The following is a 144,179-nucleotide window of genomic DNA, read 5'->3' on the forward strand; positions in this document are numbered from 1 at the left end:
CGAGATACACCCCCTTAAAGAGTACATGTAAAAATAAAAAGCCAGTGATAGCGTTTAAAGGCAAAAAGATAGTGCTTTACTATTTTCGACAAAAATGTGCAATTTAATTAGATTACTAATTTTTTAGAACATTCGCAAACCACACGAAGCGTTATTAAAGAGCTAGATCGAAAAAAAATATTTTTAAGGGTGTCCCTAAGAGTTTGGCTCTATAACTTTTTTCATGTAAAAAATATAAATCTCTAGCATTCAACAAAGTTTCTTAAAATTAGTTTTTCTCTAAATTTTCTGTAGGCAGCTATCATTTCTGACTAAAAATAGAGAAAATACTTTTTGTATCTGCCCCCTAAGGACACCCTAATGTCCGAATATTTTTTCACCACTAGAAAGTGCTTTTTAAATGAAGAAACTTTTGTAAAGCAACTATTATGCTATGTTTTAAGATTTCGATGCTACTACTTACGTCTCACTTTCTTACGTAATTTGTGAAGAACCCTACAATTACGTAGGCAAAATAGTGAAAAGACAAATTAACAACACTGTTTTGGATTATCCCTTATGTACTGAAGGCAGCAACAGCGATAATTAACGAGTATTAACTGAACAGATTTTTCGTGACGTTACAACGGAGCTACGACCCTCTCTGTGTAGAGCAGAGCGTTGTAACGTCACGAAAAGTAAAATCTGTTTAAAAATTAACTTCACTAATTATCGGAATTCTGAACATAGCAAGTTGTTCAGTATTCATCTCTTATCAAATCATAGAAGAAAGTCTTTAGATAAAATTTGAAAGAGAGCAGAGTTTTCATATTTTTTAACAGAAGAACCAAAAGACGAATTTCTGGCGCGTTGTAACGTCACGCTACATATTTGCTTTCCAAAACAATCTAAGTAAGGCAAATCCTATTAATTTGTTCACTTTTAATAGGAAATTTTATGCTCTTTCCAAATATATAATAATATTTGGGGGTTTCTCAACGATTTTCTTAGCTGAAACACAAATACTGTACAAAGAAATGTCAAAACGTTGTAACGTCACGCCGGAATGTGTCAATGCATTTAGTCAATTGCATTAAAACGAGCCGTAAGTGTTGATGAACGGCTTGTACTTGACTTCTTATTTTGCTATTCTACGGCCACTATTCGTGTCCTCTTCCATCCAACGAAAGCCGTCTTTTTCTACCCTATTGGTAATGCAGGACAAGTAACTATGATATGAGAGGGAATATCACCAAGATTTAAATACGACTAATTTCAACTCACTCAATCACATCCGCTATGGTTCAGATAGCAAAGGTGCAAGGAAACGAATGAGGTAGCATGACTAACTCCCGGTTCGAGCCCTGTCTAGGTGGTAACATTATCCAGCATTCCAAAAAATGGTTCTGTTTATCCTGCTCCTCTTGAGATGCAGCAAAAAACAAATGGCTTGCTTTTTTAGTTTTTTAAATCCCGACCGAATATATTTTTATTTTCCATATCAAGCAAACGATATGCCGTCGATACTTTTTCGATACGCCGATAATGTAGACAAAATGACATTTCGATTAAGCCTCAAACAAACACTGATAATGTTTATTTGATGCTTGTGGCGTAGCATTTTAATAACCCGCTATTTCGCCTTTTTAGCATTATGTGAGTTCTACAGAAGTATATAAAGAAAAATATTCTTTTAATCATAGTTCTGTATGCTTATATAATGTTGTCCAAGGACTAGTGTTAAGTGCTTACTGGTTACTTGGGTTATTCAGCATTTCCAAAAATGGTTCTGTTTATCCTGCTCCCCTTGAGATGCAGCAAAAAAAATCGCTAGCTTTTTTAGTTTTTTAAATCCCGACCGAATCTATTTTTATTTACCATAACAAGCAAACGATATGCCATCGATACTTTTTCGATACGTCGATAATGTAGACAAAATGACGTTTCGTTTAAGCCTCAAACAAACATTGATAATGCTTATTGGATGCTTGTGGCGTAGCATTTTAAAAACCCGCTATTTCGCCTTTTAGCATTATGTGAGTTCTACAGAAGTAAATAAAGAAAAATATGCTTTTAATCATAGTTCTGTATGCTTATACAATGTTGTCCAAGGACTAGTGTTTAGTGCTTACTGGTTACTTGGGTAATTATATCAAATTTACCTTTCCAAATTCAATTAACGTCGTTTAGGTGTAACCAAAATGTGACCAAACTGTTTGTTCCCTCATAAGCTGTGCTAATAGGCTTCCTTTTGGGGGCCCCTTGGTTAAGTCCTTTTCGGTTTTATTTTAAAGCTATACTGATATAAATATTATGTAATTGAACTGAAAATGTTTGGTAGCACATCTAAAAATTGTATTAAGACAGGAAGTTTTGTGCTAGAACACTTTATTTTTAATAGATCCCATTTGCCCTGGGTGCTTTGAAGTGCCGACCTTATTTCGACCCATTTTTTAAATGCCGTTTGTCAAGTTAAACAACTAGTTTTCGGATATAATTTTTTAATACACGCATTATGTTTACCTACTGTCAGAAAAACATGTACTTTTACGTAAAGCCTGTGGCCAAAATATCATTTATAGAAAGATGCGTCATACTTACAACGCAAATTGAAAATAACGCTCAAATTTAAAGTTCAATTTTAATGTTTGGAATGCCTGTTATAAATAATCGATAATTTTAATACATGCATTTGAGTTGTATCTTTCATTTCTAGAAAGGTTCGGTTAGAGAAAATGAGATTGAAGATAGTTATGAGCTCCGTTCCTACTTACCCCGTATTCCCACTTGCCCCGGGGTACCTTATATCAAAAGCAAGAACGAATTCGGGTTTCACGATTAAACTTCAAGCAAAAATTCCTAAAAATATTTTTTTTTTGCATGATTTCGCCCATGCCCCCTTCAGCTGTCTAACATCGGAAGCAAAACAGGTTTTGCTATTTTTCAGACAGTCAAGGAAAAATGCTCATAAAACTTGATTCTATTTCTTTGAACGCCTGATCTATTAATCAGTGTTAGTAAGAATCGATTAATTACAAAAAAACTTGTTTCCTAATTTTGATTATTTTGGTAATTTTACTATAGGTTTTAAGCTTTGCGTTGCGAAAACGCAACGTGTTTCACTTGATGTCGTTGCTTTTTGTAAACAAATGAATGTAAATCTTAACTTTCACTTATTCAAAACATCCCGGATGTGGCATCCTGTCATTTTCGCTCTTCTCTTTTAAACATTCACTTAAACAACGGCACTCATAGATTCTTAATGATTGTCTAATGATATGATATAGTCCTACGTCACCCATTCGTACAATCCTTAGGGTTGTATATCTTGTAGTTTTCTTTATTAGAGAAGTTTTAAACCTAAGAGGTTCACTCGCCTCTGGAGGAGGCTAAGTTATTATGCAGAAAACCATTTGTTTTAGAAATATATTTAATGCTTATATTACAGAATTTTCTTTCGAATTAATTAATTTATTTATTTAACAAGTATTCATGCAACACAGTAACTTTCGAATGGTTTTCAAAAGTTTGCGTATATTATGATTTCTGTTAATTAGTTTGCTATTGAGAAAGATGTTTTACAGGATTGTTTAAAGACTGTATAGCTTCGAGCAGGGTATGAAATGGAGAGAGTTACCTGGAAGGAGCGTCAAACATAGCTCTGGCTCTCTCAAGCTCCCACCTGGCGCCTCCACGCAGATCTAAGTCAAATGATGACGATCGATGGCCTTACCCGGAAATGCTTCATGTACTTACTGAACCAGCTAAGCTAGGAGGTGCGAACTAGAGCGGCTCACACAGTGTCTGTCTCGTAACGGGCGGCTGAATATGAAATGCTGTATCCCGCAAGCTATACCTAAGATGGCAGACCCATCAGCGGGATGTAGGTATCTTGACCCCGGTGAGGTAGTATACCGAAAACTCAATTACCACGAACAACGAACAAAGAAATTCAGGACGGAACAATCGGTATAGGACACGACAAGGGACAAGGAAACGATTAAGGGATAACGATTGGAAACTTGGTACCTGGAATGTCCGAACTCTCCATGAACCGGCACGGGCTGGCTTGCTTGCTCGAGAGCTGCATCAACTCGGAGTGGAGATCGCTGCTATTCAGGAAGTTCGGTGGCCAAATCCCGGAGAAAGGGAGTTCCGTGCAGTAGACCCTGCACTTCTTTCAAGTACCACATCTACTACAGTGGCGATAAGAAAGCAGAACATGGAGTCGGTTTCGTAGTGTTGGGAAAACAAAAGCAACGAGTTATCCGGTGGAGGCCCGTAGAGGACCGTATATGCGTGTTGAGGATTAAGGGCAAATTCTTCAACTATAGCCTAATCAACTTATACGCACCGACAAATGATAAATCCGATGATGCTAAAGACGAGTTTTACGACAAGCTTGAGAGTACCTATGGAGAGTGCCCAAAAATATATGTATATATGTTTTAAAAGTTTAAAACATATATTCTATTCCTTTCCATGCTATACGTTCTATTTCCTTCCCAAGTTAATCCTTGATTCCATTCCACATGATGTCCGTGTATTCTTCCTTCCTGAAAGTTATAAGTGTACGTCGGAGAACTGGGAAATCAGTATCTATTACCCAACGTTCTATCCTGCCTTTGTTGATGCCGATTCTGGAATTAACACTGTTGCTGATGCTGTTGATGCTGGTGCTGGGTGCTGCTGTTGCTGTTTTCGGGTTGCTGTTGCTAACTTTGAGATGCCGTCTTTGATTGAAATACTACAACGCTTTAACTGAGTGATATTGTTATGGATATGAATGATATTATCAATGAATTGTGTATTATATTGAAAGTTTGTTATATTCATTCGCTATTATTGAAGGTAACTGAGTTTTCTCTCTTGTTGTGCCATGTAATACTGTCTTTTAGGTATTCGTTGTATCTTTTATTCGATGGGGGATAACTCTGCAATGCAGAATGCTAGTACAAATCATGGTATTGGTTGTATTCCTCGAGCCGTTATGAATTCAGTTTTAAGTGCTGATAAATTGAATTTGTGTCATATTAATATTCAGAGCATATGCGCTCGACAATTAAGCAAAGTCAATGAATTGAACTTTTGTTTTGTGAATAGTAAAGTTGATTTAATTTGCATAACTGAAACATGGCTATCTGACTCAATATCGGATCAAACAATCGCTATTGACGGTTACAATTTACTGAGAAATGATCGCAAGTACAGCAGAGGTGGAGGAATTTGTATATATGTTAAAAATGATCTTAAATCTAGAATTTTGAATGCTTCTGATTATAGTTTTAACAGAGTAGATAATCAGTGTCCAGAGTATTTGTTCTTAGAGGTTCAATGTAATACTGAAAAACTTTTGCTTGGTGTCTTCTACAATCCTCCGCGGTCAGATTGTTCCGAAGTTTTATATCATCTGATGTCAGAATTCACTATACAGTACAAAAATGTGGTTTTGCTGGGTGATTTCAATACTGATTTAAATCAGAATAATGCAAAAACAAGTAGGTTACGCAGTGCTATTGAACACTTTGGCATTCATTGTATCAATGACGAGCCTACTTTCTTTCACCCTAGAGGGTGTTCACTAATAGACCTCGTATTAGCTAACGATCCTGCCTTTGTACTTAACTGCCATCAAGTTGCTGCATCCGGTTTTTCAAAACACGATATAGTTTTTGCATCACTAGATGTATCGCGTTCTACTCCGAACAAAATCTTTTATTATAAAGATTATGCCCGAATTGATCGACCAGCACTTATCAATGCCCTAAATGGAATTAACTGGCAGTTGCTATATTCAATTAATGACCCTGAAGTTGCTTTAGATATTTTAAATGCACATTTAATTGAACTGTATGAACAATTCGTCCCAAATCGCCCGTGTAAACCGAAAAATAGTAATCCATGGTTCAATAGAAGTATTTCGAAAGCAATGATCGAAAGAAATGTTGCTTACAGACTGTGGGTTGATACAAAAACTGAGCTACACCACAATCAGTATAAACGCTTACGCAATCGCGTAACTAATCTAATAAATGCTGCTAAATCCCAATACATTGGCCATACCATTAACAACGTTAATTCGAATAGTGAACTCTGGAAAAGGCTTAAACAGATTAATGCTCTAAAAAGCCCGGATAGCAATGTACTTTTTGATCATACTAGCGATGAAATCAATAATTTCTTTTCCAGTAATTTTACAAGAGAGTGTACAGTCCCCCTAGTTCCTCCACTGAATTCAGATGGATTCATATTCCATAACACTAACTCTGCCGAGGTCATCATCGCTATTAGCTCCATTACATCAAATGCCATAGGACCAGACGGGGTACCAATAAAGTTCGTTAAATGGATTTTGCCTTCGATTGTAGAACCAATTACATATATTTTCAATTTAATAATTTCCAGTGGAATATTCCCACGCGTCTGGAAGACTGCCAAAGTTGTACCAATTAGAAAAAAACCTCGAGTATCTAGGATCGACAACTTGCGGCCAATTAGTATTCTATGCTCCCTGTCTAAAGCATTCGAGAAAATAATTAAACAACAAATAACAGCTTTTATCAGTGAATTCGATCTTCTTAGCACGTTCCAATCAGGTTTTCGAACTGGCCATAGTACAACCACAGCATTACTTAAAGTTCACGATGATATACACAAAACAATTGATAAAAAAGGTATAGGTATACTTCTAATGATCGATTTTTCTAAAGCATTTGATCGGGTATCTCATGGTAAACTCTTGCAAAAATTGTCCGCTAACTTCAGTTTCAGTCGAGGTGCCGTTAATCTGATCGAATCTTATCTTTCTAATCGTTCTCAATTTGTCTGTGTAAACGGAAGTTTTTCACGTTCCTTAGCTGTTTCATCTGGTGTTCCTCAAGGATCAGTATTAGGGCCACTTCTTTTCAGTTTATACATTAACGATCTACCGTCTATGCTTAAAGTCTGCCAAATTCACATGTTCGCCGATGATGTACAGATTTATATTTGTAGTAATGTGCTAAGCATAAACGAAATGACTCGACTTTTGAACGAGGATCTAATGAACGTTTTGGCTTGGTCAGAACGAAATATTCTTCCTATAAATACTACTAAAACTAAAGCTATATTGTTCAGAAGGAATAGACGAGTCGATAACCCACCGGAAGTCATTCTTGGAACTGATTCAATAAGTTACGTTGATAAAATTTCAAACCTAGGAGTAGTATTTCAGAGCGATCTTGAATGGGATAGCCACATTAGTCAACAATCCGGAAAAATCTACACGGGTCTACGTCTTTTAAAAATAACTTCATCGTTTCTTCCAATTAACGTTAAAATTAAACTTTTTAGAACGCTTTTATTGCCTCATTTAATGTATGGATCAGAACTATTATTAAATGCTTCTGTCAGAGCAATTGGCAGAATGCGCGTTGCCCTAAACAGTTGTGTACGCTGGGTGTTTGGATTGTCGAGATATTCACATGTTACACATCTTCAACATAAACTGCTTGGCTGCCCCTTCTCAGATTTTTTGACAGTACGTATTTGTATGACGCTGTTTCAAATAGTCAACGCATCGCGACCAATTTACTTATCACAAAAGATTCAACCTTTTCGAACTAGTCGAGTGCGAAATTTTATTATAATACCATTCAATACATCTCATTATGGCAATACATTTTTTGTACGAGGCATTGCAATGTGGAACCTTCTTCCTAACAATATTAAGGAAATTTCGTCCTTACCAAAATTTCGTAAAGAATGTATGGCATGGCATAACAGATAGAGGCAGACAGTTACTTATAAGTAGTTAGGTTAAAACGAACTCAGAAACTTTTAGTAGTCAAAATAGCGCGATTAAATTGAATAAGTTTTCCGAATGCAGAAATTAAAAAAGGTCACAACCTTAATCTGTATGTATAAAATCAGCTAAATAAATAAATAAATAATATTTTCATTGCTACTCTCAATAAAAAAAAAAAAAAAAAAAAAAAAAAAACACGACGTGAAAATCATCATCGGAGATGCAAACGCGCAGATCGGGAGGGAGGAATTCTTCCGTCCAGTTATTGGAAGACATAGCCTGCATCTGTTGACCAATGATAACGGTCTGAGGCTCATAAATTTTGCCGCGGCCAGAGGGATGGCCATCTGTAGCACCTACTTTCCACGTTTGAATATTCGGAAACACACCTGGAGGCATCTAAATGGAGACTCTAGCTCTCAGATCGATCATGTCTTGATTGACGGTCGACACTTTTCGGATGTTATCGATGTACGGACTTTTCGTGGACCAATTATCGACTCTGACCACTATCTCGTAGTGAGTAAGATTCGCGCAAGGCTGTCGAACACGGCGAAAGCTCGCACTGAAAGGACGCTGCGTTTCAACATCCAGCGGTTAACGGCAGACGGCGTAGTAGTGGAGTACGCCAGGAAGCTTGACCAGAGAATCGCAGAACAGCAGGTAGAAGAAGAAGAAGATATAAATGGGCTGTGGAGGAACATCCATGGTGCCATCCAAACAGCAGCGAGAGAGGTGGTAGGCACGACGCGTGGAAGACAGCGTAACAGCTGGTTTGATGCCGAATGCCAGAGAGTGACAGACGAAAAGAACCTGGCCAGGAGTCGCATGCTCACTGCGGCAACGCGTCAAAACAGAAAGAGATACAGAGAGACTAGAGCTGCGGAAAAAAGAATCCATCGTCTAAAGAAACGCGAGTACGAGGAGCACGTGCTCGCTGGCGCAGAGGAGCGATACGCCAGCAACGGCACACGGAGTTTCTAGAAAACGGTGAGATGCAGGAATTTTGCCATGCCTGTGATGTGCAATGATAGTGCTGGCAACCTGCTTACCGACAAAACGGTGGTAGCAGCCAGATGGAAGGAGCACTTCCAGACACTATTGAATGGAGAGGTAAATGCGGAGATCAGCAGGGACAGGATAGAAATTGCAAGCGATGGTCAAGCTGTAGAGCCACCAACACAGGAGGAGGTTAAGAAGGCAATCAGTGAGCTAAAAAACGGTAAGGCTGCTGGGAAGGACGGTATCCCGGCTGAACTTCTAAAAGCTGGGAGCGAGCGGCTGTACGAAGCAATCCACCGGACCATTGTCAGGATCTGGGAGGAAGAGCAAAAAGATTAAAAAGAAGAGCAAATGCAGGAGGAGTGGTTGGATGGCCTCATTTGCCCAATTTTCAAAAAGGGACATCGAATGGAGTGTAAAAACTATCGAGGAATAACATTGCTCAGTTCTGCCTACAAGGTGCTTTCCCGTATCCTGTTCTGCAGACTGAGACCGTTAGCGGAGTCCTTCGTCGGCGAGTACCAAGCTGGTTTTCGTGAGGGTCGCTCCATGACGGATCAGATGTTTACCCTGCGCCAGTTGCTAGACAAGTTCCGGGAGTACAACTTGTAGACACACCATCTGTTTGTGGACTTTAAAGCGGCGTACGATTCAGTTAAACGAAATGAGCTGTGGCGGATAATGCTAGAACATGGTTTTCCGACGAAACTAGTTACGCTGATTCGTGCGACGCTGGACGGATCCAAATCATGCGTTAGAATAGCGGGTGAGACCTCAGCTGCTTTCGTGACGTTGGATGGACTGAAGCAAGGGGATGCACTCTCTAACCTGCTATTCAACATTGCCTTGGAAGGTGCATTACGAAGAGCAAACGTGGAAAGGAATGGAACTATCATCACGAAATCTCACATGCTTCTTGGTTTTGCAGATGACGTCGATATCATCGGAATCAACCGTAGAGCAGTGGAAGAGGCCTTCAAGCCCTTTAAAAGGGAAGCTGCGAGATTGGGACTTACCATTAATACCGCCAAAACGAAGTACATGGTTGCTGGTAGGGAACGTGGGAGCTCAAGTGGTGTTGGTGCCGAGGTGGAGTTAGATGGGGAACGATATGAAGTAGTGGAGTAATTTATATACCTTGGTACACTCGTGTAAGCCGCAAAGTGAAACGTCGAGTTGCAGCCGCGAATCGGGCTTTCTACGGATTACGTAGCCAGCTGAAGTCCCGTAGTTTGCAAATTCGCACAAAACTGGCGCTCTACAGAACACTAATCCTCCCGATGGCCCTTTACGGACACGAATCATGGACGCTAAAGGAAGCTGATCGGCGAGCGCTTGGGGTTTTTGAGCGTAAAATTCTGCGATCTATACTTGGTGGCAAAATGGAAAATGGAGTGTGGCGCAGACGCATGAATCACGAGCTGTGCCAAGTATACAAATATGCTGATATAGTGAAGGTAGTGCAATGTGGCAGGCTGCGGTGGGCTGGAGACACGTGGCCAGAATGCCCGATGAAAGAGTAGCCAAAGCTATTTTCAGCAGAGAACCAGGAAGAGGCCGTAGACTCCGAGGCAGACCCCGCACCCGGTGGGTGTGTGCTGTCGAAGATGATGCACGTTCAACTGATGTTCGTGGGGATTGGAGAACGGCAGCCTAGGACCGACGGTACTGGAGGACCATAATTCGTTCGGCGCAGGATCGGTAATGGACCGTTGCCACTAAAGTAAGCAAGTAAGCTTCGAGCAACGAGCCTACTTTTTCCTCCGCAAGACGCTTCAATCAAGGAGCATACGCTGCACAAAGCTGACGATGTACAAAGCGCTATTCAGACCGGTAGTGTTGTGATTAGATCCCTTCCCTCGTCCCTACACATGTCTGGTTTAGGTGTATAGCCCTTACCCCTTACGAAATTGCTTCACCTTCTCGTAAAACTTGCGCGTGTCATTAGCCCGGAATAGGGTAACCAACCGAATTTGGACCCCTAGAGGAAGTAATTTAACATTTATTGGAATAAAATATTTATTACCTTCTTTTGTTATGCAATTCATGCACGACTCTCTTTTAAAACAACTTACCTAAATGGCAAAGTGTTGTTGGGTCATCTATTTGTCGATAAAAATGTGCTATAGACATTTTTATTAACTATGTAGTTTTCATATTTTGGACCCTCTCACTTTATTTTAGACAGTGTCCAAAATGGATTTTGGACACGGCAAATATCAACGAATATATTTTGGAAACTCTAAGATTCATTCAACCAGGATGATAGTGCAGTATATTTTCAGTATTTAAATTCATTTCATATCAGAAATTTATCATGGGACGAGGTCGTAAATTTGAATATGAAGTCAATCACGACTTTATATGCTTTAAATTCGTTTTTTAATTATGCTTTTTTGGAAGACTTTTCAGCACAATTTGATTACTGTAAATAAAAAACCCTCCGTTTATCATGTAACATAACAGTCATCAGTCTTCATGTTTATTATCGGACGTGAAATTAAAATATACGATTTAATATAGTTGAAACGTTAGCAAATATCCTCAGGCAGGAGGATAAAATGTAAGGATGTAAGTAAAGTCCAAATTATTGCATTCTTGGTATCGGATTTGTCGAGAAAATCTCATCGAGAAATACTTCCTTCTGCGTCCGATTGAATTACTGGAAACGTTTTCAGGAGAGTTAGAGCTCTAATTTGCAGCTCACTACCAGTCTCGATTTGCGAATCATTTTGTTCATGATACGGTATTTAGTGACAGGGTATCCCTTCCGAGCCATTTTCTTCACGCCTTCAACAAGCTCAAGTTCGTCAGCATGATCATGTGCTAGAGCAGTTTTAGGTCTTGACTGGTTTTTATATTGATTGTTTAGCCGAAACTTGATCGTCGATCTGGGAATACCGAACTGGCGACATGCTGTTTTAACTGCCGCACCGTTACTGATTTCCTGCAAGCACTCATTAATTGCCTCCTCCGAGCGGGCCACTCTACATGATTTTGTTGTGTTTTGCATGATGTATTCCCTGATAAACAAGATACTTTAAATAATAAATTGTTATAAATGTTCTTTTTCCTTAAAGTGCTTACCAATTTACCATTCAATTTTGTTTTTCCACTGAATCTTAATAGGTAAACAAACTGCTGCCAGAAATCAAAATACAGGGGTGTCCAAAATCTGATGGTAAGAAAATTTTCACGATACAATTTGGACACTAGTTTTTTGTGGTTTTACATTAAAATCTTGAGAAGAAACCTTCGAAACCACGTAAAATACACCTTCCTAAATAAAACTAACTGATTTCATCAATACAAATTCATTGGATTTAGCTATTAAAACCAAATCGAAAATGTGTTGCAAACATCGTTTCCTCTTCACCTACGTCGGATTGGGAGCGGTATATGGCAATACACTTTATGATTGTAAATATTAGCTAAATACAAGTAATTTAAAGTGATCCGAAAGCATTCAGGCTTAGAAAAGAATCCAAAGAATATTATTACTGCTTCTAAATAATAGAATTTTGCGCTGCTAGGTAGTGATGTGATTAAATATGTTGAAAGGGTCCAATTCATGTAGGGGTCCAAATCAAGTTGGTTACCCTAGTTGTTCCAGCTCCTCACGATATCTGTCCTCCTTCTGGCGCTTTTTCTTCCTCAGGATCATGGTCAACTCATTCCGCGCTCGTCGATACTTGGCGAAATTCTCTCTCGTGGGTATGCTTAGATAGTTTTTCTAAGATCTTCTTTTACTCTCTATCGCTTGTTGGCATTCCCCGTCAAACCAATCACTTCGAGCACTCGAGGTTTCCACTCCTAGCACCGCGGTTGTGGCCTCGTTGACGGCCGAGCGCATCATAGTCCATCCGTTTTCGACGGTCGAAGCATCTAGCTCCACAAAAGAAGGCAGAGCTTCATCCAGCACGAGCGCGTAGTTCTCGGCAACTGGTGGATTGTTTACCTGCCGAATGTTTAACCGAGAAGGGCGGCTTTGTCGCGAAGTATAAACTATCGATAGTTTTAACCCATTTCCTCCCAGCGTTGCGAAAACGCAACGCACTTTCATTCGATTCTGGAGGAGGCCCGGTTTAAGATATCAACTTGGACCCTGAAAAACAAAGAAAGATTGGAAAAACCCTAATCGACCTGTTTTTGCTCAAAGGTCAGATGTTACATGTAACATAATTATAGCTGTGACAAAACAACAGGTTTTGCTATTTTTCAGATAGTTAAGGAAAAATGCTCAAAACTCGATTTTACCTCTATTAACGCCTGACCTATTAATCAGTGTTAGTAAGAATCGGTTGCTTGCCAAAAAATACTTTGTTTCGCAATTTTGATTATTTTTGTAATTTAAGGATAAGTTTTAAGTTTTGCGTTGCGAAAAATCAACGCTAGCAAAAAACGATATTCAAAATTTGCAACGAGAACGTTTGTTTTCGTTGTCGTTCCTTTTTAGTAAACAAATGAATGTAAATCTTAACTTTCGCTTGTTCAAAATATCCCAGAAACATTATAAAAGTTAACGTAACATAGAGTTCGCTGCTTCAAACACTGATGGCAAATGGAGCAACCGTTGTGATAAGAGCGTAATAAAATCGTTAAAGTAACTTTGGCTCCGGAATGTCTGGAGGAATTGAGTGACAGCAACGACAGTTTCATGGACCCACCATTAATGTTACAACGTTTCCGGAACATGTTGGTAGGTATTTAATCATCTGCGATGACATGTATTTAGCATTCAAACTGCATACTATGCGTCTAGTGCAAAGATGGTCTCCAACCCAAACGTTTCGATATTCATCATAAAACATAACATGTAATACTCTTACTCGTTCATTTAATCTTTATTAATACTAAAAATCCCAAAAAAAAAATTCCAAGTTTGATTTAACGATAAAAAAATATGAAGTATTTATATGCATAATAGGCTTATATAAATTTGAAAAAAAATGTTATGTCGCCCACCCCTTCAAAAATTTTCGAAATTTGAAGGGGCAAAAAAATAAAGTGTAATATTATTATGATGCATTCTTTAGTGATAAGCAGATTTTTTACAGTTCAACGAGTTTACATCTCTAAATTACTAAATATATGCAAATTTAACGTAATTATCAGGTTAGTCTCGAGCAACTTTCCCCCACCAACTCCTGCTACATGCAAAAAAGCTAGGCCATGGGTATAAACGTCCTTAAGGGGACGTAAACGACTAAATTTTTTGAAAAAATCGTAAATTTTTTATTTCAGATTTTGGTTCTGCAGTCTTTTCCACTGATTTTGATACTAATTTTGTAATGATCCGACCACGGAAAGCGGCCTTTCTTTATGTACCTTTTTGTTAGAAACTACTCAGCGTATCGGAACAAACTTTTTTTTGTTTTGTTGGTAGAAGCTTGGCAAAGACTTTTATAACTTTTAGGCTTTGTAAACGAAACACAGCCAGAGAAAAAGAAAAAAGAAGACAAATTTTAATTTTAATCTTTTTTTCTTCTTTTTCTTTTTTCTCAAGCTGTGTGTAGTTTACAAAGCTTAAAAGTTATAAAAGTCTTTGCCAAGCTTCTACCAACAAAACAAAAAAATGTTTGTTCCAATACGGTATGGAGTTTTTTTTTGAAAAAGGTACATCAAGTTTGAAAATCGTGGTTTTACAGGAGCGGCGTATAATTCCGGCGAGGTTATTCCACATCGCACTGGAATGCCTATGTGTTCGATCGTTTTTCGGCCACTTCCCGTGGTTGGATCATTACAAAATTAGTATCAAAATAAGCGAAAAAGACTGCAGAATCAAAATTTGAAATAAAAAATTTACGATTTTTTCAAAAAATTTAGTCGTTTATGTCCCCTTAAGAACTTGACTTTTCTTTATCGACAGACTTCGGAGCACAGCAAATGCGTTCCAAGTAAAAAAGTTATAGGGAAGTAAATTGCCATTTTTACAAGATGATTAGATTGCGATATTATTTCGTGGATACCGAGTTCTGAACTAGTAAGTAACACAGATTTGTATTGTTCTAAAATGTAAGGTGGTTAGTGACACGTAAGTTCTAATCAAAATTCAAATGAAAGTCAAGTTACACGCGTGCGGCTCTTTAAAGTGATGTTGTGGCACTCCATTGTTATCAAGCTGATTAATCTCTACCTACTACTCTGCTTGAATCGAAAAATTCTGAACGTTGGTGCGGTTTGAACTAAAATTTAAGTACTGTACAACATTTTTGTATTAAATTTGTATTAATATGGAAAAATAAACACTGGTTTTTTCTCCTTTGTTTAGTTATTGAAGGTTTGATGTCATTATTTTTTTCTTGCCCCCCCTTGAATATTTCGAGACGAGGACATAAACTTTTTTCCAAATTTGTATAAGCCTAATGAAGGTATGCAAAACGGATGCCTTAATACCCAACGTTGCGTTTTCGCAACGTAGCGTTGCGGGCAGATAGCAATTTTCAAATTCAGTTGTTTCACCGGCGACAGTTAACAAAAAAAACAAATAAATGTAAACATTTGAATACAAAATCATTTTTGGTTTACGGAAAACGAAAAAAAAATACATGAAAAATTTTCACGTCCATTCGCGATCGCGGTTTACTTCGATCTACATCTGATATCGTATCTGATATCTGATATCTGATATTTTCATTAAGCGTTGTTTTCACCATAAACGTTTGATTTCAACGCAAATCAGGAAAACAGTTACCGTCATCCGGGGATACTTGCAACACCGGGGTTACTTGTGAGTGACCCATAATTGTGGAGCGACTATATAGTCAATCCATTCAGATTGATATGCAATTCACACAAAAACAATTACATGACAAGAGCACTGACGCATGTCTGTTTGCCCGATCAAATGAAAATATCAAATTTATAACAGGATGAGTTCTAAATAACAAGTATTTTATAACAAAACATCCTTTGTGTTTTGTTATGAACTTGGTCTCGTTAAAATAACAAAATTTGGTTTAGGTATATCACAAATATAACAGATTACGATAAAATTTGATCTAGTTTATATCAAAACTAGCTGACTCGACAAACTTCGTATTGCCACAAATTAACCTGTGTTGTAAATAAATCATGAATCTCGGATGATTTTTGTCACAATCTCGAGTTTTGTAAGTTTCTGAGGAGTTCAACCTTAGATGATTCATTTTGGCAGTTACGTAACTATGAAAGCATCCCAGGTAACCAATAAGCATCACCAATGCTATTCAAATGTAGGCCAATATAGATAGTTTTTGTGGTCTTGTTATTGATTAATGTTTTATGGAAGCGTCTCGAATTTCTCGAGTTCGATTAGTTTTTGAGTTTCGCAAAAATTTCTGTTTTATTTGTATGAGAGTCCATATCCCCCTACTACAGGGGTGAGAGGTCTCTAACTATCATAAAATAAATTCAAAACTCTAAAATCTCCCACATGGTTCCATTTGCTTGATTAGTTCTCGAATTATGAGGAAATTTGTATTTCATTTATGTAGAAGCCCCCCCCCCCCCTCTTGAAGTGGGGAGGGGTCCCAATGCACCATAGAAAATATTTTTGCCTCCAAAACCTCCACATGCCAAATTTAGTTCCATTTGCTTGATTAGTTCTCGAGTTATGAGGAAATTTTTTTTCATTTGTACAGGAGCCCCCCCTCCCCCTCTTAAAGTGGGGAGGGGTCCTAATTTACCATAAAAAATATTCTTGCCCTCGAAAACCTTCACATGCCAAATTTGGTTCCATTTGCTTGATTAGTTCTCGAGTTATGAGGAAATTTGTATTTCATTTGTATGGAAGCCCCCCCCCCCCCTCTTAAAGGGAAGAGGAGTCATAATTCTCTTTCTAAAGAGGGGAGGGGTCTCAATTTACCATAGAATAAATTCTTGTCACCAAAAACACTCACATGCCAAATTTTGTTCTATTTGCTTGATTAGTTCTCGAGTTATGCAAAAATTTGCGTTTCATTTGTATGGGAGCCCCCACTTCTAGTAAGGGAGGGGTCTCTAACCATCACTAAAACCTTTCCTGGCTCCAAAAAAACTCTACATGCAAATTTTCACGCCGATTGGTTCAATAGTTTTTGATTCTATAAGGAACATCCCGTCAGACAGACAAGTAAGTTTTCCTATCAAATTTATAACAAAGTTTGATAGAAATATCAACTAGAGATACCATTCTGTAATATTTTTGTGCGAATCAATGATAGAATCAGGCAAGCGCCTACAAAATCTTAATATTAGACCACATAGTATAGACGGCTTAGTGGTGTAATTGGTTAAACAATTCGCTCAATTAGAGAATGACAGCTGTGAGTTCGACTCTCACCTTCGCTAAGTTTATATTTTTGTCCTAATATCAAAAACTTTTCAGTTTGCCTGAATCTACATTTTTCGCATTAAGCATTTATTCCTCCCCAACAGATTTTTGTTAGAATCATCTGATCGGGTGTCTCACTATTACCAATAGGAATATTTTATGAAATAAAAGTATTTTTTTATTTTTTAATCTTTTTACTTTATGATGTCATGTAGTAAATTTAATTTGGATTTAATATGCATTGTGTTGTTGAAAATCACCTCCAAATGATTGCAATAAAATTTACTTTGATCTCCCCAAAAATGATTTTATTGAAGAATGTAGTAAAAAATAAAATTGTTTTCTCAAACTACATCACGTAATGTAGGTTCACAAACTTTACTTTCCAGGAAAATATGAGGGGTGAACCCATCGCCATTGAATTCTTGAATGGCGAAGTTATTCCAGTTGTCCTACTATTCCTACTGTCTCACTGTTGATTACTTTCCCCTAGGCCTAGGTTACACAGTCGAATAAACCATAACTGTAGATTCTCAAGTCTACAGATTCAAGCCCCGCTGACCCCCGTGTACATGTTATAGATTATTTGTACCTTTTCATAGACGTAAAAGTAAAAAATTGCCTATTTCTAAAAGCTACAAGGTATACAGCCCTAAGGCTTGTACGAAAGAGTGACGTAGGACTATATCAGATCATTCGATCGGAGACTAATGTAAACTGTATTTCTGGCATATTTATGTTTATAAGAATCTGTGAGTCCCATTATTTAAGTAATTGTTTAAAAGGGAAGAGCGAAATAATCAGATTCCATTCTTCATTGAATGCAATGGTGGCATTGAAAATACGTGGACGGGGTTCATTTCATAAGTACAACGCCTGCAACATTTGAGTCATATATTTCTTTTATAAATCACTTGTGTGCATCACAAAGGTTGAAATAGTAATGAATGACCAGCCCACAGATTATTGTATTAAATATGATCATGCGCAGCTTAACATGTTTCAATAATCTTACTTTAACTCGCTTGTAGCCTTTAACCCTTTATAAGGCCGTGGCAATTATTTTGCCACCAACGAAAAATATTTGTTTTGAGTCTATAATGACATCAATATAATTATAGAAGCAAAATAAAAAATGTTTGTTGGTGGCAATATAGTTGCCACTGCCTTATAAAGGGTTAAAAGGTCCATTGGTTACAAATAACATTAAAGCACGTTCATCGCAAATATGACGTACCATTCGAATGTCCCTCTTTTGACATGAATGGCAACAGGCACGTAAGTTAGCGGCGTCGATTCACTAACTCTTGCACCGAGAAGGTTTTACTAGTTTACATTCACATCTTACCGCTTGTTACATAGCAGAAAATATGGCGCATACGCAAAAATTTCTGTTTTATTTGTATGAGAGTCCTTATCCTCCTACCACAGGGGTGAGGGGTTTCGAAACATTATAAAATAAATTCATACCTCAAAATTTGGTTCCATTTACATGATTAGTTCTCGAGTAATGAAGAAATTTGTATTTCATTTGTATGGGAGCCCCCCTTCTTAAATAAGGCAAAGCTTCTAATTCACCATTGCAAAAATTCCTTGAAAATTTCAGTTTCGTACAGTAGTTTAGTAGTTATTACCATCTGAAATCTTTCATTCAAACGTTACACTTCTGTTTTCGTTTTCACAGTGCTACCCAGTCCTAGTATAGTAAACAAAGACGTAGTCCTACGTCAAAACCAGAATCTTACTGTTAAATTCAGTATATGTCGCGTAACTTTTCAAGAGGACCTAAGTAACATTAAGAGACTCTCTTTAGTCTTCCTCTCTTTCGATTATTACGACAATAATGCATTTCAACAAAAGTTTTCTTGACGGTTAGTTAGCTGGTAACACCGGCAACCGATTTATTCAAGACAGATGTTTTAAAGTGCATTTGCATCGCGGAAAGAGAAGAGGCAAAAAGAGAATCTCTCATTGTTACTTGGGTCATTTTGAAAAGTTACGCGATATATATATATATATTTTTAAATATAATAAATTTTAGTTATAAATGCCGTTTTGGTCATCATCAAAAAGGGAGTTAAGAAAAAAGCCATTTACTAAAATAACACCGTCTATTTGATGTTTTAAAAATATACTTCTCATGGAATGCAAAATTTCTAAGCTGCGTAAAGTTTACCACGAAAAGATTCAGGAACGTGACGAGAGCATTTTCTAAATTTGTTGAGTATAAATCTTGTGCTTATTTTTGTGTATGGCAGTTCTAGTATTTTGTTTACAAGGCCTCGTTTAACTGTCTATTTGTTTATAGACGATGCTTTCCATTTTTCTTCGGCGGTTCAATCTGCTTTGCTAGTTCTGCTACAACATCTTTGAAAATTGGAGGATCAAGATTCCCTCCGAGCATATATATAATCCACCAGTCTCCGAGATCTGTTTTTTGAGAAATTGATTCTGCAGCTTCACGCGGCACCATGCGGTTGATCGTGTTTAACAAACGAACACGAAATGATGGCATAAATATAATTGCGATTCTAGATAAATAAAAGAAATTATATTTAAAGTAATCTACTTATAATAAGTCATACTACCTGTAAACCATTAAGCACCCTAGCAAAATAGCCAAAATAATAAACCAGAACCAGATGAATATGTATGTTTTCTCATTCACTATATTGAGTGGTAATATGCAGAGAGAATCATGTTTTTGCAGCGTTCCAGATGCACCATATTTATAGAAAATGCATTTTGTCACCCGGGGAAACACGTATACCATTGGGTCTAGTCGTTGATCTTGAGGCTGTTCCGAAAAATGCATTACCCTCCATCCGTATGAGTAGAATTCTCCATCGAAAAAACGATTCATCAACCATAATTGTATGATTATGTTTATTAAACATATTGCTTCGCAGGCGAAGTAACGTAAGACGTACAGCTTATGCCTCTGAAAACAAAACACACATTAGAAAATGTTATTTCTTTGACTCGTTTTCACTTTCTAACTTTTTTGACGTAGGACTACGTCCTTCAGGAAGGTAGCTGGTATAGGGTGTCATTCCAAAAAATCTTTCTCGAAAAGTGGTCAAGTTTTGAAAGCTAATAGCTTAGTGGTTTCCCGAACGATTTTCAATATTCTTACACCATTCTCGCTTCGTGATTGGTTGGAAGATTCTTTACGATGATCTAAAAACCTATACCAATTTGAGATCTGTGCTTGGGAAGTAAGCCAAAACAAGTGACCAAGTTTCCTCATTTCAACAAGATTTCTTAACACCGCGATTAAACCTAGACCATTTTGATGTTCTTGCTTGGGAAGTACGTCAGAAAGAGTGACAAATTTTTGTTTGTTTGTTTAGATTATAGTCACTTTAACCAGTTTTAGGTCATTCGTGACTTCTGCGGGGTTGGGATTAGAACCCGGGTCCTCGGCGTGAGAGGCGTGCATGCTAACCACTACGCCGGGACTGACCCCAGTGAAAAGATGTGCTGTTGATAAAAAAGGATTGAATTGGTAAAATCCCTTCAACGTGGGGAACCATGGGTAATAAAAACAATCTTTAATTTCTGTAAGGCAGTAAAGCAATAGTTTGTGTCCTTGATTTTGTTAAATTGTTTCCAAATGCACATAGAAATAATTCTGAAATCTTTTGAGGATTGAACGTATGCAATGTTACCACTCAGATAAATGTTACATACAACGCATGTAGCATGTATATATGTTGCATATAGCATGTATACATGAAGAATCGAATGATTACAAGCTTGGATACATGCTACTACAAAGAGACATACGTAGTCCTGCGTCACCTATATATGCGGTCGTGTCCTGTACACAACTTCCTCTTTTTAACCCTCCTCTAGTCACTACACCAAAAAGCTCACATCGAGAGGCCCGTGGCAGTGTACACTTACTAACAAAATTTAATGCAATGGCTAATGGCTACGAGAAAAGAACGGACATTGTGCTTAGTTTTTACTTGCAATGACACGAATATTTTTGGCAAAGATGAAACAGAAGTTTACATTTTTAGAATGTTTAAGACTATAAATTTCAAATGTATTTACTCGCTTGTTATTTGAATTCGAAAACGACACGTCTTCGGAACATAAAATAAATTTCATCAATAATTTTTAAATATCGTTCGACGGACAAAACCAATGCCTGTAAAATTTCGCAGACACGTTCACATTGCTAAAACCTCTCATTTGATGCTAAAATTATTGAAACTAGAGGAATATTCTCTTAGTTGAAGTCGTTAAAAGTTATTATAAACTTTAATGTGGTGTACACGATTGTTCATAACTTTCAAATTTTACGTCCAATCAAAAAACAATTCAATAGGCTAGAGGCTACATTAGGTTTCAAATTAGACTTAGTTATAACACGTTTTTAAGCATAACTTTTAAACTACTACAGTGGACTCTCGGAAAAGTTAATCGATTGAGGAATGGGTCAATTAACTTTTCCGAATTATTAACTTTTCTGAGTAGTCCTAAAAATTATTAAAAATGATAGAGACAAAGGCGAAAATTCACGGATATAGGCTACCAATTATTTATGTAAATGGAAGTTACAATGGAAGGAATTATGTAGCAAGAACTCATTAAATAATACTAGTTTCTTTCAGTAAGTTTTAAATAATCTGTTATACTAGTCTGCTTTTATTCTTTCCATGTTCCATAATTAAATTCCATAAATTTGTAGTGCACGTTTCGATAATATTCGCGCGTATTTTCTGTTTATCTGTTCCTTCTTTTGCATTTAAATTCAATCGGAGTTTGCGCTTTTTCAGCATGTTATCAAAAATCCTGAATTTAATCCCTGCTGTGATGCAACTCTGTATGAAACAGTCGAAAGGTGACAATAAACCGAGAAATTAAACATAAAGATAGAAAGAAACCACACGTGTGTGAACGAACGCTTGAACAACCCATAAATCCAAACTCCCCAAAAAGTTAAGGAAAAAATTAACTTTTTAGGGTGTTACATGTTGCTAATACAGTAATGACCCGATTTTGTCACCCCCATGATAAATTTAGGGGTGACAAAAACGGGACAGTGACAAAATCGGGTATTTTTTCAATTTTCATTTTTTTGCAGATAACTTTGCTACATTAATTTGATAATTTGATTAATTTTGATAACGAGCTACATATATTTCATTCTGATCATTAGGCCATTTCGCACTGCCTTCAACCTCTCTGTGGACATTTGTCACCTTTTCACAGCACAGGTCCCAAAGGTATGAAAACACGCGTTTTTTAATTGCGCCGAAATGGTTGATTATACTGGTTAACTATGTTCGGAGAAATGTCACAGCGTAGAAAGCACTTTTTTTCTTTTTTTGGGTACATTTTCCACTGCGACCAGTTATTTGATCTATTGTGGCAGGCCCCAGTTGATTGTACGCCACATCAGGGTGTCGTATCACTATTAGTATGAGTGATTTCCACTTGCTGATCGACGGCATTGTCCCAATAAGGTATTATACAACGAATAAAGTTTATTGCCTTATTGGGAGAATTCATCCATACATCTGAGGGTTGTATTAAAGTCATGTCAAAGAAAGTTTTTCTTTTATGAAGTAGTGCCACGCAATAGCATAGTAGATGTTCCGCATTTTCACTTTCTAGGTTACAGAAGCGACACGTGTCATCTTCTAATTTTCCCAGTTGTTTTAAGTGATATTTACTTGCGCAGTGGCCTGGTACGAGGCCACAGTAAGTACGTAAGTCCTTTTTAGACAGGCTAAGAAGTTTCTGGATTATTGTTTTATTAGGAGATATAAATTTTTTTGATTGTCGAGCTGTCAGATTTTTTTTCCAGACATCATCAATCATTGATTTTTCCCAGTTTTTTAATTCCATTCTAATAGTACATTCTGAGACCCCACAGAATGGTTCTGATCCAATGAAAGATTTAATCGATCCAGCTTTTGCCAACTGATCCGCTTTTTCATTGCCTTCAATTCCACAGTGCCCAGGGACCCAAAAAAGATTTATTGTGCTTTTTCTAGCCACCTGCTGCAGCAATTGAATGCATTCCCAAACCAGTTTAGATGAACACGAAACTGACTTCAGTGCTTTTAAAGCAGCCTGGCTGTCAGAAAATATACATATATTTGCATTTCTATAATTTCGTCGCAGACAAACTGTAGCACATTCAATAATTGCCTGTATTTCTGCTTGAAAAACAGTCGGCCATTGGCCCATGGATATTGATATGTCGACTCCGGGGCCCGTTACGCCAGTTCCAACTTTGTTGTTTAGTTTAGAACCGTCAGTGTAGACGATTATCGATCCTGGTTGAATATTGGGCCCACCTGATTCCCACTCCGTGCGACTTGTTTCTGTTACATGGAATAGTCGTTCAAAGTTATATTGTCTATCCATCCAGTCCTCATGCGTTAATATGGGATTAATTTTAAAATCCTTTAAGATACTGAGATGGCCCCTCAGGTCTCCATCAAAGATCTTTTTTGTTCTCCTTAATCTTAGTGCATTTTTCTCAGCTTCTAGTTGAACAAATAAGTGCAGTGGAAGCAAACTTAAAATAGAGTCTAACGCTTTTGATGGCGTACTGCTAGTTGCTCCGGTTATGGAGATTGTAGCTAATCTTTGCAACTTCTCTAGTTTCTTTTGAGCATTTTTAATTTTTAAATTTTTAAAAAGCACTTTCTTATGGTATGAACGATTTTTCGATTAACTCCCCTAAAAGTAACATAGAAAATTTATTTTTCAAGCAGTAAGAGATAGAGCAAAAAATGTTCTACAAAATTTTTGAGAAGATTATTATAAAGAACTTTGCGCAGAGAAAGTAACCTTCTAGCTATTATAGTTGTGGAGATAAGAAACAACTTTTGTGGAAACTCCACGATAATCAACTTGTTGAACACAGTTCTTTTCACAGTGTTTTAACACATTTGACATGTTTGAAAATGATTTTCAAACTAAGCTTTTGATTAATCAAAAGCGTGACAAAATCGGGTAAAAAATGTGACAAAATCGGGTCAAAAACGTGACAAAATCGGGGGTGACAAAATCGGAGAGTGACAAAATCGGGGAGTGACAAAATCGGGTTACCACCGTATTCACTCAACTTTTCTGATCAATTATTTTTTCAGAGAGTTAACTTTTTCGAGAGTCCACTGTAGTTTGTTTTCAATAAAAACCAAAAAATTGATGATAGCAAGAGCTTTCATTTGGCACTTGAATCGTTGAAATCGGTGACGCGTATCACGATGTTTTCACATTTTTGGTATTGCAAATTGCATCAAAAACGCGAAATGCAAAAATCTTGCAAACAGTTTACAAGTAAAATGCTAGCAGCGAGCTGTCAAATATTTATGTCAACTTATTGCAATTGTCAATCCCAATAAATTGATATGAATAATTGACGGCTCACTGCTGGAATTTTGCTTGCAAAATGTCTGCAAGTTTCTTGCATTTCGCGTTTTTGATGCAATTTGCAATAATACATAACCAAAATTGCTTCCAGCGCTGTTATAATTTCCTATTCGCGTTGACGGGATTAAACGATCTCTTGCACACTCATAGAAATGCCCGTATGTACGTGTGGGTGAAAATCTACCAAAATGTTTCGATCTCTTGCGCTCTTTAAGAAATTCTTATTCCGCTTCACCCCTACAGTAAACTTTTGGAGGCGGCAGCAGCTTACGTTCGTCAACGCGAATAACTTGTCATTTCAGTTATCGATCCGCACAATATCAACAAACGCTTGACAAAGTATACAGTCGTTCCACAATTATGGGTCACACACAATTATTAGTCACTTTTGACTACTTATTGCCGTTTTAATATTCCTCATTGATTGAAAATATAATTTTTCAGATAGATTCATTTTGTATTACTAAACAAGTGAATAGTACGCCTGAACGTCAAATAAAACATGTTTTGATTTTTTTCGTTTTGCCACATTATCCAGCTGTCGAACTATCGCTCAAATTGTAAACATCGTAAAGTGCGGCTAGTGAATTCGTAAGCCTTGTAAATGCTAATTAAAAAGAATCACATCTGAAAAATGATATTCATATCAAAGCAAAGGTAGAGTTTGTATGCTCCAACAAAAAAATGCTTGTTTTATCGAAATTGGAAGGAAAATAGAAGTGCCTCATAATTGTGCCATGATTTTTTAAGTTTTACACAATTACGGGTCACTCTTTCTAGAGATTACCATTGAAATTGCGGCCGAAAATTTTAATTACACAGGTCTGCATAAAAAACTGCATAAGATTTTTCAACTGATTCTTATAGATTGTTGTCCACTGAATTCAGAATAATAATAAAAATTCTCCATCACGTCACGTTTTCATGCAATACTTGTTGAATAATCTTAAAAGTGGGTTTTAGACATAAAACAGCAGAAATATCCCGGCTGTAGTTTTCACTAAAAAATTATTTTTTACATCGGAATTGTATTTATTAATTTAAACCCTTCCATGTTTTGTAAGAAAACCATATATTGCTGATTGCAAGGGAAATTGTACCATCCAAAGTGCACAATCGTTCATAAAAGTGCTATTTTGGCTTAAATCGTTTCGGTCTCTTCGGCGCACTTATTGCTTGGAATGTAACGAATAAGTGCGCCGAAGACACCGAAACGATTTAATACTGGATCGCAGTTTTATGAGCGATTTTGCACTTTGGATGGTACAATTTTCCTCGCAATCAGCAATATGATGGAGAAACTATGGAGAATATTATTTTAAAGCAGATTTGGTGCGCTCAAATACACCCACTTGCGCTCAGTCGATTGTATTGCCTTATAAAAACAAATTCGGTTAAAGTCATGTATGAAACATTTCTAGAGCTGAATACAATCTACAATGTTTCAGAACTGAGTAATCCATTAATTTTTATATTTACGCTGTAATAGTGTTGCAACTTTGTCCTTAGCACAAACAAACGTTCTATTTATATAACATGGTTTAAAGGCCGTTTCTAATATAAATGAAAACAATAATACGCTGCTCTATTCAACAAAATTCTAGATTACATTCACCTCTACATACATGTTTTTTACAGATTTTGCTTCTGTGAGGCACTGCAGTTAAATGTGTGTAAGTGAGCGCACCTAGGTACAGTAACGCTGTGTTGAAGAGAAAAACTACAAGGTATACAGCTCTAAGGGTTGTACGAAAGGGTGACGTAGCACTATATCAGATCGTTAGATCAAAGACTAATGTAAACTGCATTTCTGGCATATGTATGTTTATAAGAATCCGTGAGTGCGCGTTGTTCTGTTCTGTTGTTTAATTGAATGTTTAAACAAGAAGAGCGAAATATTCAGATCCAATTCTTCATTGAATGCAATGGTAGCTATGAAAATACGTGGAGGGGGTTCATAAATACAACGCCTGCAACCATTAAGACATGGAGATTTCTATTAAAAATCACTTGTGTGCATCATAAAGGTTGAAATAATAATAAATGAACAGCCCAGAGATTATTGTATGAAATATGATTATGCGTAGCTTGACATTTTTCAATAATCTTACTTGAACTCCATTGTGGCCTTTAAAAGAGCCATTGGTTACAAATAACATCAAAACCAAAGCACATTCATCGCAAATATGACGTGCCATTCGAATGTCGTTCTCTTTTCACATGAATGGCAACAGGCACCTAATTTAGCGGTGTCGATTTACTGTCTCTTACTCCGAGAAGGTTTTACTAGTTTACTTTCACAGCTTACCGCTTGTTACAAGCAGAAAATATGGCAAAAACGCAAAAATTTCTGTTTTATTAGTGTGAAAGTCCTTATCCTCCTACCACAAGGGTGAGGGGTCTCGAACCATCATAAAATAAATTCATGCCTCTAAAAATCCCCACATGCCAAATTTGGTTCCATTTGCTTGATTAGTTGTCGAGTTTTGAGGAAATTTTTGTTTTATTTGTATAGGAGCCCCCCTCTTACGCCCTCCATAAAATTGCTTTTACCCCTCTGTAAAATTGCTGGTCATTTTATCTATCCAACGACGTATAAATTGTTCAGTTTCGTTCAGTAGTTTAGTAGTTATAAAAAAATATATATATCAACAATTTTCAAAACTAATGAAGGAAAAGTGATACAGACAATTTAAACATTTATATAAAACAAGATCCAACAAGAAAAATCATGAATCAATACTACAATCAATACTTAAGAAACTTATAAACTATCAAAAATACATATGAAAGTGAAAATTAGAAAAATCTATATTGTAAAAAATATTTTTTTGTCAAATGTCAAATTAAAGTGAAGCAAAAAATTTTTTATATTCGGAGAAAAAAAAATTATTAGTGTAATCAATCAGAAATCATTATATATTGTTATTGCAGAAAAATTAAGTGCTTTTATTGAAAAATTAAATAAGTATTATTTCAGCAAATACAAACAAAACTTTATACAGTGATACAAAAACCAAAATTATTGTAAAGATACTGAGACAGCTTTTAACTTTAACTTTTAGCTCTATTTTTGTGAATAATTTCGTTTCACTATCATTATTCAAAAAAGGGGGAGGTGTACTATACGTACGCCATCCAAATTGATCATCATTTAAACAGTAAACAAACAGTAAGAAATGAGTCATAAGAACATAGCCAAACTCTTCCGTCCGCCGCGATGCACCAGCACCGTTGATCGGCTGTACATTTTATGCTGACCACGCTGGTGGTGGTCCGGCATCGAACTGTGTTCGGCAAAGGGTCACATTACAAGCATTACGTACATAGCGCAATTGAACAATTAAATATATAGAACCTTTTTTCGATACCCGCTGTCTCGGTAGTCCATCTCGTTTTAACATTAAGAAACATTGTAAACCATCAAGTATCGATTCCAAAATATCGATTTGTGACGATGTCACAATTCGAGTATTAATAGAACAGTATTTGAATAAACGAATTGAATTGATTCATATCCATCTTTAAGCTAGGAAGTTTTTATTGCGCCCCCTTGGCCTTCCGGACCTAAGGGCTGCGCTAATAGATGACATTCTGCTTCTAGTGACCTTCTAGGCCTTTCGGACCCATGGGCTGTCATTAGAGAGCTTAGGCCCTGCTGGCAGGAATCTGTCGCGAATAGTCCGCCTCGTTACGCACGCAAAATCCGCGAGTGAAGTGAACAACTTAGATATGCAATACATTTGAAATCTTTCATTCAAACGTTACATTTCTATTTTCGTTTTCACAAAGTGCTACCCAGTCCCAGTATAGTAAACAAAGACGTAGTCCTACGTCAAAAAATAGTGATGATAAAATATTTCAGTCCAATAGCATTTTTCCGGTATTTATTAAGTAAAAATTTACAAAAATAATAAAAATAAATGATGTTTAGGTATCGCGATACTGCGAGAGCTCATCACTTCCGTGCAGAGGTTGGAAAACTCGCAAAATAAATAGATGCGCCGAGCATCGGCAAACGGTTTTTATCATGATAAAACAGCTACGCGAGTGGTTCAATTCGCCTACAACAATGAGCAACATACACTCACGCTTCATTGCATCACTGGATATACGAATATCGTGAGCAACGCAAAAGTGCGAATTACTGCTTTCTGCTGCTTGTGAAGCCGCTAACACTACTTTAAACTATTCCCTTTTCGTGGTAATATTATTTTGAATACTTTCCGGCGTCCCCGGGCTTTCTATATCCGATAAATCGAACACACTCAATGTTCAATTATCAATTTTTGAACGAATTCTGATGTTCGCATTGAGGTTCTGTTCGTGATAAAATTCTTAGCTGATGCGTGCATTATCGGCGAGGCAGGCGAATAGTGTATGTTCATGAGGGATGTTCATCGATTCAAATGATCACTTTTTCGCGAATTCTCCAACCACTGCTTCCGTGCATAAATTTATCTTTAATTTTTAGTTAAGCCATTTCCGCACACGAATTGTTCAAACTAGCAATGGGTGATTTCCATGCCATTTTTAAACACTACCGTTTGTTTTTAATTCCAATATCGTTGAATTATATATGTAATCCGTAGCAAAACCTGTCACGGTCGCCAAATGTGCAGTCTAGTCTATCACTGTAACTCACCCATTGCGCAATTACCTCCAACACACGTCTTACCTCGTTAGCTGCTCGACACACAATGACGAAATATCTTGATCACTTACTCTCACATAGGCATGAGGCAGTAAAAAGAGTATCCAATTGAAGGTAGAATACCATATAGTGTTCTCACCCTACACAAGTTTAACACGATTTAGTTCGTACTATTGAAGGACTACGCAAAAACCGACAAAATTCGTTAAACAGTGGAGAAATATTGGATACCATTTTCAACCGTTCAGCGATACAAACAATCTTCTCCAAACATAAAAAAAAACTGGTCCTAGCCCAAGTTTAACAGCAGGAGAAGAATTTTTTTAAATTTACTTGCACGAGATTTGTAAAAATTCTGAAATGATGAATGATAAAAGAACAAAACCTGATTTCCCTTTGTTTTGTTCGGATTTCAGGAGGTAGTGCACTACAGAACTCTCATAAGATCATGATATTGACAAAAACAGGTCCATGACTACTTTTTACAAGTAGTTTAGTCCAATGCAGTAAATTTTTTCATCCATGAGGCTAATTTAAAGCTTCAACAATAAAATAAATAATAGCGTTCAGATCATAACAGAGATTTTGAAGCAAACTAAGTTTTGCAATAAAAGTTATGAGTGAATCAGCACACTTAAAAAACGCACCTAACTTGGTAAAATTTTATCGAAATCTTAACAGCCTCAAATCTCCGTTTAGGAGCATTATTTTTGAGTGATTAATAATATGTACCAAATTGAACCATAATTGTTACGGTGCGAATTTTGACCCATAATTGTGGTTTTAGTTAGATCCGCACTCTTTTCCCAATTTATGCAATTTGAAGATAAAATACTAGCTAAAATATGTTTAAAATTATAAATCAAATGTATGATAATCAGAATATATACTTGTGCCGGTAAACGGTTTGCTTTAAAATGGATAATTTATTTTATAATACGACGATTCGTTAAGTGACCCATAATTGTGGAACGACTGTACTCAAAATGTTGATCTTACGAAATACAGTTCGGACTCGATTATCCGGGGATTGGATTACCCGGGCTGAAAATAAAAGTGAACACCCAGATGATCGAGTCCGGGATATAATCAATTAGAAAACTTTTGATTTTTGACGTAGGACTACGTCTTTGTTCACTGTTCTGGGACTGGGTAGCAGTTTGTGAAAACGAAAATAAAAGTGTAACGTTTGAATGAAAGATTTCAAATTCTAATAGCTACAGAGCTATAGATCAAATGACCAGCAATTTTATGGGCGGGATAAGAGAGCAATTTTAAGGAGGGCGTAAGAGGGGGGGGGGGTCTCCTATACAAATGAGATACAAATTTTCTCAAAACTCGAGAAATAATCAAGCAAATGGAACCAAATTTGGCACGTGGGGGTTTCGGAAGATAGGGTTTTTTTCTATCGTGCACTGAGACCCCTTCCCCTTCTAAGAGGGGGGGGGGGCTCCCATACAAATGAAACGCAAATTTCCTCATAACTCTAGAACTAATCAAGCAAATGGAACCAAATTTGGCATGTGGGGGTTTCAGAAGGCAAGAATTTTTTCTATAGTGAATTGAAACCCCTCCCCTGTTTAGGAGTGGGGCTCCCATATAAATAATATACAAATTTCCTCATAACTAGAGAACTAATCAAGCAACAGGAACCAAATTTAGCATCTGGGGGTTTTTGGAGGCAAGAATTTTTGCTATGGTGTACTGAGACCCCTTTCTAAGAAGGGGGGGCTTCCATACAAATAAAATACAAATTTCCTTATAACTCGAGAACTAATCAAGCAAATGGAACCAAATTTGGCATGTGAGGGTTTTTGGAGGCATGAATTTATTTCATAATGGTTTGAGACCCCTCACCCCTGTGGTAGGAGGATCAGGATTCTCAAACAAATAAAAAAGAAATTTTTGCGTATGTGCCATATTTTCTGCTTTGTAACAAGCGGTAAGCTGTGAAAGTAAACTAGTAAAACCCTCGAGGAGCAAGAGATAGTAAATCGACGCCGCTAACTTACGTGCCTGTTGTCATTCATGTCAAAAGAGAAGGACATTCGAATGGCACGTCATATTTGCGATGAACGTCCGTTGGCTTTAATGTTATTTGTAACCAATGGCTCTTTTAAAGGCCACAAGCGAGTTAAAGTAAGATTATTGACGCATGTCTAGTTACGCATAATCATTTTTAATACAATAATCTGTGGGCTAGTCATTCATTACTATTTCAACCTTTATGATGCACACAAGTGATTTTGACAAGAAATCTCTATGCCTCAATGATTGCAGGCGTTGTACTTATGAACCCCTCGTATTTTCAAAGGCACCATGGCATTCAATGAAGAATTGAATCTGAATATTTCGCTCTTCTCTTTTAAACATTCACTTAAACAATGGCATTCACAGATTCTTATAAACATACATATGCCAGAAATGCAGTTTACATTAGTCTTTAATCTAATAGTCCTACGTCACCCTTTCGTACAACCTTTAGGGCTGTATACCTCGAGTTTTTTAAATTGAAAAAGTACTATGTCTCCTTAATTAACCATCCTGTTAATCCTACAATGAGAAAATTTTTTGCATAGTTTCTATGGGGCAACACAAATGGCTGAATCACGAATGGCCGAAATCCAAATGGCCGAATTTCAACAACAGTCACAGAAGGCCGAATCACGAAAGGCCGAATCACGAATAGCCGAATCACGAATGGCCGAATCACGAAAGGCCGAATTTTTTCGGAATGCCTAAATAATTATTTAATAAAAACAAAAATTGGCAAGTAGTTAACCAATAACTTTAATCAAACAAAAAACAAAATAAGCAACAGAATTATCTACTATAGAGTATAAATGATTGATATTTCTTTGTTCCTCGAAGCGCAAATGAACTTCGTTCATTATAAGGTGCGACACCTATTTACCGTATTAGTAGCAAATGTTTCCTAGACGATTCAGGGAGAGACGGTCGCAGGCCGCGAGTGTGCGTCGGTGACCCGCCGTCGGAAGCGCCGGCACTGCGGGGGGCAGCCCCCTGCAGAAACCACTTCTATTTAGGTGCATGCATTTTCCTAGGTTTACTGACTAGTTGCAGGTTGAAGGCCGTGAATATTTTTGGCCGACTAGAATATTCGGTCATTTGTGTATCGGCCTTTTGTGATTCGGCCATTTGTGTTTCGGCCATTCGTGATTCGGCCATTTGTGTTTCGGCCATTCGTAGGTAATCCTTTCTATGTGTCCCACATATACATTTTTGCAATGTGTCCAATAAATGATCTTTATGCGGCAAATAGTTATCATTTATGTGCACGCGAAAAATTTGCAAATAGTTTTCATTTGCGTATAATTTTTATGTGTATTTCTGGGAGGATTGTGTTTATATGGAATTTCATATGAAAATTTACTATTAGTTATGTGCAGAATATTTTGAGTGTATGCATTATTCAGCCGCTGCTGCAAATCTTGAACGAATTAGAATGCCTTGATAAAGAAAACGAACCATATTTCGGGATGTTCGTAGTCGGTGCGGTTAGTTGCGGATCAGCTCTGTTTATGTTTGAAAGCTCTGCTATTTGGCATATATTACCAATACTAACGCAATATTCAAACAAACGTTAAGGTTTTTATCGAGTACATAAGATGTACTGTATAATGTTTGTCGCACTAATACAATAACGTTAGCCACTTTCGGTTTTTCCTTTAAACCTTCCTTTTCGTTGTAGGTTCTGCAGATGTTTTTTTAAAATTCAGCTTACTGAATAGCTTGTCATACGTGGCTTCTTGTGCGTTCTGATAAGAATTCTATAAATAAAATTAGAGTGCCGCCAATTTTCTATATAGGCACTATATATACCGTGGACCCCCGTTCGTTTGATCGTTTTTAATCTGAACACTTTTTAATTTGAACCCCGCTGGTTTTCACGACGTGCAAATTAAAAATGGTTCAAATGTCAGAATCAACATGACACCATTTGCTTTTGAAGACAATTAACATTAGCATTAGCATTAGCAGATGTTGTTGCACACATATCGTATATGATTATACAATCACATTATATACCTGGCTACGTCCGAACAACCGCAGGGGAAGTGCGTAGGAATGTTAATGTAGCATCCACTTTTGAAAGTGCAGGGAACCCATACTACTTTCAAAGATGTTACAGGAAAACAGAAATACAGAAATAAACCTAGACAGATGTGATTTTTGCAGGGGGGCTTCCCCGCCGCAGTGGCAGGCGCTTCCAACGGCGGGTCACCGGCGAACACTCGCCGTTTCCTACGACCGGCTCGCTCTGAATCATCTAGGAAAGCGACCATTAGGTCATAAAATAATGCTTGAGAAATTATGCCAAATGGCGTTATGCCAAATGGCATTATGCCAAATGGCCCCTTATGATTATGCCAATTGGTGTTATGCCAAATAGCATTATGCCAAATGACTTTATACCAAATGGGCGGCCCCCCATTCTGAGGGCATAATTTTTTCGTCATTTTAAGCATGTATGCAGAAACTGGTTGATATTTAAGCATATTTTTGTAAGTGAAATAGCTTGTGTTGCCAAAAACGAATACTTTTGTTGCCAAAATCGAGGCATGCCAAAATCGAACCATGCCGAAATCGAACCATGCCAAATTCGAAATCCAACTGTATATGTTTATGCTAAACAACGGAAGGGGCTGTGCACTAATTACGTAAGGACTTTTTCCAAATTTTCACCAACCCCCCATACCGCCCCTAATATCTCAGTAAGATCTTTTAAAGTTTCAAAATTCAAAAGTTTTATTAAAAAAATCAGAACTTGAAAGACAAAAAATCAGCAAAGTTAAAAAATTCATAAAAAATAAAGTTCAAACTGATCCATAAAAAACAAAGCAATCAACTATCTGTCGTAATAGATCAATCTTGTCTTGACCTTGAAATGAGGTCAGGCATATAATTTAGTTTTTATAACAGAAGTTAACGGAGGGAACGGTAGAAGAAAGTGATGAAACACAGAGGATCTAACAGGATCAATCTTTTATCTAAGCTGAGGGATTTATGCAAGGTTCTGCCATAAAATTGAAATAATGTTGTAGTAACCTGGATCTCACAAATGAACATAATTTACACCCCTTATCTATGAACGACATAAATCAGATCAAAAATTTCATAACATAAACTTACTCTTAACCGTTTCAAGACATATTCTATAAGAGCTTGTTTTTTCGCACATTTTTCTTCTTCTCTGTAAACTGCTACATTTAATCCCATCACGATAGTTCGCATCAGTCCACCTTCAGTTGCTTCCCATAACACCTTCGGTAGGTAGCAAGCGGTTGCCTAAAATGTCAATAAATTGTTTTAAATGATTAAGCACATGTTAATAAAATGTTTAATATAATCATAAAATAAGAACCAAGCAATAAATCTAACACAAACAGTGTGGTTTATTATAAAAATTTACCAACCTGAAAGAACAAAACAAAGCACACCCATTGATAATATGTATAATATTTTTTCGCTTCTTCATCGTTGAAATCATTTGCTACACCAGGATGGGCCACTTCTCGGCCAACCTAGAATAGTTTTAAAAAATTTTAATAGGGTTAATGATGACATTTAATATAACGCTTAAACCTCTCTCCTGAAGGCATCTGGCATAGTAAAGGTGCTGGAAATCCAGCAAAACGTATTGACGACATGAGTAGGAATCCCGTTGACTATACAGCTAATTGGTTGCCCAACATATTGAGTTGCAGTAATGATAAGACTACATGCCAAAAGTAGTGCAGTTGTAAAAGTATTATGCAAGCGGAATATCGGATTATCAATATAGATATCCTGCCTCTTGAAGTAGCCTTTTAATCCACCAAGTAATTTATACATATTTGCAGAAGTGAGATTTCAACAGACCCTCATTAAACCATTATTTTGTACGAAGACCTCAGTGACAAGTCTGAAATAAAAAAAAAGTACAGGGACGTGATATAGTCTGGATCAACTAATACACAGGTCTGCAAAAAATAATTTTTTTCCAGATGCATGAGATACTTTAGGTGAATTATATGTATTGCTGAATCCAAAACTGATTAGCGTTTCTCTCCATCACATACAGATTTTTTTCAAATTATGCATTTTATTTGGAAAAGTCATAAATTGGGTGGAAAAATTATTATCACAGATTCGTAATAAAGACCCTAAATAAGATCTTTTTTATTATTTTTGTAAATTTTTACTTAATAAATACAGGAAAAATACTACTGGACTAAAATATTTTACCTTTACTATTTTTTTCTCTTCAATACAGGGTTGCTTTACTCAGGTACGCTAACTTACGCACATTCAACTGCAGTGCCTCATAGAAGCAAAATCTGTAAAAAACATGTATGAAGCATTTGTACAACCGAATGTAATCTACAAATTTGCTGAATAGAGTAGTGCATTATTTTTTCCATTTATAATAGAAATGGCCTTTAAACCTTGTTTAAATAAAATGGTTGTTCGCGTTAAGGATAAAGTTGCAACACTATTACTGCGTAAATAGAATGGAGTCCTCAGTTCTGAAAGATTGTAGATTGCATTCAGCTCTACAGATGTTTCATAAATGACTTTTACCGAATTTGCTTCTATAAGGCAATACAGTTGACTGAGCACAAGTGAGCGTATTTGAACGGACCAACTCTGCTTTAAAATAATATTCTCCATAGTTTCTCAATCATATATGGTTTTCTTCCAAAACAAGGAAAGGTTTACATTAATAAATACCGGGGGCCGTCGATAGCAGTTACCTCCTGGAGCAGTTGAACATCCACGCGCCTCGTCGTAGTCTGCGAAATTACGCGTTACTTTGGACCCCGACGCATCGAACAACGTATGGCCATAATAACCCGCTTCATGTTTGTTGTAGGCATTTCAATGAAGTAAACCATTTATTTGACTTTAATATTAGCAAAAGTAGGTTTAGAAATGCAATAATTATTCCAGAAAATTAGATCAATTTGAGTAATACTAGTCTGTACTGCACTGAAGACTGTAATCAACAATAAACAAATAAACAAATTCTGATGTAAAAATAATTTTTTTATTGTAAATTACATCCGGGATATTTCTGCTGCTTTATGTCTAAAACCAACTTTCAAGATTATTCAACAAGTATTGCATGTAAACGTGACGTGATGGACAATTTTTATTATTTTTTCTGAATTCAGTGGCCAAAAATCTATAAGAATCAGTTGAAAAACCCTATGCAGTTTTTTTATGCAGACCTGTGAATTACACTCAAAAAAATCAGCACGTCAAGTTTACGTGAAAACATAGGTAATTCTCATCCATCACATTTTTTATGTAACATTCACGTGAATTGTTGGTAACTCGCACTCATACTAACCAGTTTACGTGCAACCCCGGTAAATTTTATCAATTTTCCCATTAACTAGTACATGAAGTTCACGTAAGTTGCTGTACAAAATTTTACATGATTTCGATTTTTCTTCGTGTCGATTTTTTTGAGTGTATCGTTGAAAACTACAAGGTATACAGCCCTAGGGGTTGTACAAAAGGGTCACGTAGGACTATATGAGATCATTAGATCAAAGACTAATGTAGACTGCGTTTCTGGCTTTTGTATGTTTATAAGAATCTGCATATGTTTATAAGAATCTGTGAGTGCCATTGTTTAAGTGAATGTGAATTAAGTGAAAAGAGAAGAGCGAATTATTCAGATTCAATTCTTCATTGAATGCAATGATGACTTTGAAAATACGTGGACGGGGGTTCATAAGTACAACGCCTGCTGCCATTGAGACATAGAGACTTCTTTTAAAAATCACTTGTGTGTATTATAAAGGTTGAAATAGTAATGAATGAACAACCAACAGATTATTGTATTGAATATTTCAATGTTTCAATAATTTTACTTTAACTCACTTGTTGTCTTTAAAAGGGCCATTGTTTACAAATAACATTAAAGCTAAAGCACGTTCATCGCAAATATGACGTGCCATTCGAATGTCCTTCTCTTTTGACATGAATGGCAACAGGTACCTAAGTTAGCGGCGTCGATTCACTGTCTTTTGTTCCGAGAAGGTTTTACTAGTTTACTTTCACAGCTTACCGCTTGTTAATGCCCATTTCTTTGGTAACAAAAAGCGCTACTCACTTTTCTGACAGCCTGAAATCGTCGCAAAAAGAATCTGCTGGGTGTATGTAAGTTATAAGTTTATATTATGCTTGTCTAGCATGTAAGCTATTGATTTACTTGACAAAATAAGCGATATTTGCCCCGCGACGATTCTGTCAACGGTTTCGCCCGCGACGGTTATAATTCAACGCATACGAAAGAGTGGGAAATTAGCAATATACTGTTTGCATATCATTTTTCCCAGTTCTTCCAATGTTCGTTTTTCACAAAAACACATTTACTCCCAAATAAGAAGTACCGCTTGTTACATAGCAGAAAATATGGCACATACGCAAAAATTTCTATTTTATTTGTATTAGAGTCTTTATCCCCTACCACAGGGGTGAGGGGTATCAAACCATCATAAAATAAGTCCATGCCTCCAAATTTGGTTCCATTTGCTTGATTAGTGCTTGAGTTGTGAGGAAACTTTTTATTTCATTTGTGTGGGATCCCCCTTGATAAAGGAGGAAAAGGTTCTAATTCATCATAGAAATCCCTCCAAAAACCCCCACATGCCAAATTTTGGTTTCATTTGCTGAATTAGTTGTTGAATTATGAGGAAATTTGTGTTTCATTTGTATAGGAGCCCCCCTTGATAAAAGACGGATGAGTCTCAGTACACCGTAGAAAAATTCCTGCCTTCTAAAACCCCCACATGCCAAATTTGGTTCCATTTGCTTGATAGGTTCTAGAGTTATGAGGAAATTTGTATTTCAATTGTATGGGAGCCCCCCCTCTCTCTTAGAAGGGGAAGGGGTCTCAGTGCACCATAGAAAAAATTCACCTCCAAAAGCCCCCACATGCAAATTTTTTGACGTAGGACTATGTCTTTGTTTACTATACTAAGACTGGGTAGCACTTTGTAAAAACGAAAATAGAAGTGTAACGTTGGAATGAAAGATTTCAAATGCTAATAACTACTTAACAACCGAACGAAACTGAACAATTTATATGTCGTTGGATAGATAAAATGGCCAGCAATTCTATAGGGGGGTAACAATTTTAAGAAGGGCGTAAGAGGGGGGCGCTTCTATACAAATGAAACACAAATTTCCTCAAAACTCGAGAACTAATCAAGCAAATGGAAACAAATTTGGCATGTGGGTGTTTCAGAAGGCAGGATTTTTTTCTACGGTGTACTGAAACCTCTTCCCCTTCTAACAGGGGGGCACGCATACAAATGAAATACAGGTATACCTCCATAGTACGTACCCTCGTTAGTACGTACCCTCGATATTACGTACCCTCCATAATACGTACATTTTGCCTCGATAGTACGTACATTTTCCAGCAATGATTTTTTTTATTTTCTGTATAAAGCAGAAACTTTTTTATGAATATTTATGAGTCAATACAAGCAAATACGTATTCAATAATTCTAAATATTTGAATAATATCAGTTATTTCTGTTATGTAAAAACCATTATTTTAAAATTAAAAACAGTTTCTAAATAGTAAATTAATCAAATATACGTTCTAAATAACAGTTATTTTTTAGCATTCTGACTTTGCAGATTTTTGCTTTTGGGGAATTAACCTTTTCTGTGATTCACAATCTTTCCAACTGCGATGGGGGGAACAGTAGGTAATGTTATATTCGTTTGTTTGCAGATACTGGTGTTCGTCAAATACGTGTAATACGATGGACAAAAGTGAAGTGTGGAAAAATGAGACTGCAAGCAACTGACTAATTTATGAATATATAAGTTGTGCGTCATTATATAAGAATTATTTTACTTTCTTTGGAGGAAAAATCACGTTGCGCTAGTAATTAAACTATCCATATTAATTTTGTTATAGAGTAAAACACAAATGCAAATTTTTTCAAAATTTCGAAGATTGGTCAGTTAAGCTTTTATTTACAAGCGCAAGCTGCAAAAATAAAAGCACGTCTGTTCCATAAAGCATAGCCTTGGGCAACATCTTTCTAAGATTTGACCCTTCTTTATCGACAGACTTCGCAGCCGGCTGTTAAAGTACAGGACAGTTACGGGGTTAGTGCAACAATCCTACTGACTCTATTTAGCAGCACCGTCTAGCCGAGATTCGAACATTTCAGCTTATATTGACAACTATGTACCAAACGTTTGCCTAGATTTATTCGATTAAAATATGTAAATTTTCAATTTGAGAGAGAATTTTGCAAAAAACTAAAGTTTTTGGATTCCTTTTGCTTTACTTTTCAACTATTTTTTAACATTGGTAGTATTTTTTCTAAAATAATTTTGCCAAGATAATTATTTATTTTATAATTAGCTTAGCTTAGGTAGACTGCCCGTAGTTGCACTCCGTGATTGGCCGAACCAGTAAGGTTGCACAAAGAACCAATTGAATGGTGCTTGGGAGTAGCATGACATACTCGTTGTGCAACTTCTACAGATTCAATACTTTGAAAATTGACCAATAATGCCGCCGGCCACGACCATAAGGCTGTACTACATGGGAAAAGGAAGGAATATTAGTCCGATACTTGTTGTTGCTAGAGACCGCGGGTACCACTGCATCTCCACAAGTATCACGGGATAGGATTTATGTTAGTAGGGGAAGGTACAGATCAGGGTTCATCTGGGTAGATGATATGATCCAACGAAACAACGCGTCAGCGAATACATTTCATCTCTACTTTTCGCGATTACCATTGCAAATAAATAGTCGTTTAGAAAGCGTATGCGACGTATTTGGGCCTGAGTTCGTTTCGATGATATGAATATTATGCCTTGGACATTTATTTCCGTAAGCAAAACATAAACTAGTTCCGCGGGAATCCACTGTGTGGGCGAATAATATTGCATCCGTCTTGTTAGATGAGGATGAGGTTTCTAGCAAAATTAAGATAACGACATCGAGGTGGTCATCAAAATCACGCGTTCTAATTCGTTTACAAATCGTTACATACAAAAATTTGCTGCTCTGCGATCTCGGCCCTTCACCTGAGTCAAATTGTAAATTGTATTGTAAATTACAATGCAAACTACTATTCCAAAGTCCAAACTACTGGCTCGAATTTAAAACTGGGTAATTGTCACGGCTCCGAAAAAATTTTGTTGTCAAAGTTTTGCAATGAACGAGACACAAAAGCAAGCGATGCTGATCCCTCGCAATAAAATATTCCGAACTAGAACACCTCAAACACTATTAACGAAAACTGAGAATAAAAATTCGCTTCAATAATCATTAGAATTAAATTAGGAACATTGACCATTGCCAAACCATTCCAAATTCTTGGCAATTTTAATGAAGACGTAGATAATCACACATTGCTAACTGGTGACAATACCTGACAGCAACAACCAGGAACAGTGAAACCAATTAACCATTTCTTGAAGCAATGGGTCCTAAGTTGATAAGTTGCCGCTTACCAACTCAAATATGTAGAGATATAGCACCCTACACGCTCCCAAAATAATTATTTATTTTATAATATATTAAAATTTGGAAATTTTAGGCAATATTTAACATAATAAAAACAATACTTGACATTAAAAATTATGATTCGATATAACGTACGTTTCGATAGTACGTACGCTAAACGATACGCGGGTGTACGTACTATCGAGGTATACCTGTACAAATTTCCTCATAACTCTAGCACAAACCAAGCAAATGGAACCAAATTTTGAATGTATGGCTTTCAGAAGGTAAGAATTTTTTTTATGGTCAATTGAGACCACTCCCCTCTTTAGGAGGAGGGGCTCCCATACAAATAATATACAAATTTCCTCATAACTCGAGTACTAATCAAGCAAATGGAACCAAATTTGACATGTGCGGGTTTTTGGAGGTAAGAATTTTTTCTATGGTGCACTGAGACCCCTTCCTCTTCTTGGAAGGAGAGGGGGCTCCCATACAAATGAAATGCAAATTTCCTCATAACTCTAGAACTAATCAAGCAAATGGAACCAAATTTGGCATGTGGGGACTTTAAAAGGCAAGAAATTTGACGTAGGACTACGTCCTTGTTTACTATTCTGGATAGGGAAGCACTTTGTGAAAACGAAAATAGAAGTGTAACGTTTGAATGAAAGATTTCAAATGCTTATAACTTCTATACTACTGAACGAAACAGACAATTCAAATGTCGTTGGATGGATAAAATGACCAGTAATTTTATAGTTACATACCCATAATAATCTTTCATACGCTTAATAGTGAAAATTTATGTAGAAACAAGATCAAATTTCGTCAACATGGAAGCCTAGCGACAAGCGAGACCAGACGACAGTGATAGCTACTAGTAAAAGCTTTTCGGTGCAGGATACAATCAATCGATGCCGATAACCTACGTGCATGTTGCCATCAGGGATGTGAAATTGTCAAAATTTGGCGGACTAAACATCCGTGGATGGCGACATCTCTGAAGTAGCCTTCATATCGAAAATAAGAGCTAGTAATAGTTAAATTATAGGTAATAGGCTGTGTTGAAAATCTTTCTGATTAGTTTCAGTTGTTTTAATATGAATCAATCAGTAAGTAGATACCAAAACCAAAAGTACCAAAACCAATGAGTGAGACATGGACAATGTATGTAGTTCGACACCCACACCACCCCAATTCATGCCTAAAGGGAAAGACATCCGACTGACACTTCATATTTGCGCTGAACTTGCTATGGCATTGATGTTATTTGTTACCAATGGCCCATTTAAGAGCAACCAACAAAATAAATGTAGGTTAAATAAAATTTTTTCGTGATTTGCACTTCGCATTTAGAATTGCAAATTGACTTTCTTGAAAAAATGTTTAGTTTAACGTACCTACCATACCTAAATATATGCTACTTTTGTGGCGTTACCTTCAAACTACTAAGCTACAACACTGTAAAATTCCACAAAACAATTTTTAGTGTTACTAATGCATCGGTTTGAAGAAATTTGTGTTTCATTTGTATAGGAGCCCCCCTCTTACGCCCCCCCCTTAAAATTGCTCTCTCACGTCTCCATAAAATTGCTGCTCATTTTATCTATCCAACGACATATAATTTGTTTAGTTTCGTTCAGTAGTTTAGAAGTTATAAGCATTTGAAATCTTTCATTCAAACGTTACATTTCTATTTTCACAAAGTGCTACCCAGTCCCAGTATAGTAAACAAAAACGTAGCCCTACGTCAAAATATTAATATATATGCCTGACCGCATTTCAAGATCAAGACTAAAACACGAGATTGGTCTAAAAGTTCCTTGTCCCAACAGATCACAAATTCTTTACGGCGATAGGATTAAACCTGGGGTGACATTGCGTATCTCGTTTCGAGTGATTTTGGTTCGTTTCGACCACGTTAAACAAATGGGCGTCTCGAACCAAAACCACTCGAAACGAGAATCGCAATATCACCCCTTGGTGTGTTATGCGTGATGTATGAGATCGACCAGCTTTCAGACACTAATTTAGCACACAAAACCATAAGTTTAAATTGAAATTAAAACGAAACTAAAAGAGAGAGACGTTTTACGTCAAACAACGAATTGCAGAATGGAATTAGAGCTTTAAATTGAAGAATCACCGCAATCAGTTTTATCACATATTTTTAGGAGAAATTCGTTAAAAATGCCTTGAGTAACACTTATTTCAAAGATTTTTGCTTCTAAAAAGTTACTAAATCTCTTGAAGTAGAAGGTTTAAGACTCATTTTCAATAGAAAATTTTCTCAGCTTTCGAATGAAAGTAACAGAATTGAGCTAGCTGGCATAGTTTTTGTACCAGAGCCACAACTCAAGCTAATGTAAGGTAAACTAAACCGAAAACTAAAAATGTTCAATAACTCTGTAACGATTGAGATTTGGCCATATGCTTAGGATTTTTTTCATCAAATATGATTCTCTATCACTCCCTGAAATATCTGCACTAAGCTACCTAACACCCTGTATATAAACTGTGACTTTTTCTCTGCAAAACGTTTATTACGTTCTGTACAGGTCAGAGAAGTCTTCCACTAGAACTAACCGAATAAAAATGTACAGCGAAAAAACATTGAATTTCACTGTAACAAAACATCTAAAAATGTCATAGAAACTGTGAAAAGCTCTGTAAGTTACACTGAAGTTACCATGAATTAATATTCATGGTTCATGGAGCTCTAGTTATGAGAAAATTTGTACACATTTCATTTGTATGGGAGCATCCCCTTTTATATGAGGGAGGAATCATAATTTACCTCCTGAAGAGGCGAGAGGTCTCAATGCACCATAGAAAAAGAGTTTGCCTCCCAAAACACCTACATGCCAAGTTTAGTTTCATTTGCTTGGTTAGTTCTAAAGTTATGAGGAAATTTGTATTTCATTTGTATGGGAGCCCCCCCCCCTTCTAAACAGGGAAGGGGTCCTAATTCATCATAGAAAAAAATTTTGCCTCCAAAAACCCCCACATGCCAAATTTGGTTCCATTTGATTGATTAGTTCTCGAGTTACGATTAAATTTGTTTTTCACGTGTATAGGAGCCCCCCTCCTAAAATTGGGAGGGGTCTTAATTCATCATAGAAAAAATTCTTGCTTCCTAAAACCTTCAGCCCCCTCTCCTAAAGTGGGGAGGGGTCCTAACTCATCATAGAAAAAATTCTTGCCTCCAAAAACCTTCACATGCCAAATTTGGTTCCATTTGCTTAATTAGTTCTCGAGTTATGAGGAAATTTGTATATCATTTGTATGGAAGCCCCCCCCCCCTCTTAAAGGAGAGAGGATTCATAATTCCCCTTCTAAAGAGGGGAGGGGTCTCAATTTACCATAGAAAAAATCCTTGTCACCAAAATCACCCACATGCCAAATTTTATTCCATTTGCCTGATTATTTCGCGAATTATGCAGAAATTGGTGATTCATTTGTATGGGACCCCCCCCCCTCTTAGTGGAAGAAGGGTCTCTAACCATCATAAGAACCTTCCCTGGCCCCAAAAACCTCTACATGCATATTTTCACGCCGATTGGATCAGTAGTTTTCGATTCTATAAGGAACATCCCGACAGACAGACAGACAGAGAGACAGACAGACACACAGAAATCCATTTTTATATATAAGACTAGCTGACCCGCTGGTGATTCGAAGCACCTTTTTCCCGCGCAAAGATATCCACAAAGCCACCTGGAGATCACCTGACCAACGTACAATGAACCAAATTGACCACGTTCTCATAGAGGGCCGGTTCTTCTCTAACATCACGAACGTACGCTCCCATCGGGGTGCGGATATTGATTCTGACCATTACCTAGTAGCAGTACATGTGCGCTCAAAGCTGTCCACTGTATACCGGACACGTCAAAGCCGCCCTCCTCGGCTGAACATCAGGCAGCTAGATAACCCACAAGCTGCCGAGAACTACGCGCGAGTACTGAATGAGGCACTGCCTTCTTCCGAGGAGTTAGGTGCTTCAAACCTCGAAGACGGTTGGGGCAGAATACGCTCGGCCATCGGAGAGGCCGCTACCGCGGCACTAGGTATTGAGCCTCGGAGTACACAAAATGATTGGTTTGATGGGGAATGCCACAAGCATACAAGCGGTGGAGGAGAAAAAAATGCTTGGAAAAATTATCTAAGTATTGCCACTAGAGAGAACCGGGCCAAGTACCGACGAGCTAGGAACAGGTTGACCACGATCCTGAGGAGAAAAAAGCGCCAAAAGGAGGACAGAGATCGTGAAGAATTGGAGCAACTATTCCGAGCCAAAGACACGCGCAAGTTTTATGAGAAGGTGAACCAAACTCGGAAGGGCTACACACCGAAACCTGACATGTGTAGGGACGAGGGAGGGAATCTAATTACAAACGAGCGCGAGGTGGTCGACAGATGGAAGCAGTTCTTCGATGAACACCTCAATGGCGAAGTCGCAGAAGGAGGCGGAACGGAAATTAACCTAGGAGCGCCCATGGAAGATAGTGATGTCCTAGCACCTGATCTCCAAGAAGTCAAACGAGAAATCAGGTTGCTGAAGACCAATAAAGCCGCTGGGAAGGACCGCTTACCGCCAGAGCTTTATAAACATGGCGGAGAAACGCTAGCAAAGGCTCTACACTGGGTTATTTCGAGGATTTGGGAGGAGGAAAAGCTACCGGAGGAATGGATGGAAGGAGTGGTTTGTCCCATCTACAAAAAGGGGGGTGATCGGCTAGACTGCTGCAACTATCGCGGTATTACGCTGGTAAATGCCGCCTACAAGGTACTCTCCCAGATCCTGTTACGCCGGCTGTCACCGATAGCACAAGGTTTCGTAGGGAATTATCAGGCGGGTTTCATGGGGGCTCGCGCAACTACGGACCAAATTTTTAATATCCGACAGATCTTGCAGAAATGTCGGGAGTACAACGTGCCCACGCATCACATCTTTATTGATTTCAAAGCAGCATACGATACAGTCGATCGAGACAAGCTATGGCAGATAATTCACGAATACGGTTTTCCGGACAAACTGACGCGACTGATCAGAGCTGCATTGGATCGAGTGATGTGTTTCGTACGCATCTCTGGGACACTCTCGAGTCCCTTCGAGACGCGACGAGGGTTGAGACAAGGTGACGGTCTATCCTGCATGCTGTTCAACATCGCTCTTGAGGGGGTGATCCGACGAGCGGGCATCGAAACGAGAGGCACGATTTTTACCAATAGTAGCCAACTTCTAGGCTTTGCAGATGACTTCGATATCATTGCCAGGAACTTTGCGACGGCGGAGGCAATCTACGCCAGACTGAAAGCGGAGTCTAGGAGAATTGGGCTAAAAATAAATGCGTCGAAGACCAAATACATGAAAGGAAGAGGCTCAAAGGAAACAAATGCGCGCCTCCCACGGACGGTAACCGTTGACGGCGACGAACTAGAAGTGGTAGAAGAGTTCGTGTATTTGGGATCGCTGGTGACCGCGGACAACAACACTAGTAAGGAGATCCAGCGGCGCATCCAAGCGGGAAATCGGGCCTACTTTGCCCTTCGTAAAACGCTACGATCAGGAAGCATACGCCGCCGCACCAAGCTAACAATGTACAAAACCATTATTAGACCAGTAGTTCTTTATGGACTTGAAGCCGTGACGCTGCTTACGGAGGACATACGCGCCCTTGCCGTGTTTGAGCGGAAAGTGCTGCGGACGATATTTGGCGGAGTACAAACTGAAAGCGGAAAGTGGCGGAGGCGTATGAATCACGAGCTACAGGCACTGCTTGGGGAGACTCCCATCGTACATCTAGCGAAAGTTAGCAGGCTACGGTGGGCCGGACACGTCGTAAGGATGCCGGACGACTGTGCGACGAAAATAGTCCTCTTCAACAACCCCACCGGCACCAGGAACAGGGGGGCCCAACGTGCACGATGGCTCGACCAGGCCGAGAGCGATTTGCGACTTCTGAGACGACTAGGAAATTGGCGACGAGTGGCCCAAGACCGAGTTGAATGGAGACGAGTGCTTGAAACAGCACGAGCCACCCCGGCTCTATGCTGCTGAAGAAGAAGAACTAGCTGACCCGACAAACTTCGTATTGCCACAAATTAAACTGTGTTGTACATAAATCGTGAATCTCGGATAGCCTTTGTCACAATCTCGAGTTTTGCAAGTTTCTGAGGAGTTCATGGGTGTTTTAATATACAAATTTTCCTCGCAGTAAAGTAGAAAACATCTGCCCCAATTACTAAGCCTGATAAAATAAAGCGGATAGCATTTAAATATTCGCCATTAGTACAAAGCATTTCGCCGAACACCATTTTGCGGAACACCAATTCTCGGTTGACCATAACGCGAAATATAGAGTTTCGCAGAATACCATTTCGCGAAAGACCTTACGCGGCATGCACCATTTCACGGAAAATCTTTTCTTAGATAGTACCATTTCGCCATTTCGCAGGGGTGACTCAACTGAAGGAAAGTAATAGAGGTCAGTAGATCTAGGAAAATAAATAAACCTAGATAGAGGTGATCTCTGCGGGGGGCTGCCCCTTGTAGTGGCCGGCGCTTCCGACGGCAGGTCGCCGGCAACAGTCATGGCCGTCTCGCGCTGAATTGTTGCTATTGATAGTTTTTGGTGGTCTTCCCGAATAAAAATGTATAGTGAAAAAACATTAAATTTCACTGTTACAAACATTGAAAAACTTTGAAAAACCACATTGAAACAGTGAAAATCTTTGTAAAAGTTACACTTAGTGATGTCCGATTACTTCTCGATTAATCGAACTAATCGATTATCTGTTAAAATAATCGATTAATTTTTAATCGATTGCTTTATGTTCCGATTATTAGATAATCGATTACCTGGTCGATCGATTATGCCGGATTTTTTAAAATTTTACTATTTAACAATTTCTAACAAATTTAATTTATTACAGTGGCTGGCGCTTAGCTACTAAATTAACCACACGTGATTAGCCAGTTAGTTGGTTTCGCTTAGTTGGTTTCGAGGTACGATGCCGATCTAACAAACTGGTCGTCGTATTCGTATGTTCAAATCTCGGCTAAGCGATGCTTCTAGATAGAATCAGTAGAGTTGTTGCACTAGCTTCGTAATTGTCCTAATAGCCCTTTAATAATACTGATGTGAAGTCTGTCGATAAATAGGGGTCAAGTCTTAAGCCTGGTATCCAGCTGAAAAGAAAACAGCTCAAGAAAAAAACCTGCTATTTACCACCGGTGTGGCACGCTAGAATTTTAGCATAACGAACAGCTATTTTCATTCCGCTTTCACCAAAACTGGATAAACTGTTGTCGTATTTTCACTCATTCAACAGAAAAATATTATATGATGTATAATATATTACAAAACCGCAATCCGCAAGAATATTCATAAACTGCATAAATAATCTTAAACTGCCATCATTTGGTACAGCCAGCAACAAGTTTTGTTACCCGATTTAACATTGCCTTAGGGCGAACAGGCCATTTTTCGTATGCCAGTGCCAGTGATGTCGGTTACGCACCAAATATATGGGAGATGACAACCTTGCCATCCCGTTGCTATCTACCGACCAATTTGATGGAGTTCTTTTAACGTTAGTTGCATATGAATCAATTGAACAACAATGGAGATAGAGCCGAAAGTGTAACTGCAAGTATCCTTATTTTTGGTATCGGGACGTAAAGGTTATAACCAATCGATTATTTCGACTAATCGATTATATAGCGCCGATTAATCGATGTCGATTATTGGCCGCCCAAAAAGTAATCGATTATTAACTAATCGATTAACTGGAAAAATCGGACATCACTAGTTACACTGAAGTTACCATGAATATCGCTGTTTTCACAGTAAATTTTAATGGAAACCGCCAATTTTACAGCGAATAAGGGGGTGATTAAGTGATGTAACACTAAATTTTTCGGCTTTTTCCCATACAAATAAAAACCAAAAACAGTAAAATTTGTGGTACATTCACTGTAAGTTTTACACTGTTTTACAACGAAGTTACAATAAAATTTAAGGTGAGTTCTGCAAAAAAAATTATAGGCTTTCGGAATTCGGACAAAATAAAACCGGCTGATTAATTACGGTATTTCATGTTTTTGAAAAGATGTGATGACAATGAATTTGATAGGCTTCGAACTATTATGATTTTCGAGCCGCATTCATCGCTCATATTAGGAAAGTATTAGAGGTCAATACACCTACATAAACAAATTCCACTCTTTCCCATTCACGCCTTATCTCAATCTGTTAGATCCTATCGACTCTTTGTTTCATTACTGTCTTCTATCGTTCCCTCTGTCAATTGTAAAATCTACCGTTATAAAAACTTAATTATATGGCCTGACACCTCATTCGATGTCAAGACGTAGAAACAGCGAGGTTGGTCTATTCCATAGGAACGGAGCCTTTCCCCGAACACCCGCATTAAGAATCGCGGCTAATATGTTGACAGATGAACAAGTAAGTCGCAAGCGCCTGCATGGTGTCGTCGTCCCGTCAGTAAAACGAATTAGAATAAACTTCTCGATCGGTGGTTTCTACAGTAGACGGAGGAAGAGACACAATTTGTGTCTACAAATAACTCAACCTGCCAAGGATTGGACCTTAGATAGAGATTATTTCCTGCTTCGAAACAATTTGCATTATTGCCGAATTATATGAAAATTTTTCCAAGAACGTTACAGTGAAGTTACAGCATAAAGTGTAGTAAACAGTAAAATTCATTGTAATCTTAAAGTTTTTACATTAATATGAATACATTATATGAAAAATTTTCCAAAAACGGTACAGTGAAGTTACAGCATAAAGTGTTGTAAACAGTAAAATTCATAGTAACCGTAATGTTTTTACAGTAATATTCGTTATGCATTTCTATGTGGGTTGTTATTGATTAATGTTTTATGAAAGAGTCTAAAATTTCTCGAGTTCGATTAGTTTTTCAGTTACTCAGAAATTTCTGTTTTATTTATATGAGAGTCCTCATCGCCCTACTACAGGGGTAAGGGGTCTCAAACCATCTTTAAAAAAATTCCTGCCTCCAAAAACACCCTCATGCCAACTATGGTTCCATTTGAAGAATTAATTCTCGAGTTATGAGGAAATTTGTATTTCATTTGTATAGGATTCCTAAAGTGGGGAGAGGTTTCAATTCACCATAGAAAAAATTCTTGTCTCCAAAAACACCCACATGTCAAATTTGGTTCCATTTGCTTGATTAATTCTCGAGTTATGCAGAAATTTGTGTTTCATTTGCATGGGAGCCCCCCCCCTTCTTAGTGGGGGGAGGCGTCTCTAACCATCATACGAACCTTCCCTGGCCCCATAAACCCGTTCATGCATATTTTCACTCCGATCGGTTAGCCTCCCTCTTAAAAGGGAGAGGGGTCATTATTCCTCTCCTAAAGAGGGAAGGGGTTTCAGTTCACCATAGAAAAAAAATTACCTACAAAAACACCCATATGCTAAATTTAGTTCCATTTGTCTAATTAGTTCTCGACTTATGAGGAAATTTGTATTTCATTTGTATGGGAGCCCCCCCTCCTAAAATGAGAAGGGGTCTCAATTCATCATAGAAAAAATTCTTGTCTCCAAAAGCACCCACATGTAAAATTTCGTTCGATTTGCTTGATTAGTTCTCGAGTTATGCAGAAATTTGTGTTTCATTTGCATGGGAGCCCCCCCCCCCCCTCTTAGTGGGAGGAGGCGTCTCTAACCATCATACGAACCTTCCCTGGCCCCATAAACCCGTTCATGCATATTTTCACTCCGATCGGTTCAGTAGTTTTCGATTCTATTAGGAACATACGGACAGACAGACAGACAGAAATCCATTTTTATAGGTATAACTAGCTGACCCGACTTCGTATTGCCACAAATTAACCTGTGTTGTACATAAATCATGAATCTCGGATGATCTTTGTCATAATCTCGAGTTTTGCAAGTTTCTGAGGAGTTCAACCTTAGATGATTCATTTTGGCAGTTACGTAACTATTAAAGCATCACCAATGCTATTCAAATGTAGGCCAATAAGCATTTAAGTCGCCTTAAATGCTACTTAAATGCTATTTTGGCAAAATATACAGCTACTTTACTGATAACCTTCTTATAGTGCTGACAATGCTAATTTACAGCTAATTACCGACACGAAGAATTTGAATACAATTTTGGATGCCAATTTACAACACTTATGCAGTCAAAAAGCTAATATACAACAACGTGGAGTATAAAATGCCAGATACGCTGATTTGCTGCTTATGTTAATGCTTATTAGTTACCAGGAATGGGTAGTTTAATATACAAATTTACAATTTTTCCTCACAATAAAGTAGAAAACAACTCCCCTGTCCCCTCATTGCATAGCCGGAATGCGGATAGTAATATTCGCCATGATTGTACAACATTTCGCCGAAGATCATTTTGCAAAAAACCTTAAGCGGAATGTACCATTTCACGGAAAACATTTTTGTGGAAAGTACCATTTCGCGATCCTCTCCTTACTCGCTGTCGCTCGTTCCAGGAAACCCAGGTAGACCTAGGTAAACAAATAAACCTAGACAGTAGTGATTTCTGCGGGGAGTTACCTCCCCCCAGTGGCTGGCGCTTCCGACGGCGAGTCACCGGCAACACTCGCGGCCGTCTCGTCCTGAATGATCTAGTGTTACTATAGATAGTTTTTGTGGTCTTGTTATTGACTAATGTCTTATGGAAGAGTATCGAATTTCTCAAGTTCGATTAGTTTTTGAGTTTCGCAAAAAATTCTGTTTTATTTGTATGAGAGACCATATCCCCCTACCACAGAGGTGAGAGGTCTTTAACTATCATGAAATAAATTCAAGACTCCAAAATCTCCCACATGCCAAATTTGGTTCCATTTGCTTGATTAGTTCTCAAATTATGAGGAAATTTGTATTTCATTTGTGTAGAAGCCCCCCCTCCTAAACAGGGGAGGGGTCTTAATTCATCATAGAAAAAATTTCTGCCCCCTAAAAGCCCCACATGCCAAATTTGGTTCCAATTACTTGATTAGTACTCAAATTATAAGGAAATTTGTATTTCATTTGTATGGGAGCCCTCCCTCCTAAAAGGTAAAGGGTCCTAGTTCATCATAGAAAAAATGGATGCCTCCAAAAACACGCACATGCCAAATATGGTTCCATTTGCTTGATTAGTTCTCGAATTATCAGGAAATTTGTATTTCATTTGTGTAGAAGCCCCCTCTTCTTAAAGTGGGGAGGGGTCTTAATTCACCATAGAAAATATTCTTGCCCTCGAAAACTTTCACATGCCAAATTTAGTTCCATTTGCTTGATTAGTTCTCGAGTTATGAGGAAATTTGTATTTCGTTTGTATAGGAGCCCCCTGTTAAAGTGGGGAGGGGTCCTAATTCATCACAGAAAAATTCTTGCCCTCGAAAACTTTCACATGCCAAATTTGGTTCCATTTGCTTGATTAGTTCTCGTGTTATGAGGAAATTTGTATTTCATTGGTACAGGAGCCCCCCCCCCCTCCTAAAGTGGGGAGGGGTCCCAATTCATCATAGAAAAAACTTTTGTCTAAAAAAAAACCCACATGCCAAATTTGGTTCCATGTGCTTGATTAGTTCTTGAGTTATGAGGAGATTTGTGTTTCGTTTGTATAGGAGCCCCCCTCCTAAAGTGGGGAGGGGTCCCAATTCATCATAAAAAAAATTTTATCTCCAAAAACACCCACATGCCAAATTTGGTTCCATTTGCTTGATTAGCTCTCGAGTTATGAGGAAATTTGTATTTCGTTTGTATAGGAGCCCCCTCTCTTAAAGTGGGGAGGAGTCCTAATTCACCATAGAAAATATTTTTGCCCTCGAAAACACCCTCATGCCAAATTTTTTTCCATTTGCTTGATTAGTTCTCGAGTTATGAGGAAATTTGTATTTCGTTTGTATAGGAGCCCCCCTCCTAAAGTGGGGAGGGGTCTCAATTCATCATAGAAAAAAAATTGTCTCCAAAAACACCCACATGCCAAATTTGGTTCCATTTGCTTGATTAGCTCTCGAGTTATGAGGAAATTTGTATTTCGTTTGTATAGGAGCCCCCCCTCTTAAAGTGGGGAGGAGTCCTAATTCACCATAGAAAATATTTTTGCCCTCGAAAACACCCACATGCCAAATTTTGTTCCATTTGCTTGATTAGTTCTCGAGTTATGAGGAAATTTGTATTTCGTTTGTATAGGAGCCCCCCTCCTAAAGTGGGGAGGGGTCCCAATTCATCATAAAAAAATGTTATCTCCAAAAACAGCCACATGCCAAATTTGGTTCCATTTGCTTGATTAGTTCTCGAGTTATGAGGAAATTTGTATATCGTTTGTATTGGAGCCCCCTCCTAAAGTGGGGAGGGGTCCCAATTCATCATAAAAAAAATGTTATCTCCAAAAACACCCACATGCCAAATTTGGTTCCATTTGCTTGATTAGTTCTCGAGTTATGAGGAAATTTGTATTTCGTTTGTATAGGAGCACCCCCTCTTAAAGTGGGGAGGAGTCCTAATTCACCATAGAAAATATTTTTGCCCTCGAAAACACCCACATGCCAAATTTTGTTCCATTTGCTTGATTAGTTCTCGAGTTATGAGGAAATTTGTATTTCATTTGTATGGAAGCCCCCCCCTCTTAAAGGGGAGAGGAGTCATAATTCTACTTCTAAAGAGAGGAGGAGTCCCGATTTACCATAGAATAAATTCTTGTCACCAAAAACACCCACATGCCAAATTTTGTTCTATTTGCTTGATTAGTTCTCGAGTTATGCAGAAATTTGTGTTTCGTTTGTATAGGAGCCCCCCCTCTTAGTGGGGGGAGGGGTCTCTAACCATCACTGAAACCTTTCCTGGCCCCAAAAACCTCTACATGCAAATTTTCACGCCGATTGGTTCAGTAGTTTTTGATTCTATAAAGAACATCCCGACAGACAGACAGACAGAAATCCATTTTTATATAGTAGATAATAAATAATAATAAATAATAAATATATAATAATAATAATGGTATAGAAATCACTCGGGAAACCAGAAATGTAAAGAAGGTCCTGCGGGCTGAATGTCATATGCCATTCGACTCAGTTTCGAAAACTGAGCATTTTCTCTCTGTGTGTGTGTGTGTGTGTGTGTGTGTGTGTGTGTGTGTGTGTGTGTGTGTGTGTGTGTGTGTGTGTGTATGTGTGTGTGTATGTGTGTGTATGTGTGTGTGCGTGTGTGTATGCTTGTATGTATGTATTTAAGTATGTATGTATGTATGTATGTATGTATGTATGTATGTATGTATGTATGTATGTATGTATGTATGTATGTATGTATGTATGTATGTATGTATGTATGTATGTATGTATGTATGTATGTATGTATGTATGTATGTATGTATGTATGTATGTATGTATGTATGTATGTATGTATGTATGTATGTATGTATGTATGTATGTATGTATGTATGTATGTATGTATGTATGTATGTATGTATGTATGTATGTATGTATGTATGTATGTATGTATGTATGTATGTATGTATGTATGTATGTATGTATGTATGTATGTATGTATGTATGTATGTATGTATGTATGTATGTATGTATGTATGTATGTATGTATGTATGTATGTATGTATGTATGTATGTATGTATGTATGTATGTATGTATGTATGTATGTATGTATGTATGTATGTATGTATGTATGTATGTATGTATGTATGTATGTATGTATGTATGTATGTATGTATGTATGTATGTATGTATGTATGTATGTATGTATGTATGTATGTATGTATGTATGTATGTATGTATGTATGTATGTATGTATGTATGTATGTATGTATGTATGTATGTATGTATGTATGTATGTATGTATGTATGTATGTATGTATGTATGTATGTATGTATGTATGTATGTATGTATGTATGTATGTATGTATGTATGTATGTATGTATGTATGTATGTATGTATGTATGTATGTATGTATGTATGTATGTATGTATGTATGTATGTATGTATGTATGTATGTATGTATGTATGTATGTATGTGTATATGTATCTATGTGTGTATATGTATGTATGTACGTGTATATGTATCTATGTGTGTATATGTATGTTTGTGCGTATATGTATGTGTGTATGTATGATGTATGTGTGTACAATTTGCAGTTTTGCAATTTGCATTGAAATACAGGAAAAGTGATAAAGGGCAATTCCAGCTTAACTAATAAAACGGTTTGATTCGACTATTTTTGATTGAAATGAAATTTTGCTGATATGTTGGATACCACGTAAGGATTCATTTTCCATGAAACTTTTTTGTTTCGTCAAGCGTAATTTTTTAAATGGGCGTTTTTAGAAATGAATTATAATTTTAAAAATTCATGTCTCAATACCTACTTATTTGTTCAAAATGACGTCAAAGAAAAATTTGTCGAAAATTAAGTGTATTTTCAACAAAAAATTACACTGAAAAAAAATTCAAAATTTTGATATAAAACATATAATTTTTAAAAATTCATAAAAATAATATATATACATACATACATACATATAATGAGAATTATCTCAAAACATGTTCCCTCAGATTTGTCTCACATTTTGACGTAGGACTACGTCTTTGTTTACTATACTGGGACTGGGTAGCACTTTGTAAAAACGAGAAATAGAAGTGTAACGTTTGAATGAAATATTTCAAACGCTAATAGCTACTATACTACTGAACGAAACATAACAGTTAATATGTCGTTGGATAGATAAAATGTCCAGCAATTTTATAGTAACATACTAATAATAATTTTTTATACGCTAAATAGTGAAAATGTGTGTAAAGATTCAAGGTCGAATTTTTCCATACATTTCCCTTGTTATCGCCTAGCTTCACAGGCACGGACGACAATTAGATACACCAAAGGATTTGGATCCAAATGATAACCTTAAGACCACTTTGTAAGCCACACCCCTTTTCCAATCCAATCGGCAACATCGACTGCTATTGAATGCAACACCGGTCCCAAAGACAAGCGGAATCAGAGGGCAATGGCCAACGTGAATCCCACACGATGCACTTAACATTACATTTTGCATTATCCCCATCGCAGACATGCGAAATTGTTCGATAGCTTGCTCAATCAGTGTCGGACAATCATTTAAGCAGCAGCAGCAGCCGATATGGTTTCCTCCACCACCTACACTAGCTTACCAGCAGCAGCGGCAGTGCCAGTGACTATAAAATGGTACTCTTGGTTCGCCGTCTGCTCATTCATCGCACAATCGCACTGACGGACGGTCAGTATTTACCATCGACGGCTATTGGTGGCGAAAGCAACGGCATTTGGCGGCAACACCAGCGATCGGAGCCAACACCGATAGCAATCGGGAGGTAACAACGATAGCATTTTGGCGGCTATTGGAGGCAAATCCAAGGACCTTTGCGGCATCTAATGTCATCTTCGATGACAATTCGAGGCACCCAATGGCATTTTGGCGGTTATTTTCGCAAACCAACAGCAAATGGAAACGGATCGACTGACGGGCAGCAAATTCAGCAGTAGGCCGTTGTGGTTTTAAACAGTTCTTATAAGAACTATAGTAATTGAAGAATGGAAAGATTTTTCTACACTTTCTAAATGGTTAACGTTCCATTTTACGTTATACCATGGAAAATGCTTGCTCATTCAGCGTCGGATAATCATTCGAGCAGCAGTTGATCTGGTTTCCCCCACCACCTACACTAGCTTACAAGCAGCAGCGGCAGTGCCAGTGACTATAAAATGGTACTCTTGGTTCGCCGTCTGCTCATTCATCGCACAATCGCACTGACGGACGGTCAGTATTTACCATCGACGGCTATTGGTGGCGAAAGCAACGGCATTTAGCGGCAAGACCGGTTATTGGTGGCAACACCGATTGTTGACTGCACTGAAGAGGTTGATGTTACTTGTAACCAATGGCCCTTTTTATTTGTAACCAACGGCCAGAAACTATTTGAAGGAAGTTGGTTCAAATATCAAACTACGCATAACATATTTATTACAATGATCTGTGGGCTGGCCATTCATTGCTATTTCAACCTTTGTGAAATACAGTAGTGATTTGTTAAAGAATTCGCTATGTCTAAATGGTTGCAGGCGTTATATTTACGTAACCACCGTAAACGTATTCGTGAACAAGTGGTTGGTGTAGTAACTGAACCAAGGATATCCTTAACATGAGCAGAGCGTACTAGATTATCACGCAAACGAAAGCGTGAGAGTGCTTCTAGTTCGGCAGGTGAAGTTGCAAGTTTGTCGCACGAAGAGGCATCGCCCGCAGATATTAATCCATCGCATACCGTTATAATTCCGTCACATGAAATGACAGGTAAGCATATTTATAGAAAATTATCGCATGCTATTTGAGCTCAGCTTGAGCTGTTTAGAAAGAAGTTTATAATAAATTTCGTAGCGAAATTACAAAAATACACTACAACTCAGTGCATTGATGGCAACAAATGTTTGTTTATTCGTGAATCTAAAATTGAATCTAAAATTTCAACTTAAATTAGTTGTGCAAATCTGGTGAATACTTAAATTACATAGTGGATCGTAAAACAATGTTTAAACTATCTCTGCTCTATTTACTCTATTTACTACTAAATTGCTAGGGAATAGTAGGGAAGTGAACTGCTTGTATCCTCATGACTCAAGAAATGCACCGATTTTATTGTGTAAGACAGATTATCTAGTTTGACATATTATTTAATGAGTATTATATGACACAGTCCTACGTCACCATTTCGTACAACCCTTAGGGCTGTATACCTTGTAGTTTTTTTTTAAAGATAACTTAAATTACACTCTCAAATCTGGTGAGAAGCTATCGAAAAGAAATAGTGTTTCCAAATCGAACTAAAAAGTATTTGGTTGCACTGCCGTTAAAAAAATATTTTTTAGGATTTCTTGGTCAATTTTCTTTGGAAATGTAAAGATGATTTTTTCTTCAACCAAACATTTCCGGAGATATAAGCAAAAGAAAATAACAGGGGTTAACTAAAATTTCTTTTCTGTAAAAAGGAGGTGCTTTCATTAACCGTAGGGAAGACCAACCGGTATCAATTTTTGGTTTTTATTTTTGACCTAAAACGAATAGTCTGACAAAATTAAAGCAAATTTCGTAAAGGTCGATTACATGGTTCTCGGAAACCTCGCGTAGAATTACCCTAGAACATAATTTTTGGATTTTAACACTAACTGAGTTAACAATAACTTGAGAACGGCCTAAAGAAAAGGTTTATATGACATAGTTTGTTCAAAAATATACGTAGAATTTGATTCTGTTTGAGTTTTATTGAAAGAAAGTATAATTTGGGTATTTTCGAAAAATTTGTCAAATTTTAAAGATTTTTTTTAAATTCGAAGGAGTGTCCGTATCGATAACACTTCACCAGATTTTAGAGCATAATTTAGGCTATACATTAAATATTGACCTCATTTCTAAATACGCCCTTTTGAACAGTTACGCTTGACGAAAAAAATTAAGTTTCATAGAAAATGAATCCTTACGTGGTATCCAACACATCAGCAAAATTACATTTCAATTAAAAAGAGTCGAGACAAAAATGGCTCTTTTTCCAGCGTTTTAAGCAGAAAGTGCTCTAAAACATTTTAATCGTAATTTTCTGTTACCCGCAATCGGAAATGTTTGTATCACTTTGGTTTTTGAATTATTGATTTACTACATATATTCATTCTGGAGTTACCAGAGGAAAATACAATGGTTGCTCGCAGTAAATTGAAGTTTAAAAATATGGCTAACTGAATTATAGATTCAGAATTCAGATACTAAGAAATGAAAAAATGTTCTAGTACAAAGGGCAGGTCACGCCGCTAGGTGGATTAATTCGGGTTTTTACATTAATATTCGTTGTGCATTTCTATCCGGGTAGGCTGAAGAATCGTTAAATAGCTCGCTCCCGTACCGTAACTTTTCTATAGGTTAGTTAATGGTAAGAAAACAAAGTAATTGATTTATGGTAATTATTTTTGACGAAGGACTACGTCTTACGGCAAGGTTTGGGATAGGGTGTCATACCAAAAAATCATAAAATGCGAGCGTCACAAAAAATGAAAGATTTGCAACGCTAATAGCTTTACCAATTATGAATGGTGTCCATACTTTAGATACTGATCGACTCATAATAGATGTAGCAATTATATGATTTCTGTTTTAGCTTACTTTTTCGATCGCTAATTAGTGAAAATTAACGAAAAGTTTCAAGGTCAAATATCACCATACATTTTCTTCGTAATCGTCTTGCTTCACAGGCGGGGACGACAGTTAAATACACCATCTGTTTACTACAGTTTCGATTACTTTCCTATTTAGAAAAAAAAACTAACCGTCTTCCCGTCCCAAGACGTAGAAGATTATTTACGACGTTCATACGTATACTAATTTGATAGCTGTGCCATTAAAAGTGATAAAGTCCTCTCGTTCTACCAAGATTTCTTGGGGCCGCTGTAAACCTAGTCCAATTTGATGTCCTGAACGAGAAAAGTTATTAAAAAGTGAGCGACTAACTCTATCTTTCGCCCGATTGTATATGTGGGTTCAAAAATTCATTCAAAACTGATGTATTGTAGGAAAAAGGAGTTGAAGGATTATTCATGCATGTGACGTGATACAGCAATTTTCAAGATAAGGAAAAATAAAGAACTGTCTGATTCGGAAATAAGTTTTAGACGTTTAATTTGTTGCTTTGCAATGTTACTATTTTGATAAATGTTACATTCAACGCATGTAGCATGTATGTATGCTGCATTTAGCATGTATATATGAAGAATCCTATTATTACTTCCATCGATACATGCTTCTATCGCTACAAAGAGAATTGCGTAGTCCTACGTTACCTCCGCGGTCGTGTCTTGTACACAACTCATCTGATTTTTGTGTATCCTGACATGTTACTGTATTATTTCTAAGGCATGTACTTACACGGGGCAACTTGCAACAGTTAGTAGATATAATTAAGCTACACTCCAAATATTCTGGACGTAACTAATGGCGGTTGGCCAAAAACAGTGCATCATACAATCTATGAATAAAATACCTATATGGATGAAAACAACCCTGAGATTAGAAATAACAATAATGAGTAGGTACACTCAAAAAAAATCGGCACGTCAAGTTTACGTGAAAACAGGTAATTCTCATCCGTCACACGTCGCAGGTAACATTTACATGAATTATTGGTAACTTGCACTCATACTAACCAGTTTACGTGCAATCACGTAAATTTAAATTTTATCAACTTGTAAATTTTATCAACTTTCCCATTAACTAGTAGGGGAGTGTCGTCGTGGTTGGGCCATGTTTTGGAATTCGCCCATAACTTTCGTTTCAAAGGAAATTTTAGAAATCTAATTACATCGTTGCAAAGGTCTAAGAATAAGCTTTATTTCCGGAAAGTTTTGAATTGATTGCTTGAAAAATAAAACAGTTATAGGCATTAGGTAAAGACAAAAAATGTTGTCATAGTCGGGCCATGTTGTACAAGTTGGGCCATCGCAGAAAATCCAAGACATATGTATTGAAATTCTATATAGAGACATGAAAAGAATGGATTCTGTGAACAACGACTTATATAGGTACAAATACCCTATTTTTAATTGCATTTTTGCGAAATTTTGGCGATCTTGTAAAATTAATATTGCTACAATCGCCTTTTCCGAAGTGTCTAACTACAATGAAAAAAAAAACAACAAAAATCTGGGTTTTTATCGTATTAATTTTGCTTTATTTCATCACATTTTACGTGATTGACATTCTCTAGCGATTATTGCGCTTCTGCGCTTGAAATTATGGTGGCCCAACCATGACTACTCAAGTGGCCCGACCTTTACAAATAGCGCTTTTCTAGTATTTCACCTTAGCCTTCCCAAACACCTTACTGGAGGGGATTTTTCTATAGTCTTCGTGTGCAGCACAACACACTTCATACAAATTTCAATTTCAAAATTTATCTCGTTAATTGCATTTCATGAATCATTTCTTGAAGAAAAGTTCATTGCGCCTGGAAAACTTTTTTTGTAAGATTTAGTCACTGAATTCAGTTCGGGTGTTTTTAATACACGATCGAATCTCACAATATTGTGAAAAGTTAGCTATCACAGTAAGAAGTTTTACAATGGTTGCATCAAATATATCATGAGTTACTAAAACTTTAAAATCGTGATGGCCCGACCATAACAGTGGCCCGACGATAACGACAATACCCTACATGAAGTTCATGTAAGTTTCTGTACAGAAGTTTGCATGATTTTTCACGTGGATGCGACGTGACGATTTTTTAGTGTGTACGTAGTTTATGGTCAGCCTCTATACAGCCAATAGCGTTTCCAGGGTTTACAAAGAGGAAATGAAGGACTGCGTATAACCTCAAAGGACTTATTTATTTGGTCTTTTAACAACTTGTACTTTGTTCATGGTCCGGCGGCCGCAAAACACGTGACTCACCCTCTTTGCCTCTTTAAAACTTTCAGTATATATACCGTATATACATATTTGTCTTGTGCTCAAGTGTTGTATTCGAAAGATCTGAAATTTCTAGAGAAAAAGTAAAAATTAACTTAATATTCTACGTAATAGATTGTACTCGCTAGTAAGCAATGCGATTGTATTGGTGTATACTAACGTATTTTTGTATTTGATATCCACACACCAGATCGATCATTATAACTCAGCACAATCTCACCCTGGTGAAGCTCGGAAAGTGCAATGTTTACACAAGTATTATTTTCGTAATCAAAAGCCATCTAACGCATAATAATATTTTAATACATTATGAGTGCTTTGTATACCCTCAGAATAGCCAGTTGATGCGATTTTTTATGCCGTTTTAAAACTGCCGAGATTTAAATCGAGGTGTGAGTTTTATGAAAATTAATATGAAATTCAAGTTCAGGGCGGGATCAAATTTAACATAACATAAAAATTCAGGTTCGGATCGGGTTTTAGTTTGGCCGAAAAAAAAATTCGGGTTCGGGTCGGGTTCGGGCTTAACCAAAAAAAATAAATCCGGGTCCGGGTCGGGTTCGGGTTTGACTGAAAATAAAATTTCGGGTTCGGGTCGGGCTCGGGTATGACAGAAAATAAAAATTCGGGTTGGGGTTTGACAACAAAAAAATTTTCGAACTTGGGTCGGGTTCGGGCTTGGAAAATATGAAACCCGACCATCTCTACTTTCTAGCACACAAATCATCACGCAAGATAAGTTTGCACGGCGAAGTTATGTATCTAGAAACCCGAAGTCTATTCTGGAAGGAGTGTCTTATATCCCGTGGAATCATATAAGCGACATTGCCTATAGATGCACCCAACCCCTTTTGGTCCTTCACGAACAGCATTGACATGAAAGTTGCTAGGTAGATAAACTCGATTCTGCAGTAATTCTACTTGCATACAATGGGAAACCCTTGAGATGATGGTGGCTACCCCCATACATACACATACATCCATTTTTTGAAAGCGTGTTTTCGAGTATTTTTGATCCCAAAATCTGAAGCCCTAAATAGTTTAATATTATCTGTGATCCATTCTTAGGTATTAATATATATTAATATTTTTTGAAACGATGGTTCTACAATTGATGAAGGGACGGTAGGGGAAAGAGATGAATTTTTTTTTGTGAAGGAGGGGAAGAGCGGAAAGGAAGGGGGGGGGGGTATTGGTAGCTATGCTTGACAAGTAGCTACCAATACCCCCCCCCCTTCCTTTCCGCTCTTCCCCTCCTTCACAAAAAAAAAATTCATCTCTTTCCCCTACCGTCCCTTCATCAATTGTAGAACCATCGTTTCAAAAAATATTAATATATATGTATGACCGCATTTCAAGGTCAAGACTAAAAACTTGAGATTAGTCTATTAATAAATATGTTAAAGGTTCTTAAGATGGATAGTTCGAGTCCCCTTCCCGCTCTGGAAGCCAATACAATAAAAACAAAACCTTGGGTTTATACCGTCTTTAGACAGTACCGTTCTTTATCGAAAGACTTCGCAGTCGGTTGTTAGAGTACAGGAAAATTACGGGGCCAGTGCAATGATCCTACTGATTCTATCTAGATAGCACCGCCTAACCAAAATTCGAACATACGACGACTGGCTTGTTAGACCAGCATCGTACCTCGGAGCTAGCTGGGCGGATAGCTCATACAAATGAAACACAAATATCTTTACGAAACAGCTGCAGTGGTTTGGAGCCCTTATATCGTAGCGTGGTCTATGAGGATTGAAGCTGTGCACAGAACCTTCTTGATCAACCCACTTGAAATCCCATCGTATGAAAGTCGTTGTAGACTCTTAAATATGGATACCTTGTGGAGAAGAAGAGACTGTATGCGTGCGGTATTTACTGCAAAATTACTTTATGGAGAAATAGATGCACAGAATATTCTGATGCAAGTGAATATAAACGCAGCTTCGAAGTCTCTACGGTCCAATAACTTTCTTCGATTGGCATTCCACATGACAGCTTACGGTCAAAATGAGCCAATTCGAGCAATATATTGTAATAATGTGTAATATATGTGTAATATATTTAATGACGTGTAGCATTTGTTTGACTATTGTATTATTAGTAACTGTTTTAAGAATCGTGTTTATAATTTTTATTAATTTCGACTGATATGTTAATTGTTAACTTTTGTTCATGTAGACCGTGTGTCAGATGATATAAATAAAAAAAAATTAAAAACTACAAGGTATACAGCCCTAAGAGTTGTACGAATGGGTGACGTAGGACGATATCAGATCATTAGATTAAAGACTAATGTAAACTGCATTTCTGGCATATGTATGTTTATAAGAACCTGTGAGTGCCATTGTTTAAGTGAATGTTTAAAAGAGAAGAGCGAAATATTCAATGCAATTGTGGCTTTCAAAATACTAGGACGGGGGTTAATAAGTACAACGCCTGCAACCATTGAGACATAAAAGATTTCTTTTAAAAATCACTGTGTGCATCATAAAGGATAAAATAGTAATGAATGACCAGCCCACAGATTATTGTATTAAATATGATCATGCGTAGCTTGACATGTTTCAATAATATTACTTTTACTCGCTTGCGACCTTTGAAAGGGCCATTGGTTACAAATAACCTTGAAGCCAAAGCACTTTCATCGCAAATATGGCATGCCATTCGAATGTCCTTCTCTTTTGACATGAATGGCAACAAGCACGTAAGTTAACGGCGTCGATTCACTGTCTTTTGCTCAGAGAAGGTTTTACTAGTATCACAGCTTACCGCTTGTTACTTAGCAGAAAATATGGCACATACGCAAAAATTTCTGTTTTATTTGTATGAGAGTCCTTATCCTCCGACAACAGGGGTGAGGGGTCTCAAGCCATCATAAAATAAATTCATACCTCCATAAACCCCCACATGCCAAATTTGGTTCCATTTGCTTGATTAGCTCTAGATTTATGAGGAAATTTGTATTTCGTTTGCATGGGATATGAAGTACCCAAGCAACAATGTGAGTTTTATTATACTCTTATGGCGGTTTCATTACCAATTTTGGTCTTAAATGCCATCATAAGAGTGTAATAAAACCCAAATTGTTACTTGGGTAGTGATTATTGAACTACAAAGAAAACGTAGTTCTCAACACAATCAACATACAGTACGTTTAATAATTAGCACATTGAAGTGAACACATATTAAAACACGAAGGAAAAAGCGGTATTTCTGCGATGGTGTCCCGTTACGAAATGTAACTTGTTATACCTACCTAAATAACAATCTATATCAAGAAGTAAATAGTACGTTAGAAGGTACATTTAACACACATAATTTAAAACTTGTTTAATAACTTAGTCACAAGCGTATTCTTTGCTAACGGGAGCAAAATGCCAATGAAAGTCGGATCCTTGTTGTTACGGGACACATTATGAAAGTTTGCCGGGACAGCTAATATAATATGATTTTACAAACAAACATTTGGGTTTTTTGGCACAATATTACCGCCGTGGCACAATGTTACCCCGGATGACGGTACTTAAAGTTGAAAACTGTTGCAAGTTACCCCATTTAACGTTACAGGTTCAATTTTAATAATTTAATAAAGGACTCTATTGAAAGCTTTGTGTTTAGAACGTCCTAATAAACAACAACGGCAGCAACAACTTTGCGATAACATAAACTTTTATTTGATACTAAAGCCGTTTAAATCGATTAAATTGTCTTGAAAGAAAAATCGTGTCGTTTTTACATTTTCACTTAAAATTTTTAAATGAAGCCAATCACTACTAGATAATAAACGTGAGCAATAGCTCTCGAATAGGTTTAGCAATTTCCGATAAATGGGAGACTAAAAACGTTGTTATGGAACATCCATACACACATACACCACACAAACACATAAACGTATTGCTCAGTTTGTCGAACCTTGTCGAATGGTGTATGAAACATGGCCCTTCGGGCCTCGGACCAAGTTTATATCTTTCAACCAATTTGAATACCATTCGCATTGAATAACAATAGTTTCAACGAATTCTGCCACAAACCATTTTTTTTTAAACCAGCAAACTGAAGTTTACCTTAAATATGAGATAAATAAAATAGTAAAATTTAAATACGCTTAATGTTGTAAATTACCATTTAGATCATAACTTATTAAATGAAAATATACTCACCTTCGTCCGCTAAGAAGCTGTTTTGATTTGATTTGACTTTGAAATAGTATGGATCTAATGAAAATATTTCAATTGGCAGATGCAAACCGATACCAGAGATCTCTACAGATTCAATGCACCATTCCACGTACGAGCTACCTACTTTGGCCAGCGGTGTAATACAACTATTATAAAGAACTGCCACTCATGTTGCGGTCCCTCAGCGTACGTTTGTCTCTGTTTTGTTCACAACTACCGTATTGTATCATTCCGTGGCATAAAAAAATATATGAAAGAGCATAGAGATGCTGTATACTTGCTAAGATAAACATTTTAATAATAAATATGTTTTAATTTGGATATACACATGTTTCTTTAAATATTATTGATTATCAATCATATGTTGTATATTTCAAGATAATAAATAATATAAATGTATAGTATTAAAATGACAAGTCCAGAAAATATGCATGTACAGTAACGCGAAGTAGAATCAATTTAGCAGTGAGAATAAGCTTCTCTCTACTCCTCTTATACCTACATTTAAAATTCGACTCACACACATCCGTTTACATTATATTGCAAAGCATTGAGTGAGACCACTGCCCGTTCGTTCCATTTCTTGCACTATTAACTTCATAGATCTAGGCATCTACACCCTAGCATGGGATCGGTTTTAAATTTTCTTATAGGAATTCTAGCCATGAAAGAGGCCTCCCGTCTACCACATTATGTTATATAATTATTGTTATAATTTATCCGATCGTCCTCAGTAAGTTTTTGATTAAATTCCTCTACTCCAAGCATAGATTATGCTGTTTAAAATATTTTGATATGAAAGCTGTAAAACATCACAAATCATAAATAGTCTTCGACTGAACACGTGTAAACGCTGTTCTCAAACACTCGACGTCATCGATTTAGATGAAAAAGATTCACAACATTTAGAGGATCATATTACTGATCTAGAACTATTTTTTCTAAAAATGTGATGAGTTAAGGTAAAATGAGTCGTCTTTGATTTTGTACATTTCAAAAGTAGCTTTTTTGTTTGAAACTAAAATTCGGTTAATGAAAATATATTTACTGTGTTCAGATTGACAAGAAAAATGCAGTGAATACATTTTTAAATACAGAACCCCTGTTTTGTTCCCAAAAACTGCTTCCGAAATTGGAATTTCCGACGAAAAGTTAACCCGCTAATAGTTGTTGACCAAAATTCCAAATGTATATAAAAACCCGATTTAATCCACCTATTGGTGAAAGGAACCTTTGTTATACCATCTCATTTGTCATTTGAGTTAGAATTCGACACGCCTTCGGAACATAATTCAGCTTTTTGATAACACTATGGTAGTTATCATCAATACATACGCATGTCTATGTAACATACTGGTTATATTATACAAATATATTTCAAAGCAATCCAAAAATGTTTTCCTTTTATTTGTAATTTGTTATTTTGAGTTAATCGGGGGGTCATATTCTGGGGTTTGGTTTAAGTTAGAAACTAGCCACTTTCCTGGAAGTATTCGGAACGTTCCTAGAATGTGTCCGGCTGTAGTAATGTAATCCTGAACACTTTATATGACGACAAATGAACTACTTTTGCAATTTTGAGTACGCAAAGATGTCACAAGTTTTACTTTAGTTCAATTCGGTAATTAATCCGGAACGTTCCCGGGCGTATTCAAACGTGGTCGATGATGTCTTGACCATTTTATACGACTACCAATGGTCTAGTTTTGCAATATCGTGTACTTGGAGGTGTCGTATGACGGATTTGTTATGATTCAAGGTGCTTCTATGATCAAGCTTCATATATTCCGGAACTTGTCCCAGACATATCTTCGGAACCGTACATCCGTTCCAAATTCGGTTCAAAAGAATTCTTCTAGGCCACAAAACTTTGCGTTTGGCAGTTATTCAGTCAAATCGGTCCAGGCATTTCCTAAAAGCAGATATTTATTGCTATATTTTCACTACTGAGACGGTTATGCGTTTATTTGTAACTTGTGACTGACATAGTTTAATATTATTTTCAAAATTTTAGGAACAAACATAACATTACGTTTTAAACCAAGTAAACGTTTTTTGTATAGAATTAGGTCTTTGTAAATTAGCTAAATTTTATTCATTAAGACATCATTGTCAGATGAAATATTGTCAAATAAACAAATAAATAAATAAACATTACGGTTTGAAATATTGAAAGCATGAACAATTTAAAGATGATGACCAGGCTTATCCCCAAAGTGATGAAAATACATGGGACTGTTATGCATTTATGGGCAGTAATGGTAGTTATCATCAACACATGTGCATGTGTATGTAATCTACTGATAAATTTGTAGAATATTTGAAATCAATCAAAAAATCATGTGCAAAATTCTTGGACAGGATTACTATTTGAGGGGGGGACCCTCACTGGAAAGTCGAAAAACTTGTTTGTTATGCATGTTCAGGAGCCTTTTACCTTCAGGAATGTTGAGCCTAAAGTATTTTTCGGTACGTGGTCTCGATGAGAATTTGCAGTAAAACTGTGGGATCCTTGAAGGAAAGTGCAGTGCTGTACAATAGTTTAAACGCGCTCTCCTCGAAACCATATGTTTTCATCGACGGTGCGTGTATCTCAGTTTCTAGAGGATCGTTTTGACTGATTTTTTTACGTGTGAAAAATGATTATCTAAATTGTGACGTAGCCGCTTTTCAATATTTCAATTTTTCAATTTTCGCTGCATTTTAAAAAAAATCGTTACACTTCGCAACCAGCAAGAGGTAGATAGTTACTATGTACAGCAAAGTTGCTTATTTTACTGTGTTCTGTGTTCAACTTCTGTGGAGACACTACTTTTTTGGACGCATTCAAAAAAACAAAAATTTGTAACACCCTAATAGGTAGATTTACGGTCACCCTAATACTGTAGAAAGTTGCACCATATTTTTTAAATAAACTCTTCCAAAGACACACCACCTGGAAAATTAAGCATTTTTGAGCAAGAGCACATGATCGCGTTTTTTTCGATTTGGTTCATATTAGTAAAGTTTACTTAAATAATTTCATCAATGTTTTTCAAATAACTTTTGATTGGTAAGGCCAATTCTAATAAGATTTAGCAGAAAAGTTCACAGCGTTGAGGCCTCTCGTTTGATACTAAGATAATTGAAATCTGATTAATTATCTGGTTAAAATCGTTATGAATAATTGTAAATTTTATTGTGCTGTACACGACTGCTCATAACTTCCAAATGAAACATCCAATAAAAAAAAACAAATCAATAGTGATCTATGAGGCTATATTACCTACCAAATGAGACTAATAGCGCATAAATCGGTTTGGCCATCTCTGAGAAACGTTCGACTAATTGACACCTTGAAAAAGCACATTTTTAAGCGTAACTTTTGAACCGCTTGATTGTTTTCGATAAAACTCTCCACAAAAAATTTGCAGTAGCAAGAGCCTTCATTTGATGCTAAAATTGTTGAAATCGGTTGAGCGGTTCCGGAGAAAATCATGTCACGTAATTTTTACATTTTTGCTTATAACTTTTAAACACAATGTCGGACCGCAAAACAATTCAGTAGTGATCTACCAGGTGATAATACTTTTCAAATAAGCGTAATAGTAAACATCGGTTCAGCCATCTCCGAGAAACAGACGACTAAAGTCAAGCGTCACATACACACACACACACACACACACACACACACACACACACACACACACACACACACACACACACACACACACACACACACACACACACACACACACACACACACACACACACACACACACACACACACACACACACACACACACACACACACACACACACACACACACACACACACACACACACACACACACACACACACACACACACACACACACACACACACACACACACACACACACACACACACACACACACACACACACACACACACACACACACACACACACACACACACACACACACACACACACACACACACACACACACACACACACACACACATTGCTCAATTCGTCGAACCTTTTCGATTGGTATATGTGACTCGGCCCTCCGGCCTCGGATCAACTTTCTTGTTTTTCAAATTGGTCAAATTGGTGTTATAGTATAACAAAGGTAAAAACCTGATTTAAACCACCTAATGGTGAAAGGAACCTTTGTTATATGGTCTTACCTACTATTTGGGATAGAAATTGACACGTCTTCGGAAAATAATTCATCTATTGGTTAACTTTGTTTTGTGCGTTGGTTTACATAAAATTTTTGGAAACTGAATAAGTTTACAAAATTTGAACAAAATAGAAGCACTTATAAATTTTGATAGTTCCTTTTCTCATGAAATTGCTGAGCAAGTTGTTACTAATGTGGGTAAGTGCAAGTAAAAGTAAGTTGTAATATTTCCTCTTATATTATTCTTTAACATATACTTTACGTAGTAACGTACTAAAGGTCTAGTTTATAGTTTCTTGACTATGCATAATTTCCTGTAATGCCATTCTATTTGATTCACATAAATAAAGTTTTCTTAACCTTCGGTTACTCACGCTGTTGTATTTTGTACAACACGTGTAGGTTTTTGAATGCCATATTGATTTAAAGTTACAAATCGTTGTTTAACTAACGTATATTCTTCAATAAACTTGTTATGTTAATTATTCAATACATTAATACTTTAAATTGTTAGGAAAATATAACAACCGACATCACAGAAACGAAGCAAGCAGCATGTGAGGTGTACCGCAATTGGCCCCAACTGGAATTCTCTCGTTTCTTCATATGGACAAATGGTGTCTTTATGCAGCAAAACTATCAGCAAATGTAAAATGTATCTGTCTGCTGGTAGTCGAGTAATTCGGAGTCAAAATCAGGGTATTTTTAATAATCAAAGTTCTACAGTTCCTAAACAAGCAGACATAGAGGTATACTATATTCAGCAAAGTTGTGTATTTTTACTATTTGTACAACTTTTTAATACACGAAAAAGTCATACAACAATTACAAAAAGAGCTACAATAGTAAAACTGATTTTTTAAATGCACACTTAAAAAATAAGATTTCTCTATCTTCGCTGAAGAGATAGATGGTTACTGTCTTCAGCAAAATTTTGTTGTAATACTATGCTCTAAAAGTTTGCAGAACACATCAATGTGTTATATTGAAACTGAAGAAAAATACTATTTTTATTTCACTTTTAGGGGGATTAATGAAAATTTAAATTTTACCAGACAATAGAGCTTTCAATTTCAGGAAACTCTTCCAAAGGTTCCATAAACCTAAAACCAAGTTTTCCCAGTCAAAACTCTAGTGCGCACGTATTTTTTGGTTTTGGGCTATTGTGCGTGCGAGGAACCGTGTTACAAAACTTGGTACGAGTGTTCGAGGGTTTCACCGGTAAAACCAATTCTTATGAAATTTTCCATATATATTTGTAGTGTCAAAACTTCTCGTTTGATATTAGAATAATTGAAATTAGGTAAATTATCTTGCTTGAAATCATTATAAATTATTGTTACTATTTGTGTGTTGTATAAGATTGCTCATAGCTTTCAAATTAAACTTCCAATCAACAAACTGTTCAATAGTGATCTATTCGGCTGAGAAACAGGCGATCATTTGAGCTTTGTCAAAACTGGTTTTTTAAGGCTAACTTTTAAACCACTTGTTTGTTTTCAATAAAACTTGGCGCAAAGCTTAGTAATAGTAAGAGCTTCCATTTTAAGATTCTAAGATCGTTGAAATCGGTTGTGTGGTTCCGTAGTAAATCGAGCCACGTAGTTTTCACCTTTTTGCTTATAACTTTTAAACGAAACATCGGACCACGATTCAATTCAATAGTGATATTTTCCACTATAATACATTTCAAACAAAAGTAATAGCAGACGAATCGCTTCAGCCATATCTGAGAAAAAGGCGCTTGAAAATGAAGCATCACACACACACACGCGCACATACACACGTTGTAAAATGGTTTCTTTCGTTTAATGGAGAAAAAGCTATCTGTTATATATACAATAACGTCGCTTTTCACTTTTTTTTACGAGAATTTTGTAATTACTGAAAATTTTTTACTTTTTAAACTTTTTTAATTACTGAAACGCACTTTATCGACTAAATTCCGGTTATACTAATATTAATTGATACCAATTTTGTAATAATCCGACCACGGAAAGTGGTTGAAAAACGATCATGCACATAATTCCAGTACCGAGCGAAACAAAATTATTGTAATAAAACGCCACTCCTGTACAAATACGACTTCCAAATTTTTAGTACTTTTTTCTTGTATACTAATCAACGTATCGGTATAAATATTTTTTGTTTTGTTTATTGGTCTGGAGATAAGTTTTATAACTGTTGATCTTCCTACACAAAACACATTCAGAGAAAAAACAAAACAAGACAAAATTTTATTGTTTCAATCATCTTTTTTTCTTCTTTTTCTTTTTTCTCTGCTATGTTTCGAATGTGAAAGTACACTCAAAACAATCCAAACCTTCTTTTTATGTGAAAAACCACGTAAACTTCTCTACAGTGAGCTACGTGATTTTAAGTTGATTGTTATTGGAAAAAATAATAACATCTAACCGATGTTCTATCTATCTATCTGATCTATAAGAAAAGTTAGATAGAAATAATTCACATAACTTTTCCTATAATTTCAACGTGAAAATTATTTTGAGTGTAAAATCTGCGGCACCGACTCGGTGACTCGCTTGGAGTTCGACTCGATGTCCAAAATAATTGCATTATTATAGTTTCGGGCTTTATATAGTTTTCAGTCTTGCTATGCGCTGTTTTGTCACATTTCAAAGCATTAAAATTTAATTATCTTACAGAACTTATTACTTGTATACTTGTTCTACCCCACTCTTATATACCTGCTTAGATCATAGATGACCTTCATCTGGTATTGTGCTTTAAAATCAATCACGTTATACTTTGCATCAATACCCAACCTTCGTATAAAAGCATAAAGAGAGTGGAGAGATTATAGAAACAAAAATTCAACATGTTTCATGATCAACAAGTTGTCGATTTCTCCCATCAGTGCTCCACTAAGTTGTCATCGACGACAGATCGTGTAAATTGTGCTAGTGTGCTGTGTGCAATCAGCCTACATTCACTACGAATGAATAAGGTTAAATGAAAAGGTCAATTGAATTGTACACAGCTTGGAAGCTAATGTTTGCTGGTCTGGCATATTCGAAACAGTTTAAATGATGTATGTACTATCGTTCATTATAGACTTACATTATTCACTATGCTTTATGAATGGAAGCTGGAGCTGCCATGTCTAAGTAGCTAATTGATCTTGGTATTTAAAATATAATAAATTTCCATTATAAGTTTAGGTAACAAATTGCAAAAACAAACCCTATGTTCGAAGTACATTCCTTTTGTAGGTAAATTCTGTTACTGCATCAAGAACTACTGAACATAACATCAAGAATTACAGAATATAAAACCCTACATTTTTGACGTTGGACCGTGCTGCTAAAGATTACTTTACTTTGTTGTTTATTTTTTCTCATTAGAAATTTTGTCAAAATCCTTTGAAGAGGTAGAATTGATCTAGTTCAACTGAGTAATTCACATAATAAAATAATATTAGACATCTCTGTGTATGTCCCGACCTTTCTCAAACACAAGAAACAGAAATGTTTCAAAATTGTTGGTATCATTCGGATAACAAATAACGTTTGCATTAAAAAATGGACTTTTTCAGATGGTGATAAAAAAAAACTAAGACAGCTAATTGAGTTTGATAAATTTCCCATGGAAGGTTATTATATTAGTTTACTTGCAAAAAATTCTACGCCCTTACGAGCGGCCTTCCGGCAGTTAACCGGAACATTATTTCCATGGCGGACGAAACCAACTGTGTAGGAATGTTTTTGAGTTCTTTCTTCGTTCTATTTATCAATTCCTCCTCAGTTTTCGCGACAAAATTGTTGGAATAGATGTTTCGCTTCAGGTTTGTCCAGAAATTCTTGATGGGACGCAGCTGGGAGACGCTGGGCGGGTTTGCCGACTTGCGTACCAGCTGCTTCATATCCTCCAACGACCGCTTCGAGTAGTGGGCCGTCGTCAGATCCGGCTAGAACACCACGTCTTCGCTTTTATGGTATTTCTAGATGAACGATGTAACTTCCGGCAGGCACTTCGTACTATAAAATTTCCCCGTTCACGGCCAGTCCGGAGTGAAAGAAGAGCGGCCTTGACATTCCTTCTCGCTGATTGTCAACCACAGCAGCACCTTCTTGAGGAACTTGGTGTGTGAAATGAACTTCACCTTGGAGCTTACTTCTTTCGTGGAGGAGGTAAACTACGAAGTGCCCTGTCAGTTGTTGCCAGCCAGGGTGAGATAGGTCTCGTCATTCATCACCACCGCCATGTCGCGATTCGCCAGGAAAATCGTCTTGACCGTCTTATTCAACCACTGCCGCTACGTCATTGCCTGCAGCTTCGAGACTGGTGGACGGGACATGTCGCTTCCTAATATGTATGTCCATGTTCACCAGGTACGTTTCCACTGTTTGACTGTTTGCACCGACCTCCCGACCAAGCGCACGCAGCGTTGTAGCCACTTTTCCATCGGCCTTGCTCTTCAGCATCCTTTAGAGCTTCTTGTCGCTAAGGGCCGTTGGCCGTCCGGAACCGGGCTTTCTTTCGATGCTCTGATTGTTGTTCAATAGTACCAAGATGTTGTAGATGCCGGAACAGGCGTATCTTTCAAATACAAGTATTCTGAATAATTATTTTTTTTATTAAAGATTTTTTTCTATGGTGAATTATGGCCGCTACCCACTTTAGGAGGGGGGCTCCTATACCTATGAAATACAAATTTCCTCATAACTCGACAACTAATCAATCAAATGGAACCAAATTTGGCATGTGGGGGTTTTTGGAGGCAAGAAGTTTTTCTATGATGAACTAGAACCCCAAATTTGACATTTGGGGGGTTTTAGAGTCAAGAATTTTTTTATGATGGTTTGAGACCGCTCATCCATGTGGTAGCGGGATAAGCACTCCCATACAAATAAAACAGAAATTTTTGCGTAACTCAAAAACTAATCGAACTCGAGAAATTTTAGACTCTTTCATAAACATTAGTCAATAACAAGCTCACCAAAAACTATCAATAGTAATACTAGATGACTCAAGGCGAGAAGCGTCGACCACTGCGGGGGGCAACCCACCCGTAGAGATCACCTCTATCTAAGTTTATTTATTTTCCTAGGTCTACTGACCTCTATTACTTTTCTTCAGCTGGGTCCGAACGAGCGACAGTGAGAGATTTTCCGTGAAATGGTACATCCCACATAAGGTTTTTCGTGAAATGGTATTCCGCGTCATGGTCAACCGAAAAGTGGTGTTCCGCAAAATGGTATTCGGCGAAATGTTATATAATCATGGCGAATATTGACATGTTCTCCGCTTTATTTTATCTGGCTAAGCAATGGGAGAGTTGTTTTCTACTTTACTGTGAGGAAAATTTGTATATTAAACCCCCCATGAACTCCTCAGAAACTTGCAAAACTCAAGATTGTGCCAAAGGTCATCGGAGATCACGATTTATGTACAACATAGTTTAATTTGTGGCAATACGAAGTTTGTCGGTCAGCTAGTTAGATATAAAAAATGAAACAGAGAAATTGGGCTTTTCCTAAACTAGCACTTCTTCAGATAATTGTGTTTGCAAGAAAATCAAAACTTCAGAGCTTCTTTTGTATGTATTTTCATTAAAAAAATATCATTAGCTTGAACGTTTTTACGATGTTGCCAGTTGGAGGGTCAAGGAAACGAGATGAGATTTTTTTTCATTTGCGGACTCATCACTGAGACCAGTATAGTTGATCTATTGTAATATCGCCCGGGTGTTTGCTGTATGACCTGCACTGCATTTCTTTTTGCTATAATCGCTATTGAGTGAGCGACATGCTTATTAAATTGTATGTGTGCTTGTATGTATTGGGGTTTACCCTTCCTTCAAAGCTTGATCTACTTTACCCACTTATTCCTCGCTGCCAGAACTATCCTATATTAGAGCCGTCCCTAGCAAGGACACCTTCGTTCATCTGACCAGTACACGTAACTATAGGAGGGACTTTTGCACTGTCAAGAGGCTTCAGTGGGTAAATAGATAGAATTCCGCATGAAGGAAGGGTACATAAGGCGCCTGAGAATAAACCCATGCCAAAGTCACTTGGCATCGAATGGCTTGATTCTACTAAGATACGAACTCACGACCACTCGCTTATCAAAGCAGACTCGGTAACCTTGTGGCTATGGAGCCCCCCAACGAGATGACATAAAAGAAATAGTATAAATGCAGCGCCATAAGCATGCTTAAGGTTGGGAAATATGATCATTTTTCTGTGCTTGTCTTTTTCGATAGTCGGTACCTTATGCGCAAAATTTGTTTGAATTTTTTATAAATTTGCCTGGGAAAATCAACTCATTAACATTTTCAATCCAATACACCACTATATCTATATGCTCAAATCAATTAAACAAATGAAATGTTTCTCACTTTTGATGTAATTCAAGCAAGTTGCATAATTGCAAATACATAGACACGTACACGTACACGTACATGCATACAGACATCAAACATACATAAATACGTATAAACAGTTTCTGGAATACTTTAAAATTCAGGAACATTAGTAGAACTAGAAATCATAGCAACTTAAATAATTGATGGGTCCCAAATTTATGCATGCACAAATATCTGTATTTGTGGCAGCTCTGCTTATGTGTAACAAAAATATACAGTAAACTCTCGGAAAAGTTAATCGATTGGGGAATGGGTCAATTAACTTTTCCGAATTATTAACTTACCTGCGTAGTCCTAAAAAATATTAAAAATGATAGAGACAAAGGCGAAAATTCACGGATATAGGATACAAATTCTAATGTAAGTGGAAGTTACAATGGAAGGAATTATGTAGCAAGAACTCATTAAATAATACTAGTTTCTTTCAGTAAGTTTTAAATAGTCTGTTATACTAGTCTGCTTTTATTCTTTCCATGTTCCATAATTAAATTCCATAAATTTGTAGTGCACGTGTCGATAATATTCGCGCGTATTTTCTGTTTATCTGTTCCTTCTTTTGCATTTAAATTCAATCGGATTTTGCGCTTTTTCAGCATGTTATCAAAAATCCTGAATTTAATCCCTGCTGTGATGCAATTCTGTATGAAACAGTCGAAAGGTGACAATAAACCGAGAAATCTATACCTATAAAGAAGGATTTCTGTCTGTCTGTCTGTCTGTCTGTCTGTCTGTCTGTCTGTCTGTCTGTCTGTCTGTCTGTCTGTCTGTCTGTCTGTCTGTCTGTCTGTCTGTCTGTCTGTCTGTCTGTCTGTCTGTCTGTCTGTCTGTCTGTCTGTCTGTCTGTCTGTCTGTCTGTCTGTCTGTCTGTCTGTCTGTCTGTCTGTCTGTCTGTCTGTCTGTCTGTCTGTCTGTCTGTCTGTCTGTCTGTCTGTCTGTCTGTCTGTCTGTCTGTCTGTCTGTCTGTCTGTCTGTCTGTCTGTCTGTCTGTCTGTCTGTCTGTCTGTCTGTCTGTCTGTCTGTCTGTCTGTCTGTCTGTCTGTCTGTCTGTCTGTCTGTCTGTCTGTCTGTCTGTCTGTCTGTCTGTCTGTCTGTCTGTCTGTCTGTCTGTCTGTCTGTCTGTCTGTCTGTCTGTCTGTCTGTCTGTCTGTCTGTCTGTCTGTCTGTCTGTCTGTCTGTCTGTCTGTCTGTCTGTCTGTCTGTCTGTCTGTCTGTCTGTCTGTCTGTCTGTCTGTCTGTCTGTCTGTCTGTCTGTCTGTCTGTCTGTCTGTCTGTCTGTCTGTCTGTCTGTCTGTCTGTCTGTCTGTCTGTCTGTCTGTCTGTCTGTCTGTCTGTCTGTCTGTCTGTCTGTCTGTCTGTCTGTCTGTCTGTCTGTCTGTCTGTCTGTCTGTCTGTCTGTCTGTCTGTCTGTCTGTCTGTCTGTCTGTCTGTCTGTCTGTCTGTCTGTCTGTCTGTCTGTCTGTCTGTCTGTCTGTCTGTCTGTCTGTCTGTCTGTCTGTCTGTCTGTCTGTCTGTCTGTCTGTCTGTCTGTCTGTCTGTCTGTCTGTCTGTCTGTCTGTCTGTCTGTCTGTCTGTCTGTCTGTCTGTCTGTCTGTCTGTCTGTCTGTCTGTCTGTCTGTCTGTCTGTCTGTCTGTCTGTCTGTCTGTCTGTCTGTCTGTCTGTCTGTCTGTCTGTCTGTCTGTCTGTCTGTCTGTCTGTCTGTCTGTCTGTCTGTCTGTCTGTCTGTCTGTCTGTCTGTCTGTCTGTCTGTCTGTCTGTCTGTCTGTCTGTCTGTCTGTCTGTCTGTCTGTCTGTCTGTCTGTCTGTCTGTCTGTCTGTCTGTCTGTCTGTCTGTCTGTCTGTCTGTCTGTCTGTCTGTCTGTCTGTCTGTCTGTCTGTCTGTCTGTCTGTCTGTCTGTCTGTCTGTCTGTCTGTCTGTCTGTCTGTCTGTCTGTCTGTCTGTCTGTCTGTCTGTCTGTCTGTCTGTCTGTCTGTCTGTCTGTCTGTCTGTCTGTCTGTCTGTCTGTCTGTCTGTCTGTCTGTCTGTCTGTCTGTCTGTCTGTCTGTCTGTCTGTCTGTCTGTCTGTCTGTCTGTCTGTCTGTCTGTCTGTCTGTCTGTCTGTCTGTCTGTCTGTCTGTCTGTCTGTCTGTCTGTCTGTCTGTCTGTCTGTCTGTCTGTCTGTCTGTCTGTCTGTCTGTCTGTCTGTCTGTCTGTCTGTCTGTCTGTCTGTCTGTCTGTCTGTCTGTCTGTCTGTCTGTCTGTCTGTCTGTCTGTCTGTCTGTCTGTCTGTCTGTCTGTCTGTCTGTCTGTCTGTCTGTCTGTCTGTCTGTCTGTCTGTCTGTCTGTCTGTCTGTCTGTCTGTCTGTCTGTCTGTCTGTCTGTCTGTCTGTCTGTCTGTCTGTCTGTCTGTCTGTCTGTCTGTCTGTCTGTCTGTCTGTCTGTCTGTCTGTCTGTCTGTCTGTCTGTCTGTCTGTCTGTCTGTCTGTCTGTCTGTCTGTCTGTCTGTCTGTCTGTCTGTCTGTCTGTCTGTCTGTCTGTCTGTCTGTCTGTCTGTCTGTCTGTCTGTCTGTCTGTCTGTCTGTCTGTCTGTCTGTCTGTCTGTCTGTCTGTCTGTCTGTCTGTCTGTCTGTCTGTCTGTCTGTCTGTCTGTCTGTCTGTCTGTCTGTCTGTCTGTCTGTCTGTCTGTCTGTCTGTCTGTCTGTCTGTCTGTCTGTCTGTCTGTCTGTCTGTCTGTCTGTCTGTCTGTCTGTCTGTCTGTCTGTCTGTCTGTCTGTCTGTCTGTCTGTCTGTCTGTCTGTCTGTCTGTCTGTCTGTCTGTCTGTCTGTCTGTCTGTCTGTCTGTCTGTCTGTCTGTCTGTCTGTCTGTCTGTCTGTCTGTCTGTCTGTCTGTCTGTCTGTCTGTCTGTCTGTCTGTCTGTCTGTCTGTCTGTCTGTCTGTCTGTCTGTCTGTCTGTCTGTCTGTCTGTCTGTCTGTCTGTCTGTCTGTCTGTCTGTCTGTCTGTCTGTCTGTCTGTCTGTCTGTCTGTCTGTCTGTCTGTCTGTCTGTCTGTCTGTCTGTCTGTCTGTCTGTCTGTCTGTCTGTCTGTCTGTCTGTCTGTCTGTCTGTCTGTCTGTCTGTCTGTCTGTCTGTCTGTCTGTCTGTCTGTCTGTCTGTCTGTCTGTCTGTCTGTCTGTCTGTCTGTCTGTCTGTCTGTCTGTCTGTCTGTCTGTCTGTCTGTCTGTCTGTCTGTCTGTCTGTCTGTCTGTCTGTCTGTCTGTCTGTCTGTCTGTCTGTCTGTCTGTCTGTCTGTCTGTCTGTCTGTCTGTCTGTCTGTCTGTCTGTCTGTCTGTCTGTCTGTCTGTCTGTCTGTCTGTCTGTCTGTCTGTCTGTCTGTCTGTCTGTCTGTCTGTCTGTCTGTCTGTCTGTCTGTCTGTCTGTCTGTCTGTCTGTCTGTCTGTCTGTCTGTCTGTCTGTCTGTCTGTCTGTCTGTCTGTCTGTCTGTCTGTCTGTCTGTCTGTCTGTCTGTCTGTCTGTCTGTCTGTCTGTCTGTCTGTCTGTCTGTCTGTCTGTCTGTCTGTCTGTCTGTCTGTCTGTCTGTCTGTCTGTCTGTCTGTCTGTCTGTCTGTCTGTCTGTCTGTCTGTCTGTCTGTCTGTCTGTCTGTCTGTCTGTCTGTCTGTCTGTCTGTCTGTCTGTCTGTCTGTCTGTCTGTCTGTCTGTCTGTCTGTCTGTCTGTCTGTCTGTCTGTCTGTCTGTCTGTCTGTCTGTCTGTCTGTCTGTCTGTCTGTCTGTCTGTCTGTCTGTCTGTCTGTCTGTCTGTCTGTCTGTCTGTCTGTCTGTCTGTCTGTCTGTCTGTCTGTCTGTCTGTCTGTCTGTCTGTCTGTCTGTCTGTCTGTCTGTCTGTCTGTCCTGTGTTCCTTATAGAATCAAAAACTACTGAATCAATCGGCGTGAAAATTTGCATATAGAGGTTTTTGGGGCCAGGAAAGGTTTTAGTGATGGTTAGAGACCCCTCCCCCCACTAAGAGGGGGGGCTCCCATACAAATGAAACACAAATTTCTGCATAACTCGAGAACTAATCAAGCAAATAGAACCAAATTTGGCATGTGGGTGTTTTCGGTGACAAGAATTTATTCTAGGGTAATTTGAGACCCCTCCCCTCTTTATAAGGGGAATTATAACTCCTCTCCCTTTAAGAGGGGGGGTTTCCATACAAATTTCCTCATAACTCGAGAACTAATCAAGCAAATGAAACCAAATTTGGCATGTGAAGGTTTTCGAGGGCAAGAAAATTTTCTATGTTGAATTAGGACCCCTCCTCACTTTAAGAGGGAGGGCTCCTGTACAAATGAAATACCAATTTCCTCATAACTCGAGAACTAATCAAGCAAATGGAACCAAATTTGGCATGTGTGTGTTTTTGAAGACAAAATTTTTTTCTATGATGAATTGGGACCCCTCCCCACTTTAAGAGGGGGGGGGCTGCTATACAAACGAAATACAAATTTCCTTATAACTCGAGAGCTAATCCAGCAAATGGAACTAAATTTGGCATGTAGGTGTTTTTGGAGGCAAGAATGTTTTCTATGATGAATAAGAACCTCTCCCCACTTTAGGAGGGGGGGCTCCTATACAAATGAAATACAAATTTCCTCATAACTCGAGAACTAATCAAGCAAATAGAACCAAATTTGGCATGTGGGTGTTTTCGGTGACAAGAATTTATTCTATGGTAAATTGAGACCCCTCCCTCTTTATAAGGGGAATTGTAACTCCTCTCCCCTTTAAGAGGGGGGGCTTCCATACAAATTTCCTCATAACTCGAGAACTAATCAAGCAAATGGAACCAACTTTGGCATGTGAAGGTTTTCGAGGGCAAGAAAATTTTCTACGGTGAATTAGGACCCCTCCCCACTCTAAGAGGGGGGGCTCCTGTAGAAATGAAATACAAACTTCCTCCTAACTCGAGAACTAATCAAGCAAATAGAACAACATTTGGCATGTGGGTGTTTTTTTTGGTGACAAGAATTTATTCTATGGTGAATTGAGACCCCTCCCCTCTTTATAAGAGGAATTATAACTCCTCTCCCCTTTAAGAGGGGGGACTTCCATACAAATTTCCTCATAACTCGAGAACTAATCAAACAAATGCAACCAAATTTGGCATGTGAAGATTTTCGAGAGCAAGAAAATTTTCTATGGTGAATTAGGACCCCTCCCTACTTTAAGAGGAGAGGCTCCTGTACAAATGAAATACAAATTTCCTCATAACTCGAGAACTAATCAAGCGAATTGAACCAAATTTGGCATGTGTGTGTTTTTGGAGACAATTTTTTTTCAATGATGAATTGGGACCCCTCCCCACATTAGGAGGGGGGCTCCAATACAAATGAAATACAAATTTCCCCATAACTCGAGAACTAATCAAGCAAATAGAACCAAATTCGGCATGTGGAGGTTTTTGGAGGCAAAACTATTTTCTACGGTGAATTAGGATCCTTCCACACTTCAAGAGGGGGGGCTTCTACACAAATGAAATACAAATTTCCTCATAATTCGAGAACTAATCAAGCAAATGGAACCATATTTGGCATGTGGGTGTTTTTGGAGGCAACCATTTTTCCCATGATGAATTAGGACTTCTTACGTTTTTAGGAGGGGGGGGGCTCCCATTCAAACGAAATACAAATTTGCTCATAACTTTAGAACTAATCAAGCAAATGGAACCAAATTTGGCATGTGAGAGTTTTAGATGGCAGAATTTTTTTTCTGTGGTGTATTACGACCCCTTTCCCTTTTAAGAGGGTGGGCTCCCATACAAATGAAATACAAATTTCCTTATAATTTGAGTACTAATCAAGCAAATGGAACCAAATTTAACATGTAGGAGATTTTTGAGTCTTGAATTTATTTTATGATAGTTAGAGACCTCTCACCCCTGTGGTAGGGGGATATGGACTCTCATACAAATAAAACAGAAATTTTTGCGAAACTCAAAAACTAATCCAACTCGAGAAATTCGAGACTCTTCCATAAAACATTAATCAATAACAAGACCACAAAAACTATCTATAGTAACACTAGATCATTCAGGACGAGCCGGTCGCGAGTGTTGCCGGTGACCCGCCGTCGGAAGCGCCGCCCACTGGGGGGCTTGCAAAACTCGAGATAGTGACAAAGATAATCCGAGATTCATGATTTATGTACAACACAGGTTAATTTGTGGCAATACGAAGTTTGTCGGGTCAGCTAGTTAAAAATAAAGATAGAAGGAAACCACACGTGTGTGAACGAACGCTTGAACAACCCATTAATTCAAACTCCCCAAAAAGTTAAGGAAAAAATTAACTTTTTAGGGTGTTACATGTTGCTAATACAGTAATGACTCGATTTTGTCACCCCCATGATAAATTTAGGGGTGACAAAAACGGGACAGTGACAAAATCGGGTATTTTTTCAATTTTCATTTTTTTGCAGATAACTTTGCTACATTAATTTGATAATTTGATTAATTTTGATAACGAGCTACATATATTTCATTCTGATCATTAGGCCATTTCGCACTGCCTTCAACCTCTCTGTGGACATTTGTCACCTTTTCACAGCACAGGTCCCAAAGGTATGAAAACACGCGTTTTTTAATTGCGCCGAAATGGTTGATTATACTGGTTAACTATGTTCGGAGAAATTTCACAGCGTAAAAAGCTCTTTCTTATGGTATGAACGATTTTTTGATTAACTCCCCTAAAAGTAACATAACCTATTCGCGTTGACGGGATTAAACGATCTCTTGTACGCTCATAGAAATGCCCGTATGTACGTGTGGGTGAAAATCTGCCAAAATGTTTCGATCTCTTGCGCTCTTTAAGAAATTCTTATTCCGCTTCACCCCTACAGTAAACTTTTGGAGGCGACAGCAGCTTACGTTCGTCAACGCGAATAACTTGTCATTTCAGTTATCGATCCGCACAATATCAACAAACGCTTGACAAAATATACAGTCGTTCCACAATTATGGGTCACACACAATTATTAGTCACTTTTGACTACTTATTGCCGTTTTAATATTCCTCATTGATTGAAAAAATATTTTTTCAATAGTAGATAGATTCATTTTGTATTACTAAACAAGTGAATAGTACGCCTGAACGCATAAATAAATAAAACATGTTTTGAATTTTTTCGTTTTGCCACATTATCCAGCTGTCACACTATCGCTCAAACTGTAAACATCGTAAAGTGCGGCTAGTGAATTCGTAAGCCTTGTAAATGCTAATTAAAAAGAATCACATCTGAAAAATGATATTCATATCAAAGCAAAGGTAGAGTTTGTATGCTCCAACAAAAAAATGCTTGTTTTATCGAAATTGGAAGGAAAATAGAAGTGCCTCATAATTGTGCCATGATTTTTTAAGTTTTACACAATTACGGATCACTCTTTTTAGAGATTACCATTGAAATTGCGGCCGAAAATTTTAATTACACAGGTCTGCATAAAAAAAACTGCATAAGATTTTTCAACTGATTCTTATAGATTGTTGTCCACTGAATTCAGAAAAAATAATAAAAATTCTCCATCACGTCACATTTGCATGCAATACTTGTTGAATAATCTTAAAAGTGGGTTTTAGACATAAAACAGCAGAAATATACCGGCTGTAGTTTTCACTAAAAAATTAATTTTTACATCAGAATTGTATTTATTAATGTAAACCCTTCCATGTTTTGTAAGAAAACCATATATTGCTGATTGCAAGGAAAATTGTACCATCCAAAGTGCACAATCGTTCATAAAAGTGCTATTTTGGCTTAAATCGTTTCGGTCTCTTCGGCGCACTTATTGCTTGGAATGTAACGAATAAGTGCGCCGAAGACACCGAAACGATTTAATACTGGATCGCAGTTTTATGAGCGATTTTGCACTTTCGATGGTACAATTTTCCTCGCAATCAGCAATATGATGGAGAAACTATGGAGAATATTATTTTAAAGCAGATTTGGTGCGCTCAAATACACCCACTTGCGCTCAGTCGATTGTATTGCCTTATAAAAACAAATTCGGTTAAAGTCATGTATGAAACATTTCTAGAGCTGAATACAATCTACAATCTTTCAGAACTGAGTAATCCATTAATTTTTATATTTACGCTGTAATAGTGTTGCAACTTTGACCTTAGCACAAACAAACGTTCTATTTATATAACATGGTTTAAAGGCCGTTAACAATAATACACTGCTCTATTCAACAAAATTCTAGATTACATTCAGCTCTACAAATGCCTCATACATGTTTTTTACAGATTTTGCTTCTGTGAGGCACTGCAGTTAAATGTGTGTAAGTGAGCGCACCTAGGTACAGTAACGCTGTGTTGAAGAGAAAAACTACAAGGTATACAGCTCTAAGGGTTGTACGAAAGGGTGACGTAGCACTATATCAGATCGTTAGATCAAAGACTAATGTAAACTGCATTTCTGGCATATGTATGTTTGTAAGAATCTGTGAGTGCGTGTTGTTCTGTTCTGTTGTTTAATTGAATGTTTAAACGAGAAGAGCGAAATATTCAGATCCAATTCTTCATTGAATGCAATGGTAGCTATGAAAATACGTGGAGGGGGTTCATAAATACAACGCCTGCAACCATTAAGTCATGGAGATTTCTATTAAAAATCACTTGTGTGCATCATAAAGGTTGAAATAATAATAAATGAACAGCCCAGAGATTATTGTATGAAATATGATTATGCGTAGCTTGACATTTTTCAATAATCTTACTTGAACTCCCTTGTGGCCTTTAAAAGAGCCATTGGTTACAAATAACATCAAAACCAAAGCACATTCATCGCAAATATGACGTGCCATTCGAATGTCGTTCTCTTTTCACATGAATGGCAACAGGCACCTAATTTAGCGGTGTCGATTTACTGTCTCTTACTCCGAGAAGGTTTTACTAGTTTACTTTCACAGCTTACTGCTTGTTACAAGCAGAAAATATGGCAAAAACGCAAAAATTTCTGTTTTATTAGTGTGAAAGTCCTTATCCTCCTACCACAAGGGTGAGGAACATGCCTCTAAAAATCCCCACATGCCAACTTTGGTTCCATTTGCTTGATTAGTTGTCGAGTTTTGAGGAAATTTTTGTTTTATTTGTATAGGAGCCCCCCTCTTACGCCCTCCATAAAATTGCTTTTACCCCTCTGTAAAATTGCTGGTCATTTTATCTATCCAACGACGTATAAATTGTTCAGTTTCGTTCAGTAGTTTAGTAGTTATAAAAAAATATATATATCAACAATTTTAAAAACTAATGAAGGAAAAGTGATGCAGACAATTTAAATATTTATATAGAAGAAGATCCAACAAGAAAAATCATGAATATTTTATAATCAATACTTAAGAAACTTATAAACTATCAAAAATACATATAAAAGTGAAAATTAGAAAAATCTATATTGTAAAAAATATTTTTTTGTCAAATGTCAAATTAAAGTGAAGCAAAAAATTTTTTATATTCGTAGAAAGAAAAAATATTAGTGTAATCAATCAGAAATCATTATATATAGTTATTGAAGAAAAATTAAGCGCTTTTATTGTAAAATTAAATAAGTATTATTTCAGCAAATACAAACAAAACTTTATACAGTGATACAAAAACCAAAATTATTGTAAAGATACTGAGACAGCTTTTTAACTTTAACTTTTAGCTCTATTTTTGTGAATAATTTCGTTTCACTATCATTATTCAAAAAAGGGAGGAGGTGTACTATACGTACGACATCCAAATTGATCATCATTTAAACAGTAAACAAACAGTAAGAAATGAGTCATAAGAACATAGCCAAACTCTTCCGTCGGCCGCGATGCACCAGCACCAGCACCGTCGATCGGCTGCACATTTTATGCTGACCACGCTGGTGGTGGTCCGGCATCGAACTGTGTTCGGCAAAGGGTCACATTACAAGCATTACGTACATAGCGCAATTGAACAATTAAATATATAGCACCTTTTTTCGATACCCGCTGTCTCGGTAGTCTATCTCGTTTTAACAGTAAGAAACATTGTAAACCACCAAGTATCGATTCCAAAATATCGATTTGTGACGATGTCACAATTCGAGTATAAATAGAACAGTCTTTGAATAAACGAATTGAATTGATTCCTATCCATCTTTAAGCTAGGAAGTTTTTATTGTGCCCCCTTGGCCTTCCGGACCTAAGGGCTGCGCTAATAGATGACATTCTGCTTCTAGTGACCCTCTAGGCCTTTCGGACTCATGGGCTGTCATTAGAGAGCTTAGGCCCTGCTGGCAGGAATCTGTCGCGAATAGTCCGCCTCGTTACGCAAGCAAAATCCGCCAGTGAAGTGAACAACTTAGATATGCAATACATTTGAAATTTTTCATTCAAACGTTACGTTTCTATTTTCGTTTTCACAAAGTGCTACCCAGTCCCAGTATAGTAAACAAAGACGTAGTCCTACGTCAAAAAATAGTGATGATAAAATATTTCAGTCCAATAGCATTTTTCCGGTATTTATTAAGTAAAAATTTACAAAAATAATAAAAATAAATGATGTTTAGGTATTGCGATACTGCGAGAGCTCATCACTTCCGTGCAGAGGTTGGAAAACTCGCAAAATAAATAGATACGCCGAGCATCGGCAAACGGTTTTTATCATGATAAAACAGCTACGCGAGTGGTTCATTTCGCCTACAACAATGAGCAACATACACTCACGCTTCATTGCATCGCTGGATATACGAATATCGTGAGCAACGCAAAAGTGCGAATTACTGCTTTCTGCTGCTTGTGAAGCCGCTAACACTACTTTAAACTATTCCCTTTTCGTGGTAATATTATTTTGAATACTTTCCGGCGTCCCCGGGCTTTCTATATCCAATAAATCGAACACACTCAATGTTCAATTATCAATTTTTGAACGAATTCTGATGTTCGCATTGAGGTTCTGTTCGTGATAAAATTCTAAGCTGATGCGTGCATTATCGGCGAGGCAGGCGAATAGTGTATGTTCATGAGGGATGTTCATCGATTCAAATGATCACTTTTTCGCGAATTCTCCAACCACTGCTTCCGTGCATAAATTAATCTTTAATTTTTAGTTAAGCCATTTCCATACACGAATTAATCGAACTGGCAATGGGTGATTTCCATGCCATTTTTAAACACTACCGTTCATTTTTAATTCCAATATCGTTGAATTATATATGTAATCCGTAGCAAAACCTGTCACGGTCGCCAAATGTGCAGTCTAGTCTATCACTGTAAATCACCCATTGCGAAATTACCTCCAACACACGTCTTACCTCGTTAGCTGCTCGACACACAATGACGAAATATCTTGATCGCTTACTCTCACATAGGCACGAGGCAGTATAAAGAGTATCCAATTGAAGGTAGAATACCATATAGTGTTTTCACCCTACACAAGTTTAATACGATTTAATTCGTACTATTGAAGGACTACGCAAAAACCGACAAAATTCGTTAAACCGTGGAGAAATATTGGATACCATTTTCAACCGTTCAGCGATACAAACAATCTTCTCCAAACATAAAAAACTGGTCCTAGCCCAAGTTTAACAGCAGGAGAAGAATTTTTTAAATTTATTTGCACGAGATTTGAAAAAATTCTGAAATGATGAATGATAAAAGAACAAAACCTGATTTCTCTTTGTTTTGTTCGGATTTCAGGAGCACTACAGAACTCTCATAAGATCATGATATTGACAAAAACAGGTCCATGACTACTTTTTACAAGTAGTTTAGTCCAATGCAGTAAATTTTTTCATCCATGAGGCTAATTTAAAGCTTCAACGCGTGTGTCAATGTGAAACGAGCGGTAATGCTCAATCGATGTTCTAACCCACGGGCAGCTTCATAACGAGGCCGCCTTTGATGCTATTAAGTGTAACGTGTCGCTGAAGCACGCGTGTTCGTCCGCTCGTTTGCATTAACGTGCGCGCTTCGATATAAAAATTCATAACTTCCAGAGTTTTCATTTTTCCATTTCCAAATTTTGCATGTTTCTTCGGAAAGATGAACAAATATTTTAAAGTAAAAAAAATTGAGAAAAAAAGGTTCCAACTTTGAAAAAATTGCAATTGTTTATAAAAATGCACTATTTAACTATTGAAAGACAATCGAGAGGAGGTATGGTATACCAATTTTGAAAGCTTGTGGAATAGTGAATACATCTGGTAGAAAGTCATTTTTTGATATTACAAACTATGTTTACAATCAGAATTTAAAAAATAGTGATTTTTTCGGATTACTTTAAAAAATCATATCTCGTGAATTCCAACAGTAACATCGAAATACAAAAATACGTTCTTCTTCTTCAGCAGCATAGAGCCGGGGTGGCTCGTGCTGTTTCAAGCACTCGTCTCCATTCAACTCGGTCTTGGGCCACTCGTCGCCAATTTCCTAGTCGTCTCAGAAGTCGCAAATCGCTTTCGACCTGGTCGAGCCATCGTGCACGTTGGGCCCCCCTGTTCCTGGTGCCGGTGGGGTTGTTGAAGAGGACCGTTTTCGTCGCACTGTCGTCCGGCATCCTTACGACGTGTCCGGCCCACCGTAGCCTGCTAACTTTCGCTAGATGTACGATGGGAATCTCCCCAAGCAGTGCCTGTAGCTCGTGATTCATACGCCTCCGCCACTCTCCGCTTTCAGTTTGTACTCCGCCAAATATCGTCCGCAGCACTTTCCGCTCAAACACGGCAAGGGCGCGTATGTCCTCCGTAAGCAGCGTCACGGCTTCAAGTCCATAAAGAACTACCGGTCTAATAATGGTTTTGTACATTGTTAGCTTCGTGCGGCGGCGTATGCTTCCTGATCGTAGCGTTTTACGAAGGGCAAAGTAGGCCCGATTTCCCGCTTGGATGCGCCGCTGGATCTCCTTACTAGTGTTGTTGTCCGCGGTCACCAGCGATCCCAAATACACGAACTCTTCTACCACTTCTAGTTCGTCGCCGTCAACGGTTACCGTCCGTGGGAGGCGCGCATTTGTTTCCTTTGAGCCTCTTCCTTTCATGTATTTGGTCTTCGACGCATTTATTTTTAGCCCAATTCTCCTAGACTCCGCTTTCAGTCTGGCGTAGATTGCCTCCGCCGTCGCAAAGTTCCTGGCAATGATATCGAAGTCATCTGCAAAGCCTAGAAGTTGGCTACTCTTGGTAAAAATCGTGCCTCTCGTTTCAATGCCCGCTCGTCGGATCACCCCCTCAAGAGCGATGTTGAACAGCATGCAGGATAGACCGTCACCTTGTCTCAACCCTCGTCGCGTCTCGAAGGGACTCGAGAGTGTCCCAGAGATGCGTACGAAACACATCACTCGATCCAATGTAGCTCTGATCAGTCGCGTCAGTTTGTCCGGAAAACCGTATTCGTGCATTATCTGCCATAGCTTGTCTCGATCGACTGTATCGTATGCTGCTTTGAAATCGATAAAGATGTGATGCGTGGGCACGTTGTACTCCCGACATTTCTGCAAGATCTGTCGGATAGTAAACATTTGGTCCGTAGTTGCGCGAGCCCCCATGAAACCCGCCTGATAATTCCCTACGAAACCTTGTGCTATCGGTGACAGCCGGCGTAACAGGATCTGGGAGAGTACCTTGTAGGCGGCGTTTACCAACGTAATACCACGATAGTTGCAGCAGTCTAGCCGATCACCCTTTTTGTAGATGGGACAAACCACTCCTTCCATCCATTCCTCCGGTAGCTTTTCCTCCTCCCAAATCCTCGAAATAACCCAGTGTAGAGCCTTTGCTAGCGTTTCCCCGCCATGTTTATAAAGCTCTGCCGGTAGGCGGTCCTTCCCAGCGGCTTTATTGGTCTTCAGCAACCTGATTTCTCGTTTGACTTCTTGGAGATCAGGTGCTAGGACATCACTATCTTCCATGGGCGCTCCTAGGTTAAATTCCGTTCCGCCTCCTTCTGCGACTTCGCCATTGAGGTGTTCATCGAAGAACTGCTTCCACCTGTCGACCACCTCGCGCTCGTTTGTAATTAGATTCCCTCCCTCGTCCCTACACATGTCAGGTTTCGGTGTGTAGCCCTTCCGAGTTTGGTTCACCTTCTCATAAAACTTGCGCGTGTCATTAGCTTGGAATAGTTGTTCTAATTCTTCACGATCTCTGTCCTCCTTTTGGCGCTTTTTTCTCCTCAGGATCGTGGTCAACTGGTTCCTAGCTCGTCGGTACTTGGCCAGGTTCTCTCTAGTGGCAATACTTAGATAATTTTTCCAAGCGTTTTTTTTCTCCTCCACCGCTTGTTGGCATTCCCCATCAAACCAATCATTTTGTGTACTCCGAGGCTCAATACCTAGTGCCGCGGTAGCGGCCTCTCCGATGGCCGAGCGTATTCTGCCCCAACCGTCTTCGAGGTTTGAAGCACCTAACTCCTCGGAAGAAGGCAGTGCCTCATTCAGTACTCGCGCGTAGTTCTCGGCAGCTTGTGGGTTATCTAGCTGCCTGATGTTCAGCCGAGGAGGGCGGCTTTGACGTGTCCGGTATACGGTGGACAGCTTTGAGCGCACATGTACTGCTACTAGGTAATGGTCAGAATCAATATCCGCACCCCGACGGGAGCGTACGTTCGTGATGTTAGAGAAGAACCGGCCCTCTATGAGAACGTGGTCAATTTGGTTCATTGTACGTTGGTCAGGTGATCTCCAGGTGGCTTTGTGGATATCCTTGCGCGGGAAAAAGGTACTTCGGATCACCAGGCCTCGGGAAGCTGCGAAGTTTATACATCGTTGGCCGTTATCGTTTGTGTCGGTGTGCAGGCTATGGGGTCCTATCACCGGTCTATACATTTCTTCCCTACCGACCTGGGCGTTCATATCCCCGATGACGATCTTGATGTCCCGTGACGAGCAGCTGTCGTACGTAGCCTCCAGCCTCGCGTAGAACGCTTCTTTCTCATCGTCGGGTCTACCTTCGTGCGGGCAGTGCACGTTAATGATGCTATAATTGAAGAAACGGCCCTTTATCCTCAATACACACATTCTCTCGTTGATCGCCTTCCAATCTATCACGCGATCCTGCATTCCGCCCAGCACTACAAAGCCCGTTCCCAGTTCGTTGGTAGCGCCACCGCTCTGGTAAAACTGGGCCTTTCCGCCACGTATCTTCCATACCTTCTCTCCTTTGCGACAGATTTCCTGCAGAGCTACGATGCCGAGTTTGCGGGGTTCCAGCTGTTCAATCAGCACCCGCTCGCAACCTGCGAAATTTAGCGATCTGCAGTTCCAAGTCCCGAGTCTCCATTCGTCGTCCTTATTTCGTCGCCTAGGTCGATGCCGAATATTCCGCTCCGAAAATGCTTGAATGTTGTTAGTTTGTGTTGTTTAGGTGTGTAGCCGTACTGGGGCAACACAACCGAGTCTCGTGATGGGGCTGCCATCTTATAGTGCCGAGACTCACTACCTCCTTCCCGGTTAGTATACGACCTTAGTTTCCACCGGGGTTGGTTACCCGATCTCCGCTAAGGTTGCTCGTATTCCGGCTGGTACCACGAGGAGGTCGGGATCGGAGTTGCTGGATAAGAGGCTAACGACCACTATGGGGTCTATATTCCGCATTATCTAGCCGTTTACCAACAAAAATACGTGTCGATTTTTTTTAACAAAGAGCGTAAAAAAATATTCCGAAGAAAAACAAATTTTGACTGCAAATTTCCCGTGGAATGACCCATATATATATATATATATATATATATATATATATATATATATATATATATATATATATATATATATATATATATATATATATATATATATATATATATATATATATATATATATATATATGTGACCCATATCTATATCTATATACTAGCTGACCCGACAAACTTCGTAGTGCCACAAATTAACCTGTGTTGTACATAAATCATGAATCTCGGATGATCTTTGTCACAATCTCGAGTTTTGCAAGCCCCCCAGTGAGCGGCGCTTCCGACGGCGGGTCACCGGCAACACTCGCGACCGGCTCGTCCTGAATGATCTAGTGTTACTATAATAGTTTCTGTAGTCTTGTTATTGATTAATGTTTTATGGAAGAGTCTCGAATTTCTCGAGTTGGATTAGTTTTTGAGTTTCGCAAAAAATTCTGTTTTGTATGAGAGTCCATATCCCCCTACCACAGGGGTGAGTGGTCTCTAACTGTCATAAAATAAATTCAAGACTCAAAAATCTCCTACATGCCAAACTTGGTTCCATTTGCTTGATTAGTAGGGGAGAGACGTCTACAGTGAGACACGTTTTTTCCTAAAATTTTAAAAAATTTTTGGTGATAGTTACCAACGAGGTCTTCAATCCATTTGAAAGGTATATCCTTCTAGTTGTCTGAAAAAAAGTTTCAGCTCTTTTGATTAAAAGATAAAATAGTTACAAACGCAAATGTGAAGGTGTCTTTTTGGCTCACTGTTCCCCAGTAGGTGGGAAGAGTGAGACAATGAGTATTGAATACTGAGACACATATTAGAATTAAACCTAAACCATATTTTTTGTTTACAAAGAATAGTTTAAAGGTCGTACTGTTTATTTTGTGCATAAAGGATACATTATTGTTGCGCATTATTAAAAATTCCGATTTTTCTCACATCTACATTTATATTTATATTAAGGTCAAATCCTGGTTATCTGACCTTCAGCTTACACTTCAGAACTCATTTACAATCAATTTATATGGATTGAATTACAATTCAACACAAAAATTTTTTTGAAAATTACCCACATCTATTTGTCTCACTGTTCCCAATAGAAATGTTTTATAAGAAATAGTGAAATAGTGGTGTTAGCAAACAATTCGATGGTCTTATATTTTTTATTTTTATCTCTCATTCCTATGAGATGCCATGTAGTAAATTTAGTTTGGATTAGTTATGCGATTTGCCGTTAAAAATCACCTGAAAATGATCGCAATAAAATTTACTTTGACCTCCCCAAAAACGACTTTTGTTGAAAAATATACTAAAAAATTAACAAATTTTTCTCAAACTGTATTATGTGATATAGATTCACAAACTTTACTTTGCAGGAAAATATCATGGATGTTGTATGTTTTATGGCGAAGCTATTCCCGATGTCTCACTGTTCCTGTTGTCTCACTGTTGACTACTCTCCCCTACTCAAATTATAAGGAAATTTGTATTTCATTTGTATGGGAGCCCACCCTCTTAAAACGGGAAGGGGTCGTAATACATCACAGAAAAAAATTCTGCCATCTAAAACTCTCACATGCCAAATTTGGTTCCATTTGCTTGATTAGTTCTAAAGTTATGAGGAAATTTGTATTTCGTTTGTATGGGAGCCCCCCCCCCTCATAAATAGGTAAGAAGTCCTAATTCATCATGGAAAAAATGGTTGCCTCCAAAAACACCCATATGCCAAATATGGTTCCATTTGCTTGATTAGTTCTCGAATTATGAGGAAATTTGTATTTCATTTGTGTAGAAGCCCCCTCTTGAAGTGTGGAGGGATCCTAATTCACCATAGAAAATATTTTTGCCTCCAAAAACCTCCTCATGCCAAATTTGATTCTATTTGCTTGATTAGTTCTCGAGTTATGGGGAAATTTGTATTTCATTTGTATAGGAGCCCCCCCTCCTAATGTGGGAAGAGGTCCTAATTCATCACAGAAAAATTCTTGCCTCCAAAAACACCTACATGCCAAATTTGGTTCCATTTGCTTGATTAGTTCTCGAGTTATGGAGAAATTTGTATTTCATTTGTATAGGACCCCCCTCCTAAAGTGGGGAAGGGTCCCAATTCATCATTGAAAAAAAATTTGTCTCCAAAACCACACACATGCCAAATTTGGTTCAATTCGCTTGATTAGTACTCGAGTTAGGAGGAAATTTGTATTTCATTTGTACAGGAGCCCCCCCTCTTAAAGTGGGGAGGGGTCCTAATTCACCGTAGAAAATTTTCTTGCCCTCGAAAACCTTCACATGCCAAATTTGGTTCCATTTGCTGGATTAGTTCTCGAGTTATGAGGAAATTTGTATTTCGTTTGTATAGGAGCCCCCCCCCCTCTTAAAGAGGGGAGGGGTCCTAATTCACCATAGAAAATATTGTTGCCCTCGAAAACTTTCACATGCGAAATCTGGTTCCATTTGCTTGATTAGTTCTCACGTTATGGGGAAATTTGTTTCATTGGTATAGGAGCCCCCCCTCCTAAAGTGGGGAGGGGTCCCAACTCATCATAGAAAAAATTTTTGTCTCCAGAAACACCCACATGACAAATTTGGTTCCATTTGCTTGATTAGTTCTCGAGTTATGAGGAAATTTGTGTTTCGTTTGTATAGGACCCCCCCTCTTAAAGTGGGGAGGGGTCCTAATTCACCATAGAAAATATTCTTGCTCTCGAAAACTTTCACATGCCAAATTTGGTTCCATTTGCTTGTTTAGTTCTCGAGTTATGAGGAAATTTGTATTTGATTTGTATTAAGGCCCCCCCTCAAAGGGGAGAGGAGTCATAATTCCCCTTCTAAAGAGAGGAGGGGTCCCAATTTACCATAGAATAATTTCTTGTCACCAAACACACTCACATGCCAAATTTTGTTCTATTTGCTTGATTTGTTCTCGAGTTATGCAGAAATTTGTGTTTCATTTGTATGGGAGCCCCCCCTCTTAGTTGGGGGAGGGGTCTCTAACCATCACTAAAACCTTTCCTGGACCCAACAACCTCTACATGCAAATTTTCACGCCGATTGGTTCAGTAGTTTTTGATTCTATAAGGAACATCCCAACAGACAGACAGACAGAAATCCATTTTTATATAGTAGATATATATAATCATAATTTACCTCCTGAAGAGGGGAGAAATCTCGTTGCACCATAGAAAAAGAATTTGCCTCCCAAAACACCCACATGCCAAGTTTAGTTCCATTTGCTTGATTAGTTCTAAAGTTATGAGAAAATTTGTATCATTTGTATAAGAGCCCCCCACCGCCTCCTAAAAGGGGAGGGGTCCTAATTCATCATAGAAAAAATTCTTGCCTCCAAAAACCTTCACATGCCAAATTTGGTTCCGTTTGTTTGATTAGTCCCGAGTTATGAAGAAATTTATATTTCATTTGTATGGAAGCCCACCCTCTCAAAGGGGAGAGGGGTCATAATTCTCCTCCTAAAGAGGGGAGGGGTCTCAATTCACCATAGAAAAAAATGCCTGCAAAAACACCCACATGCTTAATTTCTCACCTCGTTCGCCGTTCGCGTTCCGGTTTGGGGATGGAAGAAGAATTCGCGAAGAGACGGTGGGAGACCGGGGCTTTCATTATACTGGAAGCTACAATACCGGGATTTTTGAACAAGTTAAAAGCGAATTTCCATAAAGTTTAAAGAAATGAAAGAATATTTCCTGATGCGCTTAAAGTCGTTCGACAGACTTAGACGGAAGCAGAAGTTTTCTCGATTGTTGTAGTTTCAACATCAATATTTCTATTGATTCCGAATAGCCTTCCAATGCCGGTATTACCGAAATACCGGCTTTCACCAAAAGCGCCCAATACTGACTACCCTAGTCTAGGTTTATTCATATTCCCAGTTAGTTTTCTTTTCGTTACATGTTCATTTCTCGTTTTTTAAAGTGCACTCCAATATAGAAAAAACGTAGCTCTTGGTTAAAAGCTCGGAATTTATGCCACTTCGAGATGTATGTCTACCTGACCGACCGTAGTTTATGTTATACGATCGGCAGGAAAGAAGGTAAGGAACTATGTTGGGAAAACAAAAGCAACGAGTTATCCGGTGGAGGCCCGTAGATGACCATATATGCGTGTTGAGGGTTAAGGGCAAATTCTTCAACTATAGCCTGATCAACTTATACGCACCGACAAATGATAAATTCGATGATGCTAAAGACGAGTTTTACGACAAGCTTGAGAGGACCTATGGAGAGTGCCCAAAACACGACGTGAAAATCATCATCGGAGATGCAAACGCGCAGATCGGGAGGGAGGAATTCTTCCGTCCAGTTATTGGAAGACATAGCCTGCATCTGTTGACCAATGATAACGGTCTGAGGCTCATAAATTTTGCCGAGGCCAGAGGGATGGCCATCTGTAGCACCTACTTTCCACGTTTGAATATTCGGAAACACATCTGGAGGCATCCAAATGGAGACTCTAGCTCTCAGATCGATCATGTCTTTATTGACGGTCGACACTTCACGTTATCGATGTACGGTCTTTTCGTGGACCCAATATCGACTCTGACCACTATCTCGTAGTGAGTAAGATTCGCGCAAGGCTGTCGAACACGGCGAAAGCTCGCACTGAGAGGACGCTGCGTTTCAACATCCAGCGGTTAACGGCAGACGGCGTAGTAGTGGAGTACGCCAGGAAGCTTGACGAGAGAATCGCAGAACAGCAGGTAGAAGAAGAAGATATAAATGGGCTGTGGAGGAACATCCATGGTGCCATCCAAACAGCAGCGACAGAGGTGGTAGGCACGACGCGTGGAAGACAGCGTAACAGCTGGTTTGATGCCGAATGCCAGAGAGTGACAGACGAAAAGAACCAGGCCAGGAGTCGCATGCTCACTGCGGCAACGCCTCAAAACAGATAGAGATACAGAGAGACTAGAGCTGCGGAAAAAAGAATCCATCGTCTAAAGAAACGCGAGTACGAGGAGCACGTGCATGCTGGCGCAGAAGAGCGATACGCCAGCAACGGCACACAGAGTTTCTATAAAACGGTGAGATGCAGGAATTTTGCCATGCCTGTGATGTGCAATGATAGTGCTGGCAACTGCTTATCGACAAAACGGCGGTAGCAGCCAGGTGGAAGGAGCACTTTCAGACACTATTGAATGGAGAGGTAAATGCGGAGATCAGCAGGGACAGGATAGAAATTGTAAGCGATGGTCAAGCTGTGGAGCCACCAACACAGGAGGAGGTTAAGAAGGCAATCAGTGAGCTGAAAAACGGTAAGGCTGCTGGGAAGGATGGTATCCCGGCTGAACTTCTAAAAGCGGGGAGCGAGCGGCTGTACGAAGCAATCCACCGGATCATTGTCAGGATCTGGGAGGAAGAACAAATGCCGGAGGAGTGGTTGGATGGCCTCATTTGCCCAATTTTCAAAAAGGGACATCGAATGGAGTGTAAAAACTATCGAGGAATTACATTGCTCAATTCTGCCTACAAGGTGCTTTTCCGTATCCTGTTCTGCAGACTGAGACCGTTAGCGGAGTCCTTCATCGGCGAGTACCAAGCTGGTTTTCGTGAGGGTCGCTCCACGACGGATCAGATGTTTACCCTGTGATTCACTGATAGTGATAGATAGTGATTCACTGATAGTGATCACTGTACATAATAACCAATAGAATTCTATATAGTAGTCAATAAGCAATATACCATCGTAGCGAGTACACCACAATTTGTATCCCGTATGTTATACGTTGAAGAATTCCAATTCAATTCAGTGCAGTAGCGGCTCAGGCAAGTTTCTCAATCTGGTGTCGTGCACAAATCAGTTCAGTTTTTCGATTCAGCTAATTAATTGTATTGGCGATTTCGATCACGCGAGTGCAGCAAGTGCAATCTGATATTTCTCCTTATAAGTGGTCCAGCTGCTGGCGACTTACGTTTTACACCCGCATAGAGCCGTGCAATAAGGGCACAATAGACGGAGGCATTGTGTCCCGTTCCCCGGTGGCCTCACCGTGCTGGTTCGGACTTTCTGGGCCGTCGATTTCGCGAGGGTGGAAAATCTTCGAGGACGGAACGAGTATGCCCACAACATTTGGTCCTTCGAGCCGGATCGAAGATACCCCGACCAGAACGTTCCCCTATGGTGAGTACGCCATATCGTTATTCGACCATGTGCATTAACTGCTGAGCCAAGCTAATTTACGCCATTGTAATTGCGCGTAAAGTGATTGAAGGCCACAATAGGCAATTCTTTTTAATACGTTGCTTTGATGCAGTAACGGTGTGGTGGACGAGAGATTTTGGCGAATAAAATAAATCGAAAGGCTGCTACTGAAACGTGCACGCTGGCGCAGAAGAGCGATACGCCAGCAACGGCACACAGAGTTTCTATAAAACGGTGAGATGCAGGAATTTTGCCATGCCTGTGATGTGCAATGATAGTGCTGGCAACCTGCTTACCGACAAAACGGCGGTAGCAGCCAGGTGGAAGGAGCACTTTCAGACACTATTGAATGGAGAGGTAAATGCGGAGATCAGCAGGGACAGGATAGAAATTGTAAGCGATGGTCAAGCTGTGGAGCCACCAACACAGGAGGAGGTTAAGAAGGCAATCAGTGAGCTGAAAAACGGTAAGGCTGCTGGGAAGGATGGTATCCCGGCTGAACTTCTAAAAGCGGGGAGCGAGCGGCTGTACGAAGCAATCCACCGGATCATTGTCAGGATCTGGGAGGAAGAACAAATGCCGGAGGAGTGGTTGGATGGCCTCATTTGCCCAATTTTCAAAAAGGGACATCGAATGGAGTGTAAAAACTATCGAGGAATAACATTGCTCAATTCTGCCTACAAGGTGCTTTCCCGTATCCTGTTCTGCAGACTGAGACCGTTAGCGGAGTCCTTCGTCGGCGAGTACCAAGCTGGTTTTCGTGAGGGTCGCTCCACGACGGATCAAATGTTTACCCTGCGCCAGTTGCTAGACAAGTTCCGGGAGTACAACTTGTAGACACACCATCTGTTTGTGGACTTTAAAGCGGCGTACGATTCAGTTAAACGAAATGAGCTGTTGCGGATAATGCTAGAACATGGTTTTCCGACGAAACTAGTTACGCTGATTCGTGCGACGCTGGACGGATTCAAATCATGCGTTAGAATAGCGGGTGAGACCTCAGCTGCTTTCGTGACGTTGGATGGACTGAAGCAAGGGGATGCACTCTCTAACCTGCTATTCAACATTGCCTTGGAAGGTGCATTACGAAGAGCAAACGTGGAAAGGAATGGAACTATCATCACGAAATCTCACATGCTTCTTGGTTTTGCAGATGACGTCGATATCATCGGAATCAACCGTAGAGCAGTGGAAGAGGCCTTCCAGCCCTTTAAAAGGGAAGCTGCGAGATTGGGACTTACCATTAATACCGCCAAAACGAAGTACATGGTTGCTGGTAGGGAACGTGGGAGCTCAAGTCGTGTTGGTGCCGAGGTGGAGTTAGATGGGGAACGATATGAAGTAGTGGATGAATTTATATACCTTGGTACACTCGTGACATGTGACAACGATGTAAGCCGCGAAGTGAAACGACGAGTTGCAGCCGCGAATCGGGCTTTCTACGGATTACGTAGCCAGCTGAAGTCCCGTAGTTTGCAAATTCGCACAAAACTGGAGCTCTACAGAACACTAATCCTCCCGGTGGCCCTTTACGGACACGAATCATGGACGCTAAAGGAAGCTGATCGGCGAGTGCTTGGGGTTTTTGAGCGTAAAATTCTGCGATCTATACTTGGTGGCAAAATGGAAAATGGAGTGTGGCGCAGGCGCATGAATCACGAGCTGTACCAAGTATACAAATATGCTGATATAGTGACGGTAGTGCAATGTGGCAGGCTGCGGTGGGCTGGACACGTGGCCAGAATGCCCGATGAAACAGTACCCAAAACTATTTTCAGCAGAGAACCAGGAAGAGGCCGTAGACTACGAGGCAGACCCCGCATGGGTGTGTGCTGTCGAAGACGATGCACGTTCAGCTGGTGTTCGTGGGGATTGGAGAACGGCAGCCCAGGACCGACGGTACTGGAGGACCATAATTCGTTCGGCGCAGGATCGGTAACGGACCGTTGCCACTAAAGTAAGTAAGTAAATCTAAAATGTACATAATTCTACCTACACTAAGTAATCCTAAGTGATCTTAAATCTAACTAAACTAAACTTAACTAAACTACAATTGACCTTAAATCTACTTAAACTATAATTGAACTAAATTTGAGTTAAATAATGATAAACTTATATCTATTTGAATGATTACCAAGATGAATTATGTACATTAAAATCGATATATTGTTGTATCCAATATCCAATGAGAGGAGAGAGTTAATAGCGCGTATGCGTCATCCGATAAGATAGTGATTCACTGATAGTGATCACTGTACATAATAACCAATAGAATTCTATATAGTAGTCAATAAGCAATATACCATCGTAGCGAGTACACCACAATTTGTATCCCGTATGTTATACGTTGAAGAATTCCAATTCAATTCAGTGCAGTAGCGGCTCAGGCAAGTTTCTCAATCTGGTGTCGCGCACAAATCAGTTCAGTTTTTCGATTCAGCTAATTAATTGTATTGGCGATTTCGATCACGCGAGTGCAGCAAGTGCAATCTGATATTTCTCCTTATAAGTGGTCCAGCTGCTGGCGACTTACGTTTTACACCCGCATAGAGCCGTGCAATAAGGGCACAATAGACGGAGGCATTGTGTGCCGTTCCCCGGTGGCCTCACCGTGCTGGTTCGGACTTTCTGGGCCGTCGATTTCGCGAGGGTGGAAAATCTTCGAGGACGGAACGAGTATGCCCACAACATTTGGTCCTTCGAGCCGGATCGAAGATACCCCGACCAGAACGTTCCCCTATGGTGAGTACGCCATATCGTTATTCGACCATGTGCATTAACTGCTGAGCCAAGCTAATTTACGCCATTGTAATTGCGCGTAAAGTGATTGAAGGCCACAATAGGCAATTCTTTTTAATACGTTGCTTTGATGCAGTAACGTTGTGGTGGACGAGAGATTTTGGCGAATAAAATAAATCGAAAGGCTGCTACTGAAACTTGAGTTTGATTTTATTGCATTTATATTTGGTGGTGGTGGGTGGTAAGTTAATTCGCGTGAGTGGTACGCCGCGTCGGAAAGGAGCTTTTACGTACGATTTACGGGTACCATTCTCGGGTTTTCGTTCGCGTTAAACTGGCACACCACGACGGGAAGGTTTTTTGACAATCGATTTGTGTCAATTTCATTATCCGCGTCCTGGAGAAGACGGTACGACGCGCCGGGAAGGAGTCCGTTATCCGATTTACGTATCGTTTTCGGTAATTTCCGATTTGTGGAGGTAGTGAAACGTGGTTGAAGTGTAGTGAGCCAAGATGTCTACGAAACCGGAGAAGAGGTTGGCTGATTGCCTTACAAAGTGAAAGGCGTTGCTGGTTATCCAAGAGTCCGTAGTGAATTTCATTAAGAAGTATGACAACGAGAATGATGTGTACCAGATTCCGATTTGTCTTGAGGCGATGGACAGAATTTATACCGAATTCCAAGACCTGCAGGCGGAAATTGAGAAGTACGATGACGCTGAAAAATTGGAGGAGCATATAGGAGAGAGAGCAGCTTTCGAATCGAGATTTTGCTCTGCAAAAGGGTTCCGAACCAGTCAACAGTGTTGAATACATCACTAGCAGCCAACAATCAACCAGCATCGACAAGTTTCCATTTACGGTTGCCAAAAATTGAACTTCCAAGATTTGACGGTGATTTCTCTCGATGGATTTCCTTCCGTGACACGTTCACTTCCATGGTCCATTCCAATGCGTACATTCCGACAGTAACAAAGCTACCGTACCTTCTACAATCCTTGGAAGGAGAAGCTCATAAGCCGTTTAAGTCAATCAATATAGAAGCGGACAACTATGCACTCACCTGGGATACTTTACTGAAGCGCTACGACAATAAACGGCATTTGAAGCGACAATTATTCTCCCTTTATTATTAGCCCTTTATGATATTCCACCACTGAAGAGAAAATCCCCAAAGGAGTTACACGATTTAGTAGACGATTATCAACGACATGTCAAGGCATTAGCGAAGCTTAAAGAACCTGTCGGCTATTGGGACACTCCGTTGATCAATCTGTTGGTTTATAAGCTGGATCCTACAACCCTCCAAGCCTGGGAGGAAAAGACTAGCAGTAATGACGTTGTCACGTACGAGCAGGTAGTAGATTTCGGGCTGGTACCGAATGGCCGTTCGTGATTCGGCCATTCGTGATTCGGCCTTCTGTGACTGTTATTGAAATTCGGCCATTTGGATTTCGGCCATTCGTGATTCGGCCATTTGATATATTATGCCATTCGTTATTTCAGCCATTTGTGTTTCGGCCATTCGTGATTCGGCCATTTGTGTTTCGGCCATTCGTAGGTAATCCTAGATTTCCTGTATCAACAGGTCCGAATGTTGAAGTCCGTCGTCACTGATTTGAATCATCGTTCTACTCAACCCGGCCAAGTGAAGGTGGCCGATCCCACACAAACCCAGAGAAGCCATTCAAGATGGTATCCAATTCCGCCACGGCTAAAACCAAATTCTATACTCCGAATTATATTGCGTGTCCGGAGAACCATTTCCTTTTTCAATGTCCAGCATTTTCCAAGATGTCCGTTCACCAGCGCCGAGAGCTGGTATCCCAGAAGCGCCTATGCTGGAACTGTTTCCGCTTTGGACACCAAAGCCGGAATTGTACATCCAAGTATAACTGCCATAATTGCCACCAGAAACACCATACCTTACTGCACGAAACTGTAGAACCGAAGGTTCAATCCACATCAGTTGTCGTTTCTGGTCAACCAACCCAACAACCGATTCCATCCACGTCTAGTACCGTCAGACCAGAGAATTCCAACTCCCAAATAAGCTTGTCGGTACAGTCGTGTCAATCCACTGTCCTGTTGGAAACTGTCAACTTCCTAGTTATGGACCAGAACGGAAGGGAGCATTCCGTTCGTGCCCTTTTAGATTCGGGCTCCATGTCCATTTTAATTACTAAGAAATTGGCCAATACACTCAACCTCCGTCGTACGAAAGTAGACATCGCCGTGTCAGGAATCGGTGAAACGTCTAAGCAGATCGAACGCCAATTGACTGCTGCTATCAAATCCAAGCTGCTTTCATACAGTACCACACTCGATTTCCTAATCCTGAAAAAACCCACAGTTTGCTTACCAACTACGTTGATTGCTGTGTCATCTGGAAGTTCCCCGAAGTTCCGTTAGCCGATCCATACTTCCATATTCCAGCCGACATTGACATGATTGTCGGTGGGGAAATCTACCACAACTTGCACACTGGCAGCAAGGCATTGCTCGCCGAAGGACAACCTGTATTCGTCGAGACCTCTTTCGGATGGAGAGGACAGGACAGGAAAGGTATCAATCCAATCATCCGAAATCCCCTGAGTATGTCACCTCACCACTGTAGACCGAAACTTGGAACAAGCTCTCCAGAAATTCTGGGAGTTAGAAGCTGTCGAACCGTGTTCTAAATTCACAACCGAAGAAAATCTCTGTGAAGAACTGTATGCCACTACCACCACTCGCGATTCGTCGGGTCGTTACGTTGTTTCCTTGCCACTCACTCGCGATCCGCTCGTCACTCTCGATAATTCACGTACAATTGCCGAACGTTGCTTGTTAAACCTCAAAAGATGTTTTAAGCGAGATCCAACCACCAAAGAGGCCTACTGTCGCTTCATGGAAGAATACGAACGCCTAAACCACACGGTGAAACTCGTGGATCCAGTAGACAAAACCCAGCCACAATGCTACCTGCCGCACCATCCGGTGTTTAAAGAGTCCACCACTACCACGAAGATTCGAGTCGTCTACAACGCGTCTTGCAAGACCTCGTCTGGATTCTCTGTGAACGACTGCGACAGTTGGACCCGTCGTTCAAGAAGATCTACTGTCGATCCACATCCGATTCCGCATCCACCAGATTGCATTCGTTGCCAACGTGGAGAAAATATACCGGCCAATCCTGCTGAACCTCTCGTGTCGCCAGTATCAACTTATCCTCTGGCGTCCCAGTCCAAATCAACCGATCGAAACGTACGAATTACAAACCGTAACGTACGGTTTCGCGTCAACTATATTCTTGGCAACCCGTACGCTCCTACGAGTGGGATCGTCCTCTTCCTCCATCTCTCCAAGCCGAGTGGAGGAAATTCCACGGAACACTTCATACCATCGGCACTCTCCGCATTCCACGTTGTGAATCCTTCGCTAACGCTACTTCATTTCAACTACATTTCTTTTCCGATGCCTCACAAAAAGCATACGGAGTATGTAGCTACGTTCGCTCAGAATGCGCCGATAGCACTCATGTCCAGTTACTGACGTCCAACTCCAAAGTTGCTCCGTTAACTAAGCCACAAACAATCGCACGTCTGGAGTTGTGTGGCGCCGTGCCAGCAGCCAATCTTTATAAAAAAGTGATCCAAGCTCTTCCACGACCCGCTGAAGTTTTCTGCTGGACAGGCTCGTCCACTGTACTGCACTGGTTAGACTCCCCGCCATCCCGATGGAAACCGTTTATAGCCAATCGGGTAGCTATGATCCAGGAAACTACCGAATCCTCTCATTGGAACTAGTATTGGGCGATACCGTATCGATACCCGCGATATCGATACTCGAAGGCCAATATTTCGATATATTTTATCGATACTTGCGACGTCGATATTATGCTAAATCGATAATTTCATCCCAATACTGTCTTGATAAAGCGGCATATGCAGCTGAACAAAACAGCGGCTGAAATTAGGCCAGGAAATGCTCAAGAAAGTAATATTTTAAAGATTTTTTCTCGCGCTGTTTTCTTTTCAGGTATCTACTAAGCTTAATTCTCAAATTTACTTTATTGGAATAAATTCTTATGCAAAACCTTGAACCTTGAACAAAGACTTTCCAGTTTTATACGCACCATAATAGCTGTGAACAGAGATGGCATAAACCGCAGCGCAGACCAAAACACACACATTCTTAAACAACAGAACACTCGCCATGCGGTGTGTGTTCGCCCAAAAATTCCCTTCAGTGTCTCTTTTGCTAAACACGCTCTTTCGTGTTTTACGCGCACCAAGAAAAGGCAGTCGCAAACGCAGTGTGATAAATTTGCTGCGTGCTTTACCACACCAAGAGCCGCACTCTGCGTGGCTGGATTGTACACCCTGCGCTGGGTCAGTTGAAGTGGTGTGATTGAAAAAAACATTTTTACTGTTGCGTCGCCTGATCCGTACTAACTTAACATAGACCATTATTAGTTGTTCAGTGCAGCGTGTATTTTCACTTTTAAAAGGCCAGAAAATTTGTAAATACAAAACAATTTCTTTGCGTTAATTCCGCACGGAGTGTGGCAAACGGCAGCACCAAGTGCTGTTTGGATGATCACTCACTGGGCGATTTTCACCGAGTGCTGTCGTTCGCTCCCACTCCGCTTTCGCTCGTACGTTGTGTGCATATTAGCTGTAGAGGTGTGTTGCCGAATCGCTCTGTGCGACAAGGCATAATATTGGAACATTGGGCGCATAGTGTGAGCGAATGACAGCCCTGGCTGTGAAAGTGGCAGAGGTGGGACAGAGAACGAGAAGAGCTAGAACCGGAAAGGAGCAATTCCCGGCGGAACTCTGCAGGAATGGCCAAGAACCGCGATAAATTTGTGGATTCCGCGGCAGCATACGATTCAGTCGGGCGCGAACAGCTGTGGCAGGTGGTGCACGAGTGCGGTTTTCCGTACCGACGTGTCCGAAATAGAGCTGCACTGGAGCAAGTGATGTATTGCGTGCGTGATGTGTGTGGGCACTCTCTTTGCTCAGCAAGTTTTTAATTGATTAATTTTTATGAATCCCTTTTTTTGTGCAGCATTTCCTAATCCCAGAATACCACCTTAAATAGTATCGATAAATCTAATATCGATGCTTCACGAATGACATATCGACGGTATCGATAATTCGGCGGATTTGATATTGATATTCAATTATCGATACTTTCGGGAATTTGGCCCAATCCTAATTGGAACCATGTTCTAGAAACCTCCAATCCAGATCCTCTTTCCAGTGGAGTCAATCCGGTCGACATCGAACAATATTCGCTTTGGTGGAATGGTCCGGAATGGCTATCCCTGCCACTATCTCAGTGGCCCGTGAGCGAGTTGCCATCGCTTGACCCTTGCTGGATGTCAGAACCAAAAACCACAGCAGCTATGATCGCTACTGTCGACTCAACGTTCTCCGATCCATTATTCAACCGATTTTCCAGCTTTAACAAGCTTCGTCGTTGTATTGCATATTGGATGCGATATTTTCGTGCTTTGAAAGCAGCCTCCAAGAAGACCACCATCGTACCATTTGAATACTTGACCACTGCTGACTTCCGTGAAGCAGATATCGCCTTTTACCGACTAGCCCAACGTGAATCGTTTCCAAAGGAAATTTCTAATCTTCTCTCCGGCGATAGAGTTGCACCGTCATCGCCATTTAAATGGTTGAAACCGAAGATCAGCGTAGAAGGCATCATCCGAGTCGGTGGGAGACTCGGCAACGCTGCTGTTTCCTTAGATGCCAAATTTCCAATCGTCCTTTCGTCAAAACAGCCGCTAGCGATTCTGCTGGCCAAGTACTACCATCATACCCTGCTGCATGCTGGTCCCCATTTGATGCTTGCCACAATTGGCCAGAAGTTCTGGATCATTGGTGGCCGAAACCTAGTTCGTCGCATATACCACCAGTGCCACACGTGCTTCTGCAGCAAACCCGCCTTGGTGCAGTAGAGCATTGCCGAGCTACCAGCGTCAAGAGTCACACCAACAAGACCATTCGCTGTATGTGGGATCGACTACTGTGGTTCCGTGTATATCAAGTCTCCGATACGCAACCGAGCCCCAACAAAGGCGGCTTTCTCAGCCGCACTTCGCCGTTTCGTCGCCCGACGTGGATGGATAAGTGAAATCCACGGCGACAACGGTACAGCTTTCGAGGGTGCAGCGAACGATTTCGTTCATTTAATCTTTATTAATTCTCAAAATCCAAAAAAAAACATCCCAAGTTTGATTTAACGGTAAAGAAGTATGAAGTATTTATATGCACAATAAGTATGCAAAAATGGTATACCCTTAACGCCCAGCATTGCGTTTTCGCAACGTAGCGTTACGGGACACAGCGTCAAAATTAAAAATACATGTCAGCGGTTTTTTCTTAGTTGACCTAGAAGAGAATTTTCCTGAAAGTTTCAACTTTCTATCCCTGCTGGAAAAGTGTGGGGCTTAATAGGTTAACCAACTAGTTGGATATCCTTTGAGTTGGGTGATGTGCGCTGACCAGCTTAACGTTGAGTCCAAAGTTAGTCCCAAGAAAGTACACTCAGCTACTTCCCCTATAACTTCGCTATGAATCTCCAAAGATGCATGGGGCGGTAATCGTCAGTACGCAGAGTGAAACAGTATTGCGGAGTTTCCACCTATTTAAAGTCCCACGCGAAAATTATTAGCGTGGTTATTTTCTGCGTTTACCACACATGTTTGCAATTTAGCAATTTGAACCATCAGTTTTTCGTTATTGCCTCCCCACTGAACCCCTCCTTGCTTGACAAGCATAGTTTCAGTGTATTTAGTAAGTACAGGATAATTATTATTAAAAAATGTATTTGCGTAGGACTCGTAAAATTGCTGCAAGGTACAATATGTATTTCATTTTTCCTAGGTTCAACGAAAGCAAATTTGCACTGAAGAAACCTCGAGGCAGGAGGATATCGTGCCTGATTTGTTCCTGTATTGCGTCCTTGGTAGGGCACAGATGTGCCATCAGCAAAAAGGCGCAGTTTTCCTTTGAGCGGCAGGTTGGATATGTCATTTATGAACAACAAAAACAATACAGACCCCAAGTTACTGCCTTGCGGTATTCCAGTAGATATTTGACGCAGTTCACTTCGATGTTCGCCAATTGTACTACTATCAGAACGTCCGCGGATTACGTACCAAAATTGATGATGTCTTTCTGGCGACTCTTACTGACCGAAACTGGACTGGACGATCGCATAAATTCCCAACAACTGCTCGGCGACTCACTTGGCATGGACGGCTTGGATTTTTTGAATATGCATCAAGCAAATTTTCATTTCAACCATCTCGACCGTGTGCTCGATTTGATTTTTTGTTCGCCTGAGCAAAACTGCGTGGTTGACACTTGCGACACTCCTTTTGTTCCTGTCGATCCGCACTATCCCTCGCTCGTGATCTCTATGTTAGTTGAAAGCAGTAGTAATACAGCACACATTTTGCCGACAAATAGCACGGGCGCTTTGAATTACCGTAAAATTGATTTTGTAGCATTAATCGATTTCTTACGACACATCGATTGGAATTCTCTATTTGATGATCTTGCTAGGATATTTAACGATACGTTATAGAGCAGTTCCACACCAAATCGTCAAAAAAACTGAAATCTGAAATGAACCTCTTTGATTGGGATGAAACTTTACAAACGCGATTGATAGGAGGGAATATGCACCATCTACAGGTTTTGGCGCCATTTTGATTCAAGACTCATTTTTAAAAACGTCGTATTTGTTTTCATGTGTATTGTGTTTGAAAGATTGTATCTCGAAAACTAGCGATTTTACAATAATTATGTCGTAGCAATAGTTGTAGTAAATTGATTTCTAAAATTGAAAAATATATACACTGAAAAAAATATTTTATCAATTTTTCAAAAATTTGAAAATAAAACATTAGTTGGTAACTTTTTGCTGCGTGACTAAACATAACAGACATTTTGACTAGAAATAGTTGAAAGTATGTTGTTCATATCGGTAGAGTTTTACCAAAATAGATAAAGAGAGTACAGTGATATCTTTAGAACAAGAGAAAGCGCACAAAAAATTGGGCACTTTCTTCGAAAATCCAAATGCTTCACAACGATAGAGCGGTAAGCAACTCGAAATCAAACATTCGACCGTATCCCAAGTAATCCGACGTTCAAGAAGCATCAGACCTAAATCAGAAAGGTTCAAATTTTGTCATTTAACTATTTTACGTAGAACTGCTCTATACCAGTGGCTAAGATCTAGTTCGCCGCTTCTAAAGAAGCCCGCTTCCCCTCGCCGGCATGCTTTGAAGCGAGTGCGCAACGCTTGGCAGCGGAAATATCGAAAGTTTCGTACTGATGAGACTAGCTGTAACTTTAATCGGACAAGTGCTGACTATCGACGGGTGAATGCTAGCTTATACAAGAGCTATGTTATGCGGGTGCGAACTGACCTTCGCAGGAACCCAAAGCAATTTTGGAATTTCGTGAACTCGAAACGAAAAAATTCTAATATTCCCTTAAATATTAGCCTCGATGGTACTGAAGCAACGTCGGCATTGGATTCATGCGAATTGTTTGCAAAATTTCAGTTCGCTTCAGTTTTTGCCGACAGTATTGATTCTGATTTAGATGCGGAGATAGTTTCCGTTCCACTTAGTTGATTTAAACACCTTTGAAATCACTACGGATATGATAGTTCTCGCCGCAAAAAAACTAAAGGCTTCGTTTTCCGCTGGCCCGGACGGGATTCCAGCAATTGTTTTTTCCCGCTGTGCATCTGTAGTGGCGGAACCGCTATGTCGAATATTTGTTTGAAATAATTGTGAGCACTGCACAAAAAGCTATATTTCCTTCGATCAGCACGGATTTATGCCAGGTCGTTCTGTTTGTACGAATCTTCTGGATTTCACATCAACTTGCATTTCGCAACTAGAGCAAAAGGCTTAAGTTGAAGTAATTTACACCGATTTGAACGCTGCGTTTGACCGAATAGATCATCGAATACTTTTACGTAAACTTTCCAGACTTGGCGCATCGCAACACTTTGTTGAGTGGTTATATTCTTATTTAAATGATTGAACGTTACGCGTGCAGCTCAATTCATGTATCTCCTCCCCATTTACAAATAGATCGGGGGTACCAAAAGGCAGCAATATGGGCGCATTGCTTTTCTCATTATATTTTAATGACGTTGCTTTAGTTTCTAGTTTCACCCATAGCTTCCTGCAAGGTGTAGTCTAACAACAAAACAGTATGTTAGAAGGAATGTTCAAATTGAATCAAACAAAAGTAAAAGCATAAATTGGTGATTCTTTCAAACGAAAACGAAGAAAATAAGGCTGTATATGTAGTGATAGTTTCGGAACTCATTACGTTTGCTCTAGAAACTAGACTAATAAAATTTATTTTGCCATCTTCTTTATTAGTTTATTTTTAAAACTATACGTTATTTCGAAAATGCTTCCAAAAATATGGTCTAAAAACTTTTCGTGTATAGTAAAAGCTTTATAACTTGTTTGCCCTAGCATTATATAAGAGAAATATCGTAAACAATAATTTAGGCTTTCTTGTGTCCATCTGTTTAAATCTTCTTATTTTTGATTGACTCTATAGCAGTCGAGCGTTACTTTTCTTTTTTGGAAGAGAAATGCTTAATGCAAAAAGTGAAAAATGGGATGCACTAAAAATTCTTGATATTAGGTCGAGCGGAGATTGGGAGTTGTGGGTTCGAGTCCCACCTTCGCTTAGTCAATGTTTTTAGACTAATATCAAAACATTTCAGTTCATCCAAGTTTTATTTTTTAGCTATCAGTTTTTTAGCAGGTGTGTATTGTGTGACATGTTCACTTAAGACAGATATGCAAGCATGAGTGTTACAGTTTATTACGAATTTTAAATGGTATGAATCACACAAGGCACATAAATTTCTTATTTCTCATGACAACGTTTGTAAAAGCAAAATTTCTTACATAATGTCTTGTATAATGATATTAAACTTGAATCACATATTTTTTACTAATCATACAGTCATTCTAAAAATGAATGTTTGGCGCTTCAATAAATTCCTAATCAAATGCATCAGTTTTCGTGATTATTAGTTTGAATTGTAACATTTGGAATAAACCGCTATAAAATAAAGATTGAGATTTATCAATTGTGCCACATATAACCGTGTGTACTTATTATCATGGATATTATCTTTATTGTTTTATTTTGAAGACTTGTACGATTCCAGTTATGAAGCAGTAGTATCAAATAAAAGGTGGAATATGCCAAGAATTTCAATTAGAGGAATTTCTGAAACTAATAAATTGCCTTGTTTTATTATTACGGATATTTTTCGCTGTAATTTTAGCCAAACAAATCTATATTCTGGTTTATCTGATTGTAGGTATATTTCACCGATTGAACTTCACGCATAATTTATTTTATCAACAAGTTCTAAGAGCTTTAAATGTAATGGCAATGGCAACCAAAAACGTTATTACGTTTATCGTTTAGAAATGTTTGGCGGAAATAATTACTTAAAAGTGTAAATTGTGCTTTGTTTTTAAAAAGGTCGGAATATTTGATTTCTGGATCAGTCACTCATTATACTATACACTTGAAACCTTTTGAATAAAAAACCGGTCACAGTTTTCATCAATTTGAGACCTGGTAAAGTTGTATTATGAAAAGGAATGTAAAACTGATATGCTTGTTACGAGTTCAATTAAATGAAATTCATTGAAATTTATGAATGCGTATGTTGAGGGCCCCTTGATCAGAAATGTAAAAATACTACAGATCTTAAAAGATATACCGCAGTTGCATCCAACTTGGGCTTAACTGTTTCAAAATAGGTGTTACCAATATATGAAGACATATTAAGGCAAACTTAATTTCTCCTGCAAGGTTTCCATATTGATCATCGCTGTTAGAATTCCATGCATCTGAAACCAGAAAACGATAACGTATGAAAATTGTGTGAAAACTGTGAACGTATGGACAATGATGATTATGATTATGAATGACGTTTATGAAGGTTATTAACATGTAATAAAAACGCAGAAATTGGAAGCTCAGAAAACTCCATTTTCTTTCTACTGGAGTTTAAGCCGTTTTGTGTTAAGATAAAACATATTATGCTAATACATCAATACTCCCACATAATGTTTATGTATTTGTGAATCATGCATTCGATCTTGGACTTGAGAACAGCAAAAGAAAAATAGGATAGTGCGATGAAATATACCTGTCATGTTGGTTTTCCTGCTTTTTTTTTCTTCTTTTTTCTTAGGCTGCTTTTTGAAGAGATCTCCATATATATTAAATTCCTGATCGATGAACCACCACTCGTTACTCACTTTTATTCTTCGAATTTTTATACCATCTCCTTACCCTCTAATTTCAGAGAGAGGTCTGATATAATTTCTTTATAAATTAGAGGATCAATATTTTTTCCAAGTTGATATAAAACGAACCAATCGCCCAGGTGACATTTTGAAGAAATTAACTCCACTTCCTCGTGAGCAGAAAGTCGAGATCTTGCTCGCAACAGGTAAAGACGCACCTTCGGCATAAATACCACAGCAAAACGGTATAATATAGATGCTCCAGATAATATGGTTAGAATGATAAACCAGAACCACAAAAATACATAAATTTTTTCATTTACGATGTTTAATGGAAGAACACAGAGGCCATCGAACTTTTGCACGCTTCCTGATGGACCATATTTGTGGAATGTACATTTCGTCACTTTTGGGAATACTCGGGCCATCGGATCTCCCCTCTCTTCGGGTTCCATTTCAGTAAAACGTACTACATCGCTTCCATAAGTAGAAAACTCACCGTCAAGGAAGAAATCCATGAAATAAATTTGACCAAGAACATTGACGAAGTTAAGCACTTCACATATGAAAAATCGTATTGCATAGAAATTGTGCCGATTTATATTTTCCACAAAGTAATCAACTAGAATTTTTTTCCTTTCATCTTTGCATTCGTCATTTACTACCGGCATGTTAAGATCCAGTACAAGCATTTTAATGCGACCAGCTTCCCAAGTTTTCCAAAGGTAGCGTGGAACATAAAATAACATGGCTTGGAAAAAGAGTACGAAGCAGACCCACTGGTAGTACTTATGATATTTAACTTCATCATGGCCGTCGACGTGATTAGACACACCGGGCTGAACTATGTCTTTGCCTGCTACTCCAGTTAAACGATTTGGAATGGTGAAAGTTGAGTAAATCCAGCAATAAGTATCCATTACGTTCAAAGGGATCTCATCGACGATGCAATCAATTGGATCTCCAATATATTGCCTCGAAGTAACCAATAGCGAAAACGCTATCAAAATGACTACGGTTGCTTTGTAATGGAGACGAAATATATTGTTGTCGATGCATACTTGGTCGAGCTTTAGAAGCCCTTTTACTGAACCGAAAACATCAAACATGGTATATGACTCGTGATATACGTTTTGTCACAATAGTTCACTATTCAACACTGCAATTTAAACCAATTTTCAATACATGAGTAAGGATTATTCGAACACAGCAAGAGCAGAAAAATTGCCCTGCTGCAGGTAAACCTAATAATAAAACAAATATTCTCGTACAGAGCGATGTGCACTGTCTGGCGTATAAATGCCAACTACAGCTCTTTCTGCACTTACTTTTACCAAACCAAAGTGTATGTGTGAACGTTAAACAAAATGTGACTGAGACAGAAGATGTATGAGAGTGAAGAAACGCTGGATGCTATGCTGGTATCCTGTACTATAAAGTGTGGCAAACAAAAATTGATGATTTAAAATCACACAAAATACATATTTTTGCTTGAATTTAAGAATTAAAGCCGTGTAATCATCTGTAGTGCATGTTGCTTCACGAAATTCTATAAAAGTTTCTTCAGCGTCCTTGAAGATGAAATTTTATGAACGATGAATGATGCGGTCTCCTTTAGCATAAACATTTTGCTTGATTTACTTAATTTTTTGCATTAGTTTACATTTTTTTAAATTTCACATTTCAAAATGAAGGGGAAGCCAGCTTAATTTGTACCCCATCTGTAACTGTTCATTATTTGGACACAGCCAAATCAAATGAAAGTGTCCAAATTATGAACAGCTGCAGATTTGAACAAAAATAGGTCGATTGCTCTATAGATATCTTCTGATTGAAAATATAAATATAATATTACAAATCATAAAACTGCAGAAGCTATTTCACTTGTCTGATACACAGCATCATACTTTTGAAATAGAGCGTCTTGCTGTAAGAGGTTCCAACTGATTAGATTTAAAATCCAAGATCCATCGTGTGCAGACATATAGAAACCCTTTGCATTGTCTGAACAATTCAAAAATAAAAACTGTTTGCCAATATACAGGGAACATTCATAAGGCGGTAGCTATAAGACTGCCGAAAAGCATACCCTTACATTCGACGGCACATCGCGGCACAACAAGTAAATGCCATTTTCATTGCTCGCGCTAATTAAAAAAAACTAGCATTTGCGAAGGAAACTTTACTCGTCGTAAAAGTGTATATATAACGAAAAAAACTGAATTCGCATATAACGTTAATGAAGTACATACCTTCAGAAACGATATCCATTTTGGTTGATTGTTATTTGATAATGCGGTAACGAACTACATGCGTTATTGCCAAGAGCCACAAAACGTATGCAAGCCGCACTAGCAAAAAGTCTCTCATACACCGACGTTTGACAGTACGCCAAACTACAAATCTACATTGTCGATACTTGATATTACAGGATCTGATAAAATGACTTATTCTACGTGTAATTATATCAGAATATGTTATGAATAATAACTTTCGATTTTGGAGGTTTTGGCCAGGTTTTTAAGGTTTCCAACCACTGTGCGGTCGGTTACGTTTATTATCTACATTAGAGACATCGACTTTATTTTAAAGTGTTCCTGTCTGTGTGATATACTGTAGAGTTGCAACGGATCAATTTATATTAACAGATAACCAGAATCGTGCGAGTCAGCATAAGACAATTTTATTAAACATTATAACACACAATCGTAGGTCGAATATATAGGTAGACATTGTATACAAGAACTAACGTTATAATATGTAACAGAAATTAAAAAATTATATATGTTGTGTGGTCTTACTACTTTTATTTTTTATATGCCAATATGAACAATCTTGCAAAGAATAATTGTTAGCGGGATGATCAACTAAACACAGATAATGTAGATAAGGTTTAACATTCGCTATTTTCGCTCAAATTGCATTATTTAATTGACATGTTTGAAGAGGAAACCATAAGTAGTGAAAAGATGGCTATATAAGCGACTGCCTTTGCATGCACGTATTATACTGCGTATTTGTATTAGTAACAGGTCTAATATCCCCTAGGCCTACTGGTGCTGGCATCCCTGGAGTTGTACAGGTTGGGCAAATCACGTCAAACTTGATTTCGTTCGCTTCGAAGTTTTGACAGTAATCAACCAACCACTGTCACGAGAAAAAATATAGGGTACGAGAGGGTATTCTCAGCCTATTAAGCGTTAGCCTGAACAAAATTCTGGAATTGTGGTGAAACTGTATTCGACACAAGTTTTTCATATCAATTAGTTGGATAACATTCACTGAATATCGGAGTGCATTTTTATATTAATACAACGCTTTTAAATTTATGGGTATGAAATGGGGAAGGCAAACGAGAAAGCGACCAATATAGCTTTTGTCAGCCCAAGCTCCTATCTAGCGCCTCCACACGGCCACATCCGGTAATACTCTATTGAGTAGCTAAGCTAGGAGGTGCGATGCCGCGTGGTTCCCAGATGCCTGATCTCAAAACTGAGATTTTGGACAGACGGCTGAACCACAAGGATTATGTAGCAGGTAAACCTAATATGTTATTTTAATTATTTGTTTCGTTTTAGCTCATCAAGTAGGAGCTACTGTACAATGAAAACTTTGAACGTTTTTCGGACATAGCCAGGTATATAATGCGATTATATAGCCATCTACGATGTGTGCAACCTCATATGCTAATGCTAATGCTAATAAAACGCTTTTAAATTTGAGTTATAATTGCGAGAATGGAAGAGGTTGATGCGGCTATTTTAGGCCTGCAACACTATTGTGGTGCCTGTGTGGTTTGAATTTTCAGCATGCCAAATAAGCCTGTATATTACAAATCATAACACTTATAAAGCAATTCCTCGAACGCAATGGGTGGCGCTCCACGTGCGCCCACCGTAATTTATTAGTTGGGCTTATCAAAGGCTTGTCGCCTACCAAAAATCAGCTATATCTATTTGAAGAAACCTCAGTTTGTTTGGGCTGGATTTAAAGTCGACAAGAATTTTCAAGTAGTAAATGGAAATTATAGTACCGTCATCCGGGGCGAAATTGTGCCAAAAAAGCATATGTTTTTGTTCTTTAGCTCAGTATACACACAATTTAGGAACTTGATTTCAAACCTGTCAATATATACTAAATTGTTCAATTAACAATTACCGTAGAGATGGTTTAGTTACAATGATACCTAATTTTACTGGAAGTGCATGAACTTTGGCACAATCTCACCCCTTCTAGGGGGTGACATTGTGCCAAAAATATAAAGTTAAGGTAAATACCTAAACAGTGAACATTAGCATGTTTATAAACTATGTATATTGTTTATCAGTATAAAGTAGTTTACATGGGGCCGTCCATGAACTAAGTGGACTATTAGGGGCCGTCCAAAAACAACGCATCATCCAAAAGTATGAACGAAAATAACCTGGAGAGGTCTGAAATAACTAAAAGTGAGTTCGTAGTCAATGGACAGCCTTTATATAGCCAGTAGCGTTTCTAGGGTTAACAAGGGGGAGGTATATGAAGAGGTGTATCCTAAGGGGGCATAGGTATGCCATTCATTTAACAAAAGTAACCTTTACTTCGTTCGAGAACCCGCGGCCGCAGAACATGTGGCCTATCCCACCCCCCTCCTCCTCATTAAAACTGGCAGTTTATACACGGTATAATATATTCGTCTTATATTAGAGTGTTTATTCAAAGTATCTAAAATTTCCAGACAAAAAGTAAAAATTAGTTTAAATTATTTAGCACACCTATGATGCTGTTTGCTCCAAAATGGATGATGCAATCTAATCTGTCAGAATATTGTGCCTAATAGTAAAGAATTTGAGTGTGCTGGTGTATACTGACGTATTTTTGTTGTGTATGTGAAATCTACAAATTGGATCGATCATTATGGCTTGGCACAATCTCACCCCCGCACAGTAGTCAGGGATGCCACATATAATTCTGTGTTTTTTGTTGGAAAAATCTGACAATCTGTACGGCGAGGAAAAATATCTGTGTAAAAATCTGTTCAATGTAAAACAATGAGACTAAAAAAGATAGAGAGTCATTTGGCTGACTATTTCCGTCTCTTTCACTCTCATGTAAAGGCTCAAAAATCTGTTTAATCTGTGTAATTTGGCGAAAATCTGTATTCTATGCATACAGATTCTGTACAGGCGATTTTTTACAAATATCTGTTAAACACAGAATAATCTGTGCATGTGGCAACTCTGACAGTGGTCCCATTGGTATCAGAACACGCGTTTTTTTTAATTGCGCCGAAATGGTTGATTATACTGGTTAAGTACGTCCAGAGAAATTTCTCTGCGTTAAAAGCTCTTTCATATGGCATGAACGATTATTTGATTAATCCCCTAAAAGTAAGATAAAAAATTATTTTTTGAACAGTAAGAGATACAGTAAAACAAAGTTCTACACAATTTTTAAAAAGATTATTATAAAGCACTTTTCCAAAGAAAGTAACCTTCTAGCTATTATAGTTTTAGAGATAAAGACCAATTTTTGTGGAGACTTTACGAAAATCAATTTTTTGACCACAGTTTTTTCTACAGTATTTAAAGGCATTCGATATGTTCGGTAAAGATTTTCTAACAGTCAAATTACATACTTTTCTAGAATATAGTAACTTGCTATCGTCAATATTTGCAGTGAAAATTAAAGTTTTCGTTTAAAAATTATACAATTTTCAACAGCAATAACTAACAAACATGCAAATATATTCAAACCATTTATTACCCATGTGAAAGTACAAGAAAAATACTACAAAATGCAAAACAAATTAGCTTGACCCTGGCTATCCTTCTACTAAAACACTCGCATTGAAAATTGTTACCATTTCGGCGCAATTAAAAAAACGCGTGTTCTGATACCAATGGGACCACTGTACCCGGTGAAGCTCGAAAAGTACTAAATTTCGAAAAATATTATTTTCGTAATCAAAACTAATCCAACGCATAATAATCTTTCAATACATTGTAAATGATTAGTTTATATACCTTCAAAACAGCAAGTTGATGCGATTTCTTGTTTGGGTTGGTTTATGCGGGACATTGTTTACAAGTGCTATTTCCGAGTATTTTTGATCGCAAACTTTGAAACCCTGTTTAGGCTAAATGGTTTGCTAATATTATCTGTGTTTCATTCTAAGTTATGAATAAAAATGTTATGTTCATCATCATTTTTAATTTAGGTCACCAGTTTCTATAGATACAATAAATTTTCACAAATAAACATTTTTGGTTTTTGGCACAATCTCACCCCCGTGGCACAATCTTACCCCGCATGGCGGTATTATTTAAAATTGGGATTGAATTTTTGTGTTCCTCCTTAATAAAAAGAAGCACACTCATCTTTTTACCTTTGAGGGGTTTCACGCCAAGTGACGAAAAAATAACATATCTTTTAATTTGTCATTTTTGATTTAGCTGAAACTTTGCATAGCTGTTATGTTTAAGAATAGATGTCATTTTATCATATCAGTTTTTTTTTCGTTAAGGTCTCGTCTACTTTTTCAAAAGGGCCTAGTTAAAAATGGTGCTAATCCATTAAATATTTTATATTGGAAAAATGGTTTATTTAATCGAAATAGTGTCTTCATCAAAGTTGTAAATAATAAAATTGCCATTCTAAAAAAATATGTGCGCTGTAAAAAAAATTTTTGTTGAAATAATTTTTTTTGTTGAAATAAAAAAGAAAACAAAACTAAAATGTTAAATATCTAAAAAAGCGCATTTTTTAAAAATTTTATTTTTTGGCATGTTAAAGGTAACAATATACTACTTTTTTGTAATAGTGGCATGAATGGCCAATGAAGGGCAAAAAAGTTATAATATTTTAAAAATTTCATGTTTTGTTTATTTTCACCAAAAATATTTTTTTACAGTGTATAACTTTTTCTAAAGATGAGAATTATAATACTGTACAACATTGCTGAAGATATCGAGACAATTGCATAAGCCATAATCCACTTTGTTGGTTGCGCAAATGAGAAATCACGGTCGGCGCACAAAACTACCCACCGCCTTTTTCGGGAAACTGCAGTATTACAAAAACGGCTTATGAAATGGATACGATATCTTCAGCAATGTTGGACAGTTTTATAATTCTCATATTGAGCAAAAGTTATACACTGCAAAAAATTATTTTTGCTGAAAATAAAAAAAAACATGAAACTCACGCTTCTCACGCCGTGGACCTGGGTCCAATTCCCAACCCCGCAGAAGTCACGAAAGCCCCAAGCTGTTAAAGTGACTATAATTAAACAAAAAAAATACTATAAGGTACCCCGGGGGCAAGTGGGACCTAAAAATTGCATAATTAGAGTTTATTCGACCGTGTTATCAACACCTACGATAATTTGAAAATTCTAGCGACACAGAAACTCTTCAGTGGTATCACTTCGAAGATTTAATTACAAAGAAGGACTATCGATTTACTTAAAATGAATCTGAAGAGAATTTTTCAAAATCATGGCGATAGGCCCCAGTTGCCCCGGTAAATGGGGCAAGTGAGACCTATATTCAAATTTGATTGAAAAGCATGTTATTAAACAGGAACGTGTAGGCATTGAAAAAAGCAACCAAAAACAATGTTTCCACTAATGGTTCATCCAAAAATGCCGCAACGAAATCAGATCACTATCATAGCACAACGGGCGACTTTATAATTAATATGAAACACAATTCGTGAGCAATTACGCAGTAATGTAGTATTGTAACGCTATGTAGTTGAACATGTAGTTGTATCCAATGCTAGCGAGACGTAATTTATGTTTAACCTTTCTTTAATAGCTTAAAAATACGATTATGATCTGTTTGTTCTACCGTGCCCAATACGATAGAGTTACTAGTGAAACTATTATAAGAAATAGTTACGTTATAACAAACATACCGCATTATTGTTGGATATCTTACAGAGTCAGTAGGATCGTTGCACTATTTAGCCCCGTAATTATCCTGTACTCTATCAATCGGCTGCGATGTCTGTCGATAAACTTACTTTTCGTCGATGATGACGTAACAATGTGTTGCGAATTATCAGAATCTGTTGAGCCTTTAGCCCGAGTCGACCCGTAGCATTCTCCTTTTAGTGCTACTCTTTCGTGTGCCGCTCCTGCTTATTTCGAAAACTTAGATGACGACAGAGGATTCGACTTTAAACGGGCTGACTTTGATTCACTTAATCAAGCTGTCACGACTGCTTGAAGCGGCAAATTTCAACGAATCTGTGGAATTTCTGACAGCAACTACCACCGAACTGTTGCGAGCTCACGTTCCGCCTCCCTGACCGCGGCGGAAACCTCCTTGGTCTAACAGTACTCTTAGAAAACTAAAACGCGAAAGAGCCGTCGCGCTCCAGAGATACTCGAAGAATCGAAACACCTTTGCACAAAGAGTGTTTGCGACAGCTAGCGCTAGATAGAAAAATTATAACCGTACACTTTATGCTTGGTATGTTCGACGTACACAATCTAACCTCAAGAGCAACCCAAAACGTTTCTGGATGTTCGTTAACGAAAAACGCAATGAGAGTGGTCTTCCATCGAGTATGTTTCTTGGCGAAGAGTGTGGATTCTGTTGACGGCATATGCAATCTAATTGCAAAACATTTTTCGAGTGTGTTTAATGAGGAAGCTATTAGCAATCAGCAAGTGAAGAGAGCGTTGCGGAATGTGCCTGCTGATGTGCTGGACTTCCGTGTGGGCCAATTCACTACTATAGATGTTGAAACTGCGATCAAAGAAATTAAATCGTCGGCTGCTTCAGGGCCTGATGGAATTCCTACGCTTGTTTTGAAGAGGTGTGCGAGTGCGTTATGTGAACCATTGCGTTTCATATGCAACAGTTCGTTGATCCAATCTACATTTCCGGACCGCTGGAAGAACTCGATCATGATTCCAGTATTCAAAAAGGGAGAAAAGAGAAACATCTCTAATTATCGTGGCATAACATCGCTAAGTGCTGGATCAAAACTACTGGAAACGCTAGTTTGTAGGCGACTGATGCAAGCAGGTCCCACGAATCGAATGCTTTTGGAAACCTCTCTGGTGTGCCACAAGGGAGTAACCTCGGACCGTTGCTTTTCTCCTTATTCATCAACGATGTTTATTTCCTAATACCTGAAGGATGCAGACTATTCTAGGCAGATGACCTGAAAATGTTCTTGCGGGTGAGAACCATTGAAGATTGCAAGCAGCTACAATGGATGGTAAACTTGTTTGCAGATTGGTGTTCTGAAAATCGCATGGTGATTAGTGTGTTTCTTTCACGCGTAAAAAGCATCTAGTACATTGGCACTACAAGATTGATGATGAAGTAATCGAAAGAGTTTCATCGTTCAAGGACCTTGGTATTTTGTTCGATACACAACTGTCGTACAGGAAGTACCGTCAAACGGGGTAACTTGCAACAGCGGGGTAACATGCAACAACGCTATATCGTTCCAATTTGCTGTACTTTTTGATCTGTTACTTCAATTTTTTATCTATATCAGTCACTGAATCTTATTGGTAACACTTCAAAGAACTGTAATGTTGATTTTATGCTGTTTTGATGATTTTTAAAAAATCGTCAATTTTTCGTTAGTAAAACGTTTGTGTCGTCCACAGGCACTTCAAATAAAAGAAGCCTAACATACATTTTTTATAGTAAAATAAACAATAAGGAAACAAAATAATTGATTTATGATGACTAGTTTTGTTTATCTTACTTGTTACCACGTTATTCGTAAAACAAGTACTTAAACGGGGTAACTTGCAACAGCTGGTAGGTATAAAAAGCTGTGTTCCGTTACCTTCAAGAGGCACGTTAACAATACTAAAGCACACTTGAAGAGTGTAAGAGACTCTCGGTAAGTCGGAAATATGCCAGTTTTTCTCTAGATATACTGAAAATGGCCATAGAAGAGGCCAAAACAAAAATAACCTCACGGAGAGAATCGACCAGCAATATGACAGTGTCTAATTACGATCACTCGTAACGTAATGAACATTCATATATTACGTAACCGAGATATCGATGATTTTTAACTCTCCCGCTCCACTTCATGACGCGATTTTGCATAATGGATATACGACGTGTAATGCGTTGTTACACAACTCCCGCTTCCCTAAGTGCGTAACGTAATATGTGAATGGTCCTTAAAAAAGGCAGCTCTATCGGATCCAGACAAGGAATATCAACTGCATGAATAATATAAAAAGTTATTTCTGTCTTTTCCGTTACGGGGCTCATAAATTTTTTTTCACCAACGTGACATAGGGCATTTATGCGTATATTCATAGCAAAAGCATTAAAAATCGCAAGTCGGATTATCATTTGCATATTCAAGTCAAAAGAAACTCATACAAATCTTTAAATTCGTTCAATTTCCAAAAAAATATTGCTTGTTGCATGTTACCCCCGTTTAAGGGGTTACTACTAACAAATTAGTTAAAAAATTCTACAACAGCCAATATTGATCGCATATTTTTTCTCAATATGTGAAATTGTTCTATGGTAGACCTAATAACTTTGTATTAATTAAATGCCCTCAAATGTACTACAGATAAGTTTTCACTTGCACTCATAGTTGAGAACTATTGCAAGTTACCCCGTTTGACGGTACTACTCTTACATCATAGCGGTTTCACACGTCTGCCATCTCCCACGGAGCATACTACACTCACGCGTAACACTGTGAGAAAGGGCTTGTTGGTGTTTTATCAAAATGTAGGGAGATTACGGACCAAAATAGATGACTTCTTTATTGCTGTGGCTGAATCAAACTTCGACATCATCGTTCTTACCGAAACGTGGCTCGACGAGAAAATCTACTCAGCGCAATTGTTTGGCGATTCATTTACGGTATTTCGTTGTGATCGGAGTTCGCACAATAGCAACAAATCGCGCGGTGGTGGCGTGCTAATTGCGGTCTCAACGAGGTTAAGTGCTTCCAGCGATCCTTCCCCCATACGCAATACACTCGAACAAATATGGATAAGAGTTAAGCTACCTGGTCACACAATAAGCATAGGAGTTATCTACCTTCCTCCAGATTGCAAAGGCAATCTGAACAGCATCAAGGATCATATCAGTTCCATCGAGGTAATTTACTCAGACCTCAGCCTTTCGGACTTCACGCTATTATTTGTCGATTATAATCATTCCGGTCTTGTTTGGAGTTTTCCTGGGCATGTACCGCCTGTGGTTGATAGCTTGTGATGGAGCATTTCGGTAGCTTGCGCTGCTCTCTTAGACGGTTTTTATCTGCATGGTCTTACGCAGATAAATACGGCGGTCAACAGAAACTCACGCCTGCTTGATCTTGTTCTGGTCAACAAATCTGCAACCTTGTTTTGCTCAGTTCATGAAGCTGTTGACCCAGTAGTTCCACTTAACGCTGATCATCCCGCTGTTGAAGTGGTAGTCGACCTGCCAGTCTCCTTTGAATTCGAAGATATTGTTGACGCTAGTGACTTGGACTTTCAAAAAGCAAACTTTTCTGCCTTAGCCGAAGCAATCAGTCGGGTCGATTGGAGTTGCCTCGACCGTTTTGCAAATCTTAACAATGCTGCAATGTGTTCCCACTCGTAGACCACCTCGTAAACCAGCGTGGGACGATACTCATTTGCGATTTTTGAAGCGCCTAAGATCTTCTGCTCTACGAAAATGCAGTAAACTTAGATGTCCATTTCCTAAGCGACAGTTTAACATAGCCAGCAAAAATTACCGAGCTTATAATCCACTGTTGTACAAAAGGTACACTTTACGAATGCAATTCAACTTGCGCAGAAATCCTAGATCATTCTGGTCTTTCGTGAATTCCAAGAAAAACGAGGTAGGACTGCCTGTAAACATGTTTTTGGGTACCGTCTGTGCGAACACTGCCGCGGATAAATGCAAACGCTTTGCCACTCACTTCAAGAATTCCTTTAACACTTTTCTTGCTTCTGAAATGCAGATTGCCTCTGCAATCAAAGATACTCCATGTGATGCGATCAACTTAAATATATTCCATATAAACGATCAATTCGTAGAAACCGCGATCAAAAAGCTCAAATATTCGCTCGCTGCTGGATCAGACGGAACTCCTTCTTGTGTTCTGAAGAAATGTGCTGCAGCTATTGTGCACCCACTGGCGATGTTTTGCGAAACTTCTCTCCGGCAGAATGTATTTCCTGAATCATGGAAAAAATCCTTCATGTTTCCCGTGCACAAATAAGGAGATAAGAGGAACGTGGAAAACTATCGGGGTATTACCTTACTTTGTGCCTGCCCGAAAGTGTTGGAAATCATAGTCCACGACGCACTTTTTATGTGCAGTTCGCAGCCCGAGCAGGAGCGATGAGCAAAATAATATCAAAATGTTTTATTGGAAATCGAATAACTCATATCACAATTTGATCTTGTTTTGGCTGACATAGTTGGTAAAATAACAAAAAAATAATATCAAAATTTTACTGCTTTAAGGCCAAAAGAATAACTACTTATGTTATTTGAATAACAAAGCAATAACATGACTGTATTCAAAGTTTACTTACTTACTTACTTATGTGTCCATGTCCGCCGGTCCGGCAGAACAAAGGGATGAAATCAGAGATCTCCACTGCTGACGGTTACCCGCCATGGCTTTTACCTGTCGCCAGGACAGGTTCTCGTCTACAGCCCGGATGTCGTTGGCTAAGCTCCGTCTCCATGAGCCTCTGGGTCTGCCTCTTCTACGCTGTCCTTGTGGATTCCAGTCGAGTGCTGCTCTGCAAACCTCGTTCGCTCCTTTCCTCACGGTGTGTCCGATCCACTTCCACCTACGCTCACGAATTTCTGTGGCTATCGGCCGTTGATGACACCGACGATGGAGTTCCTCATTGGATATCCAATTATCAGGCCACCAGGCACGAATAATATATCGCAGGCACCGGTTAATGAATACCTGCAGTTTTTGCGTTGTCTCCGCTGAGACGCACCACGTTTCGCAGGCATACAGCAGTACGGATTTAACGTTTGAATTAAAGATTCGGGTTTTCGTACGTAGAGTGATCTGGTTTGAGCGCCAAATGTTTCGCAGACCTGCAAAGGCACCCCTGGCCTTCCTGATCCGTGTGGCTATATCAGTCTTGGTACCACCATCGGGCGTTGTTTGGCTACCAAGATATTGAAAGACGGCTACCTGCTCAACTTGTTGTCCCGTTACTGTAAAGTTGGTGGAATTGTCAGTGTTCACTACCATAGACTTAGTTTTCGCTACATTGACTGTGAGACCTGCTGCTTGGGAGCTCTCGGAGAGGTCGTCTAACTTGCTCTGCATATCGTTTCGGCGTTGTGCGAGCAAGACAATGTCGTCGGCTAGGTCGAGGTCATTTAGCTGCTCCATCGTTAGAGGATTCCAAGGCAATCCTCGATTTGGTCTACTGTCAATTGCTCCAACTAATATCTCATCCATAACGATGAGAAACAGAAGCGGTGATAAAATGCAGCCCTGTCTCACGCCAGCAGTAACCCTTATGGGGTCGGACAAGACGCCGTCGTGCAAAACCTTGCACGAGAAAGCCTCGTACTGAGCCTCGATGAGATGGACTAGCTTATCTGGAACTCCTCTACGCCTAAGTGCGCCCCAGATGTTTTCGTGATTGAGTCGGTCGAACGCCTTTTCGAAGTCAACGAACACCAGCAGAAGAGAGTCCTGGAATTCGTTGATCTGCTCCAATATAATGCGGAGCGTTGTGATATGGTCTACACATGATCGGCCAGCACGGAATCCAGCTTGCTGCCGCCGGAGAGTAGCGTCGATCTTCTCCTGAATCCGGTTGAGGATTACCTTACAGAGTACTTTGAGAGTAATACAGAGCAACGTGATGCCACGCCAGTTACCGCATTCCGTTAGGTCTCCTTTCTTAGGGACTTTGACCAATATGCCCTGCATCCAGTCCACCGGAAAAGTTGCGGTTTCCCAAATATTGCTGAAAAGCTGATGCATCATCTGGGCTGACAAAGATGGGTCAGCTTTGAGCATTTCGGCTGAAATACGATCTATCCCTGGCGCTCTATTGGATTTCATACTCTTGATGGCTGCTACAATTTCATCCAGCGATGGCGCCTCCGAGTTCACGCGATTTATTCGACGAACTGTAGGCGTCGTACGCTGCTGGTTTTGTTGGTCTCTGACACTTGAAACTCGGAAGAGTTGTTCAAAATGTTCAGTCCATCGCTTAAGCTGTTCTGTACGGTCAGTCAATAGCTGACCAGCTCTGTCCTTTAGCGGCATCTTTGTATTCATCCTGGCACAACAAACGGATATCACCATTGGCGGCGGCGGTTTCTCCTTGTTCGGCTAGGGAGTTAGTCCAGGCTCTCTTGTCCCGCCTACAAGCACGTTTAATAGCCCTCTCCAGTTCGGCGTATCGTTGACGGGCAGCTGGCTTAGCCGATCTGGTCCGCGCTCGCTCAATGCCGGCTTTCGCCTCTCTCCGCTCGTCGATCTTCCTCCAAGTTTCATCCGAAATCCACTCCCTCCGCCCACTGCGCGCTTTGCCGAGGGTTTCATCACTGGTCGTGATGAAGGCGTTCTTGATGCCGGTTCATTGCTCTTCGACGGTTCCACCAGATGGCAACTCCAAGGCTCGAGATTCAAGTTGTTCAACAAAGGCCCTTTTCACCTCAGGATTCTCCAATCGGCGGACGTCGTAGCGGCACCCAACTTTCTCCTCCCGTCGTTGGACACGTGCGACGCGCAGATGTATCTCAGCGATAACAAGATGATGGTCGGATGCAATGTCAGCGCTGCGTTTGTTGCGTACATCAAGAAGGCTCCTTCTCCATTTCCGGCTGATGCAGATGTGGTCGATTTGGTTTTCTGTTCGGCCGTCGCGGAAAACCCACGTGACTTTATGTACTGGTCTATGGGGGAAGAGCGATCCACCAATGACCATGTCGTTATTACCACAGAATTCTGTAAACAGCTCCCCGTTTTCGCTCATCTCTCATAGGCCATGGCGTCCCATGACGCATTCAAGATCCGCGTTTTTTGAGCCAATCTTCGCGTTGAAGTCGCCCATGTGAATTTGGATGTCCCCCTTCGGGATTTTCTCAACCACGCTGTTCAGCTGGCTGTAAAAGCTCTCTTTCTCCTGCAGGTCGGCAGCATCTGTTGGCGCATAGCACTGGATTGCCGTAAGGTTCCTAACCCGTGTTCTAAATCTGGCAACGATTATTCGCTCATTTATTGGTTCCCACTTCATCAGGGCCGCATGTGCCCCTGGGCTCAGTAGGAATCCAACTCCTCTTTCTCGAGTAGCATTTTCACCTCGTATGCCAGAGTAGAGCAAGACTTGCCCGGTTGATGTCCTGTGTTCGCCAGTACCCGGCCAGCGGACCTCGCTCAGCCCCAGGATTTCAAGCTTCAGGCGGCTAGCTTCCCTTGCAAGTTGAGCCAGCTTGCCCTGCTGGGCAAGGGTCAGTATATTCCATGTTCCGATTCGTGTCCGTGTTTTCATGCTAAAGGTCGTTGCCAATAATCCGGAGAGATTTCTTCTTTCATTTTCATTAACTTTTTGTGTGTTCTGGTACAGTAGGCTGTTAACCTAAGGTCCTTATCCCGCTGATGGGGCTGCCATCTTAATGTGGGCGGGAGCCACTGTGCCCCCTTTCCTGTTAGCATACGACAACCGAAGTTGCGTACCCCAGCCGGCACCTCGTGGAGGTAGGAATAGGAGTTAATGAACAGAGGTTATGGAATGCACATGTTCACCCTTTGCCAGCCATTCAAAGTTTAGAATAACATATTTTACGTAGAGGGAGAGTTTATCGACTGTAAATTATTATGCTTTGACGGTTTTTCGGCTTTCAGTCAAGTGGATTTAACAAACGATTGTTTTGCTTTTACTTATCCGACGTTTCGGTGATTTATTTCACCTTTTTCTAAGGATTAAAAGCTTAATCGTTTTTTGTCATATCTTTGTGTCGTATTCCTATTGTGCAACCTAATAACATGGCGTCTACTTTGTATGTATTTTATTGAATTTGAAATTTACGGTACGTTTTGCGTTATGTTTGCATTTGAAGTCTGGTTCAGAAAGCGGGGTTTTGCGGTTTGTTTTATTCGGGTCACTGCGCGGATGGTGTGTTGCTTGGTGTGTTGGCTATCACTATTTCGAAACATATTTTAGTATTATTAAGATATTGAATAACAAATGCAGTAGTATATGAGATACTAAAAAATCATTTTATAAAATAGTTATAATCTAAAATCTCTTTAATCAATAAAAAAAATTGTATTAAATATATCGAATGTCATATTGCCCCTTTTATGACTATTTAGACTACTGTGATAATCATTTAATGCAACGTACCGCATTTTGCACTGTTAATCTGACACTAGAGTTGCTTTAAGTTTGATCTACTAATGAGTTTGACTTCTTTTTCCTTCTTCCCCTTCTTTTTCACTTCATTTTCTTTGAGCGAAATCGTGTGCGAGATTCGACTGTGATAATCGTGTAAATCGGGGTAGTCTAAATAGGGACAAATGTCGCAATATTAAGGCCAAAATAATATATGATAACAAACTCAGTTATTAAACTCATCTTACAACCACTGTTTTAAATATCTACTCAATAACAAAATGTGTTATCAATGTATCTTCATATCTATTCAATAACAAAATATACTATTATAACACAGTTTGATATTGTTTTTATATTATTTTACTCTTCGCTCCAGCTCGGGAGTACTTATCCGTTGACCAGAATAGATTTTTCCCTAGAAGATCAGTTGCCACTAATCTAACGCAGTTTGTTTCGTTCTGCTTAAACATCATGGAGGAAAATGCGCAAGTAGATGTTATATATACAGACTTAAAGGCTGCCTTCGATCGTGTTGATCACGCGATATTGTTGAATCGGATGGAGAAACTTGGAATTTCTGTCGCTTTCATCAGATGGATGAGGTCTTATCTCACTGACCGTAGTTTATGCGTCAAAATCGGTCCGGTAGAATCGGAACTGTTTTGTAATCTATCAGGGGTTCCACAAGGAAGCAACTTGGGCCCTTTGCTTTTCACACTATTCATCAACGAGCTCTCCTGCTCGAGCTGCCTGCTGGGTGTCGTCTGCTTTACGCGGACGATGTTAAGATATATCTGCCAATAAAAACCACACTTGACTGTTTGAGATTGCAGCAGCTGGTTGACCTATTTGAGGCGTGGTGTACGAATAACTTGTTAACAATTAGTATACCTAAACGCAGTGTCATCTCGTTTTACCGCAAACTGAAATCGATTACCTTTAATTACTCTATTCTGGGCCATGCGCTGCAACGGGTTAATCATATTCGTGACCTGGGAGCGAATCTTGACTGTGCTCTCACCTTTCGTTTGCACTTTGAAAAGATCATCTCGAAAGCTAACAGGCAACTCGGTTTTATCTTTAAAATAGCTAACGAGCTCCGCGATCCGTTTTGTCTTCGTTCGCTGTACTGCGCATTGGTACGATCATTACTCGAGACCTGCTCAATAGTCTGGTGTCCGTTTCAAGCTAGCTGGATTGCGAGGATTGAAGCAGTACAAAAAAAGTTCGTCCGTTACGCTCTTCGGATGCTACCGTGGAGCAACCCACTGGACTTACCTCCATATGACACACGGTGCAAATTGCTTGGACTTGAAACCCTCGAAAAGAGGCGTACGACAGCTCAAGTTTTATTTGTTGCTAAGCTCCTGATCGGGCATATTAACTGTCCGCCTATCCTGGAACAGCAGAATCTATACGCTCCGGAAAGGGCTCTTGTACTAGGAATTTCCTTCATCTTGACGCTCGGAGAGTTAACTACGGTCAGTTCAGTCCAATAAGATACATGGCAGCTCAGTTCAACACCGTGTACGAGCTGTTCGATTTTGACATTACCATAGACACTTTTAAAAGACGACTCTTGCAGAGACGATAGCTGTGCACTGTTTAAGTGTAGTTTTGTGTAAAAGTGTAATAATATGTAACTCTTAGTTAGTCTATATTAGTGTTCATCAAGACAATATTATGTCGAATGAATTTTTATAAATAAATAACAAATAACAAATAGCGAAGACCAATCGCAACCTTGGGCTCATCTTCCGGATTTCCAAGGAATTCATCGATCCTTACTGCCTGAGGGCACTGTACTTCTCACTTGTCCGGTCAACACTTTCTGTTGGGCACGATGCAGCACGGCGGGAATCGACTGCATCCATAAACATGTCAGTGGAGGAACCATCATTGCATGCTCCAGAACTAACAATGGACCAACAACGACAACAATTACTTGACGAACTAGCTTTCGAAATGAACGCTGCGGTTACACAATTTCGGGGAACAGACCCCTTATCCCGACACCGGATACCAAAGCTGCAATATTCCGAATGCGAATAACGAATGCAGTAAGAATCCTTAACGAGGATGTTTTGCCACTGTATACTGAAACCGCTGAGAACCTTGAGGAACTGCAATGTATAGTGTATTCCGCAGCTGTAGCCGTTGTGAGAACTGTGGGAGTACGGACCTTCCCCCCAGGTAATGGTGAGGCCCATGTACGCCCCCAAACACGAAAACCCGCATGGATGCTACGACTAGAATCTAGGATAGCATCGTTGAGGGTGAAGATAGGTCGGTTAACACAATACAAGAGGGGAAACCGATCAGGAAGGCTGGTTCGTCAGGTGAAAGAAATCGTCAAGCCCGCAGAGCTCCTAAATCTCAGTGAACTCAACATCACTGAGATCCTCGACACCCATGTACAAAGGTTAAGTGCTCTTGCTAAACGGATGCGACGTTATGTTGAATGTTCAAAGCGGAAACAACAAAACCGGATGTTCAACACTAACGAAAGGGAGTTCTATAACCACATCAGCAATAACAAAACCGATTACAGCGAGGGACTCCCAGAACTTGGCGAAATTACACAGTTTTGGGCCAATATATGGGAGAACCCCGCTCAACACAACAATAATGCGATGTGGTTGGTAGAAGAGGAAGAAGGCAGTGGTGAAATTGAACGCATGGCCTCCGTAGCAGTGACCGCCGAGGATATCCATGAGGCTACACGGTATACCAGGAATTGGGCCGCACCAGGACCAGATTTCTTGCACAAGTTTTGGTATAAAAAGTTCGTGCAATCCATGGGCGGATGGCGGAATGCTTCAACACGGTACTAAGAAACCCCCAGGAGCTGCCAGAATTCATCACTAAAGGGGTAACCTATCTTCTACCCAAAGATCGGAACACGACTAATCCCGCCAAGTACAGGCCAATAACATGTCTTTCAAGCCTGTACAAGGTGCTCTCGTCGGTAATCACCCAAAAGGTGCAGTACCATTGCGATGCAAATGGAGTGATGACTGAAGAACAAAAAGGATGCCGTAAAAACACACAAGGCTGTAAAGACCAAGTCATCATCGATGCAGTCATTGTGGGACAGGCAAGCGGAAATAGGCGAAACCTCAGTATGGCGTACATCGACTACAAGAAGGCATACGATTCAGTACCCCACTCGTACCTAATTAGTGTACTAGAATTGTATAAAATAGACGGTGGCATCATCAGGTTAATGAAGCACGCAATGGGAATGTGGAACACTTCACTCCACACTACCGACGGGATAGAGGTGTTACGATCCAGAACTCTCAGCATAAAAAGGGGGATTTTCCAAGGCGATACATTCAGTCCGCTATGGTTTTGCCTTGCGATGAACCCCCTCAGCAAAGCACTCAACCGAAGCAGCTATGGCTACCAATTGAAAAGTGGGACAATGAGTACAAAAATTACCCACACCTTCTATATGGACGATCTGAAGCTGTTTGCGGAAACTATGGAGAAGCTGCGTCATTTGTTGCAGCTGGTGACAACGTCCAGCAACGATATTCGGATGGAGCTTGGCGTCGACAAATGTCGTCTCGTAAATATCCATCGGGGTAAAGTAATGGACGCTGAAAGTTTCCGCATCAACGAAAGGGAGGAAATTCGAAGTATGATTGAAGGTGGGTCGTACAAATACCTGGGATTCCTGCAACTGAAAGGTATTCACCACACGACTATCAGGAAAGAATTGCAGGAACGGTTCCTGTAGCGTGTCAACCGTATTTTGAAATCACTCCTCTCTGCCGGCAACAAAGTAAAGGCGATAAATACGTTTGCCGTGCCTTTGTTGACATACAGCTTCGGGGTGATTAAATAGACCAAAACGGATTTGGAAGCGGTTGAACGTACCTTGCGAGTATCGCTAACCAAGCACCGTTCGCACCACCCAAGATCGACAGTCGAAAGAATCACCTTACCACGCATGGAAGGAGTAAGAGGTGTCACTGACATCCAAGCGCTATGCGTATCCCAGATCGAGCAGTTGCGGAGATATTTCATAGGTAGTCAGCCTCGTCATGTTGTCTACCGCATTGTCTGTGAAGCAGACGCCCTGCATCTGGCGCAGGAGCATTACCAGGTGAACTGCGACCTAAAAACCGTACCAGAAAAGGTCGAAACGTGGAAAGCAAAGGAACTACATGGGACGCACCCCCATCAATTAGAGCAAGCGCATATAGACAAAGTGGCATCGAATGCGTGGTTGGTGCGAGGTGATCTCTTTTCGGAGACGGAAGGCTTCATGGTAGCCATTCAGGATCGGGTTATTACGACGAAGAACTACCGCAGGTACATATTGCACGAAGATATAGAAGACCGTTGTCGAAAGTGCAATTCAGTAGGGGAAACGATCGAGCATGTGATTGCAGGCTGTCCAGTCTTAGCCGAAACGGCTTACCTAGGACGCCACAATGCAGTTGCCAAGATTGTGCACCAGCAACTCGCCTTGAAGCACAACTTGGTAAACTGTTACGTACCCCACTATAAGTACCTGCCTAGCCCGGTTCTGGAAAATAGCTGCATAAAGTTGTACTGGGATCGTGAGATTATTACGGACGTCCTTATACGTGCCAATCGTCCTCACGTTGTGATCTACGACAAAAGGAGTAAGCACATTACCCTCATAGACATCGCTGTACCGCTGGAGTGCAATGTCCAGTCAACATTCTCGGCCAAAATAACGAAATACCACGACTTGGCCGAGGAGTTAAAGCAGATGTGGCACCTTGAGGACGTACGTATAGTTCCGGTGATCATCTCAGCCACCGGTGTAGTGCCCTGTAACCCACAACGTCAAGTCGCTTGCAAGGAGCTCTAAACACCACCATGTTATGGTGCTCACAAGAGGGACTTAATGTAAATCCCACCAAAACAGTCGTTATACCATTCACTAGGCGAAGGAAACATACCATTACTCCGCCTATACTGAATGGTGTCAGACTGGGCTTCAGTAATGAAGTCAAACACCTCGGAATAATTCTCGATAAAAAACTGAACTGGGCTGCCCACCTAGATTATGCTGTTAAGAAAGCAACTTCGGCTATCTGGGCATGCAGGTCACTGTTTGGCAAAACCTGGGGATTGAAACCTCAACTAGCCTTCTGGTCATATACTACTATTGCACGGCCTAGGATAACCTATGCTGCAGTCGTATGGTGGCCAAAGGTGAATGAGGTGACAGCCCAAGCCAAACTATACAACGTTCAGCGCCTGGCCTGTCTTACAGTTACCAGTGCCATGCGTACAACACCTACTGCAGCCATGGAGGCAATGCTATGCTTACTGCCTTTGCATCTTCATGTGAAGAAGGAAGCAGAGCTCGGCGCACTACGGTTGCAAAGGAGTAAAACCATACTCGAAGGTGACCAAATCGGTCATCTTCGCATACTTCGGGAATTCAATCTGACACCCTTAGTAACTTCAGTCTCTGACTGCATGGAAGCCAGGCCCAATATGGACGTTCCATATGAGGCAGGTGATTGAAACAGATCGCTCAATGTGGAATAATGGAGGGCCAGATCTTCCATCTGGAACTATCTGTTTTTTTACAGATGGTTCAAAAATGGGGGCCTGCACAGGCTCCGGAGTATACGGACCCGGCATCAGGGAAACTATCTCATTAGGAAAGTGGCCCACCGTTTTTCAAGCAGAAGTATATGCCATATACATCTGTGCGACAATATGCTTGAAACGAAAGTACAGGCATGCGAAAATCGGTATCTTCACGGACAGCCAAGCAGCATTACTGGCTCTCAAGTCCGCCAAATGCGTGTCCAAATTAGTTTGGGAGTGCAGCACAGCATTGAGGGAACTCTCCCACCAAAACAAAGTTTTATTACTTTGGGTGCCCGGTCACTGCGGAATCGAGGGCAATGAATTTGCTGACAACCTAGCAAGACAAAGATCAGCTCAGCAATTTATTGGTCCTGAACCATTTCTGGGCACCTCCACATCCGCCGTGAAAGGCGAACTGATGACATGGGAAAAGCTAGAAATAGCATCCCGTTGGAATCAAACACAGGGTCGTAGACAAGCTAAACAGTTTATCTACCCAAACCCTGCAGTAGCTAAAAAACTACTCCATTTAACTCGTAGTGAACTACGCACGATCACGGGACTCCTAACAGGACACAGCCCCGCTCTTTATCATTTAAAGAATATCGGCAAGGTATCATCTGACACCTGCCGCTTTTGTAACTCTGAACCTGAAAGTTCAGCGCATCTGCTCTGCTATTGCGGAGCTCTTGCATTATCAAGGCACAACTTCTTAGGAAGTTTCCTTCTTACTCCATATCAGGTATGGAGCCTAAATCCCAAAACGGTCATTGGCTTTATAAACCATGTAGTACCGAATTGGGGCACAGGATTACAACTATTCCGCTCAACTCCATCAATGGGTATGAGCGATCCGTAAACTGTGTACAGCAATCGGGGCCTGCCACAAAAGACGATCATTAAGACTGTCGCAGTGGCCTTTTAACCCAATGCCCTTCAGGCATACAAAAAAAAACCCACAACGTTCCCTGGAAGAGCTAGAGCTCCAAAAAAAATCGGACAATATCCAAAAAGCAGTGGTTCTTGAAACCTGTAATATTACGAGGAGGTCCCTGAATCACCACAATTAAACACAACTGGAACAGACGTAACAACAAAAAAAAATGTGAATGAGAACCACAGACCCTAACCCCTCTTGGCATAAAGAAGCCCGAGGGTAGGTGAAAGTTTCCAGCATTTTTGCTGAGAAGTGCCAAAACTCTATAATAATAATAATAATAATAATAATAAAGAAAGGTCAAGTTCTTAAGGACGTTTATACTCATGACTTGCTTTGCTTTACCTACTCTGCGGATCCATGAGAATTCGACGCTACTTTCCCCCGGCAGCAAACTGAATTCCACAGTGACTACAATACTCTGCGTCATATTGGAGTAGATCAATGTATTCCAGGAAAATCTTCTGCTTGTGTTCATTAACTTTGAAGAAGCATTCGAACGACCCAGTCATGAAAAGATCTGGGGCACACTAAGGATCATTACGAGGAGTACCCCTACAAAATGTGGTCGTCTTCTCCGGGTTGCTGCTAGTATGAAGCAGGGCTGCATATTACAAACACTGCTGTTTTTCATCGTTATCCAACTTCACAACAGCAGGACAACAGGTTGAACAGGTTTCATTGTTTTGGTAGCCAGACAACTTCAATGGTGGTACCAGAACTTATATAGTCACATGGATCAGTAATGCCAAAGATGCTTTTGCAGGTTTGCGGGTCAAATCAGATCACTACGTATCAAAAATATCAATTTTCATCTCAAACGTTGAATCCACATAACTGTGCGCCTGCGAGACGTAAGGCGTCTCGGTCAAGATATCGCAAAAACTACAGGTACCGATTTATTAAACGCTGCATGCGATATTACATTCGTGCCTTGCAGCCTGACAATTGGATATCAAACGGGGAACTCCATTGTGGATATCATCTACGGTCGATAGTACAAGATATCAAAGAAACGTAAAGAATTGGACACACCATGTGGAGAGGAGCGTACGCGTTCTGCAAAGAAGCACTTAACTGAAACCCGCAAGTACAATAAAGAGGAGGCAGAACGATGACGAAGCAGATTAGCGAATGACATTCTGGCTGTAGACGAGAATCTGTGCTAGCGATAGGTAAAAACTATAGCCGGCAACTGTCGGCAGTAGAGTTCTTTAATGTCATCTTCGGACCGGCGAACATAGATCAATAAGCAAGTAAACCTTAGTTTTTGATTTGGAATCGCATCTATTGGTTGACCTATAAATGTTGATGAGAGACTCTAAATAGTGTTCGACATCGGAACGAAAATTGAAGTACGAGTTCCGGTCCGGTTAAAAATCGGAACGAACTTTTTAGGTCCGATTTCGTTCCGGTCCGATTAGGCTTGGTTCCGGTCCGAATCCGGTCCGGAAGTCCGAAATTGTCCGGATGCAAAATTTACTAATTTTTAAAAAGTAGGTAAATGTCAATGTATCCAATATGCGGAACCTTTAATCAATAACTTATAAAATGTAAAATTCAGCTCCCTCCCTTACGTCGCTCCGGCTCCTGTAAATCGATCGATCGATTTAAAAAAATTGAAAGTTCGGTACTACGTACCATTGATTGATGCTTGGCAGTTTACCCATAATGGAAAATTTAAAAACGATGTTAAAATATATTAAATCATTTTCTGCTTGACCCATCCCTTTTTGAAAATTCAAACGTTTCCCAAAATGGCGCACATAAAAGTTAGCTTTTTACTTTAAAAAATATATTTAACCGTTTCTATAAAATTCAATATTTGCCATCTCGTAAAACTACAGAAAAAAGAAGTGAGTTGTTTGAGGGGTTTTTTGAACTAATAACGGACCGAATTTAAAAACATGGTTTAGATAAAAACACAATTAAAGTATTTATGCCCTCACATCACGTTTAATTCTAACAGCTGTAACTTTAGAAGTAACCAACCAATTTGGTTCCATTCAATTATGATTAGATATTCAATACCATGATTAATAATTAAAAGCATTTTTTAAAATTATCGAAAAACATTGGCTGAAGGATTTCAGAATTCCATTAAATTTGGCATACGAGCTTAGTTTATGAACTTACTAGTTGAGCCCGAATCTTACGATCCGGAAAATATAAATGTCTGTTTAGAATTCAGAAAACAGCGGATAGATTCCATTGGCCAGTGTTTGTGAAGATGATTAATCTTTGTATTAGTTTGTATTAGCTTACCGCTTGTTACATAGCAGAAAATATGGCACATACGCAAAAATTTCTGTTTTATTTGTATGAGAGTTCTTATCTCCTACCACATGGGTGAGCGGTCTCAAACCATCATAAAATAAATTCATGCCTCCATAAAACCCCACATGCCAAATTTGGATCCATTTGCTTGATTAGTTCTCGAGTTATGAGAAAATTTGTATTTCATTTGTATGGGATCCCCCCTTCTAAAAGAAGGCAAAGGTCCTAATTCACCATAGAAAAAAATGCTGCCACCAAAAACCCCCACATTCCAAATTTGATTCCATTTGCTTAATTAGTTTTCGAGTTATGAGAAAGTTTGTGTTTCATTTATATAGAGGCTCCCTCTCTTAAAAGGCGTAGAGGTTTCAGTACACCATAGAAAAAATTTTTACCTCCAAAAACCCCCACATGCCAAATTTGGTTCCTTTTGATTGATTAGTTCTCGAGTTATGAGGAAATTTGTATAGTATTTGTATGGGAGCCCTCCCTCCTAAAGAAGGGAAGGATCTCAATTCACCATAGAAAAAATTCTTGCCTTCTGAAACCCTCACAGGCCAAATTTCGTTCCATTTGGTTGATTAGTTCTAGATTTATGAGGAAATTTGTATTTCATTTATATGGGAGCCCCCCCTTTTAGAAGGGGAAGGGGTCTAAGTACGCCATCGAAAACAATTCTACCTTCTTAAACCCCCACATGCCAAATTTGGTGTCATTTGCTTGATTAGTTCTCAAGTGTTTTTTTTTCATGTGTGGACTCATTACTGCGACCAGTATAGTTGATCTATTGTAATATCGCCCGGGTGTTTGCTGTATGACCTGCAGTGCATTTCTTTTAGCTATAAACGCTATTTAATGTGCGATATGCTTATTAAGTTTTATGCGTGCTTGTGTGTATTGGGGTTTACCATTCCTTCAAATCTTGACCTTGCCGTCCCTGGCAAGGGGACTCATTCGTACCTCTGACCAGTACACTTAACTATAGGAGGGACATTTTCACTGTCAAGAGGTGTCAGAGGGTAAATATAGAATTCAGCATGAAGGGTAAATGGAGGGGCCTGAGAATAAACCCATGCTAAAGTCACGACATCGAATGGCTTGATTCTACTAAGATTCGAACCCACGACCACTCGCTTGTCAAAGCAGATTCGATAACCTTGCGACTACGGAGCCCTCCGTTCACAAGTGTTGAGGAAATTTGTGTTTCATTTGTATAGGAGGCCCCCCCCCCCCCCCTCTACCACGGTCCATAAAATTGCTCTCTCGCCCTTCCATAAAATTCCAATAAATTCCATAAATGGCTCTTTTGTGTGTGTAGTTCTGAACCGTTCATTGTCAGCCGCGAACTGATTCATATGGTCGGTGTTAAGTCCGACAGAACCGAGCGACAAAATTCTGACTTTGAGAAAAACGCATTCAAAGTTTGCAGAAATCATCTTATAACTCTGGCTGTTTGCAACATTTCTGTAGCTTGATTAGAGTAAAATGTTGCTTAGAAAATTCTTAATCGTTTACTGTCATTAACTCATTTTTTTAAATTTTGCGACTTTGTCCGATCTGATTTAACACCGACCATATGATATCGCGACAAGCAATCGAGTTGAGCAGGCGAGTCGATCAGTTGAATCAAGCAATCGAGTCAAGCAGTTGGCTCGAGCCGTCGAGTCGAATAGTTGAGTCGAGCAGTCAAATCGAGCAGTTAAATAAAGCTGTTCAATCAAGCAGTCCAGTCGAGCAGTTGAGTTGCGCAGTTCAGTCGAGCAGTCGATTCGAGTAGTTGAATCGAGCAGTCCAGTCGAGCAGTTGAGTCGAGCAGTCCAGTCGAACAGTTTAATCCAGCAGTTGAGTCGAGCAGTTTAGTCGAGCAGTTGAGTCGAGTAGTCCAGTCGAGCAGTTAAGTCGAGCATTTAAGTCGAGTAGTCCAGTCGAGCAGTCGAACATAATTTCCAGGAAAAATAACAGTTAGAAAAGTTTTTCTCATAAACAAAACTCCAAAGAAAAGCCGGAAAAAACATCTTCTATTTTTTTATATTTAAAAAAAATCCTTTTTACTTATGGACAGTGGTGGGCACCGCTAACTGAAAATTTAGCGTCGCTAACCGCTAATTCGCTAACCGAAAAAGTTAGCTCGCTAATCGCTAAACGCTAATCGATAAACTCAGATTAGCGAAAATTTCGCTAATCGCTAATCGCTAAATCTGAATTACCTAAAAATATTTTTGTTTTGAGCATATACTATATATGTATAGCGCAAATAACTGTCGACTGAATGAACTGATTTTAGTAATTTTTCATGCGATTACCCAGCCAACTGGTGATGAATCACCTATGTACCGCCAATGGAACTGATTGTGTACATAAATAATTTGACTGGATTATCAATTGATTTTTAGCAGTTGCGACGAAAACAGACAAGCAACTACACTCGATGCTTTGTTCGTACTGCCAGATGCAGTCCGGAGTGAAGAGGTTGGACATCGAGAGGCACTTCGTGTCCGCCGGATCTAACCGATACATACAACATCCTCTCCCTTCTAGAGAATGGTTAAGTACAGTAGAAGCTGAAAAGGGACACCAAGAGCAAGGTGCCCTCAGCCTTCCGCGCCTTGGAGAGGTCGGAACTAAACAGTGAAAAAGTACCTCGCCAAAACGGACTTTTTTAAGTGGATGCATCAGTCAAGGCTGGCTGAAGGCTGAAGGTGCTGGTGAAAACATCTTTACGGCGAAGGGTGACGAGACCTAGGGTAACCAACGTATTTTGGACCCCTTTAGCAACTGTACATAATTTGGACACTTACAGCAAAATCAAATGGAAGTGTCCAAATTATGTACAGCTGCTGATGGGGTCCAAAATAGGTTGGTTACCCTACTTGATGTTATACGGCAAAGACTGTCAAAGCACTGAGTACATTTAGTTCTAAAACAGACAGTGATGAAGTCTGCAAGTCGTAGGCGAAATACGTATCTGTCGTAAATAAATATAGATAGTAGAATTTCAGGTATCGTATTCTACTAAGACGCTCCAAAAACTTTAGACATTACGCCCCACCAAGAAAGTAAGCGATGGCGTCAAATATATCTCCCACAGAAAGTTCCCAAAGAATGCCCTTCTGTAACTGACGATCAGCGAGAAGCGAATGTTGAAGCTGCTGTTCTTTCTTTCGGGGCTTGTGGTGAACGGGGATATGCAGTATGAAATGCATGCTGGAAGTTATCGCCTGGAGAACGTGGTTTTTTTGCCGCCCCGGCCTCGGCCCAATGTGCCAAAATATCCTTCCTTGAAAAAGCTGTAAAAATAAAAAGCGAAACGTCGGAGAGTAACTAAAAATTTGTTACGATTTTAGTTTGACTACGTATGCCATTTCCCAAAGAAGGTCTTTTAATCGCGGTTCGTATTTTGTTTATTTTTGTAATGCATACATTATCACCACAACTTGTTTGCCCTTAAAGAAAGAAACTTAGAAACTTAGTATTTATTATCTAGAAACATTCGTGTTTCAGTTCCATATTGCATGCTCTATCAGTGTCTGTTTTTTATGTTATTATTGCCGGAAATCAAATTTCGATTCAATTAGAACTCGTTTGAATTCGACTTGTCTGGAAAAGATGAGTGGACCTCTCGGTATACATGATACTCCCTCTGTCATTCACCAGACAGTTATACTGTTTTTTTGGCGATTCAACCGCATACAAACTTGTTGATTTGTGACATTATTTCTGACCAACGCAATATAAAAATGGCAAGGTAAAGTTTGAATTTCACAATTTTCATGCAGCTTTAGCGGTTAGCGATTTCAAGGGGTTATTTTTAGCGAAGCTAACGGTTTCGCTAACGTATTCCAAATTTAGCGAAAACGCTAACTCGCTAACCAGAATTTAGCGCCGCTAACAATCGATTTAGCGAATTAGCGAAATTGTGCCCAACACTGCTTATGGATCATTGAAGATAGTTAGTTTTGAAGTGATAACAGCTTGCTTCAGGCGCTAGTGTGCATTTAATCGTCCATATAAACTAGCGCCAGAAGCTCGCTGTTGTCATTCCAAAACCAGCTAACTTCAATTACAGAGAACAGACATCCAAGCGAAAGGTCCCCACATGGATAAAACTTATGTCAAATTAGTTCGGAAACTATAGTGTTGATGTCGCTAAAGGCGCATAAAATTCTACACTAAGCTCACAACAGCTAGGTTCTGGCGCTAGCATAACGCTTATAGTCCATATATAGGTACTCGCGCCAGAGGAGCCAAAGGTTGTCAGTGTGCAAATTAAAAGAATCATTTAGTTGGGAAACTATAGTGGTGGTGACGCTCGCATATTAGGTGATTTAAATTTGAAATTTTATCCATGAATTCCCGAAAAATTTGTTCCTAAATGGATGTCTGTTCTCTGTGCTTCAATGATCCATTAATTGTGATTGTTGTGACGGAATCCAACGACAATCCTCCAGATGGCAAACTATAGAAGTCAATTTGATTATTTATCATTATTCTTGCTTTAATACCAATCTCTTGTGTATCTTGTGTATTTATATAAGATCATATCGATTGTCATCATAATTCTTTTATCTCTATCATGTATTCTTTGGGCCAGTTGCGTATGGTATAAAGGAAGGAAGAAATTGTTAGCTAAGTAGGGCATGGGAGGATATTTTCAGCCCATTAAGCGATGACATCTATTTTTTCGGCTTATGGCCTAGTTCCAGTGAAAGAACAGGTGGTTTTGACGTTTTTACCTTTGTTATACAATATAACAAAGGTTTAGGAATTGGTCGAAAAACACGAAGTTGATCCAAGGCCCGGAGGGCCGTGTCACATATACCAATCGATCAGGTTCGACGAATGAGCAATGTCTGTGTGTGTGTGTGTGTGTGTGTGTGTGTGTGTGTGTGTATGTGTGTATGTGTGTGCGCTTCAATTTTCAATCGCCTATTTCTCGGAGATGGCTGGACCGATTCGTCTGCTATAACTTTTATTTGAAAGGTATTATTACCTAGTATATCACTATTAAATTGTTTCGTGGTCCGACTTTTGGTTTAAAAGTTATAAGCAAAAATGTGAAAATTACGTGACACGATTTTCTCCGGAATCACATAACCGATTTCATCGATCTTAGTACCGAATAAAAGCTTTTACTATTGCTAAACTTCACGCCAATTTTTATTGAAAACAAACAAGTGGTTTAAAAGTTAGCCTTAAAAAACCAGTTTTGACAAGGTTCAAATGATCGCCTGTTTCTCAGAGATGGCCAAACCGATTTACGCGCTATTATTTTCATTTGGCAGGTAATATAGCCGGATAGATTACTATTGAATGGTTTTTTGATTGGATGTTTAATTTGAAAGTTATGAGTAATTGAATACACCACACCAAAATTAACAATAATTTATAATGATTTTAACTCAGATAAATAACCTAATTCCAATTATTTTAATATCAAACGAGAGGTTTTCACACCACGAATATATATGCAAAATTTCATAAGAATTGGTTTTACCGGTCAAAAGATATTAACCCTCGGACATTCGCGCCAACTTTTATAACACAGTTACTCGCGCGCACAAAATAGCCCAAAACCAAAGAAAACGTGCGCACTAGAGTTTTGACTAGGAAAACTTGGTTTTAAGTTTATCAAACCTTTGGAAGAGTTTCTTAAAATTGAAAGATCTATCGTCTGGTAGAATTTGAATTTTGATTAATCCCCCTAGAAGTGAAATAAAAAAATTATTTTCCTTCGGTTTCAATATAACACATCGATGTGTTCTGCAAAGTTTTAGAGCATATTATTACAAGAAATTTTGCTGAAGACAGTAACCTTCTATCTCTTCAACGAAGAGATCTTATTTATTATGTATGAATTTGCAAAATCAGTTTTTCTAATTTAGCTCTTTCTGTAATTGTTGTATGGCTTTTTCATGCATTACAAAGTTGTATAAATAATAAAAATACACAACTTTGCTGAACATAGTATACCTCTATGTTTGCTTGTTTACGAACTGTAGAACTTTGATTATAATCAATACCCTGATTTTGACCCCGAATTACTCGACTACCAACAGACGGATACATTTTAAACATTTTACATTTGCTGGTAGTTTTGCTGCACACAGACACCATTTTTCAATATCAAGAAACGAGAGAAAATTCCAGTTGGGGCCAATTGCGGTACACCTTATATGCTGCTTGCTTCGTTTCTGTGATGTCGGTTTATGCTAATCTTGTTTCCTAACAATTTAAACTATTAATGCATTGAATAATTCTGACATTTTGCTCATAACAAGTTTACCAAAGAATATTCGTTAGTATATACGTAATATATGATTTGTAACTTTATAACAATATGGCATTCAGAAACCTACATATGGTGTACAAAATACAACAACGTGAGTAACCGAAGGTTCATAAAAATTGATGAAATTTATTCAAGAAAACTTGATTGTAGTGAATCAAATAGAATGGCATTACAGGAAATTATGCATAGTTCAAAAACCTATAAACTAGACCTTTACTACGCAATGTATATGTTAAAGAATAATATTTCATCTTACAACTTACTTTTACTTGCCCTTACCCTCATTAGTAACAACTTACTCAGCAATTTCATGAGAAAAGAAATTATCAAAATTTATAAGTGCTTCTATTAGGTTCAAATTTTGTAGACTTATTCAATTTCCAAAAATTTCATGTGTTTGGTTTACACCTGTGTCGATTTCTATCTCAAATTGCCAGTAAGACCGTATAACAAAGGTTCCTTTCACTACTAGGTGGATTAAATCAGGTTTTTGAATAAAAAATAGTAGATTACTTACAGTCTTGAGAAAATAGTTATAACATATCAAAATTGTATGTCGGCAAAGTATTTTTTATTGGCGAAAGAAGAGGCAAATAGGCTGAATTTAGAAACCTGAAAATACAAACCTGCTGAATTAGAACATATCGATTAAGCCGTACGGATCATTTTTTTCTTCGATCCGAACGCGCGCATTTCCATTGTTCACCGTCGCTATAGGACCTCGCCCCATCAGTGATAAAAAATTCATTACATATAACGTTTTCTGTTATTCTAAAATTATGGCAGGAAAACTCGATTTATCTAAACAATTATTTTATTCAAATATGATTTGTTGTTTTATGTTTGTAAGTTGAAGAGCGGACGGTGAAAACTGTCCCTACTGCAACGCACTAGTAGAAAAGAAACCCTCGAGCACAAGTCAACGGGGTGCACCCGAGTAACAACAGCGTGGAAGATGCTGCAGCACGCGGTGACACCTTTCCGACGTGACTACAGACGCCTGGATTCCAGAGATGTTTTAAGACCAGAACTGAG

General features: G+C 39.1%; 2 protein-coding genes across 3 annotated transcripts; both read right to left on the minus strand.

The window, feature by feature from the left end:
* Positions 1-19,171: 19,171 nt before the first annotated feature.
* Positions 19,172-65,508, minus strand: LOC128742454 (innexin inx1). Of its 2 annotated transcripts, XM_053838824.1 has the most exons (7): positions 65,305-65,508; positions 61,127-61,216; positions 34,726-35,044; positions 34,557-34,664; positions 34,273-34,428; positions 19,649-20,001; positions 19,172-19,591 (listed from the first exon to the last, which is right to left on the minus strand). In XM_053838824.1, exons 3-7 carry the CDS (start codon positions 34,972-34,974, stop codon positions 19,363-19,365), a joined length of 1,095 nt encoding a protein of 364 aa, XP_053694799.1. In that variant the 5' UTR covers positions 34,975-35,044; positions 61,127-61,216; positions 65,305-65,508; the 3' UTR covers positions 19,172-19,362. The 2 variants fall into 2 exon arrangements, with proteins under 2 accessions (XP_053694799.1, XP_053694798.1); XM_053838823.1 differs by lacking the exon at positions 61,127-61,216 and having other exon boundaries at positions 65,305-65,507.
* Positions 65,509-109,728: 44,220 nt separating this feature from the next.
* LOC128744673 (innexin inx2) lies at positions 109,729-113,024 on the minus strand. Its single transcript, XM_053841839.1, has 2 exons — positions 111,629-113,024; positions 109,729-111,326 (listed from the first exon to the last, which is right to left on the minus strand). Exon 1 carries the CDS (start codon positions 112,835-112,837, stop codon positions 111,758-111,760), a length of 1,080 nt encoding a protein of 359 aa, XP_053697814.1. The 5' UTR covers positions 112,838-113,024; the 3' UTR covers positions 109,729-111,326; positions 111,629-111,757.
* Positions 113,025-144,179: the final 31,155 nt, after the last annotated feature.

The sequence above is a fragment of the Sabethes cyaneus genome, chromosome 3 (assembly GCF_943734655.1).
Source record: "Sabethes cyaneus chromosome 3, idSabCyanKW18_F2, whole genome shotgun sequence".
Classification (NCBI taxonomy): domain Eukaryota; kingdom Metazoa; phylum Arthropoda; class Insecta; order Diptera; family Culicidae; genus Sabethes; species Sabethes cyaneus.

Excerpts from the sequence above, each read along its gene's own strand:
- LOC128742454 (XM_053838824.1), bottom strand. The coding sequence starts at position 34,974 with ATGTATAAATTACTTGGTGGATTAAAAGGCTACTTCAAGAGGCAGGAT. Across the intron at positions 34,665-34,725 it reads CAGATGCCTTCAGGAGAGAG|GTTGGCCGAGAAGTGGCCCA; the intron begins GTTTAAGCGTTA and ends AAACTATTCTAG. Across the intron at positions 20,002-34,272 it reads ATGTCTTGAAACGGTTAAGA|AGGCATAAGCTGTACGTCTT; the intron begins GTAAGTTTATGT and ends TTTTGTTTTCAG.
- LOC128744673 (XM_053841839.1), bottom strand. The coding sequence starts at position 112,837 with ATGTTTGATGTTTTCGGTTCAGTAAAAGGGCTTCTAAAGCTCGACCAA.